The 144,179-nt window shown below is 37.2% G+C and overlaps 6 protein-coding genes and 1 pseudogene across 9 annotated transcripts in view; 3 read left to right on the top strand and 4 right to left on the bottom strand.

Annotated features, from left to right (window-relative positions):
* LOC137245761 (anaphase-promoting complex subunit 13) overlaps window positions 1-2,925 on the bottom strand; it is a 5,088-nt gene extending 2,163 nt beyond the window's left edge. The window contains exon 1 of the mRNA XM_067776923.1: window positions 2,736-2,925. Coding sequence (XP_067633024.1) covers window positions 2,736-2,747 — 12 coding nt within the window. The 5' untranslated portion in view covers window positions 2,748-2,925. The remainder of the gene's footprint in view (window positions 1-2,735) is intronic.
* Window positions 2,926-7,237: 4,312 nt separating this feature from the next.
* LOC137245758 (presequence protease, mitochondrial) lies at window positions 7,238-11,211 on the top strand. Of its 2 annotated transcripts, none has more exons than XM_067776917.1 (3): window positions 7,238-7,336; window positions 7,568-8,213; window positions 8,279-11,211. In XM_067776917.1, exons 2-3 carry the CDS (start codon window positions 7,615-7,617, stop codon window positions 10,809-10,811), a joined length of 3,132 nt encoding a protein of 1,043 aa, XP_067633018.1. In that variant the 5' UTR covers window positions 7,238-7,336; window positions 7,568-7,614; the 3' UTR covers window positions 10,812-11,211. The 2 variants fall into 2 exon arrangements, with proteins under 2 accessions (XP_067633018.1, XP_067633019.1); XM_067776918.1 differs by having other exon boundaries at window positions 7,548-8,213.
* A 21,000-nt stretch (window positions 11,212-32,211) lies between these two features.
* On the bottom strand, window positions 32,212-109,140 carry RYa (RYamide). Of its 2 annotated transcripts, none has more exons than XM_067776920.1 (4): window positions 109,052-109,140; window positions 35,996-36,243; window positions 34,393-34,771; window positions 32,212-33,287 (listed from the first exon to the last, which is right to left on the bottom strand). In XM_067776920.1, exons 2-4 carry the CDS (start codon window positions 36,138-36,140, stop codon window positions 33,227-33,229), a joined length of 585 nt encoding a protein of 194 aa, XP_067633021.1. In that variant the 5' UTR covers window positions 36,141-36,243; window positions 109,052-109,140; the 3' UTR covers window positions 32,212-33,226. The 2 variants fall into 2 exon arrangements, with proteins under 2 accessions (XP_067633021.1, XP_067633020.1); XM_067776919.1 differs by lacking the exon at window positions 109,052-109,140 and adding an exon at window positions 74,188-74,408.
* LOC137246164 (tigger transposable element-derived protein 4-like) lies at window positions 37,880-39,137 on the bottom strand (annotated as a pseudogene).
* A 5,033-nt stretch (window positions 109,141-114,173) lies between the features above and the next one.
* Window positions 114,174-115,521, top strand: Nacalpha (nascent polypeptide associated complex protein alpha subunit). 2 transcript variants are annotated; one of them, XM_067776915.1, is made up of 2 exons: window positions 114,174-114,293; window positions 114,563-115,521. In XM_067776915.1, exon 2 carries the CDS (start codon window positions 114,586-114,588, stop codon window positions 115,240-115,242), a length of 657 nt encoding a protein of 218 aa, XP_067633016.1. In that variant the 5' UTR covers window positions 114,174-114,293; window positions 114,563-114,585; the 3' UTR covers window positions 115,243-115,521. The 2 variants fall into 2 exon arrangements, with proteins under 2 accessions (XP_067633016.1, XP_067633015.1); XM_067776914.1 differs by having other exon boundaries at window positions 114,224-114,353.
* Window positions 115,522-115,713: 192 nt separating this feature from the next.
* Window positions 115,714-118,495, bottom strand: Dgkepsilon (diacylglycerol kinase epsilon). Its single transcript, XM_067776913.1, has 7 exons — window positions 118,113-118,495; window positions 117,377-118,054; window positions 116,987-117,100; window positions 116,720-116,926; window positions 116,495-116,660; window positions 116,282-116,433; window positions 115,714-116,213 (listed from the first exon to the last, which is right to left on the bottom strand). Exons 1-7 carry the CDS (start codon window positions 118,278-118,280, stop codon window positions 116,097-116,099), a joined length of 1,602 nt encoding a protein of 533 aa, XP_067633014.1. The 5' UTR covers window positions 118,281-118,495; the 3' UTR covers window positions 115,714-116,096.
* Window positions 118,496-137,628: 19,133 nt separating this feature from the next.
* Window positions 137,629-142,119, top strand: LOC137245754 (uncharacterized). Its single transcript, XM_067776912.1, has 3 exons — window positions 137,629-137,909; window positions 137,968-138,947; window positions 140,150-142,119. Exons 1-3 carry the CDS (start codon window positions 137,813-137,815, stop codon window positions 141,884-141,886), a joined length of 2,814 nt encoding a protein of 937 aa, XP_067633013.1. The 5' UTR covers window positions 137,629-137,812; the 3' UTR covers window positions 141,887-142,119.
* Window positions 142,120-144,179: the final 2,060 nt, after the last annotated feature.

The raw sequence follows: 144,179 nt of genomic DNA, 5'->3' as shown, positions 1-144,179 counted from the left end.
GCCTGAAGGTTTAATGTGGCCACATAAATCGTTCCTGAGATGGGGCTAGCACCTTAATGGTGCTGTGGTACCGGAGCGTACCGGATCTGTATCCGGCAAAGGAGCATCACATCGATAACACTCCCAAAACCTTCGGGGAGCAACCTTATCGCTACAACAACAACAACAACAACAGTAATCAAGATTAAAAAGAAGAATTACGTGGAGAATAAAATCACAATCAACAGTAACAACCAAAGGCTGATGTGGAAATGTCTAAAAAATGCTGTAAATATGAACAACGAGAATTCTCAAATAAAATAAGTTTTTATAAACAATACTTATGTTGAGGAAGATTATGAAATTGCAAGGCAAGTAAATCAGTTTCTTGTTGAAAGTATAAGAATAATACGTAGTAGTATTGAAACCATTATGCCAGTTGAAGCTGAGGTGGACATAAATAGAAATTTATTTGAACTTAAAAATGTAAATGCGGATCAGTTCTTGCGTACTTGCGGCAACATTACAAAATAAATATGGTGGAAAAAATTATTAACAGAAGGTATCTTCAAAGATAGTATGGTATACTTAGGATAATACTATTATACTAGCATAGTTAATGAAAGCTTTAATGGTGGTGTTTTTCCAGCATGCTGGAAAACGTTGACAATTATACCAGTTGAAAAGGTTAAAGGAACAGTAAAACCAGAACAAATACGGTCAATACACACGTTACCTAGCGATGAAAAGATAATAGAGAAAATTGTAAAAGAACAGCTGCTAGAATATGTAAATAAATATGAAATTATTATTAGCGAGCAATCAGGATTTAGATCAAAACACTCCTGTGAAACCGCACTCAACATGGTGATAGCAGAGTGGAAAGGAGGAATATCTTGCAAACTAGTAACAGCCCCAGCTTTTCTTGACCTTAAAAGAGCATTTGAAACTATTGATTGAGATATGATGCTCAGGAAATTATATAACATCGGCGTCCGAAATACAGCTTTAAAGTGGATCAAGAGCTACCTTACAGGAAGGAAACAGAAAACTGTAATTAAGAACGTGAATCTCCTGAAATAGAAGTTGAAATAGCTTTACCACAGGGATCAGTACTAGCCGCGATTCTGTTCATAATATACATAAATGATATTAAAACTTGTCTGAGTCACTGTAAAATAAGACTATATGCAGATGATGCATTAGTGACGATAAGCTGTCCATCCAAAACTGAAGCCATATCAAAAATACAAGCGGATATAGACTCTGTATATAAATGGCTATGTCAAAACAAGCTCAAAATTAATATTAAGAAAACAAAATGGCAATGTAACCCTAAAAATAGCAAATATCCCAAGAGAAAGAATAAACTAAATAAAATACTTAGGAGTTATAATAGACGAAAGATTGTTTAATTTTGATGAGCATCTTAAATATGTAGAGGGAAAAGTTTCAAAGAAGATAGGTTTTATGATACGGACGTGCAAGCACGGAAACCGATACCATAAAACAATGGTTTATAAGTCTTTCGTTGAGCCTCATTTTATATATTGCCCAACGATTCTATTTATAATAGCTGATTCAAGTATAAATAAGTTGCAGAAAAAACAAAATACGGTGATGCGATTTATTCTAAAGAAACGTTTTGATACTCCCATACAAGAGCTACTAAAGAGCTTGAACTGGCTTAGTGTAAAACAGCTTGTGTTATATTATACTTTCATACATTCATACACAATATGAAATTAGGAAACCTGCCAAATTATCGAAATGATCATGTGAAATACAACAACGATGTCCATAACTATAACACAAGAAACAAAAATAATTTCCATTCGCCAATTGTAAAATCCGAATTTGATAAAAGGAGTATATATTTTGAGGGATTAAGAGAATATAATGAACTACCTAGGGACTTAAAAGATTGTAAAAATATGAAAGAGTTCAAGAGGTTATTTTACGAATATTGTAAAGGAGTACCTATTAGGTAAAAAAGAAATACATTTTATAAATCAAAATCAATTATGCAAAATCCAAAGACTGTATAATGTATAAATGTGATCTCATAGATCTAATCTAAGTCCAAAGACCTTAACAAATAAAATAAATAAATAAAAAAGTAAATAAATAAATATATTAATGACAAAGTGCAATTGACTACACACTATATACACGCAAAGAATAATTTTTATTATTTTTGTGTATCTATAGTTCACTAGTAAAAATAATATGTATAGCTATAGATTAAATATTACAAAACATTTAACTCGTCTCCAAACATACAAAGTGACGTTCCGCTTTTATCTCAATCGCATAGTTTTTGTGCAAAACATATGTAGGTATATCGGCATATGTTAAAATAATTAAACTTAATTAATATTAACGCATTAGTAGGTTGCTTATAACTTTATATCTGTTTGTTATCATAGGTTTATTATAAACTAGGCTAAACACTGTGTTATATTAACAGTAAAAGAATGCCAGTGCCGGAAGATAATAAGGACAAGAGGTCGACGATATATATAATGAAGTGGCATAACAATACACATACAAAGCAACAAGTATCTGCTAATTGTTGTCTTGTGATTGAGATTTCCACTATAGCACCCTGGAGACTACAAACAAAACTTATTATACGGTGAGCACTTTTATTTCGTCTTAGTCTCACTTACACTATTTTGGAGCTATTAATAATCTGAACACTAATCAATTAATTGCAAAATTTAAAGCTAAATTTACAAAAAAATAACCCTCACCAGGCTATCCATTACTTTTTGAATGATGTTGTGGAACCTGCTCTATCCCTTTGACAACTTCGTGAATGTGTCCAATATTAGGCCCGATGCAAATTGTAAAATGTCTTTGATTTAGTTTCAAAATTGCATAAAAATGCCACATGAATGAACAAAATAATAAATATTAGCATTGCTAATTTTATTTTGACAATTTTAAAACAGCTGAGAGCTTACAAATGAGAGATGATGCCACATTTTTATTAAGTCGCGGGAGAAAACAATGGACGTACTCCCATAACGTAACTGCTGTTCAACCGTTTAGAGACCGTTTGTTCACCACACGTTTGACAATTTCAGATGGAATGAGAGGCGAGGCAAACAAATTGGATGTTCCTTACTTAAGGTTCTTGACAAAATATTCGCGGCATTTTTGCCTAGTTGGGGTCGTGTCGGGTCGTACGACTGTCGCTAGATGTGCATGGCTCCATAAGAATACATGCAAAGAATATTACTTGTCGCGTCGTATAATATGCATGAAACTTTATGGTGGTAAAAGTCTAGTTGAAGTGTCGACTGCTGATACGTTACGGAAATATCGAGAGAGGTGTCAAACGACGCGTCCTGACATCAGTATTAATAATCAGAAGACGGAAAATAAAAAATTTTACTCGTCCAAAGATATTAACGAAAAACCAAAAAATGACCCGCGGGTCCCTCCGAAACCGGTGGGGGGATCCATAGTAGTTTTGCCCAGAACAACTTTCTGCATTGGCGGTCTTCGGCCGCGCTTACAAAATATTACCCTGGGTGGGTCCAACACCAGTTTGGAGACCAAAACTACATCCGCGAAGAACACTTATGTTCAACAACATTACAACAACCACATGAAAATCGCCAACTTCAACTCCAAATATCTCCGGACAGAGATATGGCCCATCTGTACAATAACAAAATCTATGTATTGGTGTTCGTGTGAATGGTATGGAACGGAAACACAAAACTTAAAGCGCCAAATACACGACACGAACAGTTCCGCGAACATTCCGCAATCTTGTTCGCAGCTTTGGCCATACACCATACGAACTTTTGGCCGAACATTAGTTCTCTTTCAGACAGCGATGAATACGGACAACAATTGTGCTGCAGCAATATTGCTCGCTGTGGCAATTAAGCGTAAAAAAAGATTTATACATTTCAATAAATTCACTCAGAAATTTTTTATTGTCCATTTTACTTTTCCGCGCATGTCTGTTCCGTTCAGAAATTACTACGATTATGAGCTATTTCGCCATACACGCAAGAACAGTTCGCGCAAATGTTCGCCAAAAATTTAAATATTTTGATTTTTTGCGAACATTTGCGCGAACTGGCAAACACCACCATACACGACAGAAAAGGTCGCAGAAACATGACGTAACGGGAATGTTCGCGGAAATGTTCGTGTCGTGTATTTGGTGTCTTTAGGGCCGTTCCATTGGTTTATCGAGCTCTGGCTCTGGTTCAAATCTCATTGGAACGATCTGGATCAACTTTATGAGAACTGGCAGCACTAATATAAAACATCTGTTTTGTTGAAAATAAGAAGAAACATACACAAAATTTTAAGATACTGATAGAATTATTAACATTTAAATAGTTTCGCACGTAAGCAAACTATTTATTTTCCTTACATCATCTTCAAGTTGTTTACTCGTTCAGTGTTTTTGCTTTTAAATATGGCGAATTCTTTTATGTATACACAAATGTACACATATTTAGTTCAGTGCTACAATGGCTCAACTATATGGTTGGCTCATCTCAACAGCTGATTTTATTTTTTTCATTTCACTGTAGTAGGGATTGTCAGAAGGAGATGGCAAACTTAAAATGAAACCAACGAATTTACAACATTTTCTTATTACATACAAATGCTGCTAAGTTTTATGTTTTCATTCCATTCCATTCGTCTAACAGCAACACACTCTGATTTTGGCAATGTGAACAAATGTATGTTGTTGCTGTAGAGATGAACCAACCATATAGTTGAGCCATGAGTGCTACCAACTCAAAAAATCTACTACAGAAAACGAAACGAACAGAACTGCTATACGGATCAGAAATTGAACCAGATAAATATCAGGATCACAACGTTGTTGTTGCATTTGCATGTTAAATTTCTATCCGTATCTCGCTCAAATTTCAATGGAACGTAAAGCTGAAGACATTGGTGCTTTATCGGTAACCGTATCGGTAACCTTTTAACAGCTGATTCGACCAACCTTAGAGAATCAATGCAATCGATTATTGGTGCCGCTAAAGTCGTAACCGTATCGTAGCCAACCAATTGGGTTTTGGTTTACCGTCGTAACGATAAACAGCTGATTACGTTAGGGATACGGATACAGCGATACGACATACGGCACCAATGACTCCAGCTTAACTTTTGGTGCCGTTTATCGTATCGCTGTAGTCGTAACTCTAACGAACCCTATACTAGGTTACCGATAATGGCCGTGACACAATCACATTTTTCATGTAGATCCGTTTAACACAAGCTTATGCATTGCAATAATATCGCCACAATCACCCAGGATGTTGCGTTTGTAAATATGAAGGAACTTAAGACTTGGCAATTGAAGTTTATTACGCCTTGCCCATCCAAATACAAAATTTCCCGAAGCACTGTTATAAACATTCTCCCTATACAACAAAAATACTTGCTAACATATTTTGTGTCGTATTTTACCAACCAGTTGGAAAAATAATTTCATTTGCAAAGTGTGCCAACACCTTTAGTTAAGCAAATGTCAAATTCTTCTTCTTATGATTGGCTTGGAACAAAATTTGGGAGATGGCTACTTTTCAATATCAGATGTCGCCCATTCTACCGTTCTCCATAAAAATACGTACAATCTACTCGTAATGCCTAAAGCTGGAGACATTGGTGCTTTATCGGTAACCGTATCGGTAACCTTTTAACAGCTGATTCGACCAACCTTATGAGAATCAATGCAATCGATTATTGGTGCCGCTAAGGTAGTAACCGTATCGTATCCAACCAATTGGGTTTTGGTTTACCGTCGTAACGATAAACAGCTGATTACGTTAGGGATACGGATACAGCGATACGACATACGGCACCAATGACTCGAGCTTAAGCTTGTTTTAAACTCATCTATATGAAAAACTGCTTATGTGTCGGAGCTGTAACGCACCAATGTCTGCAGCTTTAGCAGTTTTTGTCAGGCATGCTTAACGAACGAAACGATATCATTTCGTTACGATAATCAACGCTAATAAACGAAACGAAGTCACTTCGTTTCGTTTATTAACGTTAAGATCGGCAAATTAACGTTAATTTGACGTTCTTAACGTTAATAAACGAAACGAAGTGATTTCGTTTCGTTTATTAGCGTTGATTATCGTAACGAAATGATATCGTTTCGTTCGTTAAGCATGCCTGGTTTTTGTATGTGTAAGAAAATGTTGCCAATGCGTTGGTTTCATTTCACTATTCACCACACAAGATTGCTCATTGCGCATGTAAACAAAAGATCAGCTGTTTTTTATGGGCAATTTTTACGTCATTTTCTTTTAGCTCTTGTTTTTTTCTCTCTTTCTGTTAATCGCTGAAGCAGCCAAGTGTGACGTAGATGCGCAGAACGAAGCAATTTTGAACTGGTGAATGCGCAATATTCTGAGTGTGATTTGTATTTTCATTTTGAGTTTGCCATCTCCTTTTGACAATCTCATCGACCATGCAATGAAATAAATAAAATTAGCTGATGAGATGAGCCAACCATATAATTGAGTCATGAAGCAGATGATCGGAGAAAACCATTGTTTACTATATAGTTTGGCAGCTTAAGTAGAGGTTATGTTGCGAATAGAGTGGAAGGCAGTGGACTAGGCAGTCGAATGTCATATAATGAAGGAATGGTGTTCGGAGTTTTTTCAAAGTTAAAAAAAAACTGATAAAAGTTTTAATATAAATAAAACTATTGTTTTAATAACAACAAAAACGCCTTATATATTCTATATACATAAATTCGTAATGATTATCTCACTATAAAATTTGAGTTAAATAATCTAAAGTTTTTTTTTGAAACTGAGTCGAGAACTGTGCGTGTGAATGTGCGAATTTTCACCGATCAGTTGTTAGTTGCGCTACTTGGTAAAATTTACAATGGAGAAAACTGACTGTCAAAAAATTGTGATTTCTTTATTTCATTTTCTATTTCTTTTATTCATTTCGTTTTCTCGCCGACCATAGTGTACCTATACCAAGTGTGTTCACTAAGCAATAAACGTCAAAACTACAAACAGCCTCGCTCACCTGATGGAAATCTCAGGTCTAGAGTCGCATTTTTGGTCTCAACGACAACATTTTTGACTACCAATCGTATCGACTTTTTCAATTTTTCAATCATTCGGCGCACTCGGTAATGGTATCCATTTTGAATTCGCTGTCATTCCGAATCCAGCGAGTGCCTGTCAGAATGCTTGACAGATAAGTCAACACACTTGTACTTGTACACTATGTCGCCGACACTTGCTTTTACAAGGCGTGTTAATAAAACTTTTGCGGTTAATTGAAAAAAATTTAATCAATTCTTACAATTTGTTGAAAGAATATTTAACAGGTAAGTAGGAGATAAAGAATTTCTTAAAATTCCATTTTTATTATTGTCATAAAATACAAATTGCGTAACATCCATATCGATCTTGGAGTCTTCAATATTCTTCGTTTGCGCGACTGATGTAACGCAAAAATCTTGAGTGAAATCAAAAAATAATCTTCCTATAAGTTTATTTATAAGAATTACAATTTTGTAATTCCTAACGTTAAAACAGCTATTTGCTTACACCCGCAGTTTGTGAAGGCGTTAGCAGTACAGTATTGAAGTAAATTTTAACAAGAATGTTGACTCGTGTCTGGCAGACGCGTCCAGTGACGCATATTATAAAACGTGCTGCTGTTGGTAATGCTGGCTATAAAAGCAATATAAATATGTGTACACGAAATATTGGAAGCATCGTAAGACGCAAAATTCAAGCCATACCTACTTTAATTTCAAGGCGGTCCAAAGTCATGACTGCACCGCACATAATACAACAACACGAGAATAAATTTAATGAAGGCAAGCTTTACCACGGTTTTGAATGTGTCCGAGTCGAATCAGTGCCAGAATTTGGTATAATGTCGTATACGTTTCGACACCTCGGCAGCGGTACAGAGTTGTGGTATTTAGATCGTAAGGATTCCAATAATGTATTTTCTATCAATTTTCGCACAACACCTTTCGATTCGACTGGTTTGCCACATATACTTGAGCATAGCGTATTATGTGGTTCAGAAAAGTATCCTGTTCGTGATCCATTTTTCAAAATGCTGAACAGATCAGTGGCCACGTTTATGAATGCCATGACTGGACCAGATTATACAATGTATCCCTTTTCTACAATGAATGAAATCGATTTTAGAAACTTACAAAAAATATATTTGGATGCCGTATTTAGGTGAGTGCGATAACTACAATTCTGCTTTAAAAGTTGAACTATAAACTTGTTTTTGCTTATTATAGACCTAATTTGGAATACTTGGACTTCCTGCAGGAAGGATGGCGTTTGGAGCACTCTAAAATCCATGATAAATCATCTGAGTACGTTTTAAAAGGCGTAGTATATAATGAGATGAAGGGTGCATTCTCTGAAAATAGTTCCGTATTCTCTCAAAATCTTCTGAACAATTTGTTACCGGATCATACATATGGATTCGTTTCCGGTGGTAATCCACTCGAGATACCTAAACTCACCCATAAAAATTTGGTTGATTTTCATTCTAAATACTATCACCCTAGTAATGCCCGTATCTACACTTACGGCAATTTTGATTTGCAAAAGACGCTTGAGTATGTTAACAATGAATATCTAAGCCAACCTAAAGGAATAGACAACGCGTATAGTCGTATACCAAGCCAGCCACGTTGGAATAAACCACGTAATGTGCATATATCCAGCCGCTTCGATAACATGGGTGCTCCTTTCGAAAAACAAAATCAAATTGCAATTGCTCTGTTAATGTCAGACGTAATGGATACACAAGAGACTTTTGTGTTGCATATTTTATCGGAATTGCTAGTAAGAGGACCGAATTCATCGTTCTACAAAAGTCTTATCGAGCCCAACTTTTCAGGGGGTTACAATCAAGCAACTGGCTTTGATCCACAAATAAAAGACACATTCTTTTGCGTCGGGTTGCAAGATTTATATGTTGAGGATTTTGCCCGCGTACAAGAACTTTTTGACAAAACAATTAACCAGGTAATAGATGAAGGTTTTGAGCCTAGTCATGTAGAAAGTGTGCTGCACAATATCGAGTTACTACTGAAACATCAAAGTCCACAATTTGGTATGGGTTTACTATTTAACTCTACACCATTATGGAATCACGATGGAGACGTAGTATCCAGTCTACGAGTGTCAAATATGATAACCAATTTCCGTCACAATTTAACAAAAGATGCGAAATATTTACAACGTAAAGTTGAACAATATTTTGCCACCAATACCCATCGTCTTACTTTAACCATGTCTCCTGATGACCATTACGAAGACAACTTTAAAACGGCCGAATTAGATTTATTAAAGCAAAAAATTATGGCACTCGATGAAACGAAACGCAAAGAAGTCTTTGAAAATGGTATAAAATTAGAAGAGGCACAAAAGGCTCCACCAAAGTTAGAGCTTTTACCTTGTCTAAATTTGACTGATGTTCAAGAAATGCCAAAAATGCCATCTATAGATATACTCCGTATTTCAAATGTACCGACGCAAGTCTGTCATGTACATACAAATGATATATCGTACTTAAAACTGCATTTTAATGGCGCCAACTTAAATCCGGATGAGGTGATGTTATTGCCTCTCTTCTGTAATGTTATTAACGATATGGGTACTAGCAATTATGATTTTAGAGAATTCGATAAGCTGGTGTTATCGAAAACCGCTGGTATTGATTTTAAGCTACATTTTGCTGAGAATATTTATAACAGTAAATCTTATCTATTGGGAGTTTATATGACAACACATGCTCTGGACAAGAATGCAGCTGATATGTTTTCATTATGCAATGAATTGCTCACGAAATTTACATTAAACGATACGGAACGTCTGAGCATGCTTATTGATAACTACGTCTCCAATATCTCAGTGGGAATCGCAAGCTCAGGTCACTTGTATGCCATGCAAAGCTGTTCTGGTTTGGTTACGAATGCCGCAAAGCTTAAGTCTCAACTTGCAGGTGTAGAGCATATTGAATTCATGAAAAATTATGTAAAACAAAACAAGACTGCAGAGATTAGTGAAAAGCTAAAAACACTAGGACAGAAATTGTTCTTAAAGAATGTTATGCGTTGTGCTCTGAATACTTCCGAAGAATTTTATCCATCGCTTGTAAAACACTACGAACAATTCCTAAGTAATATGCCAATCAATCCAGATGCAAAAATGCGTGGTGAACGTGATATTAGTCTGCTCGAGCCCAGTCAACAGCACTTTGTGATGAACATCCCGGTTAATTACTGTGCTAAAGCATTTTATGCCGTGCCATATACTCACCGTGATCATCCAACTCTACGTGTATTGGCTAAGCTAATTTCCGCCAAGTACTTGTTGCCAGTGGTGCGCGAACAAAATGGTGCCTATGGTGCCGGAGCTAAGATTGGTTCAGATGGCATATTTAGTTTTTTTAGCTATCGTGATCCAAACTCAACCAAAACTTTAGAAGCATTCAACAATACATACCAGTGGCTACAAGATCACAACGCTGAGTTAACTGAGCAAGCTTTGTTTGAAGCAAAATTAGGTGTTTTGCAACAGTTGGATGCACCTATAGCTCCAGGTAATGTTGGTATTGATTACTTCTTATATGGCGTTTCACAGGAAATGTTTGCCAAATACCGCGCACGAATGCTCTCTACAACAGTGGATGAACTGAAGGCAGTTGTCGAACGGTACTTCAAAAATGAACCAGCGCATTTTGGAAATTGTTTACTTGGTCCCGAGAACAAGGATTTGGAAACAGAGACAAACTTGAAATGGAAAATAATTGTCTAAGTTAGTTTATATAAAATAGATTACGCGCGCTAATATGGATGTAGTATTTACATGCACGTAATAGTTATAAACTATTTACCAATGTTCTTGTTTTGTATGTATTACCTATGAATGTTTATTTATTATCCCCTTTCTGAAAGCTTTAACAATGATTTGAATATTTCAATGGAAACGTTTTCGTTACTTCCCAAAATGGATGAATGAATACCGCTAATTAGAAATTGCGGAAACTGCGACTGTTAATTGTTATTCAATTTAAATATTACATTCATATTTTTAATTTTTAATGTAATGCTAATATTTAAGGATTTTATGACATGTTAATGAATATGAAATGGAAATCATCTCAATGAGAATAATTTAATAAAATACAACTAAAAAAATAACTATAAATACCTAAGCCATTTGTTTTGTTATATTTCTACAACAATAGGAATAAATAAGCGTTGACTCTATTCTTTTGCATATTGGTGTATTCGGAGTCTGGAAATTAATCATTACTCCTACTTCAGACTTGTTATTTTCTCCAAATTCCATTTCCATTCTACCCGAAAAAATAGTTTACGAAAAGTTCTGCATAGGTCTACGAAAACTCATAAAATCAAGAGGTTGGTAAGCGCAATACAAAGCTTTATAGATTCAATGCTTCCGCAACCCAATTGTCAACCGAGGGGAATCCTGTTACAAATATGAATGTATCATACACGTATTTAGCAGGCGAGGCTCTGGTGACCACAAGTTCCTCATGAAACTAGGGGGTGGGGAGGACGGGATGGCTAAGAAGGTTTAATGTGGTCATATTAATCGTTCCCGAGATGGTCGGGCTTGTACCTTAATGGTTCTTTGTTAGCGGAACGTATAACATCGATAACACTCTCCAAAGCCTTCGGGGATTGTTGTTGTTGTTGTAGCAGTGCTTCGCCCCATCCAATAGGTGCGACCAATCACAAATTGTTGTCAATGTCCTCTAACGGGAGTCCAAGAAAACTTGCTGTTTCAACAGGGGTGGACCATAATGAGAGAGGTGTTAGAGGCGCTGGTTCCACAATACAGATAAAGAGATGGTTGGTGTCATGTGGGGACACATTGCAAGCGGGATATATGTTTTGTATGTCGGGGTTGATTCTGGATAGGTAAGAGTTTAACCTATTACAGTACCCAGATCGAAGTTGAGCTAGAGTAATGCGCGTTTCCCTAGGGAGAGGGCATTCCTCCTCTGCTAGTTTTGGGTATTGATCTCTGTGTCCAGAATTCACCGGGCAATTCTTGGCATAGAGGTCCGACGCCTGTTTGTGGATTTCACTGAGGACCTGCTTGTGCTTTTTAGCTTCATACGGGTTCGGGGATTGTCTTTATCGTTAATACAACAACAACAAAACTCATAAAACAAAAACTAGGAGACGAAATAAAATTGGCCATCGAATAGAAGTTGAAATTTGTTAATCCAACTTTGAAAGTTGAATTATTTACAGCACTGTGAACTGCATAGGGTCACATAACCCCAAAACGTGCGCCAGAAGTAAAAAAAAGTGAGTTCGTAGATTTTATTCATAAGCTCTGCTTTTCCAAAATTGTTCGACGAAATTATCCTTATAGAAACAAGAAATTCCCAAAATCATACCGAAAACAAAACAATCCCCAAATATTTCGAAAGAAGTACCGGGATACTCTTGACCAAGCATCAAACAGTCCCGAGTCCACGAGAGTATCGTACTCATCATAAAATTTTAAGATTTGGGCTGATTCCATGGTTCCCAATATAAAATTTGATTAATGCATACCACATACGGCGAATAAGAGACCTGGTCAATTGCCTAACTAGGCCGAGTTTCTCTTCCAATTTGAGTCGTGCTCCTTTTAATTTTTCCTACAGATTGGTGGGACGTGACCCATATGTTTTATACCCACTCCAAGTGTATTGGAGTGTTTGCGCTTAGAAAAACTTTTTCTAATCGGAAAACCTATTTTTCTAAATTTGCGATGTTACTTTGGCCGTGGCTTGAACCCAGGACCTTACATGCGGTAGGCGGAGCACACTGCCACCACACCACGGCGGCCGCTAAATATAAGTTGTCTATAAATCAAATCCGAAATGGTCCCGACATGTGTCTTGGTATAGTCCTGAAATGATTCCAAGCTGAATTGAAAATGACGAGTAACCAATCTTGAAAGCGTTATCAGAAAACAAATAAGTCCGGAAATGCTTTCAAGATAGTCTCGAAATTGCAGCGGTTAGTTCCAAAGTGCTACCGAAATAGTCTCGATATGGGCTTTAAAACAATCTTGAAATGCTCCGAAAATGGTCCTGAAAGCAGTCCATACACATTTTCTCGGATAGATCTGAAGACGACACAAAATGATCTCACCATTGATCCGAAAATAATGGCGAAATGATCCGCAATTTATCCCGAATCAGCCCCGTTATGGTCCTTAGTCTTAAAATTATCCCAATACGAATCGATAGCGAAAACGATCCCGACATAGTCCAATAATTGAAAGGCATTCGGAAAGCACGTAAAGCAAATAAAAATGAAATGATTAAAAAACCATAGCGAAAATAATTCCTTAATGATCCGAAATGAATCCCCCCATGACGTGGGAGGATGCTAGTGCTGAATTTTCCAAAATTGCTTTATGTAAACCATATAAATATGATTGGCCTGTTAAAAATTAGTAGGAATTATAACCATTTAAGAAAATAGTTATGTATATCATACTACAATACCAAGATTTCAATTATAAATGTTAAGCAGTTTAATTTTTTCAAATTTTTTATTCTTGTCGCTACCGTAAAATTTAATAATGTTTACCTATAGATAATAATCCAATCATTATTTTGACAGTTTTCTTTAAAATTATAAAAGTTTTACACAAAAGTGGAAACTCCCATATGTATATACCAAATTTTTTTAATTTTTGCCAAAGGGAGAATCATTTTTTCCAGCAAGTGCTTTTTTGGGCTGAATAGGCTATTGAAAATTAAAGTCCTCTCGCGACCAACAAAAATCACGTTCTAGAAGTATGTCATTATACCAGCCGTTACATTCGAAAGAAAATATCTCCAAAAGATGTATGATAATGTCTCTTCTAATGACAACAGTTAGGATGAGTATAAGCTTTACGCAAATATGACTAAGGCATTTTATGAAAGTAAAACAGCGCTCCGGCTTAGAAAGTATTCCTAGGGGCGCCCGTACTTGGAAGCGGGGGATGGAGGAGACCTCCACTGAGTTGGAAGGGACGGGTAGAGGAAGATTTGAACTCCCTTGTTTCTCACAAATAGCGTCGGCCAAAATATTACAAAACACCCATTGCAGATCATCTTTATTCAATAAGTTGATTCAAATATCAAATTTTGTAATCCCATTGTATTTATTATATGGCCGAATCCCGATAAAGTATACCGAACTTTTTTTTTCTTTTTGCCAATATTGCGTAAAACACTACTTGCTATGAAACATTATTTCGTAAATCGCCTGAAACCACTATAAGTCTTTGATTTAAATTTTTCTACATTTAAAAAAAAAAAACTGAAGTGGAATAATGAAGAAAAAATCCGCATCGGAGAAACAGGTGAATAATATTTTAATGAATTATTTTCTTCGTACAATTTTTAGCTTAGTATAAAGAAAATAGTTTATTTTAATTAAATTCAAATATGCATGTTTGGATGCAAGGATTAAAGCTACAATTTTGTGTAGCATGGCAGTGCAAAAAACCCTTAGTTTTTTTTTTACGTGAAGCGACACGAAAAAGTGTACAAAAATGTAGTGCAAAAAGGCGTCTAGGTTAGAATTAGAAGGGAATTCCAACAGGTAAAATTATACGCCAGGGTTATAACTTCCAACAAACACTCGGCAAAGCGGTGCGGAAAGTAGAGCATTTCCACAATCACCAACTAAAAAGAAAACTGTGATGGCCCAAATTTTTTCAGCACATTAGAGCGCGTGATATTTCAGTTAACAACGCTTCTCAGTTTGTGCCCGCTGTATCCATGGCTCCATCAAAAATAGCGGTTGAAAAAGTAGGTTAGGTTGAACTGGCAGGTCCATGAGGACCTCACATAAACTGATTGAGTCCGTAGTGCTACCAGAAGTTTGTTTTAACGACCAATATAACCGCACTGCGTTACCCAGCCTTTACGCACTAAACACACCCCTGAAAAACCCTATCAAAAACCAGGACCTATGTTATAAAATAACTCCGTCCTCTTGGCAAATACTAGAACCTTAAGCGACTTGCTGCTTCTAGATCTGACAGCTGTATCGCTTCTAATAGCTGGAGTCTTAGCGTGGCAAGTGCAGGGCACGAGCACAGAACGTGCTCGATCGTTTCCTCCTCCAGCCCGCACTTCCTACATATGCTATCACTGACCAAACCTAATTGAAAGGCATGTGACGCCAGAAGGCAGTGTCCAGTCAGAATACCCGTCATGAGTCTACAGCCCTCTCTTTTTAATTAAAAGCAACTTTGTTAGTGTAAGGTTGTAAGACCTACACATAATCTTCGACACTTTACAGCCCCGCGCCTGAACCCACGCCTTTCCCCATTGGTCGATCGTGTGCACCTCTCGCCATCGCTTAATCTCGCCCAGTCTAATTGGGACCTCTACGGAGCAAGCTTCAAGGGATGCGCCCTTTTTAGCTAGTTCATCCGCTGTTTCATTCCCATCTATTCCCATATGCCCTGGAAGCCAATATAGATGTATGCTTCTCCCTGTCCCGATTCTCTCCAGAGACTGCTTACACTCTAACACGCATTTAGATGCTGTGCTATGCGAGATTATTGCCTTAATTGCTGCTTGACTGTCAATATAAAAGTTAACACGGTTGCAGCTTAAGCTATTCTCTTCAAGGGTTTCTACTGCTTTGGTTACGGCTAATATTTCCGCTTGGAAACCGCTACAGTAATTCGGCAGCCTGTAGGATCTGCTTATTTCCGGATCAGCACAGTATACCGCAGACCCTACTCCTTCCGCTACTTTGGAACCATCTGTGTACACATGTATCGCCTCGTCCGCCATTTGCGCACCCTTTCGTCTTGTGATTGATGACGCTATACTACTATGGCCATATGGTCGACGCTCAAGCTGCCCCGAGGCACCGAGCCTGGTTGCAGTTGTTAATGCTACGTTCTTTGCTACCAGGTCTACAGGTGGAATGTGCCGAATGGCATACAGTGCAGCCGTCGGGGTTGTTTTCAGGGCTCCCGCAATGGTAAGCGTCGATAGTCCCCATACCCCCTCTAATTTTTTGAGGTATGTTGTTTTTTGTGTGGCTTTCCACCAAACAAGAACTCCATAGTATAGAATAGGGCTTACAATCGCTGTAAAAACCCAATGAGAAAGAGAGGGCGATAAGCCCCACGTACACCCCAGCATTCTTTTACATGCATGAAGTGCCGTTGAGGCCTTCATCACCCTCTCCTCCACGTTGAGCTTCCATGACAGTTTACTTCTAGGATGATTCCTAGATTTTTTGTGCAAGGTTTCTCCTGTAAGGTCATCCCTCCTAACGTAGGCTTGGTCCAATTTGGGACCTTGTACCTCTTTGTAAACAAGACCATATCCGTCTTCTCCGCATAGACTTTGAACCTGACATTAGATGTCCAGGTATGAATATCCCGAAGCGCCCGATCCATCAAAGAACTAATCGTTGGAAGGCACTTTCCACTTATGACAATTGCAACGTCATCTGCGTAAGCCGTAAGTTTTACGGGTCCCTCATCGAATAGCCTGAGCAGTTTGTTGATGACCAGTGTCCACAGCAGAGGTGATAGCACCCCTCCCTGCGGCGTGCCCCTGTCCCCTGATTTCGTGGCTACAATCCCCATTGTGATGTAATCTTCCTGCAATTTAACACGCAGCCGATCCATCTGGTTAAGGCTGGATGTACTTTAATGTAATTAAGACCATCCATAATCGCCCATTTAGAAACATTATTGAAAGCCCCGGCAATGTCCAAGAATACTCCTAGAGCATATTCCTTATATTCCAGAGATTTCTCTTTGCTTATTACAACCCTATGCAATGCGGTGTCTACCTACCGCCTTTGGTGTACGCATGCTGTGTTGTGGAGAGCAGCTTTTCATCCACGTTGGACTTTATGTACACATCTATCAGCATCTCAAAGGTTTTGAGAAGAAATGATGTTAAGCTGATGGGTCTATACTCTTTGGGATACACGTGACCGATCTTCCCCGCCTTTGGTAGGAAAGCTACACGAGCAGTTCTCCAAGACTGCGGTACATGATTCAGTCTTATGCACCCATCGAATATTATTTTAAGCCATTCCACGACCGCCATACTTGAAACATGTAGCATGGTCGGGAATATATCATCTGGGCCCGGCGATTTAAACTTAGAAAACGTCTCACTGCCCATTCGTTCTTGGTATCGGTCACCAAGCCGGCTTTACCAGGGGCGGATTAAAGATTTACGAGGCTCCCCTTAAAGGGAGCAAAATATGATCATTTTTTTAAATAAATAAAAACTGTTATAATTATTTTTATAATTTATTCTCGCAAATATGTTTTCTTGGGTTCTTATAAAAATCGCCATATCTACTTTCACTGATAGTTCAAAATCGCCATATCGTCCATCACTAGTACGACTTCGTCATTTCGTCTTTCGTTGTTTTTCCGCGAAAATAAACATTAAACAAGTATCGAGTGGTGCCCGCTCTCCGAACGGCGGCGCCTTTTGAAGCGCCGCAACAAGGAATTTTTTCGCAAACTAAAACATACATCGACGTTCGACCGGCTTCTGCGGTAAACCTCCAAGTGCCATCGATGGTGTTTTTGTGATAATCTAAGCAAGTGGGTTCAGATTACAATGAGTATATGTCATGATATACGTGCTTGCTTATATTATCTTATACTTAACGAGTGCGTGTATTATTTTCCATATTACTATTGTATATAAATTTTGAGGTGCAAAATTAAATTATGTGTATGCAAATACATAATATGATATTATTTATTTGAGCTCGCGGGGCCCTCCCAATGCTGGGGCCCTCCCGATGCTGGTGCCCGCGGCTATAGCCCCTTGGCACTACCCGCTCCGTGATCGAAGTGTGAGTGATGTCTGCTGGCTCTTCTGAACCGTCTCCCGATGGGAAATGTGTTGCGAAAAGCACCTCAAGGTATTCCTCACTATTACGTGACCATTCCCCTTTCTCTTTCTTTATTAGTCCCTGAACTATACTTCCCTTTGTTAGGATTTTTCTCAACCGTGCTGTTTCGCTGGAGCACTCTATGTCCGTACAGAAACTTTTCCATGAGATTCTCTTTGCCCTGGAAATTTCACGCTTGTAGATCCTCAGTAGATCCCTGTACTCGTCCCGACACGCTCCGTTTTCCGCGGTCTTTGCGAGCTTAAACTTTTCTTTTACCTGTCTTCTTAGAATACTCAGCTCATTGCTCCACCATGGCGGCTTTGCTTTTCCTCTGAATCTTCTTAGAGGTCAAGCTTTGGTATACGCAGTCATAACCGTCCTTGTTAGGAATTCATTCGACTCCTCCAGTTCCTCCACATTGGCAATCTCTTTGGGTTGTCCCAGTTTTGTTTCTACCTCTTTCTGGAATTTCGTCCAGTTCGTGGCCTGAAGGTTTAATTTGGCCACATAAATCGTTCCCGAGATGGTCGGGGCGTACCGGATCTTTATCCGGCAAAGGACCATCACATCGATAACACTCCCCAAAGCCTTCGGGGAGCAACCTTATCGCTACAACAACAAAAACAACAACCAACCGCCCTTTGCGCCCTTCCTCCTGTACTAGCCTTTTGCACTCCATCGGTGGAACCTCCGCAGCTTGGGCCATGTAGCAGGATGCCAGGATAAGTGCCTGCTTATTCCTTTTAGGCAGCATATATGAATGCAGCTGTTTCCTTACCATTACTACAGCTCGCACCCATCCTTCCGTTTGCGCGTAGTAAACGCCAAACCCGCGCGCGCTAAGTCCAGAAACCTTCCTCCCGATGAAAGCCAATGCTCCTGGATCAGCGCCACGTCAAACGCACCTTCTTCAAGGGTGAGGAGGAGTTCGCCCGACGCCACTTTACTGTGTTGGAGGTTTATCTGTAGGACTCGCAGCACCATTGGGCTGTTTGTCCCCCTCCAGCACCTTCGTCGTGACGTCGTCGTCCTCCCCTTGCCTTTTTGGTTTAGAGTATTCGAGGCCCCCTTCAGCCTCTCGTAACTGTTGTGCCGGGTGTTCCTCTGTGCGTGTCACAGCACCATTTGGCGGTTGGTCCTCTCCTAACACCTTCGTGGTGACGTCGGCTACCTCCACCTATCTTTTTTCTCTTAGGCTTTTGAGGTCCTTTTCGAGTTCGCCTAACTCTAGCGTGTTAGGATTTTTATCCTCGGGACTTCTTTTCCTGAGTCGCATGTAAGTTTTGCCTGTGCCAAAGGACATTTTGCCAAGCTGCGTGTACAATATATCCTCTGCATGCTTGTTTATTTGGAAGATGTAGAACTGACCTTCCTCCGTAGGCCGAGATACAGTAAGTACCTTCCAATCCTGTGTCGGTATGTTCGGATTCTGATTATGCAGAAGTCGCAGTGTATCCTCCGACTTCATCACGCATGGTATACATACCTTAACTTTTTGTACCGTGGGGATTTGCGCTTTATCACCACCTCAAACCGCGCGTTCGTGCCTTGCCTTTGGAGGTTTGTAACCACTTCCTCCAGCTACCGCAAGCTCACGATGTTGTCGCACGCTATCATCTTCACACCAGTATACCATCCCCTCGAATCAAAGGTTGCAAGAGGCTTACTTGGTTGTTCTCGCATCATCTTAAGCATTAAGCTAATAAGCTCCCTTTCTACAGATCTCCACCTCTCAGTAGTCATCTGTCCTAAAGGACTGCTACGATCAACCAGCGCCACAGTCAGTGACTGCTTTGCCACGTCACTCATCTTCTCGGGAAAAGCCGGAGTTTTAGTGTTATCTTTCTTATCATTCTTCTTTGGCACCTCCGAGAAAGCCGGAGTTTTAGCGTTAACTCCCTTTAGCAACTCAGAGAAAGCCGGAGTCTTATCGTTATCTCCCTTTGACTTATCTCCTACTTCCGCAGTTGGAACTTCCCTCTGACTCGCAGCTTTCAAGGTACTGGCTACCTCGTTATTGGGGCCCATCTGTCTTACAGAGTTGGGCCTACTTGTCTTATCTATGCGACTGCCCTGCCTCGCGGCTCTGGGACTAGGTCCTTTCTGCCTCTTGAAAGCAGGCTTGTCGCCTTTGGCCAAACTTTGCCTTTTCATTCTCGCATTCGACGCTTCTTCCTCCTCACACCGGTTGCAGAACCGAGGGTTTCTCGCAGCAAACCTTTTGAACTGCCTTCGACCTACTTCTACCGCCTCATGGGCCCATTCCAAGCGCTCGATCTCCACTTCTGTTGTCCCGACCACTGCTCCCAAGCATTGTACAATTCTTAGTGCTGCACGGTACTGCAAGAGAGCTCTTTTACTTCCTCTGCTCCGCACCCTTCTCCACTCTTCTATTCCGTTTTCATTTGTGTGCTTCTACAACACGGAGTTCATTGAATCAGCACTACTCTCGATCTCCGAGTCCGATGCATCGCTTAATGCGTATTTGTCGTCCTTGGCTTGCGACTCAGTCGTCCTCTTATCATCGTCCTTATTAAAATTGCGTAATGAGTCATTCATCTTGTTCGTGCGACCACCTGCCCGACAAGGCGGGCTCAGCGGTCCAGTATTATATACGGGGAAAGAACCGTCCGCCACAGCAGCGCCCCTTACTGTGGTAAGGCCATCAATACTTCCCGAGGTGGCCCGGTATCGGGAAGGCTCCGTCCGAATACAGCCGAATTTATCTCCTGGCTGCAAATCGTCCAATAGGCACGGTCCGCATAACATCCTGGATTATGGGGTTGGCATTTCTTGGTCACCGACATCCCGCCGCCCTCCTATGAGGCGAAACGGCGTAGATGTCAGTCCTAAACAGCTCCACCTCAAAGTCGGGCGCTATGGAGTTCGGCTAAGCCCTCACACCAACGACAAGAAGAAGTAACAGAAGAACAAATTAAACCATCAACGCGGAATCGAAAACCGCTGAGTTGTTTTCAAATGCGAAACCAATACCCAATATTTTTAGTGCCCTCCAAATACAAACGCGGGAGAAAAAAGTAATTTCCTTTTTTGTCTCCAAACGAGGATATAACTAATATACGTCCCTACATATGTAAATATACGCTGCGAATATGATTTTTACGTTTTTGTATAATAACATATTGTTTACCAGCTCAAACATTTATTAAAGGCTATCATCGAAAATCTATCTCTGTGTCACTTTTTTGATTTCATAAAGCTTTAGCTGAAACTACGCTAAAAAGTGGCAGTCATTTTTTGGAGCGTGGCAGTGGCCAGAAATACTAACATAAGATATATTCAAATTTGATTATAACGAAGTAGCAGGTCTCTGGCCTTGGATTGATATCTTGTCTGCGGCACACAGGAGAGGGAATCGTATCCCTTGTACCTGTTCGCAGATTTTTCCGAAAAAGTGTAGTAACGTCTTAACACACTTCCAAAATTGTGTAGCGTGGCAGTGCAACAAAATCCACCATTACTTTAAAGCCATGGACGGCACATCGAAATTTAAATAAAAAGAATAATGCCTTTCGGAATCCTTTCGAAAGACACTTAGAAAGTCCTTCTTTAGTTAAATAATTTAAAAGATATGCGCAAAATCAATGTACGAATGTAGCGTGCCAGTGAAAAATTTCGGCCATATATGGCGGCCGCTGTGGTGTGATGGGCAAAGCAGCATCAAAATTTTAGAAAGAAGTTTTTCCATTAGAAGAAAAGTTTTCTAAGCTAGGTCGCCCCTCGGTAGTGTTTGGCAAGCACTCCGTTGTATTTGTGCTATTAAAAGATCCCAGTGAAAACTTATCTACCTTGTAGATGCCATTCGGAGTCGGGTTAAAAATGGAGGTCCCGTTCCGCCAATTTGTAGGAAAAATTAAAAGGAGCAACACGCAAATTGGAAAGAAGCTCAGCCTAAAATCCCTTCGGAGGTTATCGCGCCTTACGTTTATTTTATTTTTATTACGTCGGCTTATATAAATACCATCTGTTAGGAAAAACACAGCTCTTCAGCAGGGATCTATTTAAATAGTTATTTTCCTTTCCTGAGTCGAAAAAGTCCGGGTAAAAAAATTGTCCTAGGTGAAAGTTTATGCGATCCCGGGGATATCCATAGCATTTTCATTGCGAATCATGCATCCTTTTTATTCTTCAGACTTTAAGAAAAACTCCAAGAAAGAAAAGTAAAATCCGGACCTTTATTTTTTAAGAACAAATAAAAGTCAGGCCCTATAACTATGGAATGGCTCAACGAAATAAAACGAATTTTTTACCAAAATATTATTCTAAACTTCTAAATATGAAACCTCTATGGCCATTTGAAAGGTTTTGTTACTAATACTAGACATTTGTCATAAAAAAAACGACCCCAACTCTCCAACTTTCTATGGTAAATTTACTCCACGTTTTTCGCCACAAAGTTTGGTCCAATTGAAATATTGCCTTGAAATTTGATATGCCACTTTCTGTTGAAGCAAGTAGGATTCTGTATGAAAAAAAGTATCTTATTTAGATGAGCCGTTCTAGAGTTATTGAGCCGGAATTTTATTGTATCCTTAAATAGTGTTCGGATTTAATTATTTCTTTCGGACTTAAAAATTAAGATTCGAAAAATAACTTTTTCTGAAGGTCTCTTATTATAAAAACAATAACAGTTTGGGTCCCTGTTTTTCAGAAAAATAAAATAACCATTTTGACGGCTTTATGTAAACGGTTTATAATCCCGTTGTGTATTCAAATAAATTTTTGTTCTAAACTCAGTTTAAATAAAAAAACTCAGTTTAATTAAGATTAAAAGTCTGATAGAGCTTTTTGCTATTCGAATGAAAATTCCTTTTATAAAAAATTTATGCTGGTTGAAGGTTTTGCTTTAAAAAACAAAATGGGACTTGCTCATAGAGAAATTTTGTATTAATGTCATTTATGAAGTTAGAGTCAGAGATCATTTTACCATCTAAAACTCATTTTAGTAAAATTTGCTAATGGAGGGTATTGAATTTAAGCTGACGCCTAGCGCTGTCCCGCCTAAGGCAAAAAATTTAAATGTTTTTATTGTAAATTATAGAAGTTTTGTTAGATTTTCATGTTCTCCATTTTCACTTTTGAAATGTATCCCTCGACCCCATTTTAGTTTCTGTGAATTTTTTAAAGAGTTATTCAAAAAAGAAGTATGTCCCGCCCGTGAAAGTTATAAAACTTATTAAAATTTGGAAACAAAACTAAGGTATTGTGAGTTGTCTAACTTGAAGCTACATAAGTCTCTTAACCTATCTATTAGAACCAGAAATCCCTGAATTTATTTTTTATGTGTAAAATGTGCGAAATTACCCATAACATATGTCTGTACGTGCTTTAATTTCCAGGAATGACATTGCCAAGCGAATTTGTATCTCCTCAAGAGTATTTTCGAGCTTCAGTTGATTTTTTTCAAAAATATTCATGGATCTACTCTAATGCTAATACACGTTTTATAAAAGCTGGTGTACTAGAAAAGTTTCCTCCATCTTATGTGGACTATTTTATGAAGACGAGTAGAACAAATTTAAATAAATTTCCATTCCTCCACGAATTTGATGATATTAATTGTGATATTAACTGCACTGCCTTGAAATCTTTTCGTTCTGCACTACGCAAACTTGTACCCAATGGAACCTCCAGTTCACGAATTGATCATGATCCTGATGTGCAAATAAATACAAAGTTGAATCACCAACGTAAAATGAAAATGAAGAAACGGCATGAGATTATCCAATTATCGAAAATTATACAGAAACATTGCAGTGACATGTCATTATTGCTAGATTTTGGAGCGGGCTTAGGTTATCTTAGTGAGGCCTTATACAGCATTAATAAAAATTGGCGCATTCTCGGTTTTGAAGGTGATGACTATCGTGTAACGGCAGCACGCAATCGTTTACAACAACAAATGCCCGAGGCCAGCGATAGTGTAAATTATGTACAACAATTCATAGAAGAGGACTCCAGCAATGCAATTAAGCAGCACATTAAGCGTTGTGTGTACGCTTCTGACGACGATGAAAAGGTGTCATTGGCTAAGTGGGCGATAATTGGTTTACATGCTTGTGCTGACCTCACTGTGACGGCAATAAAATTATTCTTTGATTTGTCAACAGTCAAACATTTGATTATCATGCCATGCTGTTATCACAAATTGCAACAAACATCCGATAGCAGATTCTTAAACTTTCCATTAAGCACTGCGCTAAAGACAGTCGTTGCAGAAGAACCAAATACAAACTTAGAAAATTACTTTAATCGGCCCTTCCTACGTCTGGCTTGTCAGGAAACTAGCGCACGTTGGCGAAATTGTTCTGAGAAGGAGCATTTAGCATATGGAAGGCAAATGTTTTGGCGTGCTGTTGCCGATGCCATCATTGACCCTAAAACGGAAATCATTTCACCAGTAAAGAAAAGTCAACGACCGGTCGCAGTTGAATTTGAACTAGAAAGTTTTGCAATTTTTTGTCAACTCTATGAACTTAGTTCAAAGGAAGCGGAGGAGCAGAAGTCCTTAAGAAAAATGTGGAATGATGAGCATGAAAAGAAATTTAATGAAATCGTTGGTAAATATGGTGGCGTGGGTCCTAAACTAGCTGAGGCTTTGACTTGTCTGCAAACAACTTTACAGGTCAGAAATTAATTTTTTTTATTTATTATGCTTGTGAGATAATTCAACGATTTTTTATCCTTTAATGTAGGGCTAGCCTTACTCTTCCTTACTTTTTTCATCTGCATCCTTAATTCTGCATTTCTTTCTGCGCCTTCTCCCTTTTACTTTTCCGTTCCCTCCCTCTTGATTTCCGACTTCCTGTCCCGATTTTCCAGTTTCCTTCTTCTTTCATCTTTTACAATGCGATCCATATGCCCAATTCTATCTACCGCAGGTTCACTTGATTCCACGGGTTCATTTGATTCATATCTTCCGCCATTTCCAGAGCCTTCGCCAATCTCCAGCTTCTTTTGTGGGCCTACGGAGCCCTTGAGTCTTCCTGCTGTTGTTAGTTCTATGTTCTTGGCAACAAGCTCTACAGGTGGGGTGTGCAGAATGGCGAACAGTGCTGCTGTCGGGCTTTCAAGACCCTAGTTATACCAATTATTGATATTTTGCAGGGGGTATAGTTTCTTTTCTGAAAATAATGCCCCCTTGTTGGTTCTTCTCAGATCCCTGTGAGATTGTGTGTTCCTTTCATAAAATATTTTCCACTGAATAAGAAACGGTGTACCATGAACTACAAACACATTGCATACCACCCCGTGACCGGTAGAGTTTAAGAGCACAAAATGAGGGTAACTAAGGTTCTTCTTAACTGAGGTCTAGTTCAAATTAAAGCCGTGTACACCTGCTGTGTTTGGTAGAGCAGGGGATACGATATGAACCAGGCATAACAGTAGTTGTTGTGTTAACAGGCAAAACAGTAATATCTTGTAGTGGTTATCAACGAAGTAAGCCGACTTTATGTTGATTTTACTTCCCAAAGTCCCAATGAAACATACGAATAGTTTTTTGTGTGCTATTTATGACCAGTTAATTGGACTGTAGTCCGCCTTTCATATCAAGACGAATCCAGGCCTTCTCCAAAAGACATTGTTAAGCTTAATGCAACCATCTCTTTCACGTCATCTCCCTATGGGAACGGTGTTTTGAGAAGTGGCTCGAACGACTTTTCACAATAAGTGACAATTCCACACTATCTTTCTTCCTTAGTCTCTGGACTATATGTCCCCTAGATAGGACTTTCCTCAACTTCGTTGGAGCGCTCGATGAGGCTCTGGCGACCTCCAGTTCCATGAAACTAAGGGTTGGGGGGAGGGACGGCCTAGAAGGGGAGTGTTTTTAACGCTTCAACAACAACAACATGTCAGCACAGAAACTATACTTCTATAACACTTTCCTTGCCCTGATTGCACTATATTCGACCCAGCTCTCCATAACTTTCCACAAGAATATCTTTTACTCGCCTTCTTAGAAGACTCAGCTACTTTCTCCACCTAAGTAAATTCCGTTTAAATTATGTGACAGATGTCCCAGATTGTGCGGATTTTCGGCTAGCACACTTTTTTATGACAAAATTTAGCAGCAATTTAAGAGCCCTTTAGACTTTAGTCCTTTCTTAATTTTTTTCTAAATTTGGTAAACACTCATTTTTGTTTCACCCTTAGAAACTATGCGAAAATATTGTGCTTTACGATCGATTATGTTACATGCAGGAATTCGCAAGGACACAACCAAATTTAAAATTGAATGTGAAATTCCAGAAAATTTTAGATGAGAAGTTATCGCCTCGTTGCTATGCCTTAATGGCGGAAAAATTAGAGACTTAATGGTGTTCAAAGAGAAATTAATTGGCGAGCTACAAATAAACATACAAATATATAGAACATTTGGGTGGCTCTTCATAAAATTAGTGCTTTTTGCAACGAAATTAATGATTGAACATCGAGAATATTAATGTTGATAAAGCTGACAATTTTAAAAGAATAAATTTATGCAAGCCTTTCGCCAAATCATGGAGGTTGTTTGAAATTGGTGTAGCCCTAAAAGGACTAGTTATCATTTGTATGGAAAGTAAGTCATTATAATGTAATAGAAAATATATACATACATTAAAGCGTGCGATGCATGGAGTAAAAAAGAGTTGAAAATGTGCACCCGGGTTTGAACTCTTCCGTTATGAGATGCTCAAAAAATAAAAAAAATAAAAATTTTCAGTACCCTGTACAAGCAGCAAAATTTGTCTTTTCAATATGTAATTTATATAAAGTTTTTCGACTTTCACTTTTAACTTATTTGCGCACATAATGACATACGATTTATATCCGAACCCGTCCTTACATTATTATACATTTTTTTTTTCGATGTATGGCCCGGTTTTAGAAATACGTCGATAAAAGCTGAACATGAGCAGATAGGTTAATGATTTCTTCGGAAAAATTGTCCCCGGAGTGAATTAATTTACAACAAGTATCACTCATTTAAATCAATGATCACATAGATAAGTTATAAAGAAAAATAAAACAATTTTTTATTTTAACACTGTGTGGAAAAATAATTTGTTTCAGTTTTTGAAGTCTCCACGCGGTAAGTATTTTCGGGGGCACATTTTCAATTTTTTAAGCGATACGCGCTAATGCACATTCATCTGTATTGCTTGAGCCCAAAAGAGGGTGAACCAAATAGAGCTAAAATTAGACACATTGAAGCATACGCGCATTTACATAAGTAAAACTGTACTATAACGTTATATTTTCTCTTTTGTTTTAAATACAATATTCCCCCCCCCCCCCCCCCCCCCCCCCCCCCAGAACCTTAATAAATATTGGGCGTGCTTAATTTGCCAGAAATTGAAATGCATTTTTTAGATTTCCGTAAAATTGAGATTGAATGAAATATTTCTTATCTTCTTTTGTCTGCTTGTCTAGCGAAAAAAGGTAAATAATAAATAAGTGAGTTTTGCTTTTTCCGCTTATTGCCGCAGATATGCCATGGTTTGTGAATAAAATAGTTGAAACATGGTGACCTTGCAAAACATAAAAAAATTCTTCATATCACCAATCAACTTCATTTTTTTTATAAAAGTTCCGGAACACACCTAATATGTCGTTTCATTTATGCAATATCAGAGTCACTGATGACCTGATACGAAACTTTTATTCTCTCTCAATTCGTTTCCAGGAATGGGGCTCGAAATCAGCTGTCTGTTCATTCAATTGTAAACAAAAATTCTTCATATCACCAACCAACTTCATTTTTTTTATAACAGTTCCGGAACACACCTAATATGTCTTTTCATTTATGCAATATCAGAGCCACTGATGACCTGATACGAAACTTTTATTCTCTCTCAATTCGTTTCCAGGAATGGGGCTCGAAATCAGCTGTCTGTTCATTCAATTGTAAACAAAAGTTCATTCGTTGTAAACAAAAGTTCATTCGTTTCCAAGAATGGGGTCTGAAGTCAAATTATTCATCTCTTTTTTTCCTTTTTTGATTGCTGCAATAGATATAGATTCAAAATAACTCCACTTAGTTAAAGCCACAAGTGAAACTCTCTTATCAGAAACAATTAGCTTCTACCTTTGAGCTGTATAAAATCATTTCTTGATTGTTTTTTGTTCGAATTCTTTCAATTAGTTGAGCTAATTTGAGTGCTTAAAGATAAATTCGATACGTTTATTTGTAATTATGTCAAAATGGTGTTCTGAAGTTAATCATTAATTTATATTACTGACTTCCATGGCAAAAATGGATTTTGAGCTTTCGGCCATGATCGCCCCCCTCATCTGGAGACCTGTATCCGCCCCTGCTTCTTGTACACATTTTGCATTTCATTAAATGGACTCTACGTTTTAAATGGTTTTGATATTCTTTTCTTTTTATTGCTGGCATGTATGTAATTATATTTCCTGCGACAATAATACAACAATAGATTCTCTGAAACAATGCATAATAAATCCACATATGTATGTATGTTTGTAAAAATGTGTACATTATGGTGCCGGTTGAAAAGCAAATGAACGAATTTTTCCCGTCTAACCATTTCAGTCGACGATAGGGAAGTCTGAACTTTTACCCCTGTGAGTGAGAAATGATATATTCTACTATAGTATTATCTTTTTTAGGTGTTCCATTATTCAATCCAATTTGTTTTCTTATTTAACCAGAATGTAACTGTGTTAAGATACATAAAATCGAACATTGGGCGCTTCCAGCGAACACTATTTTTAAACGGTTTTATTTAGCTTGATTTGACAGGCTGGCTGGCTGGGAAGAATTTTGTAATTAAAATTTGAGTAAGTTCTCGATAGGCTACAAACTGGAAACTTGGAATATAGTTCAGAACCCGATGACAATGCAATAATAAGAAGAAAACTCCGATAGGTGGCGCATGGATCGAAATATTTAAAAAAATCGTATTTGTGGTTCGATTTGGCTCATATTTGGAGCAAATATTACACAGTCCGGTAGAAGTGACATCAAAATATGTTGGAGTTCGAAGAGCGACAAGCATACGTGGCGCAGAGTCTAGTAAAGCCTTTGGAAGGATTATGTATTGAGGGCTTAGAGTATAACAAATTGTCAGGAAAGAGTCCGTATAATAACGAGTCACTAAATGAACTAAATAGAATGAGAAATAATAGGCAATTAAATAAAGACTAAAAACTTGAAAATAAAATAATTAAAAAAAAAAATTTAAGTTAAACGGTTTTATTGAAAACAATACTTACATGAAGTAATAATAATACTAAAAGCTAGAAAATAATTAGGTAGGTCCTAGGTACTAGTCATCACACTCCTTATCAATCTAGGGCGTTGATCAGACAATTAAATAAAAGTATTGGGCGCGTCAAATTTGTATTGATAGTCATATATAAGACCAACTGAACTTTAATCAGGTTATGCCCCGCCTCACATTTTTAGAAATTTCACGCGTCAACGCTTTTATTTAATTGTCTGATCAACGCCCTAGATTAATGAGGAGTGTGATGACTAGCCCCTAGGACCTACCTAATTATTTTCTAGCTTTTAGTATTATTATCACTTCACTTTAGTATTATTATCGCGCCCAATGCAAAAAAAAAAAAAAAACAAACAAAAAAAAACTCTGCTAGGTGACGCAAATATCGATATATTCAAAAAAATCGTGCTTGTGGTCCGATTTGGCTCATATTTTGAACAAATATTACATACATTCCGGTAGAAGTGACAAAATACAAAATACTTTGGAGCACATAAGTTCACATTCAAAATTATAAAACAAATTTTAAAATTTCGAAAACGGTGATCATTTAATCTTACTTTTATTTTTGCTTAATGAACAGTCAAGTCACCCATCACTAAGTGAAAGATTATCCATAACTTTCTGGGCATCCTGTAAAACATCTGTCATTAAAATAAATAAACTATTTTTTAAGAATACCTGACCAATTGGGGCCAAAAAATTTATACTTTTGGCTAAATTATTTAAAAAAATAAATTTAAGGCGCGATAACCTCCGAAGAGATCTAAGGCCGAGCTTCTCTTCCTATTTGCGTCGTGCTCCTTTTTTTTTTTCCCTTCAAATTGGCCGTACGGGACCTATATGTTTTATGCCGACTCCAAACGGCATCTGCAAGGCAGATAAGTTTTCACTGAGAGCTTTTCATGGCAGAAATACACCCGGAGCGCTTGCCAAACACTGCTGAGGGGCGAAAAATTTTCTTCTAATTGAAAAACCTAAAATTTTGATGTTGCTTTGCGGGGTGTGAACCCAGGGCATACGGTGTGGTAGGCGGATCACGCTACCACCACACCACGGTGGCCGCCATAGGCTAACTTATTTAGTTACAACATTTTTGAGTTCCCTTTTGGCCCACTTGCAGAACGGCATGTTAGCTTATTCACTCAGAGTTAACCTGACATGAGGCGTTAAACTCATACAGTTTTGAAGTTAACGCTGAGCTTAAAAAAAAAATAACTTGCCGCTCTGCAAATCGCCCATAGTGTTTGAAAAACTGCCAGCATAGCTGCTGCGAAAATTAAATTTTCTCTTTGGTTTTGTGACTGTGGTATGTTACGCAAAAAATATATCTGAGGCGGATGTCAGACGATGAAGCAATGCTGTCAGTACTGGATCACGATCCATATTGATGGATTTAAAAATTTCTAGATATCTTGCGATCCGGACCACGTTTAGCATGAAATGCTGATGGATTGTGGTACGTGAAATCCATCAATATGGATTGTGATCCAGTATCGACAGCATTGCCTCCTCGTGTGACATTCGCCTAAAGCGGAGTACAGCCAAACTAATGCTTCCGTTTTGTTGTGCTATTACTTTACCGTGATTTTTATACAGTTTAGTTTTTCATCTTGAAGGATGGGTTCGGAATCAGACTTATTGATTTTCTACACAGAATATGCGATGCGAAAAAATTATTGGTAAGTCTCAAGTTCAGGCTGTCATAGGAGCTGTTCGGTTATAGGGTAGCCTCCTCTTCGAGATTTGTGTCAAAAACAGGTATTTTGCAATGTTGTGCGAATGAATGAAGATTCTCCTGCTCTGAAGGTAGTATTATGAAAACCTGCCTATGCAAGCAGCAGGAGAGGGATGAAGTATAGAAAGATCTAAGATACATTGGGGTCTCTTATTGGCGCCAGGCGTCAAAAAGAAAAGTGACCTTAGCTATTTGTTAGATTACCACAATCGTTAAAACTGTTATGGGCCAAATATAAATAGGTGGGACATATCTAGTTGTACGGCAAGTACTGGGGTACAGTTATCGCAGAGGGCGTAACGTTGTTGAAAGCTCCCTCAATGTCGAGAAAAGCTATGAGTCTGAAGTCCTTGTACCCTAAGGATTTCTCGATCTGGGATCCGACTGAATGCAAGGCCGTTTCCGTGGACTTCCCTTTCATGTACGCATGCTGGAATGTCGATAGCTTTCCCTCCAAGGACTCCCTCAGTGTAGAGTCCATGAATCTCTCGAGTGTCTTCAGCTGGAAGGATGTCAGACAAATCGGTCTGAAGTCTTTAGGGGTCACGTGACAAGTCCTTCCACCTTTTGGTATAAAGGTGACCCTTGAATCGTCCCAACCCTGTGGAATATGGTTAAGAGCACAAACTCCTTTGAAAATGTTATACAACCAAAAAGAACTCAGCTCGATTGTTTGCTGGAGTTGTACCGGGGCCAACCCATCCGGTCCTGGCGCTTTGAAGGACTTGAACGACATTATAGCCCATTTAATTTTACCCATAGTAATGAACTTCCCCTTATACGGTTAACCAGTATGAGTCTTACTCCAGTTCATTACTTCATCACCAGCGCCCGGAAAGTGCGTACTCAGGAGCAGGCAAAGGGTGCTGTCCGCCGAATCCGGCCATGTCCCATCAGATCGTTATCCCGGGATACTTTTTGGAGCACCAGAGAGCACCTTTCTGCGCCTTGATCTCTCAGACACCGTCTCCATTCATCTGATTCATTATTATTCAGGACAGTTTTGGGATCGACTATTGGGACTATTCGGTCATCATTTCTAAATTATTTTCAGAGATCAAATCAGAACTGTTTGCTGAATCGAATCGGAGTGATTTTGAGATTTTTCCCGACAAATCTAGAAGTGTTTTCGAAATCATTTACAGTGCCATTTCGCGATCATTTCGTGGCTCTTTTTGTAGCCGCCGATTAAGGTTAGGTAATTTTTAAATTAGGAAGAAAATTTCATCCGGAGTTCGAACCAAATAAAACATAATTTGTTTTGTAGTTTTGCAAGCTATTTGCGCTTAGGTTTTTATTTTATGTATAATTACAATATTTTATTTTGCTTATCTAAACATATACATATATATATATAGTAGTATTCATTATAAGTGAATCATCCAATATAAACAAGTTAAGCTGCGCCTGGAACAATAATTATACATCTGGTAATAATAATATATCATTTATTTGTTTAATCATATCATACGTATACATATTATTAAATTTATGTACATATGTATGTATGTATTTCCTATATATCTCTACAATTATCACACAAAAATTATTTCAGGATGTTTATTATGTCGACTTACGCTTTTTAAGCCGCAAAAATATGATCGTATCCACCTAAAGGACCTCATGCATAATAACCGAGCATTTGTTCTGACTTAATTTTTTAAGTAAAAGTTGTCTTGTTTGTTTTTGCTACAGAGACAAAATTCTCAGATTTTGCACAGAAAATCGAGCCTAAGCAAATAAACACTTTTTATGCACAAATCCCATAGTTGGCATGTGATTCTTGAGTTATCAATGAAAAAAAAATATATATATATATTTACAATTCGGCGTGAAGATGCAACCCTACATACAAAGATTGATTCAAATAATCATTTTGTAACTTCATTGTTTGTGTTTATTTATTTGTGTATGGGTTGTTATATCTTTGGTGAAAATTAAAATTTATCCAGCCCTTTTGTAAATTTTAATTCCACCTCTTAAGTGTTCGGTGTCCATATGTATGTATAATTTTGTATGTTGTTCTTTTATAGTTAAGTTAAAAAATTAGAATTTTTTTTAAATGTAATTTTGGAAGCGTTCCTTTTTAGTCTTCATTAATTGCCCGCATTTAATTATTTAGTAGACTTTTGATTTGTGTATTTTTTATTTTTGCTTGTCTTAACAAACCCAATTTTTACTTAAAATTTATTCTTGCTATTTTCGTGGTCGTATGATTGCGTGATCGTATCTTCGTTAAATGACCCAGGGTTGCTAGAAACCTTAGTATTCCAGTTGTTTTGATTCATTTTCAACTCTTGGACAAATTTACTTCTCTTCTACGCTGTGCGCAACCGTCAACTGATTTATAATGTTGTTAATTTCATCGCTAGGAAATAGAGAAAAGAATATTAAACAACTTTTAAAGTAAAAATGTTTCAAAAAGTATCTTAACTAACTTTACACTAAAGTTTTTCTCATTGTAAGTTTCTTTACATATCCTAAACTAGCAATATAGTGATATAACGTGTATGAAAAAGGAGCATAAAAGGCAAGAAGGGTTTTCATTGTTATCTTACGACCAAAGCGTTTATGTAAATCCGCCTTCAGTCACTCGAAAAATAGTTTTACTAGGGGTATTCTCACTGTCAGGAATCCATAGAAAAGGCAGACAGTTTTCGAGTTTACTGTCAAAAGTTTTCTACATGCAACCCCACAAAAAACGTTTGTGATAAATTTTCTATGGTTTCTACCGTTTCTATACTCAATCCCATGTAATCAAATAATAGAAAATTTATAAGAACAACAAATTTCTGTGCGCAGCAATTTTTAAAATTTTTTAAGACGGCTTTAGGTAATTAAGAATTCCACTCGGCAGCTGAGTCTGCTCTTACACAGAATGCCGTCGCGTTAGCTATGGAAACTCTGGGCCCGAAACACTACCGCTTACAGCGATATGCTTCTGACTAGAAGTGGATGGCAAGCGGGCTACTGAAATTATTGGGTTCACCAAGGAAGGGCTCATAGGGATTGGGGTTTGACGGGTCACAGTTTATTCGGAGTCTATGGTATACATTTTAATAGACTGGGAAACCCATTCTCCTCCCACAAGATGAATGATGATGAGGTAGAATCATCGAGTCCCTTTATACTTTATTGTCGAGTTTTTGTCAGAACTAGAGGTCTTTTATAGGGCCGATATCGGTCTTTTTAGAAACTTACGTCAACGTAATTTTATGGGCTATCACAACGGCCCATCATTTTATCTAAGTGAACTTCCCCCGCTGGGATGGCTGCCACTCAACCTAACCTAGTAATTTCACTCCCTTAACAAAAGGAGGGGTTTCATTGTATAGATTATTTTAGTTAATATTGCAAGTCGTAGTAGCAAGAAAAGTAGAAATTGATACGATTACATGCCCTAACAACACTCAACTCACTGGTTGATTTAAAAATATTTTCGCAACATACAAGGAACATCCATGCATACTTACATATTACGACACCGATAGTAGTTTCTGTAGCCAGTAAATACGCAGGACATCATTGAAGGCGATTGTAATTGAGACTGTTGTTGTTGTTGTTTTTCTATTAAGCTCTCACCATTCGCATGCTGCATAGCCAAACCATCTCCATTATTAACGGTATTGTCATCAATTGTTTGTTGATTTTGTTGTTCGTAAGGTAAAAAGAGTTCGGCCGCCGAATTGCCTTCAGCTCGTTTGCCATAACGAGAGCCAAGAAAGAAACGATCATTCCGTGGCACTACATTTAATCGGCGTATCTTTGAGGAGCTGAGTGCTGTGCCTGCTCCCGAACGACCATAACGACTACCCACAAAGAACGAGGGACGCTTATGTAGTGTTAGTGAGTCTGTTATGTGATGATAGAATGAAGAAAAGATGTTTTTAAATTAATCTTTCAATAAAGATCTTTTAATAATTAGTCAATTCTTTGCTATAATATGGTAAAGTGATTTTTCATTTTGTTCGATCAAATAATAGTCTTTAATTACATAATACCAATTTCACACAGGAACTTTATTGAATCACAAATTCGTTTAATGCAATAATTAAGTTTTCTTTTCCCGTTTCCGTTTCTCCCTTAGCTTTGAATGAAATCAAAATAAAATGCATGTGCAGCTATTCTAGTGTTTGAAAAGCCTACTATTTTTTGCTTCGAAAATAAAGTTTTGCATTTTTTGTTTTTTTTTTTTTTTTTTTTTTTTTTTGGTGAGCTTGTGACTGATCGATTGATTGATCGATTATTCGAATAAACTGATATTCGATTAGCTGAAATTGAATAATCATTGCTAAATGAGTATTCGAATCTTGAAATATACGAAAGTAAATTTGAATGCATAAGAAGTTAATGTTTTTCATATTAAACACGGTTTATTAAAAACTATTATAAACATTTCTACAAAGGTTTGAATGTTAAAACAAGTTATATTCTATAATTAAAGTGTTTAGCGACCTTTTTGTGTTAAATAAATTTGGTTTTTTTTTAATAATTTTGGAAAAATGTAAACAACGTGACATCAGGACGGACAAGGCGACAGCTGTTTCGATTATACCTTGTAAATCTCTTCAAAGCATTTTCCCTCGGGAGTGGGATTTGAACCCGCACTCCTACGATGGTTGAAGTGTTACAAACCATTCAGCCACGCCATGACTTAGTTGTTGTAAATTTGTTTTTGCCGGCTCTAGGTATAATCTGAATAAAACCACGAAATAATTTTTTGTTGTTAACCAATATATTTCGGCTACTCAACGGTAACCGTCTTCAGGGCGAGTTTATTTACATCTTCTGCACCATATGACAGAACTCCACGTCTAGGATTTTCAAACACATAACATCAAATTTTGATTGCATGAGAAAAAAAAGAAGTCTGGGAAGAAAACACTGGCAACTGCCGGTATAGACCTATTAATTTATTTAATGTATGTTTCCTTAAATATAAAGTGAGAGCAAACTTTTTTGTTTTTGCCGAGTCTTTACTAAAACATACTTTATAAAGAGCATGTAAAATTTTTGATTGAGGTATTTCACAAACCTCCAACAATTTAATATAATCCAGAACATATGAATACGTACCGTAGCTACTTTTGTCCAATTGTTCGGTCTCATCTCTGCTGTTGGCGCCACCACCCATAGCCGGTTCAATCGCGCAATGCGCCAGTATAGTGCATGTGGCCATAAAGATGATACTCTTGTAACAGGCAACTGATTCCTTCATCATTATGGTGATTATTGAGGTGATGAAAGTGCGAAGAAGGTCGGAAGCTAAAGGTGGAGGGCTTTGGTACGTGTGACTTACGCTCGTTTTTTGTCGTTATCAATAACTGTAATCGAAGAAGACAGCACAAGTTATTAAAGGATTTGTAATATAAAATATAAATAAATGTGTTTTGGAACATTTTTCTCTTCACTTCTGCTTTTAAGATGGGCAAATACATAATACAATACGTATAAGTATGTGTGTATGTGTTTGTATTAATATAAAAATGTAAATAAGCCGTGAAATTAAATAACAATAAAGATGAGAAGATTTAGAATTGGATTTGGTGGCGGCGGACAACAATGGAATAACAAAAAAGAAAGCATTGGAGCGCGATAAATGTAAACGCAAAACAAAAAAACAAATAATAACGGCTGCCCCAGGTGATTTTCTTTTTGGGTTAACTGTAACAATGTGTAATACTTATGTGGGTGCGTCTATATGCATATATGTACATATGTAAATACATATGTGTCAAACGTTGAAATAAATTGTAGACGGGTTTATCGGAGCTTTATGAATTTATGGTTGAGGAGCATTCCATACTTGGTTCGACAAAAATCATAACAAACTTTCTTTACATTTTTAGTTTATATTGAAATGGTTACATATTTTTATAAAAAAATATAATTGGGAAAACCCTTTTTCTTAGGCAAAAAAGTGAAATTCTTTTTTGCGTTATTGTACATAAAAATTTATCTGTGGGTATCTGAAATATTATTCATGCGTTCTCCCATTTCCTAATATTAATAACGTGGCGGCCACCGTGGTGTGATGGTAGCGTGCTCCGCCTATCACACCGTATGCCCTGGGTTCAACTCCCGGGCAAAGCAACATCAAAATTTTAGAAATAAGATTTTTCAATTAGAAGAAAATTTTTCTAAGCGGGGTCGCCTCTCGGCGGTGTCTGGCAAGCACTCCGAGTGTATTTCTGCCATGAAAAGCTTTCAGAGAAAACTGATCTGCCTTGCAGATGCCGTTCGGAGTCGGCATAAAACATGTAGGTCCTGTCCGGCCAATTTGTAGGGAAAAATCAAGAGGAGCACGACGCAAATTGGAAGAGAAGCTCGGCCTTAGATCTCTTCGGAGGTTATCGCGCCTTACATTTATTTTTTTTTTATAATAACGTGACGACAGTCCATTCATATTAGAATTTCACCTCGAAATTTAAGATCAAAAGCTAAAACTTGCATATATTTTGGCACTGGATTAGCTATTTTTTATCACAAAAAATTCGGGTGTAGGCTTGATCGATTCCCAAAAATGAACACGCTAATTTTTTTAAGTACATGACATTAAATATTCGAAACGAAACAAGGCTTCAGACAAAGCGACTCCCTGTCGTGTGATTTCTATAATCTAATGCTAGAGAAAATAGCAAATGCCGAGAAAATTTTATAAAAATTTATACTCAGAAATTATCCTATACATTTCCAAATGCCTTCGGTTCTCTCGATCTGCATATGAACAGATTTTTAATTTCAACTTTCGGCTGCGTTCACCATTAAATTGCGACACAAAAACTTCCTTTTTTTCAAACATGTATCACAATAATTTAATGACATCAAAAACTACCTCAAGCTGACCCGCTCGTTAGTTGGGCTCAAACGAGTTCCCATTAAATCACATTACTGACTCGAAGTCGATAAATCAGTGCGTGGTCAAAAAAAATTTTGTGTTCATTTATTTCACAACCCGTCTCATAATTTTCCGTTTTCTGTTGATGAGACGCCAGCTGACAAACGATAATCAATTGCCTACATGTAAGGAACATATTATTAATCAATGTGAAATTTATCAAACAGCTGGACAGTCGGCGTTTTCACCTATTGACCAATTGCATTGTCACTTTGTAGTTGAAAAGAACGGCATATGATATGGCCAAGTTTGTGGTCAAATTTTCCCTAGCGAAAAACAAGCATAACTTAACGTTTTCGATCGTCGCGAATAGGAACAATATTTGTAGCGTGCTTTCAGGCGGGCTTCTTTCTGGTAAATACAGTGAAATTCCTTATAACCGGACACTCACCGTCGCAGTTTTTTTGTCCGGCTATGGGAGATGTCCGCTTATAAGGGATGAAGTCACAAAATATATACCACACATATAAATTATTTTGTACATAGTTAATCTAAGAAATTTTTGGAAGTAACGAATATTTGCATACTTTAGTATTACATATAAATACATATACATATATCGATTAAGTACATTGCACATTGCACTCCTCATCTCCAGCCATGTTAGCACAGAACAAAATTGTGAGTCTTTCCTTTGAGAGTTTACCGCCCACGCATTTTTCGGATTTAACAGCGAGGGTTTTGTCAGGTAAGGCACGAAAGAAAAAGCCACTTTCATATGCGTTGTAAATGTCTTGAGGCTTGTAACCGGTCAACAGAGATGGCAGTTTTGTCCTAAACTGTTCGACACCATCCTGGTTTACATCTGCAGCTTCACCAGATGCGCATTTGAAAGCAACGTTATTCCTTATTCGACACTTGTTTAACCATCCATCTGAAGCATTAAAATTAGGCACGCCCAGTTTGCCTGCAATTTCCATTGCCTTGCTTTCAAAATGGGACCAGAAATCGGAATGTTTTGACTTCTAGTCTTAGCGAGCCAATTAAAACACATCTTATCTATTTCAGAGCCACCTTATTTAAGAAAACTTCGCTTTTGATGAAGATTAACTCCAGATTCCCATTTTTAACGAATTTTTTCTTTATTTTTATTGATTTCAGCAGCTTGTGTTTTGCCAATATTGAATCTTTCAAAGCAAAAGAAACGTATACCTACTACCACTCAATTTTTGGGCCCACTATACTTTACCTTTTTGCAACTCCGCGTACTGATAATTTATCGTTTTCGAAAACATTAATAATTTCCTTTTTTTCCTTAATAGAAAGTACCTTCTTTTTCGGCGCCATGTTATTGCGAACTTTGAACGCAACCATTCGCATGAAACTGACAACAAACTGAATGGAAAACTTCCCTTTATTTGAAACACACGGCTTGAATGTGTGCATACATGTTAAAAGGGGAATCACCTATTTCATTTTTATTATGAATAACAAAGATTGCTTGTGATATTTTTGAATTTTGTCCGGTTATGAGACATTTTTTTATGAAAATGGTTTGAAATACTTTGTCCGCGTCCGGTTATTAGAGTGTCCGTTTATTAGGATGATATTTGTATGAAAAAATGAATGAAAAACCTGTGTGCCCAGAATCAGTCCGGTTATTGGAGCTGCCCGGTTATAAGGACTGTCCGTAATGGGGAATTTCACTGTACATATATACATAAATGTAACGGAAAAGCGAATGGTAACAATTTTTGTAATCAAATAAATTCTCCGTCTCCCACCTTCACGCACATCCGACATCAGCCCTAAAGAAAATATTTAGTATTTTACAAAAATTATCGTACTTGTTTTTTAAATAATGTTTTTCCTGAATTATTGGTCGTAATTTATATTTGATTTTCAATTCTTATGTTAACACTAAAATCCGATACATCAAGTAAAGCAATAATAAAATAATTAAGAATTTATATTTTGTATGGAAAACTAAATTCAATAAGCGCCTTAATGTAGAAAACTTGATTAATTATTTCATTACCTCTCTGTGTGAAATTGGTATTGTTATATGATGACACACTTTAATTGTATTTACCGCCTCCATTCGTGTCTATTTTATATCTTTGACCTTTAAATTCCTTTTTGAAAAGTTTTTATTCTGGCCCCTATTTATTTGTCTTTTATGAACCACTGCGACCTACATACATACATATAGCTACGTATATAAATATAATCATATTCATAGATTATAACGCACCCTTATGTGACCACATCGAGTCGTATCTTTGACCACGTGGCTCATGTCCATTAGCAACAATTATGCCAGCGTCAATTTTTATTGCCAATAGCAAAGGTCATCATTGTAGCGAAGCAGATAATAATTTTTCTTTTACCGAACACAACCTTGCCAATGCATACATACAAAGATATATTTTAGCGCAAAATAGGACAGCTAGAGTTCTGCATATCGAATCGAAAACAGAGTCGAATTATTCGTATTTTTGAGAAATTATCGATACTGTTTTGGTGGCCGATGTGGTGTGATGGTAGTGGATGGATGAATGTGCTACGCCTACCACACCGAAGGTCCTGGGTTCAAGGACCGGCAAAAACCACATCACACGCCTTAGAAAACACTTTTTACAATTAAAAAAAGTTTCTAAGTGGGGTCGCCCATCGGCAGTGATTTGACAAGCACTCGTATTTGTGACATGAAAGATCTCTCAGTGAAAATTCATTCATCTTGCAAATGCCGTTTGGAATTCCGAGGCAAAAACTATTGGAGTAAAGACGTCTCTAAAAATCATCTTTAGAACATGGAAAACGGAAACGTAAATCCACCATATAAGATGTAATGGTAAAAAATCTATCCAATTTCGCAAAATTGTTTTTGAGTTTAGAGTAACATATTTGAAAAATGGATGCTTGCACTTTCAATACTAAAATTCAGGAAGAAACTACTTTAACAACAGTAAACTAGAAATTCAACACCGATCAATTAATTCTTCATTTGTTTTTTTTTCAAACTGGAAATGGGATATTTAGGAAAATCAGATAAAATTGATGTTCTTGCGTGGAATTTTTATATAAATTTTTTGCCTCAACCAAAATATCGGGATATTTGGTGCTTTTAGCAAAACAAAACAAAGAAATCCAATGAATATTTCTTCCGTTAGGTCACTAGGACAAACTTATTAAGAATGATTCGATGCGTTGAAGTCGATCAGTAAGTACGACGCCACATGCAGCAGGTGTTCGCTACTATCTGGTCGGCTGCAGATTTGTCGTTAAACAATGTTGAAATCTGAGCATACGGAAAAGCGGCATTGTTGCCATTAATGTTGCAATTATGGTTGCTGTAATTCAATTACCACCCAAGTGCTCTGCAATCAGGCCGCAAAAAGCATACAAAAAGTCAAGTGGAACGCTGAAGATGTAAAAACACTGCAAGCGTAAAGTCGTGTATTTTGATTTTGTATGGCTGCTGCAAATTTACATACAGAGTTATAAAAATGCTCCAAATTGATCATTTGTGGCCACAAACATTCTCAACCATAACGGGCATATGAATACATATTTACACATTTATGTGGTATACTCGTATGCCAACGGTGGTACGCGTAGACGTATGAGTGACATTCTGTCGGTTTGGTTTGTGTTTCTTCCAGGCATGCTTAACCAACGAACCGATATCATTTCGTTACGATAATTAACGTTAATAAACGAAACAAAGTCATTTCGTTTCGTTTATTAACGTTAAAAACGTCAAATTAGCGAAATGATTTCGTTTCGTTTTCTGCCATATCAAAACGGAATCAAATCGTTTATGTTGATTATTAATTTAAAACTATGCTGGCAAAGCTGATTGATGGCTGAGTCATTAAAGGTGAAAGCATTCGCCAAGCTGATTGCAACTTTTCTCATGAATTTTGACAGTACGAACATTTCTCAGAGTATTTTTGACATTACCACCAACGAATTACACAAACAAATTACATGGAGTTTGTGTGTGTATGTGCCCTCGTTGTTACCACCTTACGGCTTCACCATGGCTATAGCATTGCCAGCACAATTCAAACATAAAGTATCACGTTTTCGTTAACGTTTTTAACGTAAACGAAAGCTTTTCGTTTCGGTTAAAAACGAGATACAATTTATCTTGATAATTTCTTTATCGATAATATTTCGAAGTGTTTCAACGGAAACGGTGGAAATTTTTTGATAAACGATTAGCTTAACGTTAAGGTGCATCCCTGGTTTCTTCAATTAAATTATGTGACTTTTAATGCAATTATGTATGCATGTATAGATATGTGTATAAAGATTTTCTCAGAGCGCCACAAAATAAAAGAAAGACGATTTAATTTTTAAAATATTCAACGCATTACTTGTTGCATTGGTGTATTTTGACAGAGCAGTGACAAGTGTTGACATATACGTGGACAGACATAACTTTTTGAGACAAACTATTTAGTGCATTAGTATTGGGTACACTTATCTATATACAATGTACATCTATATATATAAAAAGAAGTGTACATTTTGATTGTCACTCCATAACTCGAGAACGGATAGAAAGATTGCCATGAAATTTTTAGGAAAGATACAGGAAGGAGAGATGATGGTTAGTTGATTTTGAAATCCCAAATCGGTTTAGCCATTCTTGAGTTATGATTTTTTTTCAGAAAAAATTAAAATATGTATATAAAAGAAAGTGGTGTTAGTTACACTACGCATAACTCAAGAACGGATGAACCGATTTGGCTGAAAATTGGTGGAGAGGTAGCTCAGAATCAGGGAACGGGCATGGGATACTTTTTATCCCGTTCTGGCTAGGTCTTGAGATCAAAACGTGGACCTGGGTAATCCTGGGATATGTTTGTAGAGTATGGGTGTCAAATGGAAGCTGTTTATGAGTACTTTGATACTGGGTATTTTTCGTACCCCTGGGTGACTAGGGTCTCGATATATAGGCCAAAACGTGGACCGGGCACTCCTAGAATGTGTTTATACAATATGGATATCAAATGAAATCTGTTGATGAGTGCTTTAGTACAGGGTAGCTTTCATACCTATTGGTGACTAGGGTCTCGAGATATAGGCAGAAACGTGGATAAGGGTAACACTAGGATGTGTTTTTAAATTATGGATATCAAATTGAAGCTGTTGATGTGTACTTTAGTACAGAGTAAGTTTTACACCGCTGGGTGAATAGGGTCTCGAGATATAGGCCAAAACATGGAGCCGGATACCCCTAGAATGTGTGTGTATTATGGATATCAAATGAAAGCTGTTGCTGAGAGCTTTAAAGTAATTTTCATTGTGATATTCGATTTAGTCGCATCAACCTGGCAAAACTGATAAATATGCATTCGAAGCCGAAATAAAGACATGAACTAATAATACCCACATACCTATTTACATACGTCCTATTCGATTGGCCTGAAATTTGGTATATAAATTTGCCTATATTAGTATTTACGATCCTTTTTTCCCGGAAGTAGACCAGAGACGGACTGGGACTGTGATTACGACTAGGACTGAGACTGAGGCTGAGACTGAGACTCGGAGTGGGACTGGGACTGAGACTCGGAATGGGACTGGAACAAAATACATACCACCAAGAATGAGAAAAACTTGAGAGAAGAGAAAAGAGAGAAGGAACAGACTGAGAAGGAGATAGAATGAGACGAAGATGGTGATAGATGAAGCGATAAATACGGAGGGAGGAGTGAATAAAAAGATTTGGAAAAAGTGTAGAGAGCGAGGGCAGAGTTAGACGGAAAAAGCTTATTAAAATGTATGCAGATACCAAAAATTTAGTGCAGAACAACGTCTGCCGGTTCTGCTAGTATGTATATAAAAATGAATTGCTGTGAGTTAGTCTCGCTAAAACTCAAAAACGACTTAACCAATTTCTATAATTTTATTTTTTTCGTTCGTTATGGTTCAAAGACGGTTTAGAAAATTTTTTTTGGTAAAATTTAAATTCGCTTTTTCTCCGAAATTATTTGAAAATTTTGATTTTAAACAGTGCTACTCAAAATTTTTTATATGGAAGTTTAAATCACAATACATGTACAAAATTGTATGCGCACTGAAACTTTTTTTGTATTTAAAAAAATATATTTTAAAAATTTTAATTGTTTGAGGCAGGAAAAAGTTGATTATTTGGTTTCAAGTTACAAATTATTTGCTTAAAATATTACGTGAATAGTTATATCACCAACATACAAGAGCCAATAAATTTAATTCTGAAAGTAGCGAAAAATTACATTGACCTCTAGCCTCAAGTTTTGTGGCAACATATTCTATATAGGTACATATATCATCGGAATTTGGGTTTCAATAATCATACTAAAAGTGAATATAGAGATTTCCGGGAATGTTGCATTGGAAATTGAATTTGAAAACTTTTGAAATGCTTAATTAGAGGGATCCGCGTGGTTTGTTTTAAATTTGTGTTCAAATCTACATACATATATTAGCAACAGAGATTACTGAGGTGCTGAAATACCAGTTGAATTTAATAAAATGTTTAAGAAGTAAATATAGGCATGGTTACTTTTTGGTTCCTCCCACTTCTAGTCAAAAATGTCTCATAACCAAGAAAACTAATATACCGAATTGAAATAAAGTCACAGAAACTATCCCGTAAGGAGAATCTCTGTTCCAAATAAGTGCATTTCTACTGCATTCTGAACCACTAGTAGTTCGCCATCTATCTCTTTTACATGTTTTCAACTGGCGAATTTAACATGGCGATGTCCTATGCGGTGGAAATTGTCCCCGCTGCTTTAACTTGTCACTAGTTCCTAACTAAATATATACAAATTTCTTTTTGGTACTTTTTCGATAGTTACGTACTGGTGGAATAGTGTTGAGAAAGAGGCATACTCATATTTAGCCGCAGCTCGTTAAAGCTGGTAGAAGTTTTTTAGTCGATTTTACAACTGAAAATCTAGCTATTAACGAACTAATACTTATTTGGCACTCTAGGCCTAGTTGTGAACCAGAATTTTGTATCACTAGTTACTGACTTTCCTTGAGGGTAATGAACTAATATCATATGAAGTTAGAATAGGCTTCTCTTGTTTTGGTACAGTTTTGCTTACATTCTTTGTCATATGCCCCATATATTTCAGCTCAGCGGTCAATTATCTATTTTAATTTTATTTATGAACCAATACGATTCAAAAGTAACTATTCACTATCAGAATGTTCGTGGTTTACGTTCTAAATTAAATGCGTTTTACCTTAATAGTTTTACTTTTACAGCGGAAGTGATTGCTTTCACAGAGACTTGGCTAAAACCTGATAATTTAAATTCAGAGTTATTTTCATATGACTAAGTTGTTTTTCGGTGTGATCGTCAGTCGAGAGCAGGCGGTGCCCTGATCGCTGTATTGTCCAGTATTTCTACTGAACTGCTGAGCTTTGATGACGTGCTTGACATTGAATTCATAGCTGTAAAGCTCTTGTTCCCGAATTTTTCCTTATATATTTCTTGTTCCTACATACCGCCTCGGTCAGATATGTACGTTTATGATTGCCATAAAGCAGATATCCACAGCCTACATTCTCGTTTGCGTGATAACGATCGCCTAGTGGTTCTTGGGGAATTTAACTTACCATACGTTAGTTGGATTGGCAACGATGATTCAAACTTTTTGACTCCTGTCACTCAGAATGATTTTATTGGCTCGCTTATTGAATTGCCACTAGTTCAGATCAATAATGTGGTGAACTCTAAAAATAAGTTGTTAGATTTAGTTTTTGGTGATAGTTCAATAGGTACTGGTCTCAGTCGAATCCCTGCCTTATCCCTGCCTGAAGATCCCTTGCACCCCACACTTGAGGTTACACTGGACAATTTACTGCCTACGATTAATTTCATGGAAGTGTCATGTCGTTCTCGTTCGAGATGTTTTAATTAGGCTAAATTTGATTTGCTTAATCAACTGTTAGCTTTCCACCTTGACCTTTATGCTTGTACTGATGTTGAGGCTGCCACGTCTATTTTTTATAGTTACCTAAGTGACTTTATTAATCGTTGCGTTCTGGTTCATTTTGTTAAGGCTAAAAGTAGTAAACCCACCTTGGTTCTCGAGGCAACTTGCTAACCTGACCAATATTAAATCGTGGCTCTATAAGCGTTTTAAAAGATCTGGTTCTTCTGACGATTTTTCTAAATATTTAGTTGCCCGTTCTAATTTCCAACGCCTGAATCAAAACTGCTACAAGTCGTATTTAGCAAAATGCAAAATTGAGTTTTTTAACAATCCCAAACAATTTTACGGGTTTGTTAATTCAAAACGCAAATCTTCGGGATTTCCATCATCTTTGTCTTTGGGTGGCAAGAATGCTACCCTTGGCCATGATATTGCCGACTTATTCGCAGACTTTTTCAAATCGACCTATTCGTCAAGCTGTACCCAAACCGGTAGTTATCCGTTCGAAATAGTTAGTTCTAACTGTATTCTCAATCCAGTCATTGATAGTGCCACTGTACTTCAGAGTTTTTTAGCTCTGAAACCGATTTTTTCTCCAGGGCCCGATGGTATTTCTGGCTGTGTGCTTAAGTTCTGTGCTTTGAACTTAACAGAACCGATCGTAAAATTGTTTAATTTATCTTTGCAATCGCCGTCATTTCCATCAATTTGGAAACAGTAATTTATCATCCTCTGCACAAAAAAGGTAGTAGATCTAATATTTAGAATTATAGGGGAATTTCTAAGCTTTCAGCTATTCCTAAAACCTTTGAACAAATAATTACCTGTCAGCTTCAACATTCGTGTACTTCCATATTATCACCCTTTCAGCATGGGTTTGTGAGATGTAGATCAACCACCCCAAACCTGCTTGAGTTTACCTCTTTAGTTCGGGATCGTTTTTTGGCTAGAAAGCAAACAGATGTGATTTATACGGATTTTAGTAAAGCTTTTGATTCAATGAATCACGAACTTCCGATTCTGAAGTTTGATTTACTGGCCTCCCAAAGAATCTGACTTCATGGCTCTCAAGCTATCTTTCTAATAGAACCCAAAAGGTGCTTTATAAAAATATTATTTCAAAATCAATTAATGTTACCTCTGGTGTACCTCAGGGCAGGCATTTAGCCCATTGCTTTTTTCTGTTTTTATTAATGATCTGCCACAGATTTTGAATCATTCACGAGCTCTAATGTATGCCGATGATGTAACAATTTGCTATACATGCTTGCCTTCGGATTTAACTCGCGCAAATCTACTTCAGGTTGATTTGGACTCATTTCAACGTTAGTGTACAATCAATGCATTAGTTCTAAACTGTTCCAAATGTAAGTTCATGACATTTCATCGCGTGAAGCCTGTCCTGTCATCTTATGCACTTTATGGCACTCTTATGGAGCGTATATCTTCAATTAACGATTTAGGGGTTCTGTTTGACTCGAAACTGAGCTTCAATTCACATATTTCAGCTATTACTAATAAAGCAATGGGTACTCTTGGTTTTGTTAAATGCTGGGCTAAGGAGTTCAAGGATCCGTATCTGACCAAAGTCCTCTACACTTCGCTGGTCCGCCCAATACTTGAGTATTGCTCGTGTGTTTGGAGTTCATTATATATTACTCATATAAAGCGCATTGAGTATGTGCAGAAACAATTTTTAATTTTTGCTCTACGGGTCTTTAACTGGGACTCAAATCTTCATCTTCCGTCTTATAGAAGTAGACTTCTTCTCATTGATTTGCCAACTCTGGAAAATCGTAGAATTTTACTCGGGTTAATGTTCCTGCAAAAGCTAATTCTAGGTGAGGTTGACTCCTCTGAGCTGCTACGCCGATTGAACTTTGTAGTTCCTGCTAGGGTGTCCAGACACTACGTGCCCTTACATTTACCCCTGTGTCGTATAAATTTTGGCAAAAATTATTCTATACGTGTTTGGTGCTCGTACTATAACGATTTCTATAATAACATTAGCATCGAATGTTCGTTTGTTGCCTTACGCAATGCTATACTTTTCAGTCTCAACTGATATCTTAAAGTTTACTTGTTTAATTTGTAATGATAGTTTAATTTTAGTTATTGTTCAACGTTAAACAAAATTGTAAATTTTTAATTAATTCCATTTTTAATTCTATACTTGTATATATTTTTACGCTATCTTTTTTTATGTTACTTTCCTTTGTATTTTGTTAGTCGACTTTATATAATTAAAGAAATAAATAAAAAAATAAATAAAAAATTTTGATTACACATTTTTTTCAGTGCTATAATGTTTTTGAATAATTTTTAGTTGTGAAATTGTTAGTGTAAATCTTTTTTTTATCATACACAAGTGCCTAAGATTCATGCGGGAGTGCTGTTTCTTGGCACTTTCATAAGAAATTCAAGCATTTTCATATGATTCGAAATTATATATGAGGGCATATGGGAGTGCTATGAAAATTTTTTTTATATTCAATGAATTTGAATCTGTGTCTATGATTCAGGGCAAAACAAAAACAAAAGTTCTTCAAGTGTACAGGGGTTGAGCAGCTCTGATTTTAAAGATCCCGCATATAGTTATAGCGGGAATGGAAGTGAGAGTGGGAGTTCGATTGAGAGTGGAAGTTCGAGCGAACGTGGGAGTGAGTTGCAGTGGGAGTAGAAGTGAAAGTGGGAATGGGAGTTAGAGTGAGTGTGCAAGTGGGAGTGATAGTGGGAGAGCGATAAATGGAATAAGGAGGGGACAAGAATAAGAAGAACAAGTAAGGAAGGTTAAGTTCGGGTGTAACCGAACATTACATACTCAGTTGAGAGCTATGGTGACAACATAAAGGAAAATAACCATGTAGGAAAATGAACCGAGGGAAACCCTGGAATGTGTTTGTATGACATGTGTATCAAATGAAAGGCATTAAAGAGTATTTTATGAGGGAGTGGGCCATAGTTCTATAGTTGGACGCCATTTAGGGATATAGCCATAAAGGTGGATCAGGGTTGACTCTAGAATGCGTTTGTACGATATGGGTATCAAATGAAAGGTGTTAATGAGTATTTTAAAAGGGCGTGGACCTAAGTACTATAGATGGACGCCTTTTCGAGATATCGCCGTAAAGATGGACCAGGGGTGACTCTAGAATGCGTTTGTACGATATGGGTATCAAATGAATGGTGTTAATGAGCATTTTAAAAGGGAGTAATCCTTAGTTCCATAGGTGGACGCCGTTTCGAGATATCGCCATAAAGGTGGACCAGGGGTGACCCTAGAATTTGTTTGCACAATATGGGCATCAAACGAAAGGTGCTAATGAGTATTTTAAAAGGGAGTGGGCCTTAGTTCTATAGGTGGACGCCGTTTCGAGATATCGGCATAAAGGTGGGCCAGGGGTGACTCTAGAATTCGTTTGTGCAATATGGGTATCAAACGAAAGGAGTTAATGAGTATTTTAAGAGGGAGTGGGCGTTAGTTCTATAGGTGGACGCATTTTCGAGATATCGCCGTAAAGATGGACCAGGGGTGACTCTAGAATGCGTTTGTACGATATGGGTATCAAATGAATGGTGTTAATGAGCATTTTAAAAGGGAGTAATCCTTAGTTCTATAGGTGGACGCCTTTTCGAGATATCGCCATAAAGGTGGACCAGGGGTGACCCTAGAATTTGTTTGCACAATATGGGCATCAAACGAAAGGTGCTAATGAGTATTTTAAAAGGGAGTGGGCCTTAGTTCCATAGGTGGACGCCGTTTCGAGATATCGCCATAAAGGTGGGCCAGGGGTGACTCTAGAATTCGTTTGTGCAATATGGGTATCAAACGAAAGGAGTTAATGAGTATTTTAAGAGGGAGTGGGCCTTAGTTCTATAGGTGGACGCATTTTCGAGGTATCGCAATAAAGGTAGACCAGGGGTGACTCTAGACTTTGTTTGTACGATATGGGTATAAAATGAAAGGTGTTAATGAGTATTTTTAAAAGGGAGTGGGCCTTCGTTTTATAGGTGTTCGCCTTTTCGAGATATCGCCATAAAGGTGGACCAGGGGTGACTTTAGAATTTGTTTGTATGATATGGGTATCAAATGAAAGGTGTTAATGATTATTTTAAAAGGGCGTGGGGCTTAGTTCTATAGGTGGACGCCTTTTCGAGATATCGCCATAAAGATGGACCAGGTGTGACTCTAGAATGCGTTTGCACAATATGGGCATCAAACGAAAGGTGCTAATGAGTATTTTAAAAGGGAGTGGGCCTTAGTTCTATAGGTGGACGCCGTTTCGAGATATCGGCATAAAGGTGGGCCAGGGGTGACTCTAGAATTCGTTTGTGCAATATGGGTATCAAACGAAAGGAGTTAATGAGTATTTTAAGAGGGAGTGGGCGTTAGTTCTATAGGTGGACGCATTTTCGAGATATCGCCGTAAAGATGGACCAGGGGTGACTCTAGAATGCGTTTGTACGATATGGGTATCAAATGAATGGTGTTAATGAGCATTTTAAAAGGGAGTAATCCTTAGTTCTATAGGTGGACGCCTTTTCGAGATATCGCCATAAAGGTGGACCAGGGGTGACCCTAGAATTTGTTTGCACAATATGGGCATCAAACGAAAGGTGCTAATGAGTATTTTAAAAGGGAGTGGGCCTTAGTTCCATAGGTGGACGCCGTTTCGAGATATCGCCATAAAGGTGGGCCAGGGGTGACTCTAGAATTCGTTTGTGCAATATGGGTATCAAACGAAAGGAGTTAATGAGTATTTTAAGAGGGAGTGGGCCTTAGTTCTATAGGTGGACGCATTTTCGAGGTATCGCAATAAAGGTAGACCAGGGGTGACTCTAGACTTTGTTTGTACGATATGGGTATAAAATGAAAGGTGTTAATGAGTATTTTTAAAAGGGAGTGGGCCTTCGTTTTATAGGTGTTCGCCGTTTCGAGATATCGCCATAAAGGTGGGCCAGGGGTGACTCTAGAATTCGTTTGTGCAATATGGGTATCAAACGAAAGGAGTTAATGAGTATTTTAAGAGGGAGTGGGCGTTAGTTCTATAGGTGGACGCATTTTCGAGATATCGCCGTAAAGATGGACCAGGGGTGACTCTAGAATGCGTTTGTACGATATGGGTATCAAATGAATGGTGTTAATGAGCATTTTAAAAGGGAGTAATCCTTAGTTCTATAGGTGGACGCCTTTTCGAGATATCGCCATAAAGGTGGACCAGGGGTGACCCTAGAATTTGTTTGCACAATATGGGCATCAAACGAAAGGTGCTAATGAGTATTTTAAAAGGGAGTGGGCCTTAGTTCCATAGGTGGACGCCGTTTCGAGATATCGCCATAAAGGTGGGCCAGGGGTGACTCTAGAATTCGTTTGTGCAATATGGGTATCAAACGAAAGGAGTTAATGAGTATTTTAAGAGGGAGTGGGCCTTAGTTCTATAGGTGGACGCATTTTCGAGGTATCGCAATAAAGGTAGACCAGGGGTGACTCTAGACTTTGTTTGTACGATATGGGTATAAAATGAAAGGTGTTAATGAGTATTTTTAAAAGGGAGTGGGCCTTCGTTTTATAGGTGTTCGCCTTTTCGAGATATCGCCATAAAGGTGGACCAGGGGTGACTTTAGAATTTGTTTGTATGATATGGGTATCAAATGAAAGGTGTTAATGATTATTTTAAAAGGGCGTGGGGCTTAGTTCTATAGGTGGACGCCTTTTCGAGATATCGCCATAAAGGTGGATCAGGGTTGACTCTAGAATGCGTTTGTACGATATGGGTATCAAATGAAAGGTGTTAATGAGTATTTTAAAAGGGCGTGGACCTAAGTACTATAGATGGACGCCTTTTCGAGATATCGCCGTAAAGATGGACCAGGGGTGACTCTAGAATGCGTTTGTACGATATGGGTATCAAATGAATGGTGTTAATGAGCATTTTAAAAGGGAGTAATCCTTAGTTCCATAGGTGGACGCCGTTTCGAGATATCGCCATAAAGGTGGACCAGGGGTGACCCTAGAATTTGTTTGCACAATATGGGCATCAAACGAAAGGTGCTAATGAGTATTTTAAAAGGGAGTGGGCCTTAGTTCTATAGGTGGACGCCGTTTCGAGATATCGGCATAAAGGTGGGCCAGGGGTGACTCTAGAATTCGTTTGTGCAATATGGGTATCAAACGAAAGGAGTTAATGAGTATTTTAAGAGGGAGTGGGCGTTAGTTCTATAGGTGGACGCATTTTCGAGATATCGCCGTAAAGATGGACCAGGGGTGACTCTAGAATGCGTTTGTACGATATGGGTATCAAATGAATGGTGTTAATGAGCATTTTAAAAGGGAGTAATCCTTAGTTCTATAGGTGGACGCCTTTTCGAGATATCGCCATAAAGGTGGACCAGGGGTGACCCTAGAATTTGTTTGCACAATATGGGCATCAAACGAAAGGTGCTAATGAGTATTTTAAAAGGGAGTGGGCCTTAGTTCCATAGGTGGACGCCGTTTCGAGATATCGCCATAAAGGTGGGCCAGGGGTGACTCTAGAATTCGTTTGTGCAATATGGGTATCAAACGAAAGGAGTTAATGAGTATTTTAAGAGGGAGTGGGCCTTAGTTCTATAGGTGGACGCATTTTCGAGGTATCGCAATAAAGGTAGACCAGGGGTGACTCTAGACTTTGTTTGTACGATATGGGTATAAAATGAAAGGTGTTAATGAGTATTTTTAAAAGGGAGTGGGCCTTCGTTTTATAGGTGTTCGCCTTTTCGAGATATCGCCATAAAGGTGGACCAGGGGTGACTTTAGAATTTGTTTGTATGATATGGGTATCAAATGAAAGGTGTTAATGATTATTTTAAAAGGGCGTGGGGCTTAGTTCTATAGGTGGACGCCTTTTCGAGATATCGCCATAAAGATGGACCAGGTGTGACTCTAGAATGCGTTTGTACGATATGGGTATCAAATGAAAGGTGTTAATGAGTATTTTAAAAGGGAGTAATCCTTAGTTCCATAGGTGGACGCCGTTTCGAGATATCGCCATAAAGGTGGACCAGGGGTGACCCTAGAATTCGTGCACAACTCACTTAAACACAAATAATTGTATAATATTCCCATTTACCAGTTTTTCCCCACGTGAATTTTCTTTTTTTTTAAAGCTTTTCTCTTTCTCTTACTTCCAGTGTTTTTATTTCTTTTTTTGCTTCTTTTTTTCTTCCCCTTCTTCCTTTCTCCCGTTCCAGCTCTACCTTACATTCTCTCCATGCTCTTTAAATGTTCCCCTTCTATTCTACCCCTTTTCCTTTCCAAGTTTTCTTGCTTCACTTCGCCTATCTCATTTTCTCCCCCACTCTTACACTTTCTCTCTCCTTCTATTTCCCACTATCCCTTCACATACTTTCTCAATCTTGTATACAGTTTTTTAATTAAGATACATGTACCCGCATTTTGTCAAATACTAATCTTCAGCTTTAAAAGATTTCCCAATTTCTTTTTACTTCCCTTACCCTTGTTTTTCTCCCCCTTTTCAATAATTTTAATGAAACAAAAACTAAATTTATCCCCAAACAGAGTTCTAATGAATTGCGATTTTGAAATTTCAGCAATAGACAATATAAAGAATCTGTTTTATCTAGATAGACCCTCTAGGCCCAAAAGCATACTCACAAGCTTTTACATTATTGTTCTTTAATTTTTTATACCTACGAAACCCGAACTAGTATTTTAAAATCGTCTGGTATTTGTAAAGCTTAATTAAATTCAGTAAGCTGGAATCCGATAATCTATATAACCTTGACGAAAAGCCAAAAGTTATGAAAAATATCCATTCCTAACCTTATAGCTTAAAAGTAAACAGATAAATTTACCGAGTTTTAATTCAAAAAAATTCTTAACTTAGTATCAATTTACCAAAATTTGTTATTATGTAAATAAATGATACCTGTTGTTGTCATTTTAACCTAATTTTATACTTTATTCCCCAACATACCCAATTTTCCACTAATAATTAGCAGAAAAAGCTTCCTTGACAGCTTAGAGCAAGAAGAACATTATCCAAAATACTATTTACACCCTTTAAATACTTTTGAATTAATTTAATTACAGACAATTGGGTTCACAAAGCAATGGTAAATTGCGGTAGGTATGGCTCACATACACACACATATATGCATGAATGTATGATGTGCATGTATGCTACAATGCGGAAATACCCAATGGAACAAAAATTTTGTCGAAGTCTGAAGCGCATCTCATACAAATGTGTATGTACATTAAGCCGTTCGTTATATTTACTTTTTTGCAATGCCGGGTGAAATAAATCATTCAAAATTTCACTCGAATTGGATAGCTCTTTGAACTGCCACGTTGTATTTGAAAACTTTCAAAACCATATACATACTTTCATCGGTTTATATAAAATAATTGATAATCGCTAATTTGTTAATCATTTACTATGTGAAAAAACTTACAAAAATATATTATTAAGGAGAAAATCAGTAAAATTTTATTGGGTCTTTGATTTCGCGAAATTATTGACTTTACTCAAAAAATCTCCAGTTTTTATATGGAACGGCGAAAACGATTGTCACGTCACTACCGATTTTTTTCGCCCTAACATCCCGCCAATAAATGTTTTTCAATCAGACGAACAGTTTATGACCTATTTCTAGGCTTATGCATGATTCAAATATTCGTGTGGGTTTTATGTATCAACATTGCGATTGATGTATGTCATTTTACTAAATTCGCTATAACTTTGCCATTTTTAACCTATTTGTTTACTGATTGAACAAATATGATCTGGAATTGATTAGCCTTAAATATTTCACATATAAATATAAATGTTTAACAAATTACTGTTACACTCTGAATGTATATGGTTTTAAAAATTTTCAATTACAGCGTGGTAGTTATATGAGTTATCCAATTCGGTTCAAATTTCGCATAGCTTATTTTCAGATTATAATTATTATGATATTCTGCCCGGCAAAGCAAACATTTTTTTTAATGAGCAGCGTAATGTACATATGTATGTTGTGTGTATTTACGTTGCGATGGCACAGGCATGAGTTTGAACTTTCGTTTTGTTTCGAAAAAGTTCGCTATTTTAGTGGGACATGTTAATTTTTCCCTTTTTATATTAACATTTGTACATGCCCAGCAACCATTTTTGATAAATTTAAAAATTGAAGGACTTTCATAAGATGATAGGCTAGGTAAGGTTAGGTTAGGTGGTAGCTGCCCTAATAAGGGGAGTTCACTTGGACAACATGAAGCTCCGTTGTGATACCACATGCACTAAAATAACGGTGACGTAGATATATCTACTTAGAGAATCGTTTGGTAGCAACGATAAAGCTCCGAATGATACCGATCTCAACTTTGGATAAATCCTCCGGAGATCCAAGTGAGTCGCGGCCGAAGTACTTTCGCCTAGTTCTAGCAAAATCTGGGCAATCAAGCATAAAGTGATTTGGTGATTCCACTTCATCATCCTCCATACAGCTGCAGCAGGATGGAGTTTCCAGTATATTGAGACGTACCGCATGGATACCCATAGGACAGTGCCCCGTCAAAACCCTAATGACCATTGATAGGTGAGCCTTAGTGAACCCAATTATTTCAGCAGACCTCCTGCCATCCACGTTCGGCCAGAAAGATCTTGCTATCCTGCAAAACGTGGTGTCCGCCCAACGTTTGCTGAGCTGACTCGAGGACCAGCTATGGAGGATCAATCCACAGGTGGCCAGCGGAATCCCGAAATCCCTACATCCATCTTCATCCGGTTCAGTTGTACCGATGCGGACTAGGAGATCCGCCTGAAAGTTACCCGGGATATCACTATGGCCCGTGACCCAGATAATCCTAATTGTAAAATAATTCGATGCAATCGCAAGCGAGGTCAGGCACTCCCAGACCATCCTCGATCGCACTGTAGTTGAGCTCAAGGACTTGATATCCGCTTGGCTATCAGAGTAGATGTTAAGGTCCCCGTCCGTTGCACTGACACTAACATTTTGGAGGTGCTCGCCGTGTCCAGTGCTTTCCACCAGACCAGCACCCCATAGAGCAGAAACGTAAGATGATAAAAAGAAGATAAGAACATTTAAGTATTTCCTTTATTTAAATGGACCAAAAGATATGAAACATTTTTCGGAAACTAGATCCATGCACCACCTAATTAACCGTTTTGTCTTATACGTTTAACTGCCATTTAACTCTGAACCACTTTTTAAATTTCAGATCTCTAGCCCGTTAGGAAGTTTCGTATTATTTCGACCGCAAAATTCCATCCCTTCAGTAATATTTTTCCAAATATTTCGAGCCGTGCGTCACCTAACGCAAGCTTTTCTCGCCGATGGTCTGACCTACGTGTAAGTTTTCAATTTTCTAGCTTAATGGAAAGCGACTTAAAAACCGATCGCATTCTCCGTATGAATCTCTAAATATTTCGATCCTTATCTAAGTGGATTTTTATCCTAAATATTGCATTTAATAGTGCTCTATTCTATGTTTAAGGTTTTAAGTTTCTAGCACACCGAGAAGTTACTTAAAACTTGCTCGCAAAATTTCCCATGTCAAATTGTGATCGGGTTCTGAAGTGTGTTCCAAGTGTCAAGACTATAGACGGGAAGATACTCAAAAATCCACTGCAAGCTTCCCAAATTTTGTCCAGAAATTCACAGAAAAACATGCAACGAAACTAATTAAAGGAAGTATGGGATTAAAAAGTATTACCTAGTTCCAGCCGGATGTCACTGCACAACTCCCAGTGTCATCAATATAAAGAGAAAAGTTTGGTAAAATGCTCTTTCTAGGATAAAGTAGTTGTACTAATGGCTTGTTATATAAGGCACTATCTAAGAAATAAAAAGTAACGTCTCACACCTCTCTATTGCGGGGCCTTGGGTCCGCTTTATTTTTACCCAATTTGGTTATTTTTTTCTTTCCGTTCCCACTCAGCATTTAGGTGAATAAATTTTGAATTTCCCTAAAAATCAATACAATTTGATTACTCTTTCTGACTAAATAATGAGTTATCATACAATTGAACAAAAGAAATAATCAAATGTGAACACTTTTGATGATCAAAAACTGAAAATCATTTTTCGATCACTTTTTGGAATCATTTTTGAAGTCCATTGATGATTAAATTTTAATATTTCATAAAAGTGAACAAAAAGAATATTCAAATATGCTTAACTTTCGACGAACAAAAACTGAATATAGTTTTTCAATCACGTTTTGGAATCATATTTGAATCAAATGTGTTTGCTTTAGGTGATTAAAAATTTATAATCACTTTTAATTCAGCTTTTTGAATCTTTTATGAATATATTTGTTGACTGAATAATGAATTTTATACTTGTTTATATTTTACTTTTCATTAAAAATCTTGCTTTTTTTTCATACATTCAATCATGAAGCTAAGAAAAAATATATAAAAATTTTATTATTTTTACAAAAGATATTCTTCAAGATGTAAATAATGTAAATGTGACCGAAGATTTCCCCAACCATTTCTCCACCTTCGGCTTCCCAGAAAATACATAATGGTTGGACAATACAAAGGTTGTGAGCTATCTGAACCCCAGTTGAGTGAAACTATGTTGACATACCAGGATACGGCTTCAACATCCCCTGTCGTATCCGTATTTTAAGATGTAGACGATAATAGCTGATGTTGGATGTTGTAGTCGCAGGTGTATATCAGTCAAGTTTGTTTGCGAACTAGTGGTTCGTATAGCTCACTTCCGCGCTTTATTCCCCTGATGAAATAAGATTATTATGTAGTATCTTATTTTGAATGAGATATGAAGAATAAATGCATGATAATCGCATTCAAAAAGGATTCAAAAATCTCAACCAAAACGATTGAAATATGTTCACGAATATGATCAAAAAATGACTGTGAAAAGCAGTTAAATATTACTCTAAAACAATTAAAGCTCAATTTTACAATGATATCAAATATGAATAAAAAGCGTTTCGAAATAGGAATAATAAATGATTATTCAAGAATAATCACATTTAAGGTACATTTTTCTCCTGACGATACCTTAATTTTCGAACAGAAAATGCTTTTAAATTTAAACGTTTTTAATCATCTTGGGGTATGATATTTAAATATTTTTTGATCAAAATTTTCAAAAAATGCTGGCTGGGTGTTTATTGGGTAACTTATATGTATGTTTAGGCATGTATGAGTATTCATATTTAAAATGCGTATTTCATTCCTTAAAAGTCACATATTTTCCATGAATCGTACATACATATGTACATATATAATGCATGTGGGAATATTCATTTGGCGAATAGGCGCAACGCCCTCAACACACGAACACCCCTAAATACAGGACAACCTGCACAAATCCACGCACACACACAAAAGCGTGAACCAGAAAAGTTGGTCAGTGTGAAGGCGTTAAGTCAACAAATTAGACCACCGGACGATATGAAAAATGGGCAATTGGGTTAACTAACAACCAGTCTGTGTGTAATAGCCATTTCTATTTTATGGCAATAAGATGTGCGAATGGTTGTTTGTATTGTATGTGAATATAACTGTATGTTTATGAGATTGGGTTGATCAAAGAAAGAAAACAAAAACAAGTGAGGAAAAAATGTTTGCTTATTCTAAACAGAGACACCTTCTAAACTTTTTTTTTGTTTTTTGAAATGCAAAGGAGCATTACGTTGCCAGTTCATTGAAAGCCGAAAACTGTAACTGTCACGAAATAGCACACTGACAGAACGGTGACAAAACGTTGGTGCAAGTGTGCAATTTGAACTTTTCGTAGACCTTTATTATTTCCTTTGTTGGTTTTTTGTGTGTGGATTTTAATTTAACAGTGTGCACCACAAAATGAATACATAATACAATACATAAATACATACATACGTATGCACATTAGAGTGTTTCAAGAAACTAAATTTACGCTTATTTCAATTCAATAATCCTCAAGATTCCGTTTATTTGGGGGGAAGAAGATGATGCCTACCTGACCCAAGATGGGAATATCTTTTTTCAAACACTCTAATATAGAAACACATTTAGAAGAAGAAATTTTAGATGCTGTACAAATTTTGATACTTTGCAAACGATGTATGTATGTATATGTACATATGTATGTACTCGTATATATGTTTTGGTAGACCATGCATTTGCATTCTTACACATACATATACATTAATATGTCGCTATCACTTTGCTTTGGTAACAAGGATGAAGAATTTTGTGTGTCCGATGCATTTCCAACGTTATTTATTGCTCATCACAGGTTCTCCTTATGCGGGTGGTCATATGCTTATTTTATAACTTTATGTGGCTATGAATCCATGGATGAATTGTTATTGTTCTTTAAATCAATTACTTGAATGCAATATAAAAGAGTAATTTCTTTAAAACCGCAACTAAAATCATGAATCAAGCTGATCAATGCGGAGGCTGTGCAGATGCAAAGAAAAAAATGTTTAATTGTAGTAAGATTGCACACAATAAATATGGGAAATCGACAGCAGCACACCCTAAGGCTTTTCAGTGTTGTCGTCGGTTATTTGTACTCTGATGAATTTATTATTTTTGCAGTTACGTTGCAAGAAGATGAGACTACGGCTTCAATGCATTTTCTGTTGGTCATCGTATCATCCCAGCGGTATGTATTTATGGAAATTTTATTATGAGTGCGACGAATAAAAACCCAAAAGCTTCGATCGCTTGTTTATGTTAAGCAAATGAATGAAAATACTGCGCCTCATAAAGTATTCCTATCGGCACCCTAATTTACAAGCAGAGGAAAGAGGAGACCTCCACTGAGTTGGGAAGAACGGGTGAAAGAAGATCAATCCGTCAACATCGATAATACTCTCTGGAACGTGTGCCCTTCTTATTGCAATAAATGGTCAATGTAGTACACAGAAGTTCCGGTGATATACTGAAAATTCATTTAAATTTTCCCGCTGCGGCAAATATATGAACAAGATAAATAAACCAGTGTTGACATTTACAATGTGACTGAATGAAAGTGGCTCACAGGGACCTTCAACTTTTTATCGGGTGATGAAAAGTAAAGTCCAACCTGAGACAAGGCTTCCTCAGATGACAATTTATTTTGAAACCTTTGGCGGCAGCAGCTTATATTGTCGAGCACTGTACCTTCAATATCACAATATGTAGTTATTGAAACTATTTAGAGGGTCGGAATCTCCAAATGCAAAAACCCGTGTGACATTGACATACTGATGTTGAAACATCATGGATTCAAAGATGCAAGCTCTCTAGCAAAGATCTAGGTCGCTCTAACTTCTTTCAATACCGTAGACATTTGAGAGTACGCGGCTAAAACTTTGAGTCTAAATTTTGATCCATTCAACTTGTTTGACTTGAATTAAAAACCTCTCAATTTGCTACCAGGTTTGTTCGGTTCCAAATATAAAACTTAACTGAATATTAAGTCTAAATTTTCAAAATTGTTATAAAACCAAACCCAAAGGGATTGTTAAATCTAAAAATGGAAACTTGTATACACTTCTGGTTTAGAAACAAAATTCGAAAGTTTAAACTTACTTTTGGTTACAGGAGAGTAGCAAATTGAGGAGTTTTAAATATAGGTAAAAGGAAAAATTTGCAATGACCCATAAATGACATACAATTAGGCCCATATATCTCATGTAGATATCCGATAGCTTTTTATCTGTTTCTGTAAACTTATCTGCTTCTTCAACCCAAGTGTCAACCTTACCTACCAGTGGCGAATCCTGTTTATTACGTAGGCGAGGTGAGACCTCAAGTTCTTCACGGAAGGAGGGGTCTGCATAGCCTAGAAGGTTCAATGTGGTCATACTACAGAAGGGCTTAAACTTTAATGGTGCTGTTTTCTGGAACATACCGGATAAATATCCGGCAAAGGACTACCAACATCGATAAAACTCCCCAAAACATTGGGGGCGTCACCTTATCGCTACGAGAAGAAGAAGAAAAAAGAACTTCTCTTGTTTAAAATTGGAAACAGGATGCAAACAGATTGTAAGTTTTAGAAATAGTTTGACAGTTGCATAGTGAATTATTGATTTTTGATAAAAAAGCAATAATGAGATGATTAAGAATTTGTATTTTATATGATTGAGTTCAACAACGGCTTTAATGTAGAAAACTAGACTAATTATTTCATTAAGATTCTGTGTCAAATTAGTATAAGGGCCTCATTCATTCTTTATTGCTAACGAACTTTTGTAAAATGGCGAAATAAGTTATCAGTTCTGCCATCTTAAGTAATTCATGCCCAAATCATTAATTTTAATTCCGATAGACCATTGATGACAAGCAAAGCTTCCAATACTCATTACCTTCTACTACCTACATAATTGTTACCACTGAATCTAAAGAATTGTCTTTAACAACTGCAGAGGCGTTTTCGCCATTTGATGTTTTGTAAATGTAATAAATTCTAATAGCTCATAGATTTTGGCGACATTCAGTCAATACAATAAATTCACTAAATTGCAATTAGCGAAACTCAGTTCTTTTACACAGATATGAACATATACATACATTAGGGCGGGTCGATTTAAAAATCGCTCAAGTTCGACCCAAAGGGGGGGATATCAGAATTGTATGGTATAGAGGTATGGTTCCTTCGGCAAAGTTTCTTATTTTGATCCCTAGAATATGATTTTCACAGAGCAATGGGCGATTTTTTTGCCTCCCCATAAATCGACCCGGCCTAACATACATACATATAATAATGAACATTTATACATTCCAATACATCAGGTACATTATTCTGTATAGAATTAGTCAGACTATAAAAGGGTATTATAATTCAATGACCACTGACATTCCTAAGGATGGTAATTGTTCGCGTTTAAAGTCACACAGAAATTTGACGACCACGTGTATCAGGGAACTAAATACAATATCGCTTTGTCTCCATTCAATAAATGCCATACCGTCAAATTTATTTAAAGGAATTATGTTGAAGGCATTTAGAATAAAAATAAAGTAAATACTTAGCGCGATTTACCTCGGAGGAGATTTAGGCCGAGCTTCTCTTCCGATTGGCGTCGTGCTTCTTTTCTCTAGAAATTGGCGGAATGGGATCGACATTTTTATGCCGACTCCGAACGGCATCTGCAAGGCAGATGAATTTTCATTAAGAAGTTTTTTATGGCAGAAATACACTCGGAGTGATGTCATCTAGTACAGGAAAATTTACATGACACTTACATTGAGGTGCTCCCAAAAGTAGATTCGGATGCTGTTATCTAAATTGTTCCTGAATAACATTTTACAGCAATTGATATGGCACAGGGAATTTCTTTTTATTTAGAGCAACTGCAGTAGGTGAGAACATTAAAATTCTGATTTTACTCAGCCCCGTGCACTTTTGGGCCACCCTTCTCAGTTCCCGCCACCGATATTTTTAAATAAAACAGTTCAATGACCACTCTGCAAATAACTGTAAAATGTTGATTTCGGTTTCTCACATAGAACGACCGATTTGCAAGCAAAATGGTAAGTGAACGAGAAAAACCGATTACCAAGAAAATATAAATCACGTTCTCTTAAGATATATGTTATCTCACAGAGTTGCTGTTAACGAGTGACATACCTAAAAAATAAGAAAAGATGTCGAATGTCGAATTTTTATCGAAAAAAATAGATCGGTTATAGAAAAGTTCTAAATTCTTTATAGAAAAAATATCGATTTATTATCGAAAAAATATCGATTATCAATATGCCGATGTTATAAGAGCAGTCGGATAATATTTCATATTCGTAGATGAATTTTTCCGAACCCTAATAAATGATTCAAAAATAGTACCAAAACGATCCTGAAATAGTTGCTAACATAGTCCCGTAATTATTTCGAAATTACTGCTCAATGACGGCAAGATAATTCTATAAGGATCTCAACATAGTCCCGGAAGTAGCCTTGACCCATTTCAATGGCGGCCGCCGTGTGTGGTGGTAGTGTCCTCCTCCTACCACACCGAATATCCTAGGTTCACGCCTCGGGCAAAGCAACATCAAATTCATAGAAACAAATTTTTTCAATTAGAGGAAAGTTTTTGTAAGTAGGGTCGCCCTTCGGCAGTGATTTGGCAAGAACTCCGAGTGTATTTCTGCCATGACGACCTCTCAGTGAAAACTCATCTGCTTTGCAGATTCCGTTATGAGTCCCGTACTGCCAATTTGTAGGAATAATTAAAAGAAGCACGACGCAAATTTTAAGAGAAGCTCGGCCTAAAATCTTTTCGGAAGTTATCGCGCTTTAAATTTATTTATTTTTATTTCTTAATTAATCTGAAAATAGTACCCAAAACAACGCCGAAGTGATCTTAAAATAGTCCCAGAATGATCCCGACATTACTACAAAAAAAGTCTCGAAATTATCCCCAAAAATATGCGATTGGGACGTAGTATATTTTTTCTGGTTAAAAATTTTTAAGAATAACAATTATTGCAGACCCTATAATAACCAAATGTTAGTTTTCATTATGTTAATTACAACAGAGAACACGAAATCCATACGATTCTCGAAACCTATTTCGGTCGCAAAATAACAGCTTAAAAACCGCTAGGCAATAAATCACACCGAGCGATTTCAGTGGGAAAACATTTGAAAATTAAAATTAATCACTTAGAAAGACCGAAAAACTCCAAAAATAAACACACCTCATTGACAATGCTTTTTTTGTTTTTGGATATCGTTTGTTATGAGTGGTAAATCGAATTGCTTTTTCTGGATAAGCGTTAAATGTAATCTCTGCTAATTAGTGACAAGTTTGTGGTATTAAAATTTTCTATACAAAACGCTTGAAAGCAAAGTTTTTGATAACAATGTAATCTGTCGGTGAAACACAGAAAAGCACGTTGATAGAAATTATTTCACTCAGATTCATTTCCGATAAACAATAATTTTGCTTCATCAATTTTACTCGCGTAATTCCATTTAGTCAGATTTATATATGCCCACCACTTTAGCTATTACGAATCTATCTGCTGCAATATAAATATTTTTGAACAAATTACTTAAACGAATAAATTTGTTAGACAATGATAATCGTTTACCCTGAATAAATAAAAATGTATTTGTTGCATTTATGATCCTGCATATGGGTCATTATTTTACAAATCGTACGGATTTGGAGAAAAAAAATTTCACTTTTTTAAAAGACACCAAATTTATTGGTTGGAATCTTTTTGCAATTTAAGTCAACACATATATCAGGATTTCCTCAAAAAAAAAATTTTTTCAGAGATCTGCATGTGCTCAGATTCGATGGGTAAGCAAACTTGCCCACATTCAAAATGCTATATCTTTGGTTCCACTCGTGGTATCTTATTAATTTTTGTTTTATTTTGAGGGTAACAATATTTACTTTATAACTGCGTTAGAAAAATATTTAATTTTCTAAAATCAAAATGATGAATAAAAAATAATTTTTTTAAATAATTACATACTGTTTTCCACCACGAATATTTTCGAAAAAATATATATAATATGCGATACCCTTTCATCTAAAAAACGCTTTTTATTTTAAGTTGGACAATTTTGCGGTTCAAAAGATATTATCTCATTTCTGACCTGACCGCCAGCAACTTGCTTACATTTACTTGCAGCAGGTACGTGCTGCAATTGTATACAGCCAACGCTGCCTGTGTATGCATGCATGGTCAACTTAACTACAACATACATACATATATGTACTTGTAAATAAACCTACTAATCACTTAGCAGGTAGCTAGTATTTGTGTTTTACCAAATCATTATTGTAGTACAATAGGCAAGACAATACAAATAAAAAACTATTTATATTTTTTTTTTAGTTATTTTTACTCATCGAACCTGAGAACATGCAGATCTCTGGAAAAAAAATTTGTTCGAGGAAATATTGATACAGGTATTTGCTTATTTCGTGTGAGCAACTTAAAAAAAAGTTTGATCCGAATCAAAATTATGAAATCTCAAAAGTTGTTCGATTTGTAAAATAATGACCCATATGTGTATATGCATATATGTAAGTACTTTGTAGTATGACGAAAGTAAAAATGTAATCAAAATGTTGGAGAAAATTGATTGCTCACTTTGCACGTAACGGCATCGAAAATCGGCGCAAACCAATAATCATTTTTGTTAAATAGCATAAATTAGGTAGCGTATCATTGCCATAAATACTTGAATAATCATCAATTTTTTTATTATTTTTTCGTAGATTAGATAATGCAGACATTTTTTTTTATTCAATTGTACTAAAGTCTCTTACCTTCCTACTTGGGTCTACAATCATATGAGATTTGCGTTTTGTTTTCATCAAAAACGGTTTATCGTTTCAAATTTTATTTGAGGACGTGCAGATCATAAATAACTAAACCGAATTTTCAATGGTTAGTAATTTCCATTGTAGGAAATCACCTGCTTGAAAATTTCATACACACGCAAACATTTGTATGCATGTTTGTATCAAATCCATAAAAAGTTAAAATTTTGTTAAAACTGTCTTCATTTGGTCAAATCTTGCTGGAGAGTAAATAAACAGCACACATACACGCACACATTTACAAAAAAGTTGCTCTCGCACAATTCTTAAGTTATCTCGCTATGTACATAGCATTCACCTACAGACTGTCGCATTGGATTCCAGTTACACAGCTAGTTCTATGCTCTTGGTCGAAAAATATTATGGATAACTGCCCAGAAAGAATAGATATCGACACAAGATTTTGATTATTAAATTTTCAGTGCGAATTTAAGTTAACTACAGTTCAAACCGGCCACATTGGGCGCTTTAACTGAGATGAGAAATAAAATTTTACGTAAACGGCCAAGGTGGTCATGTTTAATTGAGCTCAACTATAACTGGAGCTTAAATTCGTACTTAAAAATGGCAGGCTAAAAATCAAGCCAATTTTAACTGTAGCTTAAACGCGGTATTAACCTTTATAATCGAAGAATCATATGTGGCTCTTATTTTACCTGAAAATGAAATCCAGTTGACAAAGAATCCATGGTAAAAAGTAAAGACTAGGCAGCAGTGACTCTTTGGGTTTCCCCAGTGAACCGATTTCGGGGCGCTCTTAGCTCTAAAATCTTATAATATCTAAACAAAATACCTGCTGTCGTCTAGCAAATAGTCAGCGCATTTGCGTGCTGGGCCCGTATAACGTTTTACGATCAGTGACTGAAACCATTTTCATTCAACCGATAAATAATTTATTGAATAATTTGGTAACAATTTAAAAAACGTGACATCAGAACGGACAAGGCGGCAGCTGTTTCGATTATACTTTATAAATCTCTTCAAAGCCTTTTCCTCCGGGAGTGAAATTCGAACCCGCACTCCGACGATGGTTGAACTATTATATACACCTTCAGCCACGTCATGTCTTAGGTGTTGTAAACTTATCCCAATTGCTTTTCTTGCAATTTTTATTCTTTGCACATACATACATACTTCGTATATCAAACGATGATTATGCAACGTCAAACTATTTCTAAAATCTATAATAAATTATGAATCTAAGCAGCACTCGTAGCCGCTAATTCACATATTTTATTAATGCGATCCACCATTTCAGAGCTATAGTGATTCAAAAAATGAGTTTCGATCACGGATCGTTAAACGTAATGCGGGCTCTGGCAACTACGTCACAGTTGGCAATCATAATTTCGAAATAGTAGAAAACTTCGTTTTTTTGGTAACCTGCATTAACACAAACAACAACGCAAGCTTACAAAGCCAGCGAAGAATTATTCCTGAAAACAAATGCTACTTTGGACGGGGTACGCTATTCAAAATTAAAGTCCTCCCTCGGCAAATGAAAATCGTGCACGCTTAACCGTGGTCTTAACGTGGTGTACGCGCTAAATTTTTATTGGATACCAATAAGATTTGATAATTTGCTCATTTCAAATGGATCATGCATGAAATACGTAAGCTTAAATAGCGAAATTATTATATATTTTATTGCCCAGACATTCCCACAGTATCTCTTTATTTGCACAGCTTTCAAGTTTAGGGTCCATTAAACCTGTCACCCCCTAGAACAGCACCTATACCAGAAGCCGAGTAAATTCAATTGTTCGGTGTTGCTACGTTCCGCTATAGGGTATGCACTTTTTTTGCACAAAGAGCATTTTTATACCTGGGAATGAAGTCGGCTTGTTAATGTAAATGAATGAGTGAGTGAAGTAGATGACGACGAGTGATCCGCTTGCAGAGGATGTTCATAATTATAATAAATTGTTGAAAAGTGGCGAAGCTTTTAATTGAAACTTTTGATGCCAACTAACATAAAGTACAATAATGAGAAAGACATGAAGATGTAATTAAGTATGTTGGCAATATCCTTTCATTTGTTCACCCTCTTATGAATTTTTTGTCTTTATCAAGTCAGAAATAAATAAAACTAAAACTCCAAATTCAATTGATTATATTAAGTAGAAATGTTATATGGAAGCAAAGCTGCCTTGATATGGCCACCAATTGGTAGGCACGAAGGCACATAGACAAATGAAAAGCAATTTCGGCCAGCAAATAGTGAGTACGGAAACAGCATCGCCGATATACCCATGCCGTTTCGATTTTTTCGGTCCATATTTTCTTCGTAATTGCACATTTCATGAAAAACATCAACAAAATGTATTCTTCCAATGTCAAAATCAATTGCATTTTAAAATATTAAATATTATCAGAGGCCTAACATCGATGTGTCGTTTGCATCCCCAATAGTGAGCTGACGCGTATGGCGGGTTGTTTTCCAGATAGCACCTTGCATTCTTTTAAATTTTTATCTCCTTCAGTTTCGTCTGTAGCAAGTTTATGTGTATATTTATTAATAATATTTTAGAATAATTCAGATAATTAGTTAAGGTTAAGAGAAACAATTCATTTAGTTACAGAATTAGATATTGTTTACTATAACGTCCTCAACAAGGCTTCTAGTTTGCAGTCTCTGAAACTAACTAAATACATTTTTTATTTTCTTTTGAAATCGGTTAAGATTTCTTATGACCCGTACAGAAGCAGGGAGAGAGTTGAAAATTTCGTACGACGTGTATGTATAAAAACTTCTGAAGTGAGACGTCTAGCATGCGGGATTTGTACCGAGGTTTGTAAGGTTGTAGACTTCAGAAGGACAACTTTCTAAGTACCCCGATCTAATAAAGAAAATTTTGGGACTTTAAATAAATATAGATGACGACATGGTAGTTTATCTAGTCTCCCGAAAAATTTCATAGCGGGAGACCTGTAGTTTGCGCCACATATACGTCTTATAATTCCCTTTTGGAGTGTTCCAATGGGTGAAAGCTTACTAGTCGAGGCGCCACCCCAGCAGATAATCCCATATTGAAGTTTCAATTGGACTAGACCATAGTTAACAGCTTTTATGGTAGATAGTGCAACACTTTTTGAGACGATACATCAACTTCGTTTTATTACTAACAAGTAGCTTGTGTAAAGCAAACCAAGTCCTCATCATATGTACATCGTGGCTAATATCACATATTAGTTCGAAGTAACTCGTTGTACTATACGCAATGGCAAGATCATCTGCAACGGCAGTCGTTTTGCCCTTCAATGGAATTGAAAAAATTGAATTAATATAAATGAGGAACAGTACCGGGCCAAGGACAGAGCCTTGGGGTACGCCCAGATTAACTTCCTGCAGGCTACCAGACTGCCACTTTAACTTTTTGTATTCTCTTTGAAAGATAAGATTTAAATCATTTATGCATAAAACCATGAGAACCTACACGATGTATTTTATCCCGGAGTATATCCCTACCAACCATATGAAAAGCTTTTACTATGTCGACAAATAAACCAGCACAGTTACTTTTGTTATCTAGAGCTTCGCACACATTTGATCAGAAATCTAGCAGAGTATCCTCTGTTGAAAGTCTGGAACGAAAGCCAAACTGTATGGTGCTGGAAAAGTTCAATCTATCTAGAAAATTCACCATCCTATTTTTCACCGCATTCTCAAACAATTTCGTAATCGTTGGGAGTAGAGATATGATCCGGTAGTTATGTGCGTCCCTCTTATCCTCTTTTTTGAAGATCGGGATTACAATGGCATTTTTCAGATCATCAGGAAAAACACCCTGACTTTTATTGAATAAATATTTCAGTAAATCTACAAAATTAGCAAAATTCCTCCTAAATGGAAATTTAAATGCAAACGTTATTTTAAAAATCTTTATAAACCTTTTGTATTTTTTTATGAATAAGGGGGATAGAATTTTAAAAATAGAAAACACCTTCAACCCCATTATTATCCCAAACGCAAAAATAAATGAAATTAAAAAATAAAGTAAAACGTTAAAATTCGTTGTTAAAGTAATGAGCATTGAGCGATTTACAGTGCTATAAATAGAAATATAGATCAGTGTATAATATCGTGAAGGGTTTCCGTTTGGGCATGAAAGCTCACGTCAAAGGAAGCCAAGTGCACTTGAAAACGCTGTGAAATAGTGAAAAAAGTGATTCTGAAAAACTTCAGTAACTTTTAAAAGTCTGTTTGAAGTAACGCAGAACTTTTAGGGGTGAGCACACAACACACACTCACACAAACAGAACAATTTTACATATGTATGTATGTTCTCTGCATTAGAATGCATTCGTGTATGCATTTGCATATGTATAATGTTGCGCATCATTAATTTTTGTGTCAATTACTTCATAATGTAAGATATGTACGTATGTAAGTACTTTTGGAAATATAATGCTAGGAAATTGAAAATGCTGAGAATTATATGCACTTGAATTCTATTGGACTCCTCAGGGACATGTACTATCCCTATTTCCCGATAACTGACGCCAATTGGGAGTACCAAGAGAGGTGAAGTTTCCTCCACCTACTTCTTCCAACTTAGTGGAGGTATCCCCCTTCCTCTACTTCCAAACTGCAGTGTGGACCAAAGTACTTTCGTATAACATAACCTAGCTAGCGAAGCATTTGGGATTTTATTCGCTGCGCTGTCTTCCTATCTCCGTAAAGCTCATACAACTAATGTTTATACGTCCATGATTCTGAGCCATACATCAAGACAGGTATGATGAGCGTCTCGTAGAGCGTGATTTTTGTTCGCCGTGGGAGGACTTTGCTTTTCAATTGCCTTATCAGTCCAAAGTAGCACTTGTTGGTAAGAGTTATTATCCGTTTGCTGCCTAAGCAGACATGGTCCGAAAATAGACAAACACACGATAACTTTATACATAAGATATGCACATATATGCGATTTTACTGTTTGAAAAAGTATTTTTTGAATGTTTTTATTTCCGTGAGCCATTCTAGAAGAAATTAAATTCATGTACGACGTGTCGTATGAGTAACATTTATTTGTAATGTCTATTGACCATGAGGTGCGACTGCAAGCGGGCGTCTGTCATGGATAAGCGGATCAGTTTATACATATGTAACTATTTACGAGAGCTTGGGTCAACATTAGGCTTAGCAATCGCTACACAGCTTCCATTGAAGAAGACAACAAAGCTTTGGAATGAAATTTCCTTCCTGTTAACGATAACGACAAATGTTTTAAGGACCACGCTTACAGGATGGCAGGATATCTGCTCGATTGGCTGATGACTGCGTGAACGCAAAGACAGGAAGCACGACGAAAGGGACAAATCAAAACGACAGTAACTAAGTAGAGCCTTTCAAAGTCAGCCTCAACGACCGAGAGGAGAGAAGCGCGATTTGGAGCCACCCCGCTCAGCGGGTTAAACACAGGATGACCAAAGAATGTAACTTTGGTCCTACAGTTGGAAAAAATATAGCTGCCACAAAATTACATCTCCCAAGAAATTGAGTTTAATCCAATTAGCTCCAAATATGGTCATATTTTGAATACAAAACTACGACGGAAGGTATATCACGGTATATCCGGCTTCAGATGAAACCGAGAAGTGGGAGCACATTTCCACGCTGCATATGGAGGCAGCAACGTGCGGTTAGAAGGAATAAACGCAAGTATCAATGGCGTAACTGCGAGGAGTTTCAGATGCTTGCTAAAAAAACAAAAATACTTGGCATGATTTACCTCTGAAGAGATTTAAGCCGAAATCTCTTCCTGTTTGAGTTGTGCTCCTTTTCATTTTTCCTATAATTTGGTGAGACAGCACCTATGTATATGTTTTATGCTAACTCCGAACGGCATCTGCAAGGCAAATGAGTTTTCACTGAGAAGCTTTTCATGCCAAAAATACACTCAGAGTGTTTGCCAAATCACCGCCGAGGGGCGAACCCGCTTAGTAAAACTTGTTGTTAATTGAAAAACTGTTTTCTAAAATTTTGGTGTTGCTTTGCCGGACGGACTGATGAGCTAGCCTTTCCTTATAGAGAGATCAAGAGTTCACAGAGAGCATGCATAAACTCAAGATCAATTCTTCTTTCTCATTTCTCTGCTGTCGAATATGGTTGCGGATGGGAACACATTCCGAACCAGAGTGTTTTTATCGATTCGCATAACATGACCTAGCCAGGGAAACCTCTGAGCTTTTATTCGATATACAACGACCCTCTGCGTAAAGCCTTTACCCCTCATCAGTCCTTCATGGTTAGGATTTTATATTCCTAAACCGGGACGTGGTTCTCGTTAAAGCATTTAGAATATAATAGTTTGCAAAAATATTTGCACTTCAAGTCTTATTTAACATTTCTTATGCGACTGCAGCTATGGATTCATTTTTAGATTCTTGGGGCAATTTTTTTTGTTTGAAATATATATTTGCTCATGCATTAACGCATACATTCGTATCTTTTACCTTGTTGTTTTGATGATCGTTATTTGATTTCTTCTAAGACAACAAAGCGCTACTTCAAAAATTAATTTTTTATCAAAACATTCATTCATCATTTTAAAAGATTTAACTCGTTTTTTTTTTTCTATTGAAATAAGTTCATTGGTATTTATTTATTTTCAATTAGTTAATCTCATTAATGTGTGCTCTCAATGATTATAATTATGTATGTGCATATGTATGCGCGCTTCCTTTTCATTAAATCTTAAGCATTTAATTAAATCACAATTTATATAGCTTTGAGTTGGCTGTAATTCATAGTAGAAAAGATTTACATCACGTCCTCTCGTACACAAATCAAAACGAAACAAGAGAACACATCACAAATGGTCCAACATTTTATTACCTTGGTTAGAGTTTAGGGCGAGCGTAGTACCCACGTGCATATTTTCTTTTTATTGAGTTGCATTTTACATGTGCACGAGTTAATGCATATGCATACATTTATATGTATGTATGTACGTACACATATATATTTATCTATAACCAAAAAAACGAATTATCAAAGTTTCGAGTCTAAACATTTTCTCAAACTCTTCTGGAACATTGGCTCGTAAGGATAAAACCATTGAAAATCTCTTTGCAATAAAAGTTTGAGTTTGGAAGCATTTTGAAATGTCATTTTAATTATATTCAGTTCCGATCCTCTGTAAGATGGGTTTAAGAATAAAGACTTTCTTGATTTGACAATTAGCTAAAATCCCATACCAAAAATTTGACTTTTAGTTGATAACGCTATCAATATTTATTTGAATTTCATTCGAGCACTAATTTGCTAGTTAAGTGTGACAATACCCTTTTTTTCTACCGGGTATAATCTACTTTTCACATTTATTTTTGTATGTGCATGTTTCCTCCTTGTCTTAAACTTTTGGTTTTTCTACGGTAATAAATCAGGGCATTCATTTACAAATGAGAAATGGGTGATCAAAATTTAAACAAGATAATATGGAGCGTTAGCAATAAAAAAAATCCGAGTTTCGACTTTTGAAGGTTTAGCTAGTCATATCTTAACTATCACTCACTCCCAAACTTTTACTCAAGCTTCTTTCTTATAAAACTGATTAAAGAACTCTTGTTAATTTATGCCCAACTATGTTACAGATTTTTGTGTGAGCGAAGGAACTAAAACCCTTTTTTTTCGACGATACCTTGCCCATTTATTAAATATTCGAAAATCGTTGGCTGGCTGAGTGTTCAAAAACGCCCTATCTGAGAACTCGATTGAAGAGCGCCCTATTTCAGATTTTTTTTCCATAAACGCTCCAGCCAATGTGAAAATGTATTGAATTTATGCTTAGAAAGGACGTTTTTGAAGAAAATTCTGAAATGGTTGTTTTTTAGGGGAACTGAAACAGGGCATTATTCAAACGTTTTCTAAGATAGCGTGATTTCGAAACGGTAGCCGAAATAATAACAACTCACTTAAAAAACGGGCGCTATTTTTCATCTTTGGTTAAAAAAGAAGTATGTAAAGGTGTACATCAAAACTGGATTTCGATCCATCATAACTCTGTCACTTCTAAACTGATTTTTAACATTTTCAATTTCAAAATAATTCGGATATTGTCGTATTTTCATAGCTTGAGACAATCATATTTGCATGGTTTTCTAATATAAAATTTTAATAAAGCATAGCACATAAGGTGAAATGGAAACCTTGTGAATTACCTATAACTTTCCACACGGAAATTTTTGAAAATTTCGGAAGTTGGTGCAATGTATCATACTCAACTTTTTCTTATTTCTGGTGGTTGCTCTTGAGTTGGAAATAGCATCGATTTTTTATGAATATTCTAAACTGTTAAAATAGTTCTTGTCACTTCTTCAAATACCACTTAGCTATATGCATGGCATATTCATGTAACATCAAAACTGTTAACCGTTCTTAAAAGTGCATAATAAGGTCCATTATATAAATCGATTCGAAAGAAATTTCTTTCGGATTTGATGCAAAAATTTATGAAATTTTACAGCTTTTGAATTGCAGAATCTAGTTACAGAATAAAGCCCCAGATGTCTTCAAAGTTCGCCGAGCCTCCCCTCCAATTTGTGGTGTTTTACCTTACATCTTTCCTACTTTTTTATCGCTAAAAATATATTTCTTTTTCAAAGTACAAGAAATTTCGAAAAAAATCTAAATTATTTAAACATTTTTTTTTTTTATTATTTAACTTTTATTTTTTATGCGTTTCTGTATGCAATTCGAGGTCATGGGCTTTTAGTATAATTCTTTTTGCTTTTTTCTGAAATGCACCGCTTGATAACCTATACTCGGCTTTCAGAGGAAAAAAGTATTAAATAACCATTTAAATTGTTAATCACTCAATTTTTTATAAAAATACATATATAAAAATGTAATATAAGTTGAAGTTTAGAACTTTAGTTCAATTTTTCTAAGAGTAGAATTTTTTCGAGATCCAGAGCTCACTGAATAACAAAACGCTACAAAATGTTCCTGGTTTTTGGCCTTTTTTTCTATAAAGTAATTACGTTTAAAAGTTTGTATGAGAAAAAAATCCAAAAATCTGGAAAGTTTTTGGTGTTTGAAAACTGGGCTTTGGTTTAATAATTTAAAGTAAAAAAAATTCACATAAACAGCTATAAAGCAATGGATACATTTTACTAGCACACGACACATTCATATTTTTAAAATAAGTATCACTTAACTAAAACTCACTTTTCTTTTCGTTAGTACAATATTTATCAAGTTGCCGTTAACTGTCTTTTTAAATATTATTATCTCACACTGAAAACTATATTACTTGAATTGTTTTTGCCCGCGGATTTCGTGCTACAAATAACTGAAACCGTTACCGTGCTCGTCGCTGAACGATAACAATTGGCTTGAATGGAAACACGAACACCTGTCGGAGTGCTGATGTCTTTGTACTGCGTGGTTCCACTACTCCAAACGGAATGAATGAATGCTGGCTGTCAAGGTTTGCTCTTATATATTGGCAAGGTGTAAATCGCAAATGCCGACAGCAAAGCAACAACAACAAGAGCAATAAGAAAACTATGTAAAGACAGAAGTAGCACAATTTTGACAGTAGACAGAAAGCAACAGTTGCCAATATAGCAAAACAAAACACACAAACAACAACAATAATGCTAGCAAAAGGAACAGTCGCCATTGGCGCAGGATTTAAATGTTGGCATCGAGTTGCGTAGCAGACGAGTTATGGAATGCCACTAAACGAAGTTGTTCGTTCGCAATGTTTTTCAAACATACATATGCACACATACTCGTATAAAAATAAGCTCACCCATAGCGGCAAATGCTTAAAAGTATTCGAATTCGATTCATTGTGAACATGTGCATACACATACATAGATACATATGTATGTATATAGTGCATAGATAGTGAAGGCGTTATAGTATTCTTTGGTGTTTCCTTGTTGATATTCACGCATACCTGTTTGAAAGTAAAAAGCAGCAGTGATAAACAGGGTTGCCGTTTTGGTCCAACCAGATCCAAATTGCTAGTTCCTCTTTACTTTTGTAGGCTGGTCGATATGTTGATCCCCTAACTAATCAGTTTAATAAGGAGTTTCAGTTCAAGAGTTATAAACTATCATACTTCACTGACCAAAGAGGTTTGCCTATTACCATACCTAAAGTCTAATTTATATACCAAGCAGGATAGACATAATTCAACCATTTCTGTAATTTCTTTTAATTTAAATATTTTTTTCCAAGTAGTCTCATTTAAGAGCCTTAAGTATTCATAAATCGAATTTAACAAAAAGCCTTTCGACTGTATTTCAGCAATAAAAATATTCTCCTCAAAAATGCCTTCTTAGCAGACGCCGTTTCATGCCGACATAAAACATGCTGATCGACCAATTAACAGGAAAATCTAAAAATCAGCACATCACAAATTGGAAGAGAAGCTTGGACTTAATCTAACCAGATATACCGCTCCAAAATATTATTATTTTGCAAAGCTTGCAAGTTTAAAAACTGATTTGACTCATACGTCTCTGACTCATACGTCTGTTATGATCGGAATCAATTGGCATTCCGACAGAATATTCAATCGCATTAAGTAGTGAATTGTGACAATGAATTAAATTTAGTATTATAAGGCCTAAAAAGCCCTAAAAACAAATAAATAATGATATATCGCAGAAACAGTTGCTCATAGGAATGATATTATACATTTTTTTTGTCTGAAAATGTCTGCGATAAAACTTAACAATTTGAAGAAAATCGCAAATTAATTTATTTTTTGGCCTTTAACCTAATTTCTTTTCATATTCCAGATTGATGCAGAATTTCTTAATATTAATTTAAAAGATCGCGAGTTTGAATCGAGCTCAAGGCCTAAAATAATTATTTTATCATTATTATTGTTATGATATATTTTTCTTTATTGAAAACATTTTTAATTAGAATAGAAGCAAGAACCGAATAGAAGTAGAAATAATGAAGGCAAATAAACAACCGCTGTGATAGCTGAATGCTTATAGCAGCGGCGCCTAAACGTTGCCGATGAAGGAATTTAGCAGTTCTAGAAATGGATCCATACAACGAGCTTTGGCAGTTGTCTAAATTTTTTCTTTCTTCTATTCTAATTTAAAATTTTTTCAATTAAGAAAAAATATATCATAACAATAATAATGATAAAATAATTATTGTTAGGCCTTGAGCTCGATTCAAACTCGCGATCTTACAAATCAGTAGGCCGATATAACAAAAAAAATTGTAATTAATTTAAAATATATTTTGAACAATTGTAATCTATTTCAGCCTTATGGAAGTAAATGCAACTTCGAATGTATATTTTGACCAGAATAAAATTATATTTTGTAATCTTTATCAAATATGCCACCATTTAGAGTTTATATGAAGATTTATTTCTCTGGAAATATTTATCGTTTAATATTAGAAAATTTATCACACAAAATGATATCTCGAAAGGCTGTAAGCTGATTTGATAGAATTTTTGAGATGCAAAAGTATTGTAAGTTGGCAACATTGGTGACGACTTACCTGCTTTCGTATGTATATAATTAGTATGTATGTTAACTATCAGAAAAGCCAATTGCTAGCTAGTTATTGATGATGAATTGATATGTCTTGCTGACCAGATATCTAGCACTTCTGTTTTGACGATAATGACGTTATTTAAAACAACAATCAGAGCCCGTAACTGTTGTATATTTTTATTTTCAAAAGCGTTGTATTTAAGTTCTATTTTTTATTTGTCAAACACTGCAAGGAAAAAGCTGGTCATATCAATTGAGGATCAATTCATCCGATATTTCTGTCAATTTGCATCATAAAAAAAGCTGTTCAATCAACTTCGCACATATTGTTGATTTTTAATTGAGTGTTTCAACCGTCAAATCAACAAAAAAAAGTTCCTAAAATGTAAGCCACAGCTCTCTTTAGAAAAACATAAATTCAGTAATTTTTTTCTAATTGTTTCTAAAGATATTGATATTGCTTTTTCCAGGGCTTGAACTAGAGCTTGCGATTTCTTCTCGAACACAAGCGAGATTTTCGAAACCCGAGAAATCGAGAACTCGACTTCTCGTGAGATTCTCGTGTCTCGAAGTACTCGTAAATCTCGCGAGCTTCTCGACATTCTTACTTAATCGCTGTATGGACAGTATTTATACACTTGTTTTTTTTTTTTTTTGCTTGTGACTTTTTTGTTGATTATATTGCTTCAGTCACATTTAACTCAAAACATATTTATTATACATCATAGCGGAACGATACAAGGTGGCAGCATGGTGGCATACCTACAAACATAAATAAAAATTTCATGTACTTTGTTTTTGTAAATTCGATGGACAAATGTCAATATCGTACTGCGCCGTAATTTGATGTATCAAATCAAACAAAAAAAGCTTAAAATCAGCTGTCCCATGCTGCCACCTTGTATCGTTGCGCCATGTTATACATATAATTTTGTTCGCAATATATTATTTTTCAACGAGACATCAAGAACACGGCTTCTCGCGAGATTCTCGAATCTCGAATTACTCGTAATACTCGCGATCTTCTCGAATTTCAATTCAGTCGCTGCATTGGCAATTTTCTATACATTTCGGGGTTTTCGCGGACATTTTTGCCTCTGCTCCAGAAGAAATCGTATGCTCTATATAAAACAGCCAATGAATCGATTAAGTTGAATGTCGAGAAGCTCGCGAGCCTTACGAGTAATTCGGGATTCGAGAATCTCGCGAACCTTACGAGTAATTCGAGATTTTAGAATCTCGCGAGAAGGCGAGACTCGCGAGAAATCTCTTCTCGAACATGTTCGAGAAATCGTAAGCTCCAGCTTGAACCCAGGAAGTTCGATGAGGTAGGCGTAGCCCGCTACCATCACCCCACGGGTGCTCTTTTAACTAGCTATTATTAATGGGCGCTTTCCTTTACCTCCGCTGATTGACTCAACGGTTGAAATTTTGCGTCAAATACTGAGCAGAAATTTGTTTCGCTACATCCACTCAAAGTGTTTATTCGCCTGTCTGACAGTTCTTTGACATTTTAGAGTGTTGGTTAAGAATACAATTTATCCTTTTAATACTATGGCGAAGTGTAAAAAATTTAAGGATAATTATTTCATTTGCAATTGGCTCAACTCGCTGTTTAGAGAATAAAACCTCTATCACTCAACCAGATTTTATTTGTTAACAGCCGTCACTCCATACTTTGGCAACAACAAAGCAACCAATTCATGCCGAATGTTTTTGCAATGAAGTTTTGGTTAACCGCATCCTACATATTTATACGGTGTAGTCACTTTGCGTCATTGTAGATAAAACAAGTGTAATATCTTATCCGTCAACTGCCTGACATGATGTTCAAGATAGCTACTTTTAAGCGTTTTGGCAAAGAGATGCAGCATGAGACCACGATAGTCAATTAAAAATCAGGTGATCGGAGAATTAATTTAACGCAATCAATATTGTGGCGAATTTTAGCATCACTAAGCAGTTAGTAAATAAAGGCACAATAACAATAAAGCAAGCTGCCACTCTCATGTACATGAATACATGAATTTAATCCGTACATAAAAGGAAAAGGAAAGGATAAAGGAAGAATAACACACGCACACACATGTTGTCATCAGCCGAAGTTAATTGCTCACATATACACACGCATATATGTAGCTCAATTACCAAGCAGGAGATACAGCAGTTCTAGAAGGCGAAACTTCTGGACTTCAGTAGAAATATGCGAATGAAGCAACAGAGAGTATAAAAGCAGCGCAGGCTGAGTAGTCAGTAATCAGTTTGATTTAAACACGCAATTAGCTGTGAAGTATAAGTGCTATTGTGAAGTACTCTCAAAGTAGTCTAATAAAGACCATTTTGCATTACTGAATATTGGAGTTCTTTATTCGACAATTTAGCGATTCCAACGTTGCAGAAGGTTTCAAATAAGCGGAATTTCCCAAAATTCGTTTCAATATAATAAACATATAGGGGAATAGAACATTTAGAAAGCATTTTTATAAATGTATCTGACAAAAACCAACGATGACCTTGAGAAAACATCGAGCAATTTGTCAAAGCATTGAGTGACGTCTCTAAACAAATAAAAACTTCTTGACTCAACTGACGGAAACATGTTTGCAGCGTATCAACAAAACTTGTGATCGCTAGAGCGCCCAATGTGCCTCAAGAATACGAATGGAAACTGTTAAAACTACATATTTCCGTCAACATATGAATAACAGTAGCTGTTGATATGACAGAGATTTCTGTGGCAGGATAGTCATAAGAACAAAGTAGTGAGCGCCGTGAGCGTAAGTTTCTCTTTAAAATTAGCTTGACAGTTGTTCGCTGTTGAAATTACCAATGAAATCAGTCCCTTTAACAGAAAAATCAGCTTCATTTCTTTCGGTGTACGAAATATTTTTTGAATGTTACACGGTTTTTTAGTTTTAGTTTATTTTTTAAGGCTAGCAAAGTTTAATGCTGATTTTGAGTTTTTTTTATTCTATTTTTAAAACCAGTAAATAGTTTTGAGCAGTTTCTAAGGGACCTTGGTTTTAAGTTTAGTCCAGAAACTTAAAAAATATAATTTTCGATGAAAACTTTAAAATTGAAACCAAAAAGTTTCACACGTTTTTAAACTTGTTTGGTCTATACCATAAGCCATGAGAGGATAAACCCAATTTCCAATATATTTGAGCTAAAATTTTAGTCGTGAACTGTGTAGAATGGAAATTTTCTTAACTAAAATTTAAACCGAAATGTTTCGTGTCAAACTTTGCAAGGTTTGCATTTATAACCAATATATGTAGACCAAACACTTTAAGATTTAAACCGTAATTTGCAACCGTGTAGCAAACATTCCGTCTTGCTTTATTGATCGTCGGTTAAAGACTTAATCGCCACCACCACGATCATAATACTCTTACTAACACAGCCGCAATTTCAGTTTTGAAGAACCCTTCAGGCTTCCCCTAAAAGTAACGGTGTTAAAGTCATGAATTCATAAAAATTAAATAATAATTACCTAAGATTTTTGCTTTTAGCTTAAAAGATACAAATTTTTTGTTCCATAGGACTGTGTACTAGTACTGAATCTAAACTTAAATTGGATGCATATTTTGGCACCGAGATTTGAAATTTTCAAAAAAATTTGCAAAAAGCAGTGTTTTAGCACAGCTTTCGTTTAAATACGGGAGATATGTTGGTGTGCTTCTTATGCAGATAGTATTGTTTACAATCCCTGAAAAACTGCTAAATGCGTGTATAATGCAATATACGGATGAGTGTATACATATATGTACATATGTATGTGTGGCATTGAGCTATACAATTTGATTTATTGATCTAAAGGTTGATTTCAAATTCCGATATTTCGTACGCTTTTATTTGGAATCACCAACATCTTGCATTACAAAACAAAAATTTCATGTTTGGCGTTTCTTGAATGAAGTTAGAAGTCAAAATACACCTCCATTTTTATACCCAGCGTGTACTTGTACGCAAGGGTGCTATAACTTTTATAGGATAACGGTTGTACGCAGTGGCATAGATAGATATAAACTTCCTTATAGCAAAATTATCAGCATAGAAACAGATCTTGATTGAGCTATGTCGTTTCATCCGTTAACACGATAACTTAAGTAAACATTGAGATATCTTTACGAAGTTTGGTAGAATGGCTCATTTTGACCCAGACTGGATAAGGTGAAGCAAGGAATGAGAGTTAACATTTTTTTAAATGTAGGTTACCCCTACCCTTTTTAGTTAATCTCGAAATACCACAATGGTATTTTTCCCATTTAAAACTTCTCAGTGTGAATTCATAAGTCTTCTAGATGCCATTCGGAGTCGGCTTAAAACATGTAGATCCCGTTCTGTTGTAAAAATTAAAAGGAGCACGACGCAAATTAGAAGAGCAGCGCGTTTTGTTTTCCGTGTATCCTTCTGTCCGTCCATTAACACGATTACGCGATACGATAAGTTGAGATATCTTCACCAAATTAAGTACGACTCCTATAAATTGTGAAAACTTAAACTAATGCATTAACAAATACGGATAAAGCGGTGGAACTTTATGAGTGGATTTATTTTATTAGGCAAGATAGAAATTTAGTAATTTTGGAAAATGGGCGTTGTACCTCCGTTTTGAAAGCCGTAAACATAAGCTGTTAATATCATTTTGGAACTTCGTATAAGTATGGTGCTTTGTATTAAGTATATCTAGATCTGATCAAAACCGGTTGACGACTACCCCACCTTTTTGAACTAAGTTAATTTAGGTTTATTCTTAACAAAATGTCCACTATATATTTATTTTATTTATACATTACCAGTAGTGATATTGTAGGGCAAAATACAAAAATTCAAAAAAAGTAAAATGTGCATTATCCAGCTCTTGTTTAGTTAATCCACAAAACTTTTAATGTCATAAGCCGAATAAAAATCGACAAATTTTAACGAAGTTTAGCAACACATCGTTTTTAGAACAGTAACATAATTAAAGCCTCATAGAGGAAATGAAATGTCGTAGAATGAGAGAGGATCCCACAGATGAATACCAAAAACAAATCAAAGTTGCTATAAAAAATGCAACAAATATAGTAGATTCTAACATGGCACATAGATTGGTCCAAATGAACCCTTCGGCTCCTCCACTGGTTGCGCTACCAAAAATCCACAAGCCGGACACGCCAATGAGGCCCATCATTAATTTTAAAACGGCACCATGTTACAAACTGTCCAAATATTTAAAAACGATATTGATAGACACTCTGGAGCTAAGGAACGAATATGCAATAGCTAACACAACAGAACTAATAGAGAGACTCGAGACCGTAGAGCTAACAAGAAACAGCAAATTGGTATCTTTTGACATAAAAGATCTATACCCATCTATACCACTATCGGAGACTTTGGACATAGTTAGCTCAACAATAGTTCATAACACAAAAAACAAAGTAAAAAGTATGCAAATCACAAATACGCTATGAACCACTTTACGTCAAAACTATTTTAAATTCAACAATAAAATATATAGACAAACAAACGGTCTTGGAATGGGAAGCCCCACATCAGCAATTCTTATGGAAGTGTTCATGCAAAATCTGGAAGAAAAGTACATACAGGAGCTGAAGTCCAAATTAGGCGTGTCATTTTATGCTAGATACGTGGATGACATAATATGCGTTTTAACTACTAATAACGAAGAGCTCGTACTGGAGTACCTCAACAAACAGCACGGCAATATAAAATTTACAATGGAAACCGAAAAAGACGGAGGAATCAACTATCTAGATCTCACGATAAATATTGATAAAGAAGCCAAAAGATTTAACTATGACATATATAGAAAGTCAACGGCCACCGACACAATAATACACAATACCTCAAATCACCCTCAACATCATAAAAATGCAGCATTAAGGCACTTGGTACATAGACTTGAAAGAACACCTCTTACACAAGAGGCATATAAGAGAGAACTTGGGGTCATATATAATATCGCTGCAAACAACGGATATAAAAAAGCACTAGTAGATAAGCTCAGAAGGACAAATGGAGAACCAAAAAGAAATAATGAAAAAGAAAATAATAGCTGGACGACTATGACATATACTGGAAAAGCAACATATAAATTGGCAAATTTCTTTAAAAAATACAACATTAACACAGCATTCAAAACATCGAACAATCTAGGGCGAAAACTAAGAACTAACATTAACTCAGAGGATCCGTTTAGCAGCCACGGCGTATACAAGCTTACCTGCGGATGCCAGCATAGTTACATAGGACAAACAGGACGTCAAATAAGAACGAGGTTCAGAGAACATATTAGAGATTACAACAAAAAAATACGGAATCCAAACATTATACCCGAGTCTAACTTCGCGAATCACATGGTCGAGAATGAATGTTCCCCAGCAAACATCAATAAAACAGTTAGGGTTCTTCACATACAAGAAAAGGGCCGACGTCTCAACGTACTCGAAAACATGGAAATCTACAAACAGAAAACATTCGACGGTAGAATAATAAACAAACAGATAAACACCATTTCTGACACAATATTCGAGCCTTTAAAACTTGTTTACAGGAAACAACTTAATCACACAGGTACAACAGACAAACGCACAACAACAAATAAACACAAAACAATTAACACACCAAAACAAAAAACCGACAAAGAAGGTCAAACGACTAAAATCACAGATTTCTACCTACCCCAGTCAGCCACACAAATCGATTAGTAAACCACCCTCGGTTCTGAACGAACACACAGCACATACACATAACTAAATATACACAAGCATCAATTTGACAATACCTGCTCATATACCTACGAACTATAAATACAGGACAAATGACAACAACAGATCAGAACGAAAATCGACACTGATGATGGCACAACGCCGAAACCGGTTTGTCTCAAAACCAAATTTGACAAGGGATGACGGAAAATCGTTCCAATATACATAATTAAAGCCTCTTACAGAAGACGATAGTTGCATATGTATAGGTAGTATATTTCAACATTCATATGTATGTATCATTTAATGATCGTGACATTTCTCTTTAAATGTTTACTTATCATATAAAGGTACATGTAAGAGCACACAGCTGAGTATATTGTTCAGTGTCACACGAACTTAGAATTCCTTACTCGGTATTAAATGTTTTTTAAATTATTATTTTTTTATTTCCTTCAAAAAATGCATTTTGTGTGAGAAAATAACTTATTATACTATATCAGTGCTGCTTAAAATATTTTATATTGAAGTTTAAATCACAATACGTGCACAAAACTGTATATTCGATGGGTGAGCGCACACTTGTGCTAAGTGCCAAACTGAGTTAACTGCACTTTCTGAAACTTCAGCATCATGCCTACCTAGTGTGCATTTTTTGTAAGCGAGTTATCAATAGCTATCATCCGGTGGCAAAATCCTGAACCAGATAAATAACTTTGCATGTAAATGCAACAACAACGATTTGAGCCAGATAAATCCAGATAGAAGTCTGGTTCAATTTGTGAGCCAGATAATTTGTTAATTACTTCTTTTTAGGTTGGCAACGAGGCCTTTAATATACCTACTTTTCCAAAAATAGATGTCGCTGCTTAGCCTTTCGCTGTTTGAGTTAAATAAAAACAGCGGCGACATCTGCCTATCACATTTCACGTATGCGAAAATTTCACGACATCTGCTTCTCAAGTCTCTCAATGATCCAGAGCATTCCCGTGAGAATTGAGTGTGAGCCGGAGCTGTAAAACTCACTGAAAGACGGCAAATAAAGACGGCTCAGAAGCCGGTGGAAATACCTGTTCGCCTAAATATCAATCGCCTTTAAAAGACAAAATGTGCCCTCCTGAAAACCTTGAAATTTGTCACTTATCACAAGTGTGCGCTCACCCGTCGACATATACTTAATTTTTTTTATTTTTTTTTATTTTAAAAATAAAAATCTATCTACTTTTTAAGTCCCACTTGCAGAACGGCAAGTTAACTTTTTAACTCAGAGTTAAGCTGACATGAAAGGTTAAACTCATACAATTTTGACAAATATTTTAGCTAAAAAAAATAACTTGGTGTTCTGCAAGTGCGCCTTAATATTAAAAAAACTCAAAAGTTTTAATATATCGATTGCTTTAAACATTCCGTAAATTGCTATATCATCACAATACTCAAGAGCAAATAAACTTTTTTTTCTTCATAATCCAGCACAACTTCACTCAGCTCCGGTTGATATTTATTTCAATTGTTATTGTCATTCATTTGACTTTCAGATCAACTTCATGAATTTTTTCACAATGTGTGAATTATTACCAGAGTTACAGCCTATGAATTGTGGTGTAATGCTGAGCTTAAAAAAGGCGGAGCCACGACCATTTGTTAAAATTTTGAGTCGATGTTGCTGGCGACCCAAATGTTAGTCCAAAAACAATATTTGAACGAGTTCGCTACATTAATATCTGATCTGGGTCGATAAAGTTTTAGCTATTGCCCGAGCCGTAACTCAGAAATGGTTGAGACCACGAAAAGTACTTCAGGCTGGACCTGTAGAGAGTTGCATGGTGTTCAAATTCGAACTGAACGCGAAACTCGAGCTGGACATATGAAACGAGATATATGCGAAGTGATAAATTTTGCGACGCCGGGTTTCGTACATCTCAAGACGCGCACGTGCAACTTATCATGACTATTAATATCATTAATATAATGCCAAAATAAAGGCGTATGCAAGTTTCCAAGTCTTATCTAAAATTCCGAGGTAAAACCCTCAAATGGCTGAGGTAATTTTAAATCTCTTAATGAATCAATTTTGGAGCTGCGGAAAATATGTCATAGGATGCGAAGGCTAGCAACCCACGCGCGCGGCAGCCCTGAGGCTCTAAAAAAGTCGGAAGCGTACAGAGGAGCGAAGAAAGCTGTTAGTGCTGCCATTAAGCAAAGCAAGCTTACGTGCTGGAAAGCGCTTTGCGAGGAAGTGGATCAAGACCCCTGGGGGCAAGGATATAAGATAGTAATGAAGAAGTTCCGTTCTCCAAGCCAGCTGATGGACGAGAACCAATTAAGGAACATTGTGGATGTCCTGTTTCCCATTAACCGCCTAGGGGGGACGGGTACGTTATCCATGAAGACCGCAACGTGGAACCATTCCAAGAAGAAGAGCTTACAACTGCCGTGCGAAGTATGAAACCTAGGAAAGCACCTGGACCCGACGGAATACCCGCGGAGGCAATTAGGCTAGCTGCAAATAACTGCCCAGAACTTATGTTGCACATGTACAACAAATGTCTCGAAGAACGAACTTTCCCCACCATATGGAAGACAGCACGACTGGTTCTCATTCCAAAACGGGAAAGGAGATCCCAACTCTCCATCATCCTACCGTCTCCCCTATGTATGTTTTACACATCAGGGAAATTGATGGAGAATCTCCTGAAGCAACGCCTCACCAGAGTGTTACAGTACGGCGGAGGAGTGTCTCCCAGACAGCATTGTTTTCGGAGGGGGCACTCCATAATCGATGCCATAGCAGAAGTTATAGACGCAGTCAAGAAAGCCGAAACAGCGTGCCACAGATCAAGACCTATAGTGTTGCTGGTCGCGCTGGACGTCAAAAGCGCTTTTAACTCAGCCAGGTGGGAGGACATGCTTGAGGAACTAGAAAGCACTTTCAAAGTACCGCATTTGTTAGAAATTTTATGGGACTACTTAAGAGATAGGTATCTAATATATGAAACCACTCACGGTCAAAAAAGGTAAAAATATCAGGTGGAACAGCTCAGGGTTCGGTAATAGGTCCCGATCTCTGGAATATAACTTCCGACAGTCTTCTTCGATTAGACATGCCAGAAAGCACCTTCCTCGTTGCTTTCGAAGACGACACGTCGTGGTAGCTGTGATAACAGCACCAAGCTGCGAGCTGGCACAGCTAAAATTAAACCGGGTCATGCGTAATGTAAATAGGTGGATGGCTGAGCACGGTCTCCAGCTAGCAACAGCAAAAACAGAGATCGTCATCCTCACAAGGAGACGTATTCCCACTACCAGGAACATGATGGTTGGGGACCAGCCAATAGAAACACTCCCTTCAACGAAATATCTGGGAGTGAGGTTAGAGAGCAAACTCAACTTTCCTGATCAAATAAGAGGAGCCTGCGGAAGACCTGCGCACACAATAGCGAATTTGAGTAGATTAATGGCAAACACAGGTGGCCCAAAGCCATGCACAAGGAAGTTGCTTGCATCAACCTCGGATTCTTTACTCTTATATGGTGCAGAAATCTTGGCGAGCGCAATGAAATACCGGGTATAACCGAGTCGCCCTCACCGCGGTCCAACGCAGAGGGGCGCTTTGAATAGCTTCGGCTTACCGCACGGTATCGGGTGAAGCTGTCCTGGTCATTGCGGGAACCATACCGATATATATTCTCGCTGAGGAAAGAAAAGCAATATACGACAACGAATCGCAAGCAAGTAGAGCTTCTGTTGCCATGCAGGCGCGAGAAGAATCCATTGGACGCTGGCAAGATCAGTTGAGCAACAGCATCATAGGAAAGTGGACTAGGGAACTAATCCCTTGACTGAATCCATGGTTGAAGCGACCACACGGAGAGGTATACTTTTACCTGGCCTAATTTCTAACGGGACACGGTTACTTCCGCAAATACCTACACAGAATGGGCAAGGTTGATAACCCGAGCTGCCTGTACTGTGGGAAAATAGACGATGTACGCCACACCTTCTTCGAATGCAGACACTTCTCCGATCAGCGAAGGAGGGTAGAAGAGGTACTTGGCGACCTATCCCCGGGCAGTGTCATCAATAACATGACCTGCCGAAGAGACAAATGTGATACGGTCAGCACATATGTGAGGTACATACTTATCAGTAAACGAGAAGACGGATGCCTACCCCATTAGCGTGAGAGTAGCCACAAAGCTCACGTAGCGCGCACCCGTACCCGAAGTAATGCTAAACGCGGTCCCAGGTACGGGGATTTGCGCGGGCCGTGGGATGTTAGGTTTTAGTGGGTAGGCCTTCATGGAAGAACGGAGTACTACACTCGGAGAGTCTCGCAGTGAGGCTTAAATATCCCGGTCGAAAAACAAAAAAATTAATCCATTTTGAAAACAAGTTTTTTTCAGTGCCATAATATTTTTTAATCATTTTTAGTTATCAATTTGTTACTGTAAATTCGTTTTTTATACCGAAGTGCTCGTTCATCATATGAAAGTGCCTTTGCTTTGCATTTACATATTTTGACGAATATTAGTGATACTAAGTGATACTCACATCACTAGTCTAATGCTATGTAAATGAAGCCACAACAACAATAAAGCAGGCAGTCACTTGTATCTACATAAACGAATCAATCATAATGTCTACACATATGTACGTACACGCATCGGAGAGAGACGCACAAACCCATGTATATATCTTATCTGAGATGCTCCCAAAAGTGGACAATTATCTGTGGAAGTATCACTCACATATAGACGCGCATATGAGAAGCTATAACGTGCATCTGTAGTTATGTTATAGCTGGTAAACAAGTGGCAAATTCTAGAAATAGAAACGCCTAGAAATAAGTCAACGAGGAAACCAAAAAGTATAAAAGCAGCAGCAGCTGAGGCAGGACGAATCAGTTTGATTTAAGCACGCTATCTGTTGAGCAGTAGAAGTGATATTGTGAAGTACGTTAATAAAGGCCATTTTGCATTATTGGATAGTGGAGATATTTATCCAACAGTTTAGTGATTCGAACGTTAGTAGAAGGTTGCAAATAAGCGGAATTTCCCAAAATTCGTTACAATATGAAAATCAAAAACTTCCATATGAATTTGTATTTGTAATCGAATTTGAAAAAGAAGTTTGATGGCGTAGCGCTTTTGAAGTTTTTCGATTTATTACATTTCTCTCATATTTCGCTACCAGTGTTCGGAGTATTTAAAACTATTACCTGAGTAAACGACTACGCCGGAGTAAAAATTTAATTTTCGGAGTATATTTTTTCTTCCTTTTTGAAAGCGGACGAACAACTTACATCAAATTTGAGGGCTAGGCAATCCCTTCGATTGCGTTTTTTCCATGAAATGTTTCTCAGCAAAAAAGTTATCTGCCTTATCAGATGCACATGGAGTCAGCCTAAAACGTGTAGGACAGCACACCACATTCTTGAAGAAAAGTGGGCTCTATCTCCCCGGTTATTTATCGCGAAAAAATATTATTATTATTATTTTCGGTTTAATATACATATTTCATGATTTTTTAATGACAGAAGGTTTCAAGACCGGGGCAGATTCCTATAGGAACAATAATGGCGACGTGGTAACTGACGTACAGAGTGTGAGGGAAGACGAACCCGATACCCCGATTGCCGATGATGAAAAACACGCTCCGGCATCCAACTATGGGGAAGTGAGAATGGCAATATCACGGCTAAAAAATCACAAGGTGCCAAGTAATGACGGGATATCCGCCAGGCGGTTCAAACATGGATGCGAAGAGTTGATATAAGATAAAGAAGCAAAAAAAGTGGGCCTTGCAGTAAGTGTGGACAAGACGAAGTACTTGCTGTCATCGTGGCCATTGTAGCCTCGTAACTGTTGACGGATATAAATTTGAGACTGTGAGGGATTTCGTCTATTTGGGAAGCAGCATTAAAAGCTAAAACAATGTCGGCCTAGAAATCAAACGGGGAATAACTCTTGCCAACAAGTACTTCTTTAAGCAATTGAAAAGTAAAGTTCTCTCTCGACGAACAAAATTCTCGCTCTACGAGTCACTCATCATACCTGTCCTGATGTATGGCTCGCAATCATGGAAGGTGTCGAGAGAAGTTGAGATGGCTCTTGGTGTATTCGAGAGATAAGTTCTCCGGAAGAAGTATAGTCCTATCCGTGATGCCGACGGAGAGTATCGAAGGAGGTATAATGCTGAGCTATATGAGCTTTTCGCAGATATGACGATAGTGCAGCGCATAAAAACAGAAAGCTTCGCTAGCTAGGTCATGTTATGCGGATGAACGAATACGCTCCAGAGGAAACAGAGGTTAGGTTGGGTTAGGTTAGAGTGGCTGCCTCCGCTGTCCGAGCGGAGACTCACGTAGGCCGTTGTGGCCCGTTGTGCTACCACGCAGGGGGCCCCTATTTCCTATTACCCTACTTTCCAAGAAGAGGAGAGTTTAGACCCCAATGGGGCCAAACCAGCGCGTTTGCCTAATGAAACGCAAGATATCGTTTGGGTTTATAGATTCAAGCTCCGCAAGGCACCCAAAAGAGTGTCTGTGGAGGCATTGGTACCTGGTTTTTGACAGTGCGGGACAGTGGCACAGATAGTGCTCAACGCTTTCTATCTCCTCCTCGTCCCTGCAGCTGCGGCAGAAGTCATTTGTCTGCAGGCCCATATAGGCACCGTGAGTGCCCATGAGACAGTGACCTGTAAGAAGGCCCACTAGTGGGCTTATAGAGATACGGTTTAATAATATCACCGATCGCGATCTCTTTTTATCCAGCTTAGGCCAGATTTGCTTGGATATACTACATGTAGGTTCCCTCGCCCATCTGGCGTTTGCCTGATCCGTGAAAAGAGATCGCAGGTGGTATTTGCAAGTGTTTAGAGGAGGGCTGGCCCAATCAGCGGAGGTTGTTGTTTGCAAGTTGGTACCTTCCCTAGCTAGCTCATCCGCAGCGCAGTTTCCTGAGATGTCACAGTGGCCAGGAACCCATATTATGCTTAGGTTGCAATTTTCAGCTAGTTTGTTGAGGGTTTCTCTGCACTTCAATGCCACTAGTGACGAGGTGTTACTGCATTGCAGCGATTTTATGGCAGCTTGGCTGTCAGAGAAAATTGAAATAGAATTGGTTACCTGTAGGTTAGCCAGATAGCGGGCTGCTTCCCAGATAGCTATGAGTTCAGCCTGAAAAACACTGCAGTGATCAGGTAGGCGAAAGCTCTCGCTTAGATTGAGCTTCTCCGAGAATATCCCGCTGCCGACTCTGTTGTTTAGTTTAGAGCCATCTGTAAAAACGGAGATTTCGTGTGATCCCGGCTCTACGCCGTTTGCCCACTCGTTCCTCTCTGGGATTCTTGTGGAAAATTTGTTGTCCCAGCAAGGGGGCGATGTTGTATGCTCCAATTTCAAGAAGGTTTCAGGGACTTGCTTCAGGATCCGGGTGTGACCAAACCTGCAATCACTCCATGGTTCGATAGCGTTGAGCCTCGCCGCGTTGCAGGAGGCACAGTATCTGCCATATAGATCAGTTGGGAGAAAGCATAATATGGTTTCAAGAGCTTTGGTGAGAGTGAAGGGAAGGGCACCGCTGGTGAGCATTGCCGCCATCCTCTGCACTCTCGTTACTGTACTCCTGTTAGATTCGATATCGAGTGCCGTCCACCATACGGTGACGGCGTAGAAGAGTATGGGTCTCACCACTGCCGTATAGATCCAATGGACTATGCGTGGCTGGAGACCCCACCTTTTTCCGATTGCCGACTTACAAGCGTAGAGAGCCATTGTGGCTTTCCTGGATCGTTCCTGCACATTTCGCTTCCAGTCAAGCTTCCTGTCTAGAATAACTCCGAGATATTTAACCTCGGTAGAGAGTTTGATTTCCTTCCCGTTTAGGGATGGGAGGGTAAATTCCGGTATACTGCGTTTGCGGGTAAAAAGCACCATCTCAGTTTTTTCACTGCTGATGTTGAGTCCGCATTCCATAGACCATGTGTTTGGTAGAATAAGAGCATTTTGCAGGAGTTCGCCAAGCACCGGAAGGTGTTTGCCGGTAACTGTCAAGGCTATGTCGTCGGCATATGCAATGACTTGGCATCCGGTGGGCCGTAGTATAGATAACAGAGCGTTCACCGTCAGGTTCCATAGTAGAGGAGAAAGAACGCCCCCCTGGGGGGGTTCCTCTGTTGGTATACCTTATTAACGATGAGCTGCCCAGCTCAGAGATAATGATTCTCTTGTTTAGAAGGAGCTCGACGAACTTCACAAGAGGCTCTTCCACCCCTAAAGAACGTAGAGATTTTGTGACCGCTGCTGGGAGAACGTTGTTGAAGGCTCCTTCTATGTCGAGAAAGATACCCAGCGTAAATTCTTTAAAGGCAAGACCCTTCTCTATCTTAGTAGTGATAGCATGTAGAGCTGTCTCTACGGATTTGCCCTTAGAGTAGGCGTGTTGTTTGTTGGAGATGAGTGCCTTATCGTCTAATGTAGGCGTCCAGCAATCGTTCTAGAACTTTTAGGAGGAAGGAGGTCAGACTTATTGGTCTGAAATCCTTTGGACTGTTGCCCGATATCCTGCCTCCTTTGGGTATGAAGACTACCTTTGCCTTGGTCCATTCCGTGGGGATATAGACCAGGTTGAGGCAAGCCTTGTAGATTTTAGCTAGCAGCGGGCTTATAACATCGCTTGCAGCTTGCAATTCAGCGGGAAATATTCCATCCGTTCCCGGAGATTTGAAGGGTTTAAAGAACTTGATTGCCCAGATAACTCCTTTTTCACTTACAATGTGGTCCAGGGGTTGAAATGGCCCTGGGTTAGATTGCGTGTTTAAGATGTATGGTTGAGATCTGCAGCCCGGAAAGTGAGTGCTGATCAGGGTTTCGAGAATTTCCGTACTAGAAGTGGCCCATTCTCCGCTCGTTGTGCGAATGCAGCTTGGAGGTATGGGGTTTTTGGAGAGGACCTTTCGTAGGCGATTGGCCTCTGAGACTTCTTCGATGTCATTAGTGAAGTTCTTCCAGGAGTCCCTTTTGGCCTTCTGGATTAACTTCTTAAAAGATTTTAAGGCGTCCCTATAATGGGACCAGATTCCCGTGCGCTTAGCCTCGTTAAAGAGTTTTCTGCTGTTTTTCCTCTGCTCGGAGATTTCTTGGTTCCACCAATAGGGTTTCTTCTTTCCCCTCACCTTAATCTCCGGGCAGGCTACTGTGAAGGCAGCGTTACACGATTTGGTGATAAGATCTACTGCTTCTTCTATTTTTGACGATGAGTCTAGCTCACCGAGAGAAGCAAATGTTGTGTCTAAAGGAGGCGCTTCATCAGTTGTTAGCGGTAGGCTCGGCCTACCGTGAGAAGCGTTCTTTAGGAGAGTAGAGGATAGGACTTTTTTATAAAGGTTCCAGTCCGTAGGTCTCCTATTCCTGTAAGCCAACCTAGGCGGTGTACGCAAGAGCAGAGTGAAAATGATATACATATGATCAGAGTAGGAGTTTTCGTTGGAAACTTTCCAATTTTTGACAAGGTCAGAGAATGCCCCAGAAACTAGAGTAACATCTAGAACCTCCTTCCTATTTGAGGTGATGAAAGTTGGTTTGTCTCCAGAGTTGCATATACTTAGATTGTTACTTATAATAGAATCAAAAAGAGACTCACCCCTACTGTTAATGTCGGTAGAGCCCCAAGCAGTGTGATGTGCATTGGCATCGGCCCCAATTATTATCGGGAACCCTTTATTGTGGGCCTCCCGTACCGCTTTGCAGAGCCGGTCCTGCACAGAAGTTGGGCGATCGTGCGATAGATATGCGGACATCAGCCAGATTGTTTGCCCCTGTAGCTCGAGGCTAATACAGGTAAAGTACTCGTCGCTAAAAAGAGATAGTAAAATAAATACTAGATTTTTCTTTACTAGAATACAGGATCTGATTCTACCTGTCACGGGCGGTGTCACCAGCCGGTAGTCCTTAGAAAAGAGTCCACAGACCTTGCTGCCAACGACCCAAGGCTCCTGGACTAGAACGACGTCCTCATACGTAGTGCTGAGGCGTAATATTAGGGCAGCCGAGGCTGCCTTAGAATGGTGCAGGTTTATCTGTAGTACCTACGCGCCCGTTACGTTTCGTTTGTGGCATCGACGTCCATCCTCTGCTGATCCGCATCGTCGGATGCCTCCTCTACGATAGTATCGTCGAATTCGGCATCCGACGGGTCGGATTCCAGCAAAAGCTGCTCGTCCATGCCCGTAAAGAACTGGCCCGCAAACTCAGATACCGAGAGTGTATCGCTCTCGGCATCCGGAGTGCTACGTGCCAGTTCGATATCGGCCCCATGTCCACTCAAGGTGTTGCATAGGACCGTGAGATTCAATGTGGCGATTGCGGGTTCGCTCGAGGCGGTATCCCCGATCACCAGATCCTCCGGAGCGGTGGCGGTCCCTTCCGCAGTGTCATGGGCAGCAGATCCACTCAGGGTGTTTCTGTCTGACCCCTCGCCCTGCGGTACAGGCTCACCCTCGTCCGGTGTTTCCTCCTTCGCACCATCCCGTCGAATTTTCAACGTGATGGAGTAGAAGCCGTAGCTTAATACTCCACCACATTCGTCAAGCCAAGGGAGAGAAGCCTCGTTTATGATGAAACCAACATAACGCTGCTTCGCCCTTGTCTCGCCGACCCGGACTATCCTCCAATCGCTCGAAGGCAGCCCCGGATTCGACTCCGCGATGGTATCAAGGATCTCGCCAGGATCCGCTATGCCGTCTGGGACCCAGGCCCAGGCTCTCGGTCTGTTCGGAATTTCTTCCACACCGACCGCATCCAACCTGGCCCCAGGCCACAGCTGTCCCAGCGAAGCTATGGCGAGTTTGTAGAGCTTGCACGAGCGCTCATCGGCGCAGGAAACAAGCTTGACCCTACCCTGGTACCAGCCGGCATCACGGATAGTGGGAGCCGGCCCCGGATGCTTGGTCATGATGTCCTTAAAGATCTTGAGAAGGCCGTTAAGGACATCCTTCCAGTTATCCGGGGTCATTTTCCCATCCGGGTGACCGCGGTTCAAAACCGCCAGCGTAAAGTTGGCCTTAGCCGCCTCGCTGAAAGTTTTGGTCAGGGCAGGGGGAGTAGAGGCCGAAGGCCGGTGCCTTTTGGGATCGCTCGAGGCATTTCCCATAGACCTTTGTCTCTTAAGGGCCGGCATCTTCGGGTCAGAAGTTTGTTTGGTGGCAGAAGAGGAAGGGGTGGGGTTGTTGTTGCTGCTCTTCTTGGCAGCAATAATCTTCCTGGCCCAGGCCAGAGAACTTTTTTGCTCTGCCGTCAACTTGTCGCTGGGAGAGTTGCCAAGTTTCTCAACGATTTTGACGGCATTGCGAATGTTCCGCTGGTTGCGGACCGAAGTCGGAATTCGCTTATTTGCCTTGGAACCCTCAAGGGGTTCAGCCGGCTTGCGAGGTAACTTTGCAGCGGTGGAGGCAGTACTTTTGTCCGTGGAGGATTTAGTGCTGTTACCAGCCACCTGCTGACAAGAGGTGCCCGGTACGGGCGTGGGACGGGCCTCCTGTGCTTGCTCAGTCGGACATAGCTTTCCCTCTTTGGGGCTAGCTTTGCCGGCTGCTGCGGAATTGGACTTGCCCTCAAGGGGTTTAGTTCTTCCGCTACCTTGCACAGTTGGCCGAAGATTTTTTTGTTGCCGTGAAGGCCTGGTCGGCGCCGTCAGTGCGGTTCCCGACGAATTGTGGACTTTTTTAATGCCTAGTCCAAGGGCGGCATCTTTACCCGTGCGGGGATCCGAGGCCAGGTTTTTGTTATTCATTAAAATATCTTGTTCTTTAGTTGCCTACTAAGGTGAGACCGTTCGGCAGCCTGAAGTTAAAGGGATAGGGGAAACAATGCGGTCGACTGCGGTAGAGCCCCATACCGCAGCAAGTCGCCGTTACTCCCGGAGGTGGACCGGTATCCGGGAGGCTCCGTAAGAATACAGTCGGATGCCCCTGACTGCAAACCATCCAATGGGCACGGAATCGCATAACACCCTGGATTAGGGGTGGACCACCTTTTCAACTGGGCGCGGTCCAGTTCCCACCTTGAGGCCACGTTTAAAAACCATTTCCATATGCCTAAGCTATTAAGGAGCTGGGGCACAAATGGAGATAATTCCTAAACTTAGCTAGCACTCCCCTGGAAGGGGAAACTGTTGTGCATATTACCAGCCGGCACCCTCTGGGAGGGTTCAGCCCAAGGATTTGCGCCAGCCAGAGGAAACAGAAGACCTTCACTGAGTTGGGAGAGACAATTGGAAGAAGCTTTGACCTCGTTTGGTGCTCCCAATTGGCGACTGTTATCGCATAATAGGGTTAGCTGACCTCACTGACTCAACGTACTTCATTTCTATATAAAATTTCAAAAAGTGCTGTATGTTGAATTTTAGCAGGATTTACAGATCGCGTCCGGACACATTTTTTACTTCCATTTTACTCCTTCTATTCTCATTCCGTAAAATGTGAACAAACATGTCTTAAGACACGATAAATGAATTCGTATTAGCTTTTCATACGTATGCAATGACAACCAAAGATATTAGGTAGTAATACTATTTAGTTTTCGGCGCGACCCAAATAAACCTTTGGAAAAAAAATGGTGTAGGAGGTAAAAGCGGAGCAAAATACTCTGATTGAAATAAATTGCGAACATTGCGACAGCAATGAAACATGCTGTCAAAAGCGTGACGTCACGCCGAGAAAATTTATTTCCCAGCCAACTATGATTTCGTTGCTCTCTAATTTTTTAATGCGCGATCTGCTAAGATACTTATATTAGCTTCACTTATATGTATGTATGTATAGATGTATGTATGTTTGTTTGTAACTCTCTAGGATATCTCCTTGGTGGTACTGATAATAAAATGTTAATATTGCCCGATATTGTTGTAAGTGTAATTTTTTGCTTACTTGTTAATACTCCTACGTTATTTTATATATATGCGGATTTCAACACACAAAATTTTTGTTTCTTTATTTAATTTGGAAATAAATAGTGTTGCCCCTGAGGATGCTGGAATATACAGCGAAACGTCGGGCATAAGGTGAAGTAATCGTTTTATTTTCACCAGTATAAATTAAAACAGCTTAGCTTACAAATAATATTATATTTATTATAATTTTGTTTTGAATTCTTTGTAACACATTTATCCTTCGAGCAGTACATTGATTCCATATTGGATTAGGGTAATTTATTTATGCCATAAACAAAGATTCGTACAACAACCATAGATTCGTACAACAATATCCTCTAACGGGAGTCCAAAGAAACTTTCAGTTTCAACATAATTGGACCAGAGTGGGAGGGGTGCTAGAGGTGTTGGTTCCACATTGCAATTAAAGAGTTAGTTAGTGCCATGTGGGGACACATTTCAAGCAAGACATACATATGTACATTATGTGTGTCGGAGTTGATTCTGGATAGGTAAGAGTTTAACCTGTTACAGTATCCAGATCGAAGTTGAGCTAGAGTGACGCGCATGTCCCAAGGGAGAAAGCTTTCCTCTTTTGCGAGTTCAGGGTATTTATCTTTAAGAACTGGGTTCGCCGGGCACTTCCTGGCATAGAGGTTCGACGCCTTTTTGTGGATATCACTGATAATCCGTTTGTGTTTTTTGTTCTTCATACGGCTGTGCTCTCAGGTGCCGTAATGCTTGCGGAGATGACTTTTTAAGCCCCTGGGAGGTGTGGCCTCTTCAATCAGATATCTGTTGGGACTCCCAGGTTTGTGGGTATTCAACAGAAACTGTTTGTTCAGAATTTAATTTCTCTCGCCTCATTGTGTAGGTTGTGTTATGGAGACATAAGAAGACAGCCCGTAACGGTTCTCAGAGCAGAGTTTTGGCAGGGCTGTATTTTCTTCCAGTGAGTAACCTTCAGTCTTGGCGACCATAACGGGGAGGCGTAGCATGCAAGCGGCCGGTCGATTGCTTTGTAAGTGGTAATGAGCGTATATTTGTCTTTGGCCAAAGTGCTGCCTACAAGAGATTTGAGGATTTTATTACGGCTCTGGATTTTTGGTACAATTTCGGTAGCATGGTTGCCAAAATTTAGATCCTGATGGAACGACACACCCATTTTTAGGTGTAAGACTGTTGGTAGCGCATTTTCAACGACGTGGATGTCCAATATGGGCGACATTTACCGTGTGTGTGTGTTTTTTTCTCGGATGTTCTGGCAGCGCACTGCCTTCAAGTGGCCCGATGAAACCAGGCTAACCCTGTTCATTTTTTTTTTAATACAAAATTTTTATTCTAATTTTATTTATGTTTGTAATTTATAATTTTTAGTTTTTATTATTTCCAAGTCTTTAAGAGGCAGTGGCTTCTTAAGCGTCGAGATCCAAAACTGCTGAGCTGAAGAGAAACTCATCAGCTGAGAAATATTGTTACACAAAATACAATAGATTAAAAGTATACTTACATATTTTTAATTATTAAGAGAAGATAGAACCGTTTTTTTTTCATGGCAAAGAGCGAGTCCGAAACATCGATTATTTTCGAATAATAAATGGGTTTAAAATCGATCCAATTAATAGTTATAAATATGACTCGTAGCATTTCTCTACGACTTGCAAGGGTAGGAAGATTTATTAGTTTTAACCGATTAGTGTAAGGAGGAAGATTATACGAAGAGATTTCTCAAGGCGAAAAGTAAAAACTGTTTTTGAATTGATTCTAGCCTTTCCACATGAACTCAATAACGCGGATTCCAAATCATCGATCCATATTCTAATATCGGCCTCACCAATGCTGTCTTTGTAACATAAGGATCGCTAAACTCTTTTGACCATCTTTGCACAAAAGCTAAAACTCCTCTCGCTTTATTGACTGTGGCATTAATATGAGGGTTGAAACTAAGTTTGCAATTCATTGTAACTCCCAAGTCGACAAAAACATCAACGGTTTCCAGAGTTTGTGTAAGAAGCTGGCTGTACGTTCCCGTTACGTGAAAAACACATGAATTTACATTTTTCTATGTTGAGCGGAATATAATTCGCCATAAACCAAGTAACTAAGCAATTCAAATCCGACTGGAGTACAGAACGTTCTTCAACCGACGCGTATGACTTAAAAAGTTTTACGTCGTCAGCATAAATTAAAATTTTAGAATATTTTAATTGAAAAACCTTATTTCTGAAATTTTGATGTTGCTTTGCCCGGGGTGTGAACCCAGGGCATACGGTGTGTTAGCCGGAGCACGCTACCATCACACCACGTTGGCCGCCATTGTTAAAATTACATTGTGTTTTGTTAGCCGAGTTCGTTGCCTATGATTTCGTACGTTATCTCAAGAGAGGGATGGTAAACGTCTTCTGGGTATGTCGTCAACAAATGCTAAATCTAAGATTTTTCCATACTTATTCCGAAAGAAGTTAATCTGATTAAGGCAAAGATCAGTAATTCCATCCAAAAAGTCGTTGTTATGCACCTTGGATGATACGGGGACTATATTGTGATCGACGGTGTTCCAAGATATATGTGGCAGGTTAAAGTCGCCTAATAAAATCATTGAGTCCGTGGGCTTTATCATCGAATTGACTGTTTGTAACAGTGAAATATGGTGCATATACACAGACCAGAAGACGGTGGAATATAGCAAACGGCTAAGTAAATATGACCCCGGCCTAGTAAAAGATTCGGATGCATACAAACTCGATGGAATCAATTGCGGGTAAATTAACATCTTCGGATGGAATTGAAGAATGTACAGCAAGCAAAACACCACCCCCGGTTCTATTTAAGTGGTCATTTCTATAGGTCTGGTACTCACCACAACAAATTTCGGAATTAAAATCATTCGGTTTCAGCCATGTTTCAGTAAATGCAATAACATTATAGTTATAGCGAATGGTTTTCAAATATAAGTCAGTTAATTAAGAATTTAAACCTCTAACGTTCTGATAGTAAATGTTCAAGCAAGATTTTAAATAGCCTTATATTGCAAAAAAGATCGCCGAAGGCAATGTCAGGTTTCGCGAGGCGAAAAAACTGGAAAGATCAGGGAGATAGCTGTTTACCTGTGACCATTATCATACAGTCATCGGCATAGGATACAATGGTGACTCCTTCTGTTGGCGAAGGGGGCTTTCATATGTAGATGTTAAACAAAAGCGGGGATAGGACACCACCCTGTAAAGCTCCTTGTTTAATTCTTCTGGATTTAGATTTTAGGTTCCTGAATTACACCGATGCTTGCCGATCAGACAGATAATCTACGGTCCACTTTTTGAGACTTGGAGGAAGGGAAGACCCTTCCAAGGAATATCAGAAATAGTGTATCCGCTAATTACATAGGGTCACTCCTGTTCTTATTTTTTGTACGGAGCTTTTCTTTCCCCTTATTTCTACGTATTGCTCCCGGTTTAATGAAAAATTCTCATATATTTTCAAATGGAATTGCGTAAAATTCAACTGTTTCATAGAAATCGAACATAATTCATCAGATGCGCAACAACAAAATCTTACAGGTTATTTATTAGGAAAAAAATTAAATGATAACATTTTCACCACACACACGCATAGACATAAATGTTTGTAAGTTAGTACCAATTGCATGAGTTATTATATTTAGTTTAATCTAATCTTAACCAAAATTTTATGCAAAATTACCGTATGTAAGGCAATAGTAATGAAGTGGTGCCCGTTAATGGTTAAGCGTTTGCCATTTGTAAAAAGAGTCAAGTGGCAATTAATGAACAACATTAAAATTAAATTTACTAGGTAAATAAAATAAATCTGATTCATGTGTGTTCCTGCGTGCAAAAAAATATGATACTGCTTACACTTTGACTCACTTTTGAAGAGTTAATTGGTATATGCACGCATAATTAAAAATTAGTTTTGTAAACGATACGTTGTTCACAAAGTATGAGTAATTTTTTGACATTTGCGGTGCTCCTCACTACTTTTTTCCAATTTCACACATAAACTTAATCGAATCACAATTTTGCTTAATGAAATAATTAAGTGCTGCTTTTCACACAGGACTACTTGCTTCATTAAGCGAACATCTGTCAGGAGCACCAAAAAATATTACACAAAAGTTAAAATAGATAGCAGCCATTACCTGCTAAACTATTAAAATGAAATGCATGCGCAACTGCTCATAGGCAACATCTTATCCAAATGTGTGCCTATTTTTGAAAAGGCCATATTCAGCCCAATTCTAAACAAAAATTCCGTGCGAGTTCTTCTCTTCTCCCATTCCTCGTATTCTAAATAAAAATTCCTTGGGCGTTTTTTCACTTCTCCCTTCCCTCATTTCTGAACAATGTTTGAAAAAGCGGAAACCGGTTATGGGAGAAAATTAGGTATTATGAATGTGAGTGAGATGGAGATTTCTCTGCCATTTCTTAGGAGTTTTTTCACTTGTTAAATTAAAGGTAATGCATAAAAATAGTTAAAGGAAAGTGGTTCTTTAAAAAAAAACACTTATTTGTACAAATTTGTGCTAAAATATGTACATTCTACCACAATATTCTTTATTTTAAGTCGAAAAGTATATCATAAGCAACGGAAGAGCTCTTGGTATATTTGATGCAGCCATCCAGAAATTGCGCAAGGATGTTTTAAGAAGGCTTGAATAGATTTTGGCATATGACGAAAGACGAATTCAACTCGACTTGGCCGCCAGAAAATTGCTTTGCTGAATGCAAGCAGGCAACTCCGGCGGATTTATGTTATCCCGCCGTCTTCTTCTTCTTATGCTCCTCTGTTGATTTTGCTTGGGCACCAATTCATTACACCTTTCAGTGAATACCATATGAAATGCAATACTGTATTGTTTATATTATTTTATTTCGTAATTTCAAACAAATTTGCAACAACAATTAAACTTTTAAATGTTTTAAACAAAATAAGAAATGCCAACGAAATTTCAATTGACAAAACAGCTGACTTCGAAAATTCGAAATTCCTATTCCCCAATTATTGTTCTCCCTAGGAGAAAAGAATAGGGGAAATTTTTCCGAGAGAATAAAAAAATCCGCTAGAATAAAATTCCGAGGGAATATTTAGAATTGGGCTGATTATCTTTTGCTGCAAATGCAGCGAAAATTAAATTTTGAATTTTTTCGTGCTTTTCTATTTTTCGTAAATTATTGAAAACAATTTATTTCTGATTGTCATTTGTTTCATTCACAGTAAACTCTGACCCGTCAAGCAAAACGTACTAGATTTTTTACTTTGTTATTCTATGTTCAAACAGAAAAATTAATTCAGGCAATTTCGATTTAAATTGATTGGTGTTCATACAACTCAATTTAGCTTACACAATAGTAATTTGATAGCTGGTTGGCTCCTCTCTAAAGCAACAACATACCTTTGTTCAGACTGTCAAATTGTGCGTGTTGATATTAGGTGAAGTGAATGGAATGAAAACATAAAACTTTGAAATTTTTGTGTGTTGTAAGAAAATGTGTTCAAAGTTTTGGTTTCATTTTGAGTTTGCCATCTTCTTTTGACAATCCCTACTCCAGTGAAATGAAAAAAATTCAAGATCAGCTGAAGTGATGAGCCAACCATATAGTTGAGCCATGCGTAACTGACGTTTAAATCGACTGAATAAACACACTTTACAAGGTTGCATTTGCAGCTTCAAACAATTTATTACGCAATTTTTTTTAAATTGGCAATTTATTATTACAATTTATTATATGATAAATTGCGTAATAAATTTCCGAAATGGTATAAATTGCCAATTTGGTGTGTGTTTGTACATAGTATTAGGCATTCAATAAAGCAATAATGAGATAATTAAGAATTTGTATTTTGTGTGGAAGATTGAGTTCATTAAGGGCCTTAATATCTTATAACTTGACTAATTATTTCATTAACAGTCTGTGTGAAATTGGTATTAGGTTCTACTTAAAAAGGAAATATCAGTATACATATATGTCAAACTTGAAAATATTTGTACAGAACTTGGAACGAAGGGATGATCGAGTTCGCTCGTTTCTAATTTGAAACCAGAAGACCTCCTCAATCGTTTAGTTGGTCATTTCGTTTTGCAGATAAAGTTTTCGCTATCTGTAGCCAATTTTTTGTTTGCACTTACGGATACAATAGGTAAAACAAAAATATTTTGTGTTCTGCTGAAGTTTCTTTTTATGCAATTTAGAAATTGTAAAATTATTCGCTCAATGTCAGAGCTTATTAAAGGAACTTTATTTTCAATGTTTAGAGAAGTACCTATTACTACCCACAACTTTAAAAATTTCAAATATCCTCAGGACGTCCTGATGTCACGTTGTTTAAATTGTTTCCCAAATTATTAAAAAATATAAATTAAAAATTGTTTCAAATAAATGTTATCATAAATTTAAACGCAATTAGGGCAATCCCCGATTAAATCATACAAACAGACAAAATTGGTTAATTCTTTGTAGCTCTATAAATACAACAAAAGCAAAAATACCAGTTTCGTTGAAACCACCACCAACAAAAAGCATAACTTTAACACATGATTACCTACAAAGTATGTACTGTGCAAAGAATAAAATATGCAAGAAAGGTAATTGGGATAAAGTTTACAACAACTAAGGCATGACGTGGCCGAATGCGTTTGTACGAGTGCGGGTTCAAATCCCACTCCCGGGAGAAAAGGCTTTGAAGAGATTTACAAGGTATAATCGAAACAGCTGCCCGTCCTGATGTCACGTTGTTTCAATTTTCCCAAATTATTAAAAAAAATATTCGTATTTACAATCAACGATTTTCCCGCTTATTTGATTGTGATCGAATTTGATTACTTTTTTCGTGATTGTAAAAATTATAACTTACAATCAACTTACAATCGAAAATTGCAATCAAATTTGATTGCTTTTCTGTGACTGTAAAAATTAGTGTATACAATCAACTTTATTATAAGCACTTCGTTCGCAATCAACCTGATTGCAATGAATTTAGATTCGCAATCAAATAATGTGATTGCATTTATAATATATGCAATCAATTGGGACTTGAATACATCATGTGTATTTCTAGCAGTTTTTATGTATACATATGTATATATGCATACGTATAATTAAGTAAGTTTGGAAAACACTTTATATATGCGACCGCCGTGGTGTAATGGTAGCGTGCTCCGCCATCCACACCCAAGATCCTGGGTTCACGCCCCAGGTAAAGCACCATCAAAATTTTAAAAACAAGTTTTTTCAATTAGAAGAAAATTTGTCTAAGCGGGATCGCCCCTCGACAGTGTTTGGCAAGCACTCCGAGCGTATTTCTGCCATGAAAAGCTCTCAGTGAAAACTCGTCTGCCTTGCAGATGCCGTTCGGAGTCGGCATAAAACAAGTAGGTCCCGTCCCGCCAATTTGTAGGAAAAATCAAGAGGAGCACGACGCCAATTGGAAGAGAAGCTCGGCCTAAAATCTCTTCGGAGGTTATCGCGCCATACATTTATTTATTTTTTTACTTGTTAATTGCAATAAATATTTATTGTACAATCAACAATTGTAGCCGAGCAATTCTTCCAATCAATGATTTTACCCGAGACGTGCCTGCAATCAATGACTGTAGCATAAAGGTGATTGCAATCACATTCATACAAACTGTTGTAAGGTAAGTGCCCCTACTTTCGTGGTAGTACGTTATTTCGTGGCATTTCGTTTTTTTTTTTCCAAACAAGGAATTGGGGGAGTGTTTCTTTAAACTGAAAATTTCATAATAAAGATTGGTTTTTATGGTATAATAATTGATATTTTACTAAACTAAAACCTAAAAATTAAATATCAAGCAATATAAAGTTGGAAGCTCGGAAAATTAGCCTGTTGTAAGGAGGCCTCTTAAGTAAAGTGTTAAGGAGTCCAGTGTATTTTGTTAAGCCTGTAAAAATTGTATCGGTAAATTTTTTTATTTGATAATTTTTTGGTATTTAGTGAACATTTCTTAAAACATGTTACTGCAAAACTCATTCCAATAATTTTTTTTAACATTTTTTTTTTTAATATTTCTAACCCACGAAATTAGGAACAAACTTTTTTTGTGGTGTATCTAATTTCGTGGGTACCATAATACTTTACGTAATATAATACTTTACGTTTTTCATATTTTCTTTAACATTTCATAAGAAACCATATTTTTTAAGTATTTTAGTTATTAAATAACCCCCCGAGGAAGATTTTGATGTAATTTCGTGGAACACTTTTATTAATCTATTCGTCAATATTTTAATCAAAAAGCTCTGCGAAGCACAACATTTTAACGAAATAATGGCATTATAGAACTTTTGTTTATTCAATAATTTTTCGTTTAATTTAAAAAAAATGTATCAAGATTTCAACTTCTTTACTATTGTTTTGAATGAATATTGATAATAGAAAAAAAATTTGAATAGAAACCTCAAATTACCGCTTAAAGCGATACCACGAATTTACGTACACCAAATTTTGTGCATGCCCCTAATTTCGTGGTATACTGCGCATTTACATTTCAGCAGGAAAGCACGCATTTTTGGAGTGGAGTTATTTATGCGCGTATTTTTTCAAATAAATTTAAGAAAACTGCTTCAAACTTAATTCGATCTCTATTCGCTGATTATTGGGTTAATAACTTAATTTTATAGAAAAAATGGCAAAAGCTCGTTACACAAAAGAAGATTTGACAGAAGCGCTTAATGGTGTCACTAATGAAAAATATAAAAAAACAAATATAAAAAAAAAAAAATATTTAGTAATAATAAATAAAAGTAATTTTTAGAAAAGTATCAAGTTACATCAATTGAATAAATTTTGTTTTATTGTTTATTTTTGTTTTAAACCTTTTTCATTTAATGTTAATTATTTCATATCAAAAATGTCTATAGTTCTAAGAAATCTTAGATTTAATGAACAAATACAAAACAAACAAAAAATCAAAAAGAAAATAACAACAAAAAAATAAAAATAAAAAGTTTTTGAAAAGTACGTACGTTATACTAATTTTTTTTACTTATTTATTTGGTCTTGAAACTCTTTCTTTTCATAAATAAAATAACAAAAAAAAAAAATAGTTTAAATTTTAAATTTCTGAATATGAATTTCAGTAAATGAATTTATGTATCTTTAGGAATTTGCCCTTGAAACCAATGATAACTATTTTTTTCCATAAAATTAGAGTTTAATTAAATTCCACGAAATTAGGGACGCTTTACCACGGAATTAGGTACATTTAGGTACTCGCACATTTTGATTTATATAAATTAAAACGTTTTTTAGTTTTATTTGAAAGTAGGTGGAAAATTATCTTAATTGATCAGCTAAATGGGAAAAATTTACTTTTTTAGTTTTCCTTCATTTGTTTTAACGCAAGAGAGGTAGAAAATCAGAAAAATCCTTAGTACCACGAAATTAGGGACACTTACCTTACATAATGATTTTTGTATAATCAATTATTGTGCAATCAACAAAAAAGTCATCATAAATATAATCACATATCCCTAAAAGCGAATGTGATTGCAACATTTATAATACTGTGGGATTGCAATCAAATTTTTTTCCAATGCAACAGCAAACGCTTTCCAGAAACAAAACAATCAAAACAAAAAATTCACAAAATAGTGTTTACAAACAAAAAACCAAAGATGTGATAAAATTAGATTGTGAGTGAAAATGTTTTATTTCCATTTTGTTTGAATGGTTGAAAGATTTGCAGCTTTTACTGCCGAGCTGACGATATAACAAATTTATCGAAAACCAGGTTCGGTCCCAAAAGGCGAAAAACATCAGTAGATGTCATTACGTAATTCTAACTTAAAAAAAATGTATTACTACAGTCTAAAAATGATTGTAAAAATGAAACGATATCAAGCATTATCAACGAATTATTACAGTTATACTTTCATACATATCTAGGTACCTTTGTGCCTGTGTCTCTACTTAATTAGACTTCACAATTAATGTCCACATGGTGTTCACTGCAATTAAACGTAGCTCTCCATATATGCATACATACATTCACATACATGCATACGTACATATTGCAACTACACCCATACATTCATTAAAAAGATGCATATTATGAGATGTCTTCCTTGATTTAGAAAACTAAAGAATATGTGCTGCATTGAGAACAAACAACAAAGTTTGCCAAACAATTAAAAAGTCATAAAGAACTTTGCTTTTCTTGGTGCACAATAACACTTAACTTATAAAATTAAACACAAACACATTCGTAGGGATGTGTGCATTCGAAAAAATGTAAATATTTTCCCTTATATATTATACGTTCATACATTCATACATATAAGCGCAAAATTAACGAAGAAAGAAACTAATAACCATTTTCTTATGAACGTCAATATTTTTTTAATTCATTTTTTTTTTTATTATTATTTGGTCGAGTATGGGCGTAAAGAAGTGTGAATTAGAGCACATATCTTGTTTGATCGTATATACATATTAGAGATAAACGCCGCCGCCGATTTTGGTCGTTTTTCGCACGCCGCCGCCGAATGTCAAAAATATTGGCGCGGCGGCGTCCGGCGCGTTACTATATTTTCTCGTTTAAGACTGTTTAGGCCATTTATTGTTCATGTCGAAAATTGGTCGGATATGGTCGAAAGTGGTATCAACGGATGCGCATGACTGCCAGTTATAAGAAACTAAGTAATTGAGAAATTTAACTCTTTCTAACTGTTCAAAAGTTATTTAAAAAAACAGGCGCCTTCGATGTCAGCTTAACACGGATGTCGCATCACCCAATTTACCAAGTTATTAAAACAAAACACTAAAAGAAAAGTTATATAATAAATTTATATGCTCACTTTGCATATTTTTGTTTTTCAAAAAATTAAAAATGAACAACGAATTCAAATAAAATGACCCACGGCGAACATGTTTTCAAATTGTCCTCAAGTTGCTAAAAAAATCAAAATATCCAAAAAAGGTGCCGATTTTTAATAAAAATTTTATATTCCGATTGGCTGAATGAATAAGCGAAATCAGTGATGCAAAATCCTTTGGTAGGATCTCCTATGAAATGATTCTTACCTCATACTTAAGTTGAGGATATATGTACGTATGAGAAGGGCTTACATTCAAACATCTGTTGTTTATTTGCGAAACTATACAATAGCGGCTGAAATGTTAATTTTGATTTTCACATTTCATCATTCAACAACCAAGTCTCCCGGTTTGACATTTTCTAAAGTTGGCGGCCCTATATCATACTAGTCCCTTGGAGTGAATCACATTGGATATAGCCTATCAACCAAGTTTAAATATCACTTACACGTTACGGCTCCTTTTACAAATGTGAATACGAAGGCACATATATTTACCAGGTGAGGCTTTGTCCTTCGCAAGAACACTCAAAGTTTCCCAAGACAGTCGAACTAATGACCGTGAGTGCTACTACCCTAACGTAGCGGACAGTCGAACTAGTTTGAAAACTGAAGCTATGCGGTCATCCATAATGAGCTCTTATATCATAAGGCCAGTTAACATCTTTCAACTTAAAATCGGTCGACTTTCATTCTAAAATATCGTTTTGATTTAACAAAGACTATTGAAATCAATGTTGTGAACACAAACGTCTGCAAACTTTGGTCTACGTTTTAAAAATGTTATCCAGGGTCCTTGTAAAGCTTTAATTATGTAGATGGGCCGATGATTATACGATTTTCACCCATGAGTTACGCAATGATATCCACTTAGACTGCTTATGATTTCGAGGGCGGCATCCTTGGCCGAATAGTCACTCCCTAACGTTTCATGGTGTTTCTCTGGTGTAGCTCGGCAGCATAGCGCGTCAAAAACATCCGTTAGAAAGTCTTCGTAGTTACACCTAGAGCTTCTAGGACGAAGTTATGAGTTCGAAGTCGCAGTCCTATAGCTTCTGTGCCGGTATATGGTGTGAGGCCAGGAGGCGTGGTAGCGACTGGTGGTCGGGATTGCTACTGTTCGCACATCGGGAATTGTAGCTCTTAATCATCGGGGATTGTAGCTCGAAAAAACTGGATGCGCCCTGTGCCACGAGAGTCATGAGTATTAATAGACCATTAATAGCAACCGTAAGTCGCATTTGTGCGTGACCGCCAAGAAGCCACAAATTATTTAAAGAAATTGTGCGTACGCGACGATTATTAGGAGTTAACCCCAGGTGAAACTACGCTTTGCACGAGATATACAGACAAAAGTGTGACCATTTTATGTATCCCTATTTCTCTTCAGCAGACGCAGCAGTACCAATTCCAAAGACCGGGGTTAAGTTCGAAGCCCCTCTGGTGAACGAGGGACAATCCATCCGCAAGGAGCTACTCCTGAAAATTTTTGAACGATTTGCGAGATTTTGAGGCAAAGCCCCGGATCTTTCCGAAATGGCCAAGACGTTGATTTCCTTAAATACATACAAACAAAACGTTTCCTAAATATTATTTTTTTAAATAGAAAAACCAAGCTTTTTAAAGTAAGAACACCGGCGTACGCCGGCGCGCCGCCCACGCCGCCTCCGCCGGTATATAATAGAGCCTACGCCGCCGCCGCCGATAAAGTGATCAGCGTAAACCTCTACTCGAGACCCTAGTCACCCAGGGGTATGAAAATGACCCTCTACTAAAGCACTCATCAACAGCTTTCATTTGTTATCCATATGTATAAACACATTCTAGAGGTACCCGGGTCCACGTTTTGGCCTATATCTCGAGACCCTAGACACCATGGGTACGCAAAATACCCCATATCAAGACCCTAGCCACCTAGTGAAAAAAGTCAGACGTTGGCGGATTCCCAGACCAACCCAATATGCTCACAAAATTTCATAAGAATCGGCTTGGCCGTTTCGGAGCACTTATGCCTCTAACACCGTGACACAATAATTTTATATATTACATATTACCCCACACAGTATTTATTACTCTATACTTTTAATAATCTTTTCATAACAAACTTGAAAATACTTTAGAATTATTTCTAGTAATATTGTTGAACTATCCAAAAAAAATGCAAAAAGCGGACATTTTAATGTTGCTAAAATATTTCCACAATATTCCAATAACATTAGTTGTAATATTGGAAGCTGATAGCAAATAGCAGCTGGGGGCCTACTCTGTATTGCGATGCGAAAGAAAAAATACGCGAAATCGCAAAATCGGTACTCTGTATCTTGACATTCGCATGTATATTTTGACTTTCGCATTCACATTTTGCCCATTCGCAATTTTTCTCCCTTTTCGCATTGCCGGCACTCTGTAAAGCGAAAGCGAATGTCAAACAGCATTCATTTTCGCAATTTTCTTGCTACAAGTAATAGGCATTCGCATTGTTCAAATATGTAAGTATTAATTGATGATTTTATAAATTGATATCTTTATATTCATTTAAAAATATATAGGACAACTCAAAAAACAAAACAAACACAAAAGCAACAATTTGTAATCCTAGTGGACTTAAAATACATAAATAAATAACAATTAAATCGAAACCACTTTTTTATAAAGCATTTCTATTTGAAATCATGTCATTTTTTATTTGTTCTCTGATACAACTAGCAATATTTCCCATTCTATGATTTTCCACGTTTTCTGTATTTATCACGTTCACTTCTTCCAGTTCAATTTCTGAACTGGGAGGATTTCTTCATTTAAATCAATCCTTTCTTCATTTAAATCGTTCCATAAAGCTACAGAATCCTTTTTTTAATTTGTTCAACAAAAATTAATCGTTTGCCGAAATTGTAATCGCCTTGTTTCTTTTGTTCTCTTTCTTTGAGTTTGGTCAGTGATGCATACTCAAGCAAAAAATTAGCGAAAAATAAAAAAGCGACATTGTTAGCGATGCGATAGCGCTACAGAGTTCCAATTACCTTTCGCATCGCAATTTATTTTCGCATCGCACTGCCTTTCGCATCGCAATACAGAGTAGGCCCCCTGGTAAGGTCGTGCGCAAGGGGGAAGGACTCAAACCCCCCATGGGCTTACAACGACTGAATTTTTTTTCATAAAAACTGGTAGATGGAAGAGGCTATTTGTTGACTGATAACCAACTATGTTATTTTTTGCTTTTTTTCATTTCAGTCAAAAGGTTGTAGTATACAACATTGCATTGTACCCAGTGCGTTGCCAATGAAATATGAAATAAATAAAAAAATATTTCATTATCGAAAAACTAGTCTTGACAATAACCGATGCTTACTATGAGATGAGCTTCCATATGTTCAAAATGCCCCCGCCCTCCATAGACAATTCCTGCGCTCGCTCCTGACAGCTAGTGCTCTTTGTTTTGTCTTAATTTATTTTAGGCCTAAATATATAATAATAATAATTTACGCTTAAATTGTATATGGACTGCTAAGCGACAAACTTTAAATACACCTCTGAAATTGCTACGCATACAATTAGTACTACTAAATTTCAATACGCATTATACTCAGATGTAGCTGAAATACGTCTCTATGTTTCACCCTCTGCACTAATTCTATGTATTCTATGCGCGTCCACTATTTATCACAACTGATTCAGTTATATGTTATACACAGAAATACAACAGAGGGTTGTCTTCACTTTTCGGTACGCCCTATTCTGTAGCTAGTTATTTAACCCAGGCATGCTTAACGAACGAAACGATATCATTTCGTTACGATAATCAACGTTAATAAACGAAACGAAGTCATTTCGTTTCGTTTATTAACGTTAAGAACGACAAATTAACGTTAATTTGACGATCTTAACGTTAATAAACGAAACGAAGTGACTTCGTTTCGTTTATTAGCGTTGATTATCGTAACGAAATGATATCGTTTCGTTCGTTAAGCATGCCTGATTTAACCAGTGCCGCTATATGGCTCTCCTAAGCATTATCTAAGCGAGGATAGGCGTTTTTTTCACGCTCACACGAACGTATACGCGTGTAAAAAAAAAACACGGCTAATAATAGTAGTTGTAATATTGCAACACCGTATAATATTCTGCCTAAATATTTTAGTAACATTTTGACAATGGTTCAACTATATGGTAGGCTCATCTCTACAGCATACAACATACCTTTATTCAGATTGTCAAAATCTGTGTTGGTGTTAGGCGAATGAAATGGAAAGAAAACATAAAACTTTGCAATTCGTGTGTGTTGTGGAAAAATTATGCGCTAAATTCAGATGGTTTTACTATAAATATTGTGTTAATAGCATATCTATCAGGTCAGGTGATATAAAGTTAGAAATCATCAACATCTACATCCCTCCTGTCACTTGTTGCCCCAGTGGAAACTGCCCTGACATTAGCGTACTACTCACTGGCGATAAACACATTATCTTATACTGACAATCGTTTTGCTGCCCTCCCTATCCCGACTGATGCCCGTCAAGGGGCGCATGTTTTCCGCTAAGTCATTGAATTCGCTTCGGCTCGTTTTATTCCCGCCGGAAGAATCACGGAAATCCCGCCACATTTTCCAGGGGAGACCGCAACTCTAGCGAGAGAACGTGTTCTTGTAAGAAGCACGACCCCTGCGACCCAAATAAGGGATATAAATCAACGCATCAGATTGCTAGTGGGTGAACACAAGCGGACGAAATAGGAGGGGCACTTAAAGAATTGTAACCTCTCTGCCGAATGAGCGAGCGCTTTTTGCCGACAATATGTAATGCGTTCTACGGTTGTCAAAGCCAGGCGGCGGGCACAAGCATAAATACAGCGCGTCCCCAATTACCATCACCGTCAAAGAGGTTGAAGATGACATCGTTCACGCTAAACCATCTAAAGCGGCAGGCCCAGACGGCAAAGCGATGCCGATGCTTAAGAAACTAGGCAAAGATGGATTTAATTATCTAGCACATGTCTTCAACCTGTCCCTGTCCCTGTACACCTTCGTCATCCCCGAAAAATGAAAAATGGCTATTAAAGCCTGGGAAACCAGCAAACATAGGAGATTATTATCGTCCGATATCTCTCCTATCGCCAGTAGCCAAGACAGTTGAAGCCATTCTGCCTCCCTATTTCACTGCAAATTTGCCTCTTGCCAATCATCAGCATGGCTTTCGAAAACTACATAGCACTACCACCGCGCTAAACGCCATTAACACGCAAATAAATTGCGGATTGAATCAAAAACCCCACAATAGGACAGTACTCGTTGCTATGGCACGGTAATGCAAGATCTAGAATGGTCCTCCCTTCCTCCAAGTCTCAAAAGGTGGACCGCGAATTAAACAAGGGGTACCACAGGTTGGTATCCTATCCCCACTTCTGATTAACTTCTACATATCGAAACTCCCTTCACCATCAGAAGGAGTCACTATCGTTTCCCACACCGATGACTGCACAATAATGACCACAGGCCCAGGCCCATACATCGATCAGCTTTCTCCAGTTGTTTCGCCTCGCGAAACCTGACATTATTACCGACCAAATTATTGGCGACCTTATTTACAACATGGACGCGTCAAATGTCGACCATATTGAACATACACGTAGATGGCATTACGCTACCGACTGTCTTACACCCAAAAACGGTTACTCACTGGAAGAAAATACAGGCCTGCCAAAATACTGCCCTCAGATCCGCTAAGGGCTGTCTCCTTTTGTCCCCAGAACACCACCTACACAATGAGGCGAGGGTACTCCCCATTAGGGAGAGAAATGGAATACTGAACAAACAGTTTCTGATTGATGAGGCTGCACCTCCCAGGGGCAGCAAAAAAGCACAAGGAGCTCGTCAGTGAAATCCAAAAATAGGCGTCCTACCTCTATGTCAGGAATTTCCCGGCGAATCCAGTTCTTGAAGAAAAATACCCAGAACTTGCAGAAGAGAAACGTACTCTTCCTAAGGAAACGCGCGTCACTCTAGCTCAGATCTGGATACAGGTTAAACTCTTACCTATCCAGAATCAACCCCGACACACAAAATATATGTCCTGCTTGCAATGTGTCCCATCATGACACCAACCTTCTCTTCCATTTTAATCTGGAATCAAAGCCTCTACCACCCCTCTAACTATGGTCCACCCCTGTTGAAACTGCAAGAAGTTTTCTTGAACTATTGTTAGAGGACATTGATGACAATTTGTGATCGGTTGCACCTATTGGATGGTGCGAAGCACTGCTACAACAACAACAACACCAGCAGCTCTCTTGGCTTGAGGGATTGAATGTGAGAATGGTCTGGACATGGTGAGCGCATAAACTTGGCCCTGCGTCTAGAGTTTGCGTCACATTCCAGGAGGATATGGTCCGCCGTCTCCGCTGATCGATCACTAAATCGGGATGTGTTATTCGATAGTATGCCCAGTTTCTGCATGTGGATGTTCAGTCTACAATGTCCTTTAAGAATAGCTGTTAGGATTCTTAGGTTATCTTTCGGGACGCCTATTATTGCCCTATGTTTCATTGGAGTATCCGCACTGTAAGTTCAGGTCAGCGCACTGGCCTATGGCTAATACTTCCACTTGAAAAATGCTCGGGCAAGCTCCTATAGGCTCTGGGTCCGAGGACTCCGGCTCCAATCCCCTCTGGCGTCTTCTTGCCATCAGTGTACAATACGATCTTGTGTAGCCGTTGGATGTTCTCCAGTCTACTTTCCTTCCATGTACTCTTGTCTCCCAATTCTACTTTATACCTTTCTCAAAAACTATCTGCCGGAGGATATCATCCCTCGGGAGTTGAGAGATTGGGATCTTCTCTCTCAGTTTCTCCATGTCCCGGGATGAAATAACTTTACCTTTGCCCGGGCCCCTTGGCGATATTCAGGGGGTTCGCTTGGCTGACTGCTCTATCGCTGTGTAGCGGGGCATTTATAAGGCTTAATGAGTCCCCCTAGAATATCGACATGCTATACAAAAATTAGCATTGAAAGATTTGTTTCTGACGAAATGTAGCAACTTCGTTATCATTTTCATCTTCCGGATTTCGCATTTTTTTCCACAGTTAAGCGAGAAACAACTAATCGTGATTTGTGTTCGAAATCTCAACAATTTTTTACCATGTGCAAGAGAGTGCAGTACGTGGAGACCGTGATATATTTTTAAATTTTGATTTCACAAGAAGATGGCGCGCTTGTAAATGTGAAGCAGCTCTGCCAACCTGTGTAGTTGCCAAACTCTTGTCAAAAAATCTAAAAACGTCCTTAAAGGGTGGAATTTTTCCAAGGTAAATAATCGTGAAAAACTACGTGCATCCGCAAATAGGATTAAAATATAATAAGAAAATGTGAGTGGCGAATTATAAATTTGTCCGTTGTTTTATTCATTCGTAACAAAATCTTTCTCTTTTGGCTCACAAAGCGCTTGAAATTTTTGCTAAAAAAAGTAATATGCAGTTCTGTCAATGGCAGATCGATTGCATATTTAAAAAAAAAAAGTGGTGTTTGAATGCAGGCAGTTAATTAATTTCTACACACAATTTTGTTTCATTTTTAGTGTCCTACGGTAAAATCTCTATAATGACCGCTGAAATAACTGAAATCAAAACCGATGCTGTTGCTGCTGCTATCGGAGAAGCGAAACCTGCCGATGTGCGCATCGAAGATGATGCCAGCGATTGTGGATCTGAAGACAGCATTCCTGAATTGGAGGATGTAGCTGGAGGTACCACTCAATTGGGCGGCGGCGCTACCGGTCTACCAGTCGATTTGGTTTCAAAAGCCAAACAATCTCGCGGTGAAAAGAAAGCACGAAAAATTATGCTGAAATTGGGATTGAAACAAATTCAAGGTGTCAATCGCGTTACTATACGCAAATCAAAGAATATCCTCTTCGTTATAAACAATCCTGATGTGTACAAGAACCCACATAGTGACACATATATTGTATTCGGTGAGGCAAAGATTGAAGATTTGTCACAACAAGCTCAAGTTGCTGCTGCCGAGAAGTTTAAAGCTCCTGAAGCGGCCAGCATTGCCGAGACATTGGGTACAACTACATCGGTTGCCCCCATTGCTGAAGAGGACGAGGAAGAGGTAGATGAAACTGGCGTGGATGACAAGGATATTGAGCTGGTAATCACACAAGCGAATACAACTCGTGCGAAGGCTATACGTGCGCTTAGGAAGCACAATAATGATATCGTTAATGCCATTATGGAGCTGACCATGATCTAAACGCGTGTCCATTTACAAGGCACGCGTTGGCATTGAAAATATACAAAGATTACCCGCCTCACGATTGAATTGAAATGAATAAACAACCGACATCATACGATTAAACTAGAGATGAACAATAAGCCGAATATATTTAAAAGTTGAATAAAAAGGATTATTCAAGTCGTTAAGCTAATATGTGTGCTGTTTTTTTATAAACTAATGCATAACTATAATTTATGAATTATAGCTTACAGTTTGCACTTTGGCTTTCAAATAATAAAACTTTAAATTAGAGAACTGGTTCTTTTTTTAACTGCGTATTTTGGGGAGATCTTTGGAATTCTTTATATCGCACACTAGATCAAAACGGTGAGTAGTAGTAATATTAAATGGAGTTATCTCAAGAGTTTGATGTTCCCGGTCCTTTAACCCAGGACCTTTGCTGTGGTAGGCGAGCACGCTAGTAATAAAATTTATTTCAATCCCAAACCTTAAAATTTTTCTCAAAATCTATAAAATAAATTTATTTCTATGGAATTTGGTGAGTAAAAATGTAAACACATTGGTTCGTCAGTAACAATAAATTGAAGTATTAAATAATGGTAATGTGTGTATATTAAGTACAGTAGCAAATCCCTTACATTATACTTTAGATTAAATATTTAATTATAACACCAATAAGGAGAAAAAATCCACACTTATACATACGTGGATAAAATTTGGGGAATATCAAGGTTTATAAATTTAGTTTTAGATAAATTGGTGGTTTCTGGTAATTCTATTATTATGTGTAGCTTTGTCACGTTAAATACATACAAAAAGGTCCGTAATATGTTTGGCATCTTGAGTGAAGATATTAAAATGTAATTGAACTAGCTTTCGAGTTTCAACATGCGCGCTTGACTACGCGACTGCACTTGTATATCAGCCGGTGGCTGCATCCACGGCTCACCATCTGATTGCATTGGACAAGGAGCTTTGATGACAATCTTTAAAGATATTTTCGCAAAATAATTTTTGTAAATTTATTGAAAAAACATTGTTTAATAGGACTTACCCGTATTTGTTTTGCCTGACCTATGCGGACCGGCTTGCTAATACCGCACTGTAATTGTGCCATATGAAAGGAAGATACAAGCCCGAAAACCTCCATTACGCCATCCGAAATAGAATTTTCTATCTTTGTTTTAGCATCTAAATTGCTGATTTCTTTAACAGGAGAAAACGCGTAATGTACATAAACGATTTTCGTGTTAAAGATTTAGCTTACCACATAATTTACAGCCGGCGCCCCAAGAATCAATATTAAGAAAAATAATGGATTGCAATTCAGTTAGGTCTACAAGCTGGCCATCCAGATATAAGTCAAGTTTTTGCTCTATACGCTCGCAATCCCGTTGAACAATCTGTTGCGTACCAAATCCGAAATAAATTAACTGATAATTAAAAAAACAATTTTATTATAATAACTCAGATTAGGTAAATATTGATTAACCTTATTGAAAATGCGACTACTTAGAACGTAAAAACGTGATTCTCGAGTTTTATGAAAATTATAAGTGACTAGCGCATCCACCCCAATGCTAAAATAGTTGTAGACATGTATTGTCTTAATTGGATGACGTTGAATTGGAAGGCGATAATGAAGTTTCTCCACTTGCAAATCAAATCTATCTAAATTTACCGATTGGGCCCTTTTAATCTAAAAGCAAGCAAGTTGTAACCGTTATAGAATAATAAGTAATCTTTTATACGTGCTTACATTTCTGAGTATTGCAACGGGATTCAAAATTGAAGGTGGTTCTGGACCCCAACCCATTACACGCGAAAGGTCATTTCCAGTACCCAGTGGCATTATGGCAACAGACGGAATGGGCTATCAAAAAGAGAATAGATTTTATTAATAAATAAATTTTAGCTTCACGTCGACTGATGAGTAGAATATCATGCTATCTCGGTAGTCGTTTCGAAAACACCCTATGAAATAAAACAGAGATAGGCCGTTCTGCAGCCGAACTTTGAGTAGTCCGTTTTTGAATAAAATTCTGATATAGGATGTTTTTAAAAGGTATTCTCAGATAGGGCGTCTTCGAACTAGCATCTAAGTTAGGGTGTAGACTCAGCCGTGAATATGTAATTTATATGAACATACCTTAATATTCAAGGAGTAAATTGTATTTAACACCCAACCCACAGTTCCATCTCCTCCAGCAACGAGTACCCGACAGGGGCGTGGACTGGCCTTAGCAGCCCATTGCATGGCATCTTGTGGCCCGCGACTACCTAATTCCATTACCTGTAGCGGATGAAGGTAACCACGAAGTAAGGAAACTGCATCAGAACCCGTACTACTGCCAGATTTTGTATTGGCAATCACTATTAGTGGCTCCCATCCTTCAATATTAGGTGGTTTAATGCCAGCTAAATGCAAACGAACCGATTCACGAGTTCGCGCCGCAACAATACAATATGGTGGAAAAATCATGTCCCTAAATTCACCCATATCACATTCAGCGCGTGTGTCTATTCGTTTATAACAATTATTGTGATAACAGCGATGACACCATGCACAACGCCAACCGAAGAGTCCTGCAGTAGCATGGTAATCAATTTCATCATCACATGCAGCACACACAACGCCTACAGGTAAATTTCCGCGCACCCAAAGGTGACGCATAGCTTTCTCGCTTCGTATCCATTTATCCTTGCAACGCGAATTATCCATCTTCTTGGTACATGCGTTGGTTGAATGCGTACAAATACCACAACAATCACAAAAGAGGCCGGCCGAAGGTGTTAATAGTACTTCGCACGCATTGCAATAACATGGCTAGCCCAAAAAAAAAAATTGATGAAATACATATATTATATTGTATTGTATATATTACCTTCTCTAGTATTTTTATAGACTTCCAATTGTGTTTTGTTTTCCCAGGTATGCATATAACATCGTCCACCAATAAACTCCGACAAAATGCAAATATTGCGCATAGCGCTAATAATGATCCAATTAATGCTTCGGAGCTCAGCTCGAAGCTTGTTAGTTCTATACTCATTTTGTTGATTTATTTTCATTTCATTTTATTAGTCTTTATAAAAAAAAGGAAAATTATGCAAGGCATGCATTAAAATCAATAAACGCAAAAATTAAAATTTGCGTAAGCACGCATTTTGACAAAGAATCAAAACACATCTCGAATTCGTCAATGCCACCAAACCTGGTCAAAATATGTTGATTAGAGTTGGGTCGTTTCGTTCTGAACTTGTTCAATTGACCGGGTCTTTCAACTGAACAAGTGAACTAGATCTTCGATTTCGGTTCTATTTGTTCTTTTAGTTCATTTGTTCTTTTAGTTCGTTTTATCTAATGTTATTCTTTCTCTCATCTCGTTCGCGAACATACATACGTAAATTCATACATACATACGCAGAAATTCACAGTGAGCACGAATGTCGATGATTCCACTTACACTAAAGATATATATGTGTGGCCATCTTTGTGTGTGGCACTGCTACACCAATATATGTATGGACTATTTATGAACAACATGTTTTGTAAGAAACTAATTATTACATTTATTAAGCTTGAAAAGTTCATATTTACAATTTGTGTCTGTATTCTTTCAATTTCCTGGATCTTCCGAAATTTGTAACTTTTTTTTAAGTTAATTATAGATATATATATTAACTTATTTATTCGTAACACATTTAAATATACCTACACAAAGCATTGCCGCATACACACACCTATCTATACTTGTTGGTTTTTTTCGCGGGTGCGAGGAGCAGTGATCAAATTTGCTTAAAAAAAAAAGAACAGATGAACAAAAAGAACAACTTGTTCGTTCATCAGAAAAAGAACGAAAGATTCGAATCTCTGAAATGAACGAAAAAGCACAACTCTAATGTTGATAATGCATGGCGGAACCCATGGTTCAACTATATAAAGCATTGTTTACTATATAGTTTGGCAGCTTAAGTAGAGGTTATGTTGCGAATAGAGTGGAAGGCAGTGGCATTGTAAATTTTACCAAGTAGCGCAACTAACAGCTGATCGGTGAAAATTCGCACATTCACACGCACAGTTCTCGACTCAATTTCAAAACAAAACTTTAGATTATTTAATTCAAATTTTAAAGTGAGATAATCCTTACAAATTTATGTATACAGAATATATATGGCGTTTTTGTTGTTATTAAAACAATAGTTTTATTTATATTAAAGCCTTTATCATTTTTTTTTTTAACTTTGAAAAATCTCCGAACACCATTCCTTCATTATATGACATTCGACTGCCTAGTCCACTGCCTTCCACTCTATTCGCAACATAACCTCTACTTAAGCTGCCAAACTATATAGTAAACAATGGGCAGTGGACTAGGCAGTCGAATGTCATATAATGAAGGAATGGTGGTCGGAGTTTTTTCAAAGTTAAAAAAAAAATGATAAAAGCTTTAATATACATAAAACTATTGTTTTAATAACAACAAAAACGCCATATATATTCTGTATACATAAATTTATAAGGATTATCTCACTTTAAAATTTGAATTAAATAATCTAAAGTTTTTTTTTTGAAACTGAGTCGAGAACTCTGCGTGTGAATGAGCGAATTTTCACCGATCAGCTGTTAATTGCACTACTTGGTAAAATTTACAATGATATACAGGTTGGCTCATCTGTAAAGCAACAAAATATGTCTGTTCAAATTGTCAAAATCTGTGTATTGGTGTTGGTGTGAATGGTATGGAATGGAAACATAAAACTCAGCACTTTTTGTATTTGTAAAATGTTGCCAATGTGTTGGATTCATTTTGAGTTTGCCATCTCCTTTTGACAATCCCTTCGACCATGCAATGACATAAATAAAATCAGCTGATAAGATGAGCCAACCTGTACATAATTGAACCATGGCGGAACCATACAAGGTGGCAGCACGTTGACATACCTACAAACACGAATAAAACTTTTTGTTTTTGTTATTTAAGTTACTTCATTGCTCGTATATAAAATACCGGATGAAGATCGAATGAAATTCGAATTATTTGGCCAACTCTAAAGCTAAAACGCCAACGCCAGTTCTTCAGTTTACGTTGCTACCCTACAAGAATACTGACTATCATCTGATTGTCAGCAATGTCAACCTAACGATCAGCGCCTCATACAAACTTTCTATCACAAACCTAAGGGGACTTGCGCAAATGTGATGTAAACAACTGTGTACGTGTGAGTTTTTGTCTCCTTCTTATACACCAACATCGCCTACTGATTAAGTATATAGCCGTATTGCTCACTCTCATTCCTTTTCCTCGATCAGTGCTGACACTCTAACTATCAAAAAGTGTCATAAATGATAGTTTACTGTAAATATCATGTTTGAATGTTATACTATCATAAATGACAATTGTTATATTCCGCCAAAAATGAAACAATGCTTTTTGCTTTTTATTTACTTTATTTCATTACGTTTTTAATTTTGTACGTGATAAAGGCATACGCGTTTCTTATTTGTTTAAAATAAATAGTTTTATAAGAATTCGACTTCAGAATGTTTAATTTAAATTCAGAAAATAACAAAACAACAGAAGAGCGCTTTCCTCATGCGGAAACACATTTAAAAATGAATCACCACTAACCACTATTATTTTTCGCGTATCAATTTTTTGAGTGCGCCCCATACATTCCGCCAGCTTTTGGTATTTTTTAATATTATTTTCGAATTTTTTTTCTTTTAGCATGGAGCTTTGAAATGCTCTCTTTTTAATTTTTTAAACTTATTTTTTATATGGTTTTCGTCGGTTGAAAATGGCGGAATTTAAAAAATAACAAAACAACCGTGATAATCATTTGATTGTCATATGACAGTCAGTAGTGACAACATGAATAAATCGGATAATCTGTTCTCGCATACATAAAATTCCGTTGAGAATTATGTATCTGTCTCACATGCATTATGGTACCTGCTGTATATTCTTTTGTTCTGTACCAGGTGTCCGAAGCCTTCCAAGTTTCAGTCCTTTTTCATGATTATAGGCTGTCGTTGGGAACATGCGGACATGCGTGAGCGCACAAAGGAACATATATAAATTTGAGTATCAATGTTTACGTCATCGCAGGATCAGCATTGTCAATTACAAGTGTGAGTGTATTAGTAAAATTATCAGCGTTTCTTGTAGGGTAATTATAGTTCCAATTTACATTGTTTAAGGAAACTAGTGATGGTATTGTACATTTTGTCACCATAGTTCTTCTGTATATCGATTAATGTGGAATGGGTATTTGCTTCTAATGTTTGCATATTTGTTGCAGTGGAATAAAATGTGATTAGTATTTTCTATTGTGTTGCAAGCATTGTTTACTATATAGTTTGGCAGCTTAAGTAGAGGTTATGTTGCGAATAGAGTGGAAGGCAGTGGACTAGGCAGTCGAATGTCATATAATGAAGGAATGGTGTTCGGAGATTTTTCAAAGTTAAAAAAAAAAAATGATAAAGGCTTTAATATAAATAAAACTATTGTTTTAATAACAACAAAAACCCCATATATATTCTGTATACATAAATTTGTAAGGATTATCTCACTTTAAAATTTGAATTAAATAATCTAAAGTTTTGTTTTGAAACTGAGTCGAGAACTGTGCGTGTGATTGTGCGAATTTTCACCGATCAGCTGTTAGTTGCGCTACTTGGTAAAATTTACAATGGTTGCAAGCTTCACAGTTATTGTCATCATATATGTTCATTTTGTTTAATGTGTCTTTGCAAAATGTGTGATTAGTTAAAATTCTGTTGATTACTTTTATTTCAATTGGTTCGAGTTTAGTATTTTTTTGTGGAACCATGGTTTTTTTATTAGTTCTGGGTAAATTTGTCCGTAATCTTTGCCTTTATTTGTTATTTTTCCTTTGTAATCTGTCTCCCATTCTTTCCTTATTTTGTTTTCAATTTCCTTTATCGCATCCTTGATGGTCCAGGGTATTCTAATTCTTTCTCCATTCTGGTTTGCATTTTTTGCAGCTTCATCTGCTTTCTCATTTGGTTTAATGTTTTTGTGGGCAGGAATGTGATGTATTTCTATTTTATCTAAATTTTATGCGTTAATTATTTCAATGATATCTTGTACGATGTGGTTGTTACTTTCTTCATTTTTTATAGCAAAAATGCTGCTTAGGCTGTCTGTAAGTATTGCTAATTTATTAAAATTATGTATTAAGGCAAATTCCACGGCTTTTTGTATTGCTGTTAATTCAGCTGTCATCGATGCCACTTTTTTATTGCTATAGAATGATTTAGTAGTGTTAGATTTTTTTTGAACAAATGCAGCTCCCATTATATTGTCTTTGATTGATCCATCCGTAAATATTAATTCGAATTGTTGTGATTCTAATCGTTGTATTTTATCCTTGTAGATTGTATTTATAATACTCTTGTCACATTCTTTATTTTTTGCCGCATTTTTGAAAAAATTGTCGTCTGTAAATATTTTCTTTGTTTTTTATTATTGATTGTTGCAATGTTGTAAAAAATTAGTTTTCATTTTTGGTATTTGTATATTTTGTAATAGCTAGTATTTTTGCTTAATTTATCTGTGATTATCATCTTTTTCATTGGTAGGTTATATGCTATACATTTTATAATTTCTTTAGCCATCTCTAGCCTGTAAATCGTTAGCATCTCCGTAGCCATGTGGTATATAACATGTGTTGGAGTAGATCTTATTAGACCCAGACAACGTCTTAGATTGGTATTACTCAGGCATGCTTAACCAACGAACTGATATCATTTCGTTACGATAATTAACGTTAATAAACGAAACAAAGTCATTTCGTTTCGTTTATTAACGTTAAGAACGTTAAATTAACGAAATGATTTTGTTTCGTTTTCTGCCATATCAAAACGAAGCCAAATCGTTTATGTTGATTATTAATTTCAAACTATGCTGGCAAAGCTGATTGATGGCGGAGTCATTAAAGGTGAAAGCATTAGCCAAGCTGACTGCAACTTTTCTCATGAATTTTGACAGTACGAACATTTCTCAGAGTATTTTTGACATTATCACCAACGAATTACACAAACAAATTACATGGAGTTTGTGTGTGTATGTCCGCTCGCTGCATTGCCAGCACAATTCAAACATAAAGTACCACGTTTTTGTTAACGTTTTTAACGTTAACGAAAGCTTTTCGTTTCGGTAAAAAACGAGATACAATTTATCTTGATAATTTCTTTATAGATAATATTTCGAAGTGTTTCAACGGAAACTGTGGAAATTTTTTGATAAACGATTAGCTTAACGTTAAGGTGCATCCCAGGTATTACTACATATTGATAGTTTCTGTAGAGCCCATTTTGGGATATTAGCAAAAGTTGAAGCCGCATAATCCATTTTAGCTCTCGCGAAAGCTTTATAAAGGTGTAAAGCCTTCGGAGGTGCTATACCGAATTTACAGCCGCTCAAAATATTTAAAAATTGGCATGTTCTATTAGTTTTGTCAACTATCTTGCTGATGTGCTGTATACAAGCATTATTGGTACTAATATATCTTCCTAAATATTTTATGTTTGTTACCTGCTCAATCAACGTGCCATTCATTGTATATTAAATACTATAGTTTTGGTTTTATTAAGATTTATTTTTAATTTAATTGTATCACATTCGTTAATAAATTCTTGTATTTTTATTTCTAGTAATTGTTGTGTGGTGTCTTTCTTTTTGTTAAAGCATACTAAGAAGAAGTCATCTGCGAACTGGAATAGTTTACAGTTTTCATTAGTTAATTGATGAATGTGTGCTGTATAGAGATTAAACAGAGTTGGACTTAATCTGCTTCCTTGGGCAAGTCCATTTGTTGTTGTAATTTTTTGTTTACCTAATATCAGTGTACGTTGTTTTAAGAATGATGTAATCCATCTTATTACTTTGCGATTGATCTGGGTTTCGATGAGTATGTTTTCCAGAATTTCAATGTCCACCGAGTCGTATGCTTTCTCCACATCAATACAGGCCGTCATTACTTGGTATTTGTTTTCTTTGTAATATGCTACTGTATTTATAAGGTCATTTATACAATGTGCGGTTGATCGATTCTTGCTAAATCCATATGATCTTTCCGGTATTAGTTTGTGTTCTTCGATTTGATTGTCAATATGGTTTTTTATTATGCCTTCCATTATTTTTGCCATCACTGATAGTAGACATATTGGTCTGTATTTGCAAATACCTGTTGTGTTTTTTCCTTAGGAATCGGTATGATTTTGATTTCTCTCCATGCTTGTGGTATCAACCCTTCCTGCCAGATACTCTCTATCATATTGAATAATTTTCTCTTTTCTGCTTCTTGCAGTTCTATTAGCATACGATATGAAATTTGGTCAGGACCATTAGCTGAATTAATCTTTCTGCTGTGTAGGAATTTGAGGAAATTATCCACATTAATTTCCTTTAATGGTATGTCAGTTCTGTTTGTTGTGTTATTGTCCATAATATTTCTGTCCGAATTTCTTGCAATAAATAGTAGGTATTTTATTGAATCTTCATTATTCCAACAGTTGTTAATATTTTTTCACATTTATACTTTTTGACGTTTTTTATTTTATTCCACTTTGAATTAGTGTCAGCTGTTGAAATTTCATCTATGAATTCATTAAAATTTTTCCTCTTTTGTTCTTTAATATGTTCCATAAATTTTTTCCTCGCTACAATCAATGCTTCACTGTTTTGTAATGTTTTGTATTGATTAAATTTCTTCTGAGCTGCGTTTCTTAGTCTGAACAATTTTTCTGTTTCTTGAGTCCACCATTTTTTTGGTATATATTTGTTATTATGGTTTATTTTGACTGTTGTTTTTAATGGTGTTTTTAATCGCATTATCAAATTCTTCTAAACTGTTTCCTATTGTCAATGTATTTATTTCTTTTAGGACTTTGCTCATAATAATTTTTGGGATTTTTGTGGTTTTAAAAATTCTTCGAGTAGATTTATTAGTATTGGTTTACGATGACTATTTGTGAGTTGATATGTTGTTTTCTAAATAAAACTTCCATGTACTTTATTTTTTAAAAATTGATGGACTAATGTCAAAATCATTGTAAACAATATTCCAAATCGCACTGCGCCGGAAGTTCATGTCATTCACAATGGTTCATCTATCAAATCACCCTGCAAAAATTGTTGGATTACGTGTTCCATTTTCTTCATGTTGGAGTACTCTAACAATACTCCTTTGCAATGCGTTTGCGGACCACCATCAGCCGATCATTGCTCGTTTTTTAACGACCGTGATCACAACACGATGACGATCGAACAGAGTTGCCAAAAGTATAATATTGCATACAAATAATTGATAATCAAATTTTTTTTTGGCAACTCTGATAAAATGCAACAGCGCACTGGTTTTATGTATACATACCAGGCATGCTTAACCAACGAACCGATATCATTTCGTTACGATAATTAACGTTAATAAACGAAACAAAGTCATTTCGTTTCGTTTATTAACGTTAAGAACGTCAAATTAACGAAATGATTTCGTTTCGTTTTCTGCCATATCAAAACGAAATCAAATCGTTTATGTTGATTATTAATTTCAAACTATGCTGGCAAAGCTGATTGATGGCGGAGTCATTAAAGGTGAAAGCATTAGCCAAGCTGATTGCAACTTGTCTCATGAATTTTGACAGTACGAACATTTCTCAGAGTATTTTTGACATTACCACCAACGAATTACACAAACAAACTACATGGAGTTTGTGTGTGTATGTCTGCTCGCTGTTACCACCTTACGGCTTCACCATGGCTATAGCATTGCCAGCACAAATCAAACATAAAGTATCACGTTTTTGTTAACGTTTTTAACGTTAACGAAAGCTTTTCGTTTCGGTTAAAAACGAGATACAATTTATCTTGATAATTTCTTTATCGATAATACTTCGAAGTGTTTCAACGGAAACGGTGGAAATTGTTTGATAAACGATTAGCTTAACGTTAAGGTGCATCCCTGATACATACTATAGTATAGAGAAATATTAGTTTCTTTATTCACGCAAATGCTCAATAACATAAGAATATTCGTAGTATAAAATATAAAAGTTGTATTGCCCCTCTTCATTTACTTTCATTTTAAATTAAATTCACTCCGATAATTCTTTCCGACAACACAATTCGTCTTTAGTTCTTTGGCATATGATCCTCTGTGGGTGCTCCATGGAGTACTACAGTGAAAGTACTTTGGAAAGTACTCTCACGTATGTACTCTATGGAATACTCACAAGCAAAGCGAGAGTGGGATCACCTACTCCTCTCCTAGGACATCGCAATGTTAATTGGAGCACATTTTTTGTATGAATACAGATTAGATTTGGAGCAGTCCTATACTCCCAAAGTTGTATTCCTTACATTATTTATAGAGTACTCGCGTTTTTTGAAGGGTAATGTCAAAATCGTACTGCGCCCGAAGTAAAAAAGTACAAATCAACTGTCACCGTGCTGCCCCCTTGTATAATTCCGACATGGTTGGCTCTATGATTCAAAAAATTAGTGTGAAGTTATCCACTTGTCTTTTGCGGGGACAATGACAATTTAACCAAAAACAAGCTACCAGATTGAAAAATGTACCGAATTTTTCTAATTTTAATGGATTTTATATTAAGGAATACGATTAAATTACTACACAATCCAATAACATCGCCACAATCATTGCGAATGAAACTAAATGTGATATTTTATCTGTCAACTGCCTGACAGGATGTTCAATATGGCTACTTTTTAGCGTTTTGACAGGGTGTGGTGGTCAAAATGGCGGCGCATATCTTCAACGGGTGATAGAAAGGGATACAGAATGAAACAGCAATAGTCAATTACAAATCAGGTGAGCCAATCACTTTGGAATTTTTACGTCTATGCAGAAGATATCACACTTAGTTTCCCCTACAAGAATACTGACTATCATATGACTATCATCTGATTGTCAGCAATTTAAACCTAACGATCAGCACTTCATACAAACTTTCTATCACACGTACGTGTGAGTTTTTGTCTCCTTATTATACACCAACATGGCCTACTGATTAAGTATATAGCCGTACTGCTCACTCTCATTCATTTTCCTGGATCAGTGATGACACTCTAACTATCAAAAAGTGTCATAAATGATAGTTTACTGTAGATATCAAGTTTGACTGTTATACTATCATAAATGACCATTGTTATATTCCGCCAAAAATTAAACAAATTGTTTTTTGCTTTTTATTTACTTTATTTCATTACGCTTTTAATTTTGTACGTGATAAAAGCATACGTGTTTCTTATTTATTTAAAATAAATAGTTTTATAAGAATTCGAGTTCAGAATGTTCAATTTAAATTCAGAAAATAACAAAACAACAGAAGAGCGCTTTCCTCATGCGGAAACACATTTAAAAATGAATCACCACTAGCCACTATTATTTTTTGCGTATCAATTTTTTGAGTGCGCCCATACATTCCGACAGCTTTTGGTATTTTTTAATATTATTTTCGATTTTTTCTTTTAGCATGGAGCTTTGAAATGCTCTCTTTTTCATTTTTTAAACTTATTTTTTATATGGTTTTCGTCGGTTGAAAATGGCGGCATTTAAAAAATAACAAAACAAATGTGATAATCATTTGATTGTCATATGACAGTCAGTAGTGACAACATGATTAAATCGGATAAACTATTCTCGCATACATAAAATTCCGTTGAGAATTATGTATCTGTCTCACATTCATAATGGTATCTGCTGTATGTTCTTTTGTTCGGTACCAGGTGTCCGAAGCTTCCCCAGTTTGCGTCCTTTTTCATCATTATAGGCTGTCGTCGGGAACATGCGGACATGAGTGAGCGAACAAGGGAACATACAGAAATTTGAGTATCAATATTTACGTCATCGCAGGATCAGCATTGTCAATTACAAGTGTGAGTGTATTAGTAAAACTGTCAGCGTTTCTTGTAGGGTTCATTCACAATGGCCACAATCAACCAAGATGTTGCGTTTGTAAATATAAAGGAACCTCATACTTGGCAATTGAACTTTATTTCGCTTTGAAGTTTTTTTCGCCTTGCCCATTCTTATACAAAATTTCTGAAGCACTGTTATAAACATTCTCCCTATACAACAAAAATACTTGCAAATACTTTTGTGGCGTATTCGATTGTTATATTGCAGTTTTTAATTGCGAAAAATGTTAGAAAAGTTACCAACCAGTGGAAAAAATGCACTTGCAAGATGTGCCAACACCCTTAGCCAAAGCAAATGTCAGATTCTTATTCGTATGATTTGCTTGCAACAAAATTGAATGAGCCGCTTTTCCATATCAGATGGCGTCAGTAGCTGTTGTTGTTGTTGTTGTTGTAGCAATGCTCGCCCCACCTAATAGCCGCGACCGATCACAAATTGTCATCAATATCCTCTAACGGGAGTCCAAGGAAACTTGCCGTTTCAACAGGGGTGGACCATAAGGAAAGGGGTCACAGGCCGGTCACTCAAAGATAGATCACTATTCTTTCTTCATAGGCTTCTTGGACCTAGTATTTTTGAACTCGAGTGTATATGGCAAACTTGAAATATTTTGCTTACACCCCTATTATGAATTTTCATACGATAGGCGATAAACGCTTCCTAGCGTATCGTAAAAAATCAGCTTTCATATTGCGATTTCCACACGCCCGATTGATGTACTATTGTGAATGACAGCATAGTTTTGTTTACAAATTTTTGTGAATCTATACGAAACAGATAGCAAAACAAAACGTAAATACTAACAATTCATTTGTCTTGTACGTAAAAGTGGCAAAAGTTTTTAAAAGCTGTTATAATAAAATGTTTTATGCAACCTCTGTTACCTTTTATATAAACTCAAATGAACAAATTGACGGAACTTGCATAGATTCCACAGAAAGAAGAAAATTGAGAGATCATTCCAATCTTCTTGAAATAAACTCTACACTGTAAGTACTTGACATACTAAAAGTAAAAAAAGTTTAATAAACAAAATTGATGTCAGAGTATGTCTTAACAGAAATAGAAGGCAGTTTGCGCGCCCGTTAAAATAGGCCATCCATTCCAAATATTTTGAAGGTTTGTGCCACTTGAAGGCATCTTGCCCAGGGTGTTGCAACAGAGTGTTGGGAATGAGGCTGTAGTTGGATTATTTTGGATTATGTAATAATTGTATATTTACTTTTATTTAAATAGTTCCCAACGTATCGTGGAAAAATTTATCAGCGATAGCTAGCGTAGAAAATTGAACAGCGTATGCGATAGTTAGCGTATGGCAATACCACGATAAACGATAAAGGCTAACGATCGAGTTTCACACGCTAGAATTTATTTCATAATACGGTAGAACAGATAGCAAGCGTTTATCGTGTATCGTACGAGTTCATAATAGGGGTGTTAAGGGCGAATTAATGGTGACTTATAACCATAAAGCCATAACCAGATAAAACAGCTGATAGAACCTACCTTAATGAAATCAATGTAATCGAGTTAGCGTTATGGTATGGCACCATTAATCGATTACATTGATTTCCATAAGGTAGGTTCGATCAGCTGTTTTATCTGGTTATGGCTTTATGGTTATAAGTCACCATTAATTCGTGCTTTAGTTTGTGTTCCGAAGGCAAAATCAATTACAAGAAGATGTTACGGTCTGCTGCTACGGTCTACGGCTACGATCCACTTGGGAGCGATTTCACGCGAACACAGCTAGTGATGTGGCGAAAGTTGCGATAAAAAGTATCGAAAAAGAAGGAAAAAGACAGACCGGCCATCACTAGCAAAAAGATTGAAAAAAGAGTTTCCGGGAAGATAAGTAAGTAAAAGGGCGTAAAATTTTGGCGATCGAAAAACATCCTCGCCGGCTGTGCACCTACACAGGAAATTGTCGAGAAACGAGGAACGAGTCAATAGCGCAAAGCACCGAAACCGTTCTTTCCGACAAATCTCGTTTCTACGCGGCTATTTTGGATGATAATAAACTCTGCACAGGTTATGTTGTGTGGACACAGGGTCCAGTTGAAGTAGGTCTGCGTCCGCAGTCACACTTAGCGAGATAAACCTCTTCTTCTACGTTTACTAAGAACACTATCACCTGCGGAAAAGCGTCCGACACCACCTCCGCCTCCAGGGCCAGAAGTACGCCGCGTAATACAATTGACGTCAAAGAGCCAAGTCATCCGGCTCGTACAGGGTAGCGCGGAGCTTTATCGCCAGCCGGTTCACTCGGTTACCTTGACCCAAAGCGCCCACCACCACCAACGGCGCCTACTATTATCACGGGCATCACCATCAGTAATATCTCCCCCAACCCATCCATTAGCGCTAACCACGTGCGCAACAACCACCAGACGTACCGCCACCGCCAGCTGCAACGCACACAGCGGGGCCGCGAACATAGGCCTGCGGCCACTAATGTTAACACCTGCAACAGGCGGTACCACCGACAGCAATACTAGCCGCATCTTCATCAGCTACATCCATACCGGCTATAATAATACTAGCGTAATCCTATCAGCTACGACTATAACGGCTACAAAAACATAGCCGCATCTTTACCAGCTACGACCATACGGGCTACAATATATCAGTACAATGACAACCACAGGGCAGCGAACCTAGGCCTGCGGTCAGACCAATTGCGACAGCGAATATCAACGGTTAAAGCGGTGAGTCCGTTCCTTTATATTTTGCCTTCGCTTGAGTGAACTTATAAATAGCTCTACAAGTTTTTTTTTACAAAACAAAGAAGGTTTGCCACCGGCACCAGATCGATGAGGAATAACCAAAGCATACGCACCACCCTATATGAAATGGTCATATAGCTAAAGCAGCCAAAACTATGTACAAGATTTAGATAATTCACTTGTAAATGTTTTGATTTTGTATTCGACATATTTTACCGAGTTAAAAGGTTAGCTAATTGTTTTGAACAGTGGATTACATTTTAATATGTAAAGGCTTGTATAATGTAGGATGTCGTACATACAAAATGTAAAAATGATACGCAATTTCTATCATTTCCGAAGCAAAATTCTCATTGTTGTATGGAACAAAATTATATATATAACCTGGTACTCGTCTTAAATTAGACTACATCTCTCTCCAAAACGGTTTCGAAATTGGTTGACAGTCGTTGTTGTTTAAATCAGTAAATCCGGTTTTAATGGAAATAGAAGATTAAATGCTGCGACTTGCAAACCAATTTGCTACGTTTTTTTACTCGCAGATGTATATACTACTATGCTTTTGTACTAGTATAAGCCAATTTAAAAGAGACCATTGGAATTATCTGCCAGAAAATAGACTGTCATGTCAAGGCGACAAACTTCGCTAAATCGTAATATATTTTCAATGTATGAATCCAACCAAATTATATAGTAATGCGATCAGCTTTTAAACGTATGCTATTATGGTTTATTTGTATGTACGTACGTGCAACCCTTTGCAAGCACCAATTATGCCAATGTTGAAACATTTTTCCTGCACCTTCTTTTTTTGATTCTGGACAATCATAAAGTATTTTATAATTAACACGAACACATACCTAAATGTTATACACGTATTTATTAACTTTTACTGCCTACAATTGAAATAATATAGCATTCAGTAAGACTCATTTAAGATAGGATACTTATACACGCATAGGCCATTCAATGCCATTTGGAAAATTTGATCATAAATTTTGTAAGTTACAGAAAAACTAAATCGCAATATTGTTTCGGTTTCACTTGTGAATTAGTGACTTAATTGTTATACTAATGCAACCATCCCTACTTAGCACTAGATCAAAACTTATCCAATATTGTATTTAGCATTTGTCTAGTATATCATTTGATTTCATGACATCTTATATGTACAATAATTTTCTAGTTTTTAGTACACATGCATATATGCATACATTTAAATTGTATAAATACCCTAACTGCTCGCGCAATCATTCTTGAATTTAATACGAAAATGAATATTATCTTGATTCAAGCACGTTTCACCCAAACGAATAAAGAAATATATATATATTTTTTTTTTTTGGTATGGTTAATCACTCCTACCAGTGAATATCCATTTCTTTTTTCTGCATATATTTTGATTCCTTCACTTCTAACATACCTACCTACAGACATTCATGAACTAGATGTTTTTTTGTTGGGTACATTGTTGGCAGAGATAAGGAAATCAATTCATATGTAAAGAAATGCACGGATGTGCAGATTCAAAAATCTTACTAATCCCTACCTACCCAATAAGTTAAATAGGCTGCTCTATGTACATAAACACATCAATAGTAAGTTAACTTAACCATAACTTGCTATTAGACAGATAACAGAATTTATGTACGCAAAGCAGAATAGCATTTAAAGAGGGTATTTAGAAACAAAGATACTAAACACATTAATATAATAAATTTATTATGCCGATAGGTGCCAACCTATATACGTTTATGAATTTATAAAATAGTTATGTAAGCCAACCAAAATTATAACTTAGACTTCACGAAAGTAAATAAAAAAAAAAGAATCAGATTGTATTGCCTTATGAGCAGGAAGCTCGCGAAGATTAAAACGCATAGACATACTTAATGATATTTCAGTTTTTTTTTATAATGAATTTTAAATAAATTTTGTAATTAAAATGGGAATGCTGGCGTCGCCACTTATTTAGAAGGCACTTAGGTAAACCAGGTAAGGGGCCACCGAAAATTTAGGTGCGTCGGTGGCCATGGGTTTTGAGGGTGGGCTAAGCACCGGGCGTCGCAACAACACCCGCGGCGCCCCTCTATATATTCGGCCCTTTATGTTTATTTCCATTTTGGTTCTTTTATTTTAATTTCAGCATTTTTTTCTCTTTGATTTTATCGTTTGGTAACCGGTCATGTCCGGTTCGGTAATTTTTCTTGCGTCAGTTTTTGAATTTTGAATTTAAATTTTTGAATTTTTTGAATGTTAACGGTTGTCCGTGGCATCCGGTTCGGCCGGATGTCGTTTCAGCTTGAATTTATAAGCATTTTGAGTCGGTATCTGCGCTTCTGTCAGTTTATTTTAAATTTGACAGCTGCTAGTTTGATAGGAACTGTTTTCTGTTTATGGCGCAGGAACAGTAAGGTTGGCAAGGACCCGCCCCAGCCGACAATGACTAGCCACTGTGCACCACCACATCATGCCGACCGCCTTCCTTATTGCTTCCACTGAAAATGCGTATCCATAACAAAGATTAAGTCAGCGCACGGTATGGGTTAACTTAATAAAGACCACACTCCTCTGCTTATACTGCCTGTTATTCGACGTAGTATAGCTAGCTGGTCGTAAAAGAAGCAGCTACTTTGACAGGATCACTTTCGATATCTCGGATGTTTGTTAGGAGACACGAGAGCTCTTTTTCAATTCGAAAGGTCTTAAAATTGAAGTAAAAAGGTGCAGCCTATAGCTTCAGGAAATGTTACAAACGGATTTAGGGGCTTAGGATACTCACGCGGTAGGCATACCTGTCGTACGGAGCGACTAAAATCACCAAACCTAGGGTTCAACGCGGTCATATCAAATCGTTCTCTAGAGGATCGGTTTATTACCTTAATGTAGCTATTTCCGGAGCATGCTGGATCAATATCCGTCTACATTCACGACTCATAATTCATTAAGGGATGAATGAAGCTGGGAATTAATATGAACGAGATGCTGGTGAACCTGATCATGGATGGGTCCAGACTGGAGGGCAGGGTTGGGGGTGGAGATTCTGCCATTAGCTCGATGTTAGCCGAAAATTGAAATGCCCGATCACAGTAGCGTCGTCCACGTTAGGCTGATCTCTTGGCCTGGGCGAACTGAATGTTTCCGTCAGTGGAGATTTTGCAGGGCTGCTATAATTACTCATAAGCTAAAAAAACTATTTGCCGTGTCGGTTTATCAGCATCAAATCGGCGGATGCATTATAAATCGCTAGTCTTATTACTCCATCCTATAATAACTACTAAGTAGCGAACCAGTGGAGGGGTGATATTCTGTCGACCCACAGATCCTAGGAGGTTGGGGTCGAATGTAGAAGTTCACTCACGGAGAAAACCTTATAATGGCCGTTCATGTGGGAATGACCAGAGATATTCTTTTGGGATGCTTGATGTAATAAAATAAAAATATCTTTGAGACCTTCTTATGGATTGCTTTGGCAGCTAGCAGCTTGCTGTACAAAGGTGTGATGATACACTTTACATGTCAAACTGCGTTAGGCGCTATAATGAGCATCTGCCACGTAAAACCACATTTCATTGAAAACATAACAAGATCCAGGAGATGCGACGTACCGATAAAGTAAATATGACCAATGAAAGGGGTAAAGCAAAGGAACGCAGGCTTGGTTTCGGATTCGTGGTAGTAGAAAGAGGAGCGCGTGTAACGCACATGTTAAAAAAGTCATGTCTGCCAACTTCAACACCAGAGACAAAACGTATATTTGGCCGCAAACCCGGAAGGTTTAGCCCCTACAAAAATACCTCTTGCAATGAATTGAGACTAATTGACTTTGCCTGCGACAGAGACATGTTTTATACTCCTGTCCTGCCTTTCGGTCGAAAAAAATACAAAAAAGATTGCTAAAGGTGGAAGACATGTTTAGATATTTGGATGTGCGCAACCCAAATTGGCATCCAACTCGCGACAGCAAAAAGCAGATTACCTGGAAAAGGAAATGAGAAGACCGACTTGTAAAAAAATGTTTAGAAAGTGAACTATCATAATTAATTTAAACATTTTACCTTAATGTTTTAACGAAAATATTCAAATTTCTAAAATTTTGTTTAGAAAACAAACTAATTTTATCACGAATTTGAATGATAGAAAAGTTATCACAAAATAGAATTGAAAAAAAAATGATGCCTTTGCATACTTTTGGAGGAAAACTGCTTTGTATGGTTTTACTAAACTTTTTCCTCTGAATAAAAAAAGTAGTTTTGTAAAGAGGCAAATTGAGTTTCAGAGTGGGAGTTCAGGATGGCGGATTAGAAAGAGAAGCTGCCAACGTCCGTCACCTTGTAATTGCATCTTGGTGTTGAACACAATCTATATGAAAAACTGCTTATGTGACAGCTATATAGTTGGCTCATCTCTACAGCAACAACATATGCGTGTTGGTGTTAAATAAATGGAATGCAGAGAACACATAAAAGTTTGCAATTCTTGTATGCCGTGTGAAAATAATGCTCTAATTTAGATGGATTTACTAAAAGAAATAACGGGGAATATTTAGAATAAGGTGCCACGATTTTCCAACTTTTCTTTTTTTCGGGGGGTGGCGGGGGTCCCAAAAATCACAAAATTATCATCCGCAACTCTAGGAAACTCTTAGTTTATGAAATATAAGCCTTTTAATTTCCAAATTTAGTAAAATTTCAATTTAAGTCCTGCACTTAAAATTCGGGTCGGCCATGTCGATAGCGATATCAAAAGACGCGTATTTGCGTCAAGATTCAGAATCCGAAAACAGAAACTACATTTTTTATCCCGTTTAAAAGTTATTCACGGAAAACCCGTCGGAACTATTGTCGCTTTTTTCGTTGTTGCAATTAAACAAACGAAAACAAATGAAGGTGGTAATAGTGTTGCCAGCTCCGCAACAATATCTTTTTAACTTGGTAGAAGATTACAAGGTGGTGACACGTCGACATAAATGCAAACAAACATACACTATCAATGTATTTTGTTTTGTAATTCTCTGAATAATTTGAAATGAATGTATTTAATTGGAAAATAAAAAAATTGGACTTTATAGAGACTTTTATGCTGATTCCAACGGTAATTCTGCGTAGAACACCTTTCTGCATAGGCGGCCTTCGGCCGCGCTTATAAAAAATAACCCTGGGCTACGTCATGCCAAGTCCGGGTGTGTGGTCCTTCTGCGTAGTACACCCTTCTGCGCAGCACCCCAAATAATATTAGACTACAATTATTAAGTGTTTTACAAAAACAAAATACATTAATAGTGTATGTTTGTTTGCATTTATGTCGACGTGCTACCACCTTATAATGTTCTACCAAGATAAAAAGATATTGTTGCGGAGCTGGCAACACTATTCACCACCGTCATTTGTTTAATTGCAACAACGAAAAAGCGAGAATAGTACCGACGGGTTTTCCGCGAATCTTGACGCAAATACGCGTCTTTTGATACCGCTATCGACATGTGCGACCCGAATTTTAAGTGCAGGACTTAAGTTGAAATTTTACTAAATTTGGAAATTAAAAAGCTTATATTTCATAAACTAAGAGTTCCCTACAGTTGCGGATGATACTTTTGTGATTTTTAGGACCCCTTCTACCCCTACAAATCAGCAAAGATTTGAAAATTGTGGCACCTTATATAAAATCCAACCCGATTGAAATTTATTTCGCCTTGCCCTTTCACATAAAAAATTTCGCAAAGCACTGGTATAAACATTAACCCTATACAACAGATATTTAGGCAAGGTGCACACGAGGCTACGCGTCATAGACGCGTACAAGATATTTCATATAGCTACAATTTCTCTACGCCTCAAGATATGCACACGAAGCTAATTTCGAGCGTCGCTACAAAAAGCAACCAATTATTGAAAAAAATAAAAAATTAAATTTCTTCAGCTATATCCGTCCCCGAAACCAAAGGAAAATAGGTATTAAACGTTGTGTGCATCCCCGTGCCTTTGTAAATTATGAAAGGCAATTTTAAACCACAGCGGACTAGATAAAAGGGTGATTTCTAGTTTTCCACACTTTTTAGCATTTTAAACGCTTCAACAATGTCTAACCAAGCTGTTGTGGTGTTTAATACTCTTTTTCGCTTTGGTAATATACCTTTCACGCACTTTTATTAACTAAAGTAACATTTTTTAACTAATTACACAAATTTACATACAAAAAAAAGTAAACAAACATCTTGTCCTTCCTTTTTTCAAGCATACGTACGCTCAGCGACCGACATTGCTGTACGCTTAGCTACACGAAAATTTCACGCTTTGTCGCTTTCATGCAGCTGACGCCTTGTATGCAGCTCTCGATTCAAATACATGTGTTCGGCATCAAAGCGTACAAATTTCTCCTTCAGCGTCTATGACGCGTAGTCTCGTGTGCACCTTGCCTTACTAACATATTTTGTGTCGTATTCGATTGCTATATTGCAGTTTTTACTTGCGAAAAATGTTAGAAAATTTACCAACCAGTGGGAAAAATAATTTCACTTGCAAAATGTGTCAACACCCTTAATCAAAACAAATGTCACATTCTTCTTCTTAAGCTTTGCTTGTAACAAAATTTGGTAGATGGATACTTGTTTATCATATGGCGCCAGTGTCGCTCATTCTACCGTTCTCCATAAAAATGCGTGCAATCTACTCATAATGCATAAGCTTGTGTTAAACTCATCTATATGAAAAAGTGTTTATGTGTTGGAGTTTTAATTCATCCATGATTGTGTCTCGGCCATTATGTGACGAGGCTTTTACTAGTTTTGTTGTCATCTTTGGTTTTTCTCACAACTGCTCTCTCAACTCCACGTGTAGTTATTTCACACGCGAATTTTCTTTTAACAAATTGCTTATATTAATTAAATAATGGGTCGTAAAGCAGATTTCAGTGAAAAGCTGAAAAAAGGACCCGGGCGCAAAGCACGGAAACAAGGTGCCCCCACATATCCTAAGAAGACCTTTGGTAAAGATATTAATACAATAGCTCGAGTCGATCAATCCTTAATTTGTTGCCTTTACAGCTCCAATTGATGATGAGGATGACAAAAAATTATCACATCGTCAAAAGCAACGTTTAGCTAAACGAGTACAGAAGAAAGATTTACAAAAAGCGAAAAAGCTGAAACAGAAAACAAATTCCGGTGGCATACAACGAAAAAAACCATATCATAGTGAAAGTGAGGACGATGAGCAAGACCTTGTTGAAGAGCAACTGCATAGCTCTTTCGACATTCACGAAACCAGTCAAAACGAAGAACCGCAGCAGGTAGTAAAATTAAAAAGAGCCATCAAACAAAAAATAATTGGATTCACCGATGACAATCAGAAATGGTTAAAACCAAAGCAAACGGAATCGGTCACAAGTAAAATACTGTGTCCAAGCGAGGAGGAGGACGCCGGGACCAGTAGTGCAGAAGATGAATCGAATTATGCCCGAAATGAAGAAACTGAACTGGAGGAAGAAGTAGATGAAGGAGAGGAAGATGAAAGTGTTCTTAAAGTTGGAAAATTGGCGGATATATCAGATGATGATGACGAAGAGTCCAATTCAGATGACGACTTTGATATATCCGATAAAGAGAACAAGGAAGATTCGGCATCAGATAATGATAATAACGAAGATGATAATGAAAATGATGATCTTCTACCTATTGAAAGAGAAAACAAGAAACTTAAAAAGCGCGAATCTAAGGAAGCTAAATTGGCAGCGAAAGAAATGCAAATGTCCATAGATCATCAAGAAGTCTTTAAATTTCCAGACGAAAATGAAGAGGAACAAAAAGAGGTAACGTTACAAGAAATACAGCAACGTATTAAAGATATTACGCTGGTCTTATCTGATTTCAAAAAATATCGCCAACCGGACCGTTCTCGCACAGAATATCTGGACCTTTTAAGGCATGATCTTTGTATCTACTACAGTTACAACGACTTTCTTATGGGAAAATTAATTGATATGTTTCCGCTGACTGATCTAATGGAGTATTTGGAAGCGTCTGAAGTAAGTATACACAAAAAAATTAAAACGTATATGGCTTTTCCAAAAGCTACTGACCAACTGCAAAAGAACCTATCTGGAACAACTCACATTTAAGTAAAGTTGGAAAACTTATAAAATTAGATCGTTATTGCTAAATGAAGTTTGCATATAAAACTCACATTTATTTCTTTATGTTATACCGATTTCACACAGAAACTTAATCGAATCACAATTTTTGTTTAATGATATGATTAAGTTTTCCTCTTCACACGTAGTCTCTTGCTTCATTTAGCGAACATCTGTAAGCAGCCCCAAAAAAATATTACACTTTAAGAAAAATAGTTGAAAAGGGTAGCAGCCGTTTCCTCCCTAACTATCAAGGCAATCAAAATAAACGGCAATCGCAACTACTCATAGATCTTGCGCCTTACCGAAATTGTGCATATTTTTGAAAGAGCCATATGATCTTTTGCTGCAAATGCCGCGAGAATAAAACTTAAATTGGTAATAGTCTAGTTGAGGGGTCGACTGCTAATACGCGTCCAAAAATATCGAGAGAGGTATCAAACGACGGGTCTAGACATCAGTATTAATAATCCGTAGGCGGAAAATAAAAATTTTAACTTGTTCAAAATATATTAACGAAAAACCGAAAAAACACCCGCGGGCACCTCCGAAACCGGGGGTGGGATCCATAGTATTTTTGCGCAGAACACCTTTCTGCGTTGGCGGCCTTCGGCCGCGCTTATAAACAATTACCCTGGGTGGGCCAACACCGGTTTGGAGACCAAAACTATATCCGCACGAAACACTTATGTTCACAATTTTTTTTGTGGGTACGCAACACAACAACAACCACATGAAAATCGCCAACTTCAACTGCAAATATCTCCGGACAGAGATAAAATTTTTCTTTTCCGCCTTCGGATTATTGTTCTCGAGATTAATACGCGTCTTTTAACACCTCTTTCGATATTTTTTTACGCGTATTAGCAGTCGACCCCTCAACTAGACTTTTACCATAAAATCCGACCAATCAAACCGACCGTAAAAGATTTTTTACTACATTGGGGATTCAATAAAGCAATAATGAGATAATTGGGAATTTTTATTTTATATGGAAGATTGAGGGTTTTAACGTAGAAAAATTGATAAATTATTTCATAAACCCTCTGTGTGAAATTGGTATTAAATACTTACTTTTTTTTTTATTAAACTTCAAGGTTCCTCGTCCACTCACAATTCGCACAAACTCATTGAAAACTCGTCGTCGCGACCTAGCAGCAGCATTAATAAATAGAGGTGTAAATTTAGACCCCTTGGGCAAATGGACAAAAGTTGGTTTGGTCGTTTACAGTTCCCAGGTGCCCCTTGGTGCTACCCCTGAATATTTGGCTGGCCATTATATGATCCAAGGCGCTTCATCAATGCTACCTGTAATGGCATTGGCACCACAAGAGAATGAACGTATTCTAGATATGTGTTCAGCACCCGGTGGAAAAGGTTCACATATAGCTGCAATAATGAAAAATACAGGTGTTATATTTGCTAATGATGCAAATCGTGAACGCATCAAAGCCGTAGTTGCTAACTTCCATAGATTAGGTGTAATAAATGCTATTGTTAGCTGTGAAGACGGCTGTAAATTTCGAAATGTCATGACTGGCTTTGATCGTATTCTATTAGATGCCCCTTGTACGGGTACTGGCGTTATTTCCAAAGACCCAAGTGTAAAATCAACAAAGAACGAGGCTGATGTACAACGTTGTTATAATTTACAACGCAAATTATTGCTTACTGCCATTGATTGTGTAGATGCCAAATCGCCAACTGGTGGATATATTGTATATTCCACGTGTTCAGTACTTCCCGAAGAGAATGAATGGGTGATTGATTATGCACTTAAAAAGCGAAATGTTAAACTTGTACCAACTGGTCTAGATTTTGGCATTGAAGGTTTTTCAAAGTATCGACAACATCGTTATCATCCCAGTCTGAATTTAACACGACGTTACTATCCCCATACACATAACATGGATGGTTTCTATGTAGCGAAGCTCAAAAAATTTTCAAACACAATACCAGCAACCAAAGAGAAGCAGGAGGAGGATGAAAAAGAATTGGATGAAGCGATAGCAAATGCTGCAGCGAAAAATAATGAGAATGCTGAATCCGAAAGTAATGTGGAAGAAAACGGTGAAAAAATTCCCCGAAAATTGCTTGGTAAACGCGCTGGCAAACCAAATCTTTCCGAAGTTGAACTAGATTTGAAAAAGAAGAAAATTGAACAAAGTAAGACTAAATATATTGCGAATGTTTTCGAAAAGCCAATCAAGGTCACTAAGAAGCCACAAAAACCTCACAAAGTTTTACTGACACAGGAAAACACAAATATGAATAGAGATTCTAAACGGTCAGAGCAGAGTCTTGGCAAACCTGCGAAGAAACAAAGAACTAAAGCAAGGTTCGCCGAATTAAACAGCGGCAATGGGGAAATGTCACCCAAGGAACACAAGAATGCTCTTGAAAAACATGAAACTCCCGTCAAGAAAACTGAAATAGTTGAAACATCCACGGAGCAGCAACAAAAAATGTTGCCTCGAGAAAACATAAAAACTAAAAGTCTTACCAACCAATCAAAGAAAAATATTAGTAAATCAGCAAAGAAACAAAAAAATAAAACTCTATCCGCTGATTTGAAGGGCAACGCAGCAGAACTGTTGCCCAAGAAACACCCATTGCTGAAGAATCCTGGAAAAATATCCAAAACGCCGAAAGGATTACAAGGAAAACGAAGATTGGATATCGATGATCTGCCCGAAATTCTTGAGGGAAAACCAATCAAAAAACAAATTTTAAAACAAAAATTGAAGCAAATTGGTCAGTTAAAAAATAATAAGCACCATAGGAATCCGCATCAACAAAAGTCCGAAAAATTTTCCTTTAAACAAAAACTTTGAATAACTTAATTGGAAGTTGATTGTTAAAATTTTGATCGTTATCATATATGCTTAGCCCTGTAAATTACCTTGAAATAAATGTAACTAGTATGTTTTTATAAGTTTTACAAATATTAGTAAAATGTTTTCCCCTGTGAGGTGAAATCATGTAGAGTTTACCATTTATTTATTTATAAAATAAATGTAAGGCACGATAACCGCCGACGAGATTATAAACCGTGCTTGCCTTCCAATTTGTGTCGTGCTCATTTTAATTTTCCCCTACAAATTGGCGGGTAAGGGGGTCAGAATATACCCGCGGTAGGTATGCTTGTCGTAAGAGGCGACTAAAATACCAGATTCAAGGGGTGTGTAGCGCAACCCTTCAGGTTGCCAGCGCAATATATAGCTTCTCCAAACCCAATTCTCAACCTCACCTATCCGGGGCGAATCCTGTTTCACTAACAGACGAGGCTCTGGCGACCACAAGCTCCTCATGGAACTTGGGGGTGGGGAGGGAGGGGATGGCCTGAAGGTTTAATGTGGCCACATAAATCGTTCCCGAGATGGTCGGGCTAGCACCTTAATGGTGCTGTGGTAGCGTACCGGATCTGTATGTGGCAAAGGACCATCACATCGATAACACTCCCCAAAGCCTTCGGGGAGCAACCTTATCGCTACAACAACAACAACGGGACCTACATGGTGTATGCCCACTCCGGACGACATGGGCAAGGCAGAAATACACTCGGAGTGCTTGCCAAATCACTGCCGAGTAATTGAAAGAACTTGTTTCCTAAATTTTGATATTGCTTTGCACGGGGCGAGAAACCGCCAAAACCATGGCGGCCGCCATCCCATTCCCAGCCAGCATTTTTTGAAAATTTTGATCAAAAAATATTTAAATATCATACCCCAAGATGATTAAAAACGTTCAAATTTAAAAGCATTTTCTCTTCGAAAATTAACGTATCGTCGGGAGAAAAATTTACCATAAATGTGATTATTCTTGAATAATCATTTATGATTCCTATTTCGAAACGCGTTTTTACATATTTGATATCATTGTAAAATTGAGCTTTAATAGTTTTAGAGTAATATTTGACTGCTTTTCACAGTCATTTTCTGATCATATTCGTGAATATATTTCAATCGTTTTGGTTAAGATTTTTGAATCATTTTTGAATGCGATTTTGATGCATTTATTCTTCATATCTCATTCAAAATAGGACACTACATAATAATCTTATTTCATCAGGGGAAGAAAGCATGCGAAAGTGAGCTATTCGAGCCACAGCTAACTCGCAAACAAACTTGACCGATATACACCTGCGACTAAAACATCCAACATCAGCATTATCGTCTGCATCTTAAAATACGGATACGATACGGGATGTTGAAGCCGTATCCAGGTATGTCAAGATAGTTTCACTTACCTGGAGTTCAAATAGCTCACAACCTATGTATTGTCCAATCATTACGTATTTTCTGGGAAGCTGAAGGGGACAAATGGTTGGGGAAATCTTCGTTCGCGAGCAGCATTACATTATTTTTGTCTTGAAAAATATCTTTTGCATAAATAATAAAATTCTTATATATTTTTTCTTAGCTTCATGATTGAAAAAATATGTGTATGTGAAAAAAATAAAATTTTAATTAAAAGTAAAATTTCAACAAGTATAAAATTCATTATTCAGTCAATAAATATATTCATAAAAGATTCAGAAAGCTGAATGAAAAATGATCATAAATTTTTGATCACCTAAAGTAAACACATTTGGTTCAAATATGATTCCAAAATGTGATTGAAAAACTATATTCAGTTTTTGATCATCAAAGGTAACCATATTTGATTATTCTTTTTGTTGGTTTTTATGAAATATTAAAATTTAGTCATTAAAGGACTTCAAAAATGATTCCAAAAAGTGATCGAAAAATGCTTTTTAGTTTTTATCATCAAAAGTATTCATATTTGATTATTTCTTTTGTTCAATTGTATGATAACTCATTATTTAGTCAGAAAGAGTAATCAAATTGTATTGATTTGTAGGTAAATTCAAAATTGAATCACCTAAATGCTGAGTGGGTTTATTTATTAAAATATTAAAGTATATTTTATGATAACCTAATTCTGCTTCTCATCCATAGTCCACCCTCCCATTTGTTGTCAAGTTCCATACACAATTTTTTGAGGGAACTGGTTATAATTAATTTTCAGTGGTATCTTCAACTACCATAATCTGGATTATTTCTCCCATTTTTATCGGAAGCTTGCTAAAACCGGTAATAGTCTAGTTGAGGGGTCAACTACTAA

The sequence above is a fragment of the Eurosta solidaginis genome, chromosome 3 (genome assembly GCF_040869045.1).
Source record: "Eurosta solidaginis isolate ZX-2024a chromosome 3, ASM4086904v1, whole genome shotgun sequence".
Taxonomy (NCBI): Eukaryota; Metazoa; Arthropoda; class Insecta; order Diptera; family Tephritidae; genus Eurosta; species Eurosta solidaginis.
The sequence above is the reverse complement of the archived record's forward strand: the minus strand, read 5'-3'. Positions and strand labels throughout refer to the sequence as shown.

Bases quoted from the DNA above. Each gene is read 5' to 3' on its own strand.
- Nacalpha (XM_067776915.1), top strand. From the start codon at position 114,586: ATGACCGCTGAAATAACTGAAATCAAAACCGATGCTGTTGCTGCTGCT.
- RYa (XM_067776920.1), bottom strand. From the start codon at position 36,140: ATGATGAAGGAATCAGTTGCCTGTTACAAGAGTATCATCTTTATGGCC. The intron at 34,772-35,995 runs GTACGTATTCAT...ATCACATAACAG, and splicing joins ATTGGACAAAAGTAGCTACG to ACTCACTAACACTACATAAG. The intron at 33,288-34,392 runs GTAAGTATGCAT...TCTATTTCCTAG, and splicing joins TACTATCGGTGTCGTAATAT to CGATGAAATTAACAACATTA.
- Dgkepsilon (XM_067776913.1), bottom strand. From the start codon at position 118,280: ATGAGTATAGAACTAACAAGCTTCGAGCTGAGCTCCGAAGCATTAATT. The intron at 117,101-117,376 runs GTATGTTCATAT...TCTTTTTGATAG, and splicing joins TTTACTCCTTGAATATTAAG to CCCATTCCGTCTGTTGCCAT. The intron at 116,661-116,719 runs GTTAATCAATAT...TTTAATTATCAG, and splicing joins GTAGTCGCATTTTCAATAAG to TTAATTTATTTCGGATTTGG.
- LOC137245754 (XM_067776912.1), top strand. From the start codon at position 137,813: ATGGGTCGTAAAGCAGATTTCAGTGAAAAGCTGAAAAAAGGACCCGGG. The intron at 137,910-137,967 runs GTAAAGATATTA...TTGCCTTTACAG, and splicing joins ATATCCTAAGAAGACCTTTG to CTCCAATTGATGATGAGGAT. The intron at 138,948-140,149 runs GTAAGTATACAC...TTAAACTTCAAG, and splicing joins AGTATTTGGAAGCGTCTGAA to GTTCCTCGTCCACTCACAAT.
- LOC137245758 (XM_067776917.1), top strand. From the start codon at position 7,615: ATGTTGACTCGTGTCTGGCAGACGCGTCCAGTGACGCATATTATAAAA. The intron at 8,214-8,278 runs GTGAGTGCGATA...TGCTTATTATAG, and splicing joins TATTTGGATGCCGTATTTAG to ACCTAATTTGGAATACTTGG.